Here is a 144,179-nt window from a genome sequence, read left to right on the forward strand (position 1 = left end):
TAATAAAATTGTTACTACAGCAAATGCCATCCAAGTTAGAATTAATGAGAATATAAGATTAATGGCTGAACTGCGTGCTAGGTGGGATAGAGAAGAAAATGAAAAACTAGCTAAAGAGAAGAATGTAGCTAAAGTTTGGACTATTAACACCACTTGTAATGCTAATGCTACACATGTTGCTGCACCTCCTACTAATAATAATAAAAGAATTGGTGTTAGCAATGTTTTCACTTCTAATGCAAAGCGCGAGAAACTGCTCAAATCGCTAAAGCTACTGAAATCGCTTGTGATAAAGCTGCTGAAATTTTTTCCAACATTGGGGATGATGATCCCATTGCTTTAGATTATAATGGTTTGAATTTTGATGATTGCCACATCTCTGAAGTTATAAAGTTCTTACAAAAACTTGCTAAAAGTCCTAATGCTAGTACTATAAATTTGGCTTTCACGCATCATATTACAAATGCTCTCATAAAAGCTAGAGAAGAGAAACTAGAGCGCGAAGCCTCTATTCCTAAAAAGCTAGAGGATGGTTGGGAGCCCATCATTAAGATGAAGGTTAAAGATTTTGATTGTAATGCTTTATGTGATCTTGGTGCAAGTATTTCTGTTATGCCTAAGAAAATTTATGATATGCTTGACTTGCCACCGCTGAAAAATTGTTATTTGGATGTTAATCTTGCTGATCATTCTACAAAGAAACCTTTGGGGAAAGTTGATAATGTTCGCATTACCGTTAACAATAACCTTGTCCCCGTTGATTTTGTTGTCTTGGATATTGAATGCAATGCATCTTGTCCCATTATATTGGGAAGACCTTTTCTTCGAACTGTTGGTGCTATCATTGATATGAAGGAAGGTAATATAAAATATCAATTTCCTCTCAAGAAAGGTATGGAACACTTCCCTAGAAAGAGAATGAAGTTACCTTTTGATTCTATTATTAGAACAAATTATGATGTTGACACTTCGTCTCTTGATAATACTTGATATACACTTTCTGCGCCTAGCTGAAAGGCGTTAAAGAAAAGCGCTTATGGGAGACAACCCATGTTTTTACCTACAGTACTTTGTTTTTATTTTGTGTCTTGGAAGTTGTTTACTACTGTAGCAACCTCTCCTTATCTTAGTTTTGTGTTTTATTGTGCCAAGTAAAGCCGTTGATAGAAAAGTAAGTACTAGATTTGGATTACTGCGCAGTTCCAGATTTCTTTGCTGTCACGAATCTGGGTCTACCTCCCTGTAGGTAGCTCAGAAAATTAAGCCAATTTACGTGCATGATCCTCAGATATGTACGCAACTTTCATTCAATTTGAGCATTTTCATTTGAGCAAGTCTGGTGCCATTTTAAAATTCGTCAATACGAACTGTTCTGTTTTGACAGATTCTGCCTTTTATTTCGCATTGCCTCTTTTGCTATGTTGGATGAATTTCTTTGATCCATTAATGTCCAGTAGCTTTATGCAATGTCCAGAAGTGTTAAGAATGATTGTGTCACCTCTGAATATGTTAATTTTTATTGTGCACTAACCCTCTAATGAGTTGTTTCGAGTTTGGTGTGGAGGAAGTTTTCAAGGATCAAGAGAGGAGTATGATGCAACATGATCAAGGAGAGTGAAAGCTCTAAGCTTGGGGATGCCCCGGTGGTTCACCCCTGCATATTCTAAGAAGACTCAAGTGTCTAAGCTTGGGGATGCCCAAGGCATCCTCTTCTTCATCGACAACATTATCAGGTTCCTCCCCTGAAACTATATTTTTATTCCATCACATCTTATGTGCTTTTCTTGGAGCGTCGGTTTGTTTTTGTTTTTGTTTTGTTTGAATAAAATGGATCCTAGCATTCACTTTATGGGAGAGAGACACGCTCCGCTGTAGCATATGGACAAGTATGTCCTTGGTTTCTACTCATAGTATTCATGGCGAAGTTTCTCCTTCGTTAAATTGTTATATGGTTGGAATTGGAAAATGATACATGTAGTAATTGCTATTAATGTCTTGGGTAATGTGATACTTGGCAATTGTTGTGCTCATGATTAAGCTCTTGCATCATATGCTTTGCACCCATTAATGAAGAAATACATAGAGCATGCTATAATTTGGTTTGCATATTTGGTTTCTCTAAGGTCTAGATAATTTCTAGTATTGAGTTTGAACAACAAGGAAGACGGTGTAGAGTCTTATAATGTTTTCAATATGTCTTTTATATGAGTTTTGCTGCACCGGTTCATCCTTGAGTTTGTTTCAAATAAGCCTTGCTAGCCTAAACCTTGTATCGAGAGGGAATACTTCTCATGCATCCAAAATACTTGAGCCAACCACTATGCCATTTGTGTCCACCATACCTACCTACTACATGGTATTTTCCGCCATTCCAAAGTAAATTGCTTGAGTGCTACCTTTAAAATTCCATCATTCACCTTTGCAATATATAGCTCATGGGACAAATAGCTTAAAAACTATTGTGGTATTGAATATGTAATTATGCACTTTATCTCTTATTAAGTTGCTTGTTGTGCGATAACCATGTTCACTGGGGATGCCATCAACTACTCTTTGTTGAATTTCATGTGAGTTGCTATGCATGTCCGTCTTGTCTGAAGTAAGAGAGATCTACCACCTTATGGTTAAGCATGCATATTGTTAGAGAAGAACATTGGGCCGCTAACTAAAGCCATGATCCATGGTGGAAGTTTCAGTTTTGGACATATATCCTCAATCTCAAATGAGAAAATTATTAATTGTTGTTACATGCTTATGCATAAAAGAGGAGTCAATTATCTGTTGTCTATGTTGTCCCGGTATGGATGTCTAAGTTGAAGAATAATCAATAGCGAGAAATCCAATGCGAGCTTTCTCCTTAGACCTTTGTACAGGCGGCATAGAGGTACCCCTTTGTGATACTTGGTAAAAACATGTGCATTGTGATGATCCGGTAGTCCAAGCTAATTAGGACAAGGTGCGGGCACTATTAGTATACTATGCATGAGGCTTGCAACTTATAAGATATAATTTACATGATACATATGCTTTATTACTACCGTTGACAAAATTGTTTCATGTTTTCAAAATCAAAGCTCTAGCACAAATATAGCAATCGATGCTTTTCCTCTATGGAGGACCATTCTTTTACTTTCATTATTGAGTCAGTTCACCTATTTCTCTCCACCTCAAGAAGCAAACACTTGTGAACTGTGCATTGATTTCTACATATTTGCATATTGCACTTATTATATTACTCTATGTTGACAATATCCATGAGATATACATGTTATGAGTTGAAAGCAACCGCTGAAACTTAATCTTCTTTTGTGTTGCTTCAATGCTTTTACTACAAATTATTGCTTTATGAGTTAACTCTTATGCAAGACTTAATTGATGCTTGTCTTGAAGTGCTATTCATGAAAAGTCTTTGCTTTATGATTCACTTGTTTACTCATGTCATATACATTGTTTTGATCGCTGCATTCACTACATATGCTTTACAAATAGTATGATCAAGATTATGATGGCATGTCACTCCAGAAATTATCTGTGTTATCGTTTTACCTGCTCGGGACGAGCAGAACTAAGCTTGGGGATGCTGATACGTCTCCAACGTATCGATAATTTCTTATGTTCCATGCCACATTATTGATGTTATCTACATGTTTTATGCACACTTTATGTCATATTCGTGCATTTTCTGGAACTAACCTATTAACAAGATGCCGAAGTGCCAGTTGCTGTTTTCTGCTGTTTTTGGTTTCAGAAATCCTAGTAACGAAATATTCTCGGAATTGGACGAAATCAACGCCCAGGGTCCTATTTTGCCACGAAGCTTCCAGAAGTCCGAAGACGAAACGAAGTGGGGCCACGGGGTGCCCAAACCCTAGGGCGGCGTGGCCCCCCCCTTGGCCGCGCCGGCCTGTGGTGTGGGGCCCTCGTGCCCCCTCCTGACTTGCCCTTCCGCCTACTTAAAGCCTCCGTGACGAAACCCCCAGTACCGAGAGCCACGATACGGAAAACCTTCCAGAGACGCCGCCAACGCCGATCCCATCTCGGGGGATCCAGGAGATCGCCTCCGGCACCCTGCCGGAGAGGGGAATCATCTCCCGGAGGACTCTACGCCGCCATGGTCGCCTCCGGTGTGATGTGTGAGTAGTCTACCCCTGGACTATGGGTCCATAGCAGTAGCTAGATGGTTGTCTTCTCCCCATTGTGTTTCATTGTCGGATCTTGTGAGCTGCCTAACATGATCAAGATCATCTATCTGTAATTCTATATGTTGCGTTTGTTGGGATCCGATGAATAGAGAATACTTGTTATGTTGATTATCAAAGTTATGTCTATGTGTTGTTTATGATCTTGCATGCTCTCCGTTATTAGTAGATGCTCTGGCCAAGTTGATGCTAGTAACTCCAAGAGGGAGTATTTATGCTCGATAGTGGGTTCATGTCTCCGTGAATCTGGAGGGGTGACAAGAACCTCTAAGGTTATGGATGTGCTGTTGCCACTAGGGATAAAACATTGGTGCTATGTTCAAGGATGTAGTCACTAGTTACATTACGCGCAATACTTAATGCAATTGTCTGTTGTTAGCAACTTAATACTGGAGGGGGTTCGGATGATAACCTGAAGGTGGACTTTTTAGGCATAGATGCAGTTGGATGGCGGTCTATGTACTTTGTCGTAATGCCCAATTAAATCTCACTATACTCATCATGATATGTATGTGCATGGTCATGCCCTCTTTATTTGTCAATTGCCTAACTGTAATTTGTTCACCCAACATGCTGTTTATCTTATGGGAGAGACACCTCTAGTGAACTGTGGACCCCGGTCCAATTCTCTTTACTGAAATACAATCTACTGCAATACTTGTTCTACTGTTTTCTGCAAACAATCATCTTCCACACAATACGGTTAATCCTTTGTTACAGCAAGCCGGTGAGATTGACAACCTCACTGTTTCGTTGGGGCAAAGTACTTTGGTTGTGTTGTGCAGGTTCCACGTTGGCGCCGGAATCCCTGGTGTTGCGCCGCACTACATCCCGCCGCCATCAACCTTCAACGTGCTTCTTGGCTCCTCCTGGTTCGATAAACCTTGGTTTCTTTCTGAGGGAAAACTTGCTGCTGTGCGCATCATACCTTCCTCTTGGGGTTCCCAACGAACGTGTGAGTTACACGCCATCAAGCGTCGCCGGCGATGGGTATTGCGGCGGTGCTACTCCGGCAAGAATTGAATCGGAGGCTACAGGCGATGCTATGAAGCGAGAGTAGGTGATATAGATGCGTATTCTCACCCTGAAGCTCAAGGTGTGGTCGACTCCGGCGATGGTTGACGGAGACGACGGCGATTGAAGATTTCCCGGCGATGTGCTGCAGAAGGGAACGCCGAAATTTCCCTGATTCCTTGCTCCCCTTGATGCTGGGCTCCTCCCAGATGCTCCTTGAGTCTAGGCGCTTCTCCTGGACCACACGCCAGAGGCTGGGGTGGCCTCCTCCGTCGGCTTCGTCTTCAACTCCGGCGACAGAGAGTGGATGCGTATGAGAGATAGAAGGTGTCTGAGGAGAGATGGAGTGGAGGAGATGAACAAGGCGTGCACGGCGATGCTCTCCACCTATTTATAGGCCAAGGGAAGCCCCGAGGCCTCGACACGACGACGGCAATGGTGGAGAGGTGGCGGTCTCTGGAAGCTTCTGGCTGGCATGGATCTCTTCGGGCGTGGATAAGCTCGGACGCGAATCGAGTTGGGCGTGGTTCTGAGAGTTCTGGCGACGTCCGGGCAAGATTATCGGCGAGGAGGTCGTGGCCTACTGGCTTGCAGCGCTGTCGTGCTCGGAGACGACGACGACGACGTGTTTTCTCCTCGCACGATTTTTAAAGACACCGAAACGGTATCTGGCCTTGGGCTGGACTGCTCATGGGCTTTGATGGGCTGCTGCTGGGTTGGCTTCGGGCTGCTGCGGTCCAGGTAAGTTTCCCTCCATTTCCTTTTTCAAATTTCTGTTTTCTTTTTCTGTTTTTATTTACTGGTTTGAATTCAAATTGAATTCTGTGTGAATTTGCAGGTTTTTAAATATGTGAATCTTAATAGAACTTAGCAGTGCTGCTTGCTGCATATTTGTTCTGTTCAAACAAATATTTAATATTTGATTATATTGATGCTTTGGTGAAATATAAATAAAGGAGATATGGGTTTAATGGTTTATCACAATTCTTTAAATTTGGGAACCAAACCTATTTTGAATGACTTGAAGTTCATAACCAGTACATGGTAAACATGTCATTAAGTTTTGTCATTACTTAACAATATTGATTATTCCCATGTATTTTATATCATGGTTAGAGTTTAAATTAAATGGTGTTGAGAATAAGATGAATCATGATTTTATGTGGAGATTGACTTCTAAGGGTTTAAGAAGATGGTTGGATCAACTCTATATTCTCTACTCTTGCTTAGCAACTACTACTTGAATTATTCAAAATAGATCCTAAGCTCATTATGGTTAACTCAACTACTTATCTGAATACTATTTCATTTGGTTCACTAAACAAGGTATTTGGATAGCAAAGTAAAATAGGGTATTGGTTTCATTCTATTCACCAAAGGCATTTAATCCTAAGTATAGATGGCTTGGTTTATATTTGTGATCCATGATACACAAGTTAGGGCATAATATTTTATATGGGGTGGATCCTATATGAAAGGGTTTGAGTTTTGGGAATACTTCACTAATTGAAATATCCAATAGGCATGAGGCATGGCAGGGTTCTAATTATAATCCAAGTTAATCCATGGGTTGGAATTCAAATGTAGTTTAGGGTTTAAGTAGTGATCACCAATGTGATACACAACTAGGATTAGAATATGAGCATAAGCTTTGGTTATGTTTCACTAATGGAACATGGCTCTCATCTACAAGATTAAAGGTTGGTTTAAACAAGTAAGATGTAATACTACTCTAAAATTCTCTAGGATAGACATGGCTATGGTTAGCATCTATAATCTCTCTTACTTCTAAATGTCTTGTAATAGCCTAAGGTCCTACTCAAGATATGATGATATGATCCTCTAAATATATGGTTTGCCTAGGGATTCTACCTTGCAATATTTTGTAGCTTGTTCTTCAGGAAATCTGATAAACCTGCATCTTGTGGTATGCCTCCACCTCCTAGCTTCTTCATCTTGATCCTAGCTAATTCACATGGAGTGGCTCTATGTGTTTGTTCCCATGTATCATGGTACTTGATGATCAAATGGATGAAAGGTGTGGCTCTATTTATAGGCTTGGGCAAGCTCTAGTGTCATGACACATAGGTGGTGACTCTTGTGTTGGTTTGATGAGTAAGGTGCTTGGGTGTCATGCCCTCATCCATAGCAATCCTTTGAGCATGAGGTGGCATAGCTTGGAAAGCAAGTCATGTAGATATTTTCATCCTATGTGGCAAGATCATTATCCTCTCATATGATTTATTTTTGGATAGCCAAGTGGCATTTGTTACTAAATATCTTGTGGATGGTTTTATTATTGTGGATGAGTCACTATATCATATTGGTTTGGATTTACATTATAATATTGATCAAAAGATCAAGGTTGAAGGTTATTCCTCAAATTTGGATAGTTGGTGTTTGATTTCACCAAGGCATGATCATATGAGTTTCAAAATACTCATAGTTAAGTTTATACAAATAGTTTGGACTATAATTCGTAATGTAAACGGATTTAGTTTTATGATATTCCATGTATTTAATAAGTTATGATTTAAATAAGAATGTGTGGCTTTTATGCACTTTAGACCCTGTGGTTTACCTTATTTGGTAATAAGTTTAGAAGTAATTAATTTACACACAAAAGTAGTTGCTAACTTTTAAGTGTTAATAAGTTAGGGTTTGATTCTTAAAGAATGTGTTGTTGTAAATATAATTCCATTTGATGTAATCCATAGATCAAACCATCTCTACCCAAAACAAGGTTTTAACAAAGATCACAGTGAAGTTTATAGCGCTTGACTTGATGATCTACTTCAATTCCAGCAAGTCAAGTGAAACTTCAGCTACTGTGGTAAGTTTTATTTGAAGCGCGAAAATTCCCCGGATTTTCTATGCATGAATGCAATGCACACTTTGATGTTCTCTCATTTTGTAGCCTCTAAACCTGGGATATTACACGGCGGGCCGTCGTAGGACGCCAGTTCCCGCTCCCACCGCCGGAGGAAGAAGGAGTTCCACCGCGTGTAGTTCTCGGGGTGGTGGCGCGGGTCGGCGCATTCTTCCTCCATCATCGCCATCCGCGCCTCCTCGATGGCGACGTCGAGGACGTGGCCCTGGGGCGGCGGCGGGATTGGCACGTCACCAGCACTTAGCCGCCAACCGCCACCGGGAGGCCTCGTGTCCGGCGGGTAGGGGTACCCCGCCTGGTGGAGGAGGTTCCCCTCCCACGCGTGGAGCGATCGGCGGGGGAAGCCGTTGTTGGCTGCGCCGTCGTCGTCGTAGAACGCCATCGGGAGAGTCGAGGGAGAGTGGAGCAGGGATACGCGTCGCGGCGAGCGGAGCGGCGTATATAGGCGCGGCTGGCGCCGGCGATTAATGCCGCGTGGAATGCGACGCGTCCGCGGCGAACTGACCGGCGGCAGCCTTTACTGCGCGCGAAAGACGATGCGTGCGCGGAAGACGATGCGTGTGTCGCTGATCGGTCGGGGCCACCTCCGCGTCGAAGACGAAACGAAAGAGCGGGAGAGATTTCTCGGCGTTTCGCGCGCTTTCGCTTCGTCCGGAGTCCCCGAGCGCTCCCCGGTAGGCCGGGGTTGGCGTGGGCTCGCCGGATGGATGAAAGCCCAAATCCGACGAAAAACGAGGAACCGGGGGCGCAGCTGGACCATTTTTCGCCGTCCGGATGAAAAAATGGCACGCCGGGGGCTGTTCGGGGAGACGAGTGGAGATGCTCTTAGAGCATGTCTAACAGGCCCCTTATAACCCGCCCACCGCGTAAAATTCCGGCGAGATACGGGGCAGGCGCGGTTTGGGCCGTCTAGCAGGCCCCGTATTCGGGCCGCCCCGTTTCGGCGGAATACGGGGCCCAGGAAATCGGCCCCTCCGCCCCCTACTTATACCGGGCGCAGGTGCGAGTGAGGGGTTACCCCCCACTCGCAACCCTCTCGTCTCGGGTCGCAACCCTAGCTCCGCCGTGCGCCGCCGCCTCCTCCTGCTCCGGCGAGCAATTCGTCCCAACCCCGCGCCGCATTCCACCCAATCTCAAGCATGGACCCCCACCGCCGTAGTACCGCCTCGCCGGCGAGCGGATCGAAGCGATCCCGCTCGCCGGACAACGTGGAGGATGCCTGGCGGCTTTTTTGCAAAAGATCCGCCGCCGGCAGCCGTCGCGCGGCCTGCAAGTACGACGGCGGGGAGTTCGTCCCGGCAAAGCTCCACGACTTCACGCGGGGCGGCCGCTGGTACCACGAGGACCCGCCGCTCAAGCCGATGAGCGGCCCGAAGTTCTCGGCGTGGCTCGCCGAGTGGGAGCGCCAACGCCGGGTGAGCGAGGCGTGGAGGGCGACCATCGGGAGCACCAGCGGCGGAGGTGCCCCGCTCGCCGGGGAGGAGGAGGAGGAAGACGAGGACAAGGACCCCGCCTTCTTGAAGGCGATTCAAGACTCCCTCAAGGACGCCGCCGAGAAGGACAAGGCGGAGGAGGAAGAAAGGGCGGTGGCCATCGCCGCTGTGAAGGAGGCGGAGGCGCGGGCGGCGCTGGCGCAGGCGGAGGCCGATGGGTTCGTCGTCGACCTCTCCGACTAGAAGTCGCGATCCGATCGCGCATTTTGTATGTATGTAGGTACGTCGATTTCTATGTATGATCGACGAACTATGAATGAAAGTTTCCCGGGGTTTTAAATTTACAAATATACGGGGTCAAATACGGATTCTGCTAGACGGAGCGGTGTCTGATCGACCATTTTTTTATACGGAGGAAATTCGAGCGTTATACGGGGGCAGAAAAGGAAGGGGCGTGTTAGACATGCTCGTTGCCGCCCTCTCGTCTCGTGTGCTGCTGCCGCTCGGGACCTTATCTCCGTCTCGCTCCGACGCCATGAACTCGCCGGCGCACTGCCCCGCCACCACCGCGTCCCCGCCTCTGCGCGCCAGCCGCGCGCCGCTCGTCGCGATGGCCCAGCGCGGCGGCCGCGGGCGCAGGCTGCCCTCGTCCGCCCCAGAGGCCGAGCAGCCGGAGGAGGCGCTCGCCCGCATCCTCCGCACAGAGGCCGCCGTCTCCGGCGTCTCCCGCAAGGCCGCCGCCGCCTCCGGCCAGCAGTCCACCTGCCTCTGGCCCCGCGCCGTCCTCGAGGCTCTCGACTCGGCCGTCGCCTCCTGCCGCTGGGAGTCCGCTCTCGAGGTACCCTCCCCTCTCAAGCCCGTCCTCTCCGAAGCACAACCTGTTCGATTTGATGCTCATCACGTACGAATCGCTCTTCTCAGATCTTCGAGCTGATGCGGAAGCAGCGGTGGTACGAGCCCAAGGCGCAGACCTACGCGAGGCTGCTGATGATGCTGGGCAGGTGCCGTCAGCCCGGCCAGGCCACGGCCCTCTTCAACACGATGCTCTCGGAGGAGCGGCTGGCACCAAGGGTGGACGTGTACACGGCGCTCGTCAGCGCCTACGGCAACAGCGGGATGCTCGACGAGGCGCTGGCCATTGTCGACCGGATGAAAGGCGCAGCGGCGGGCTGCAAGCCGGACGAGTACACCTTCTCGGTTCTCATCAACTGCTGCTGCAAATCCCGCCGCTTCGACCTCATCCCGGCGGTCCTCGACGAGATGGCGTACCTGGGGCTCGGATGCAACGTTGTCATCCACAACGGGATAATCGATGGGTATGGCAAGGCTGGGAAGCTGGAGGAGATGGAGAATGCGCTGTCGAACATGCTTGAGGGTGGGGATAATGTGCCGGATATATACACGATGAACTCGATCCTCTGGGCCTACGGGGACCGTGGCAGGGTGGATGACATGGAGAAGTGGTACGGCGAGTTTCAGCTTATGGGCGTTGAGCCCGACACGCGGACATTCAATATCATGATGAAGTCCTACGGTAAGGCGGACATGCCTGAGAAAATGATGTCGGTGCTGAAATATATGAAGCAGCGCTTCTTCTCGCCCTCTGCTGCAACATTCAACATAATCATAGATTGTTTTGGAAGGGCTGGCAACATTGAGAAGATGGAGTACTATTTCAGGCTGATGAAGATTCAGGGGATGAAACCCAACCCGATCACCTACTGCTCGCTAGTTAATGGATACAGTAAAGCTGGGCTTCTTGATATGATTCCCGGAATCGTTCGACAGACAGAGAACACTGATGTTGTCTTAGATACTCCATTTTTCAACTGTGTTATCAGTGCATACGCCAAGGCTGGAGAAGTCAAGATAATGGAGGAAATGCTGCAGTTTATGAAGGACAAGAACTGTAAGCCTGGCAAAGTAATTTACACCACCATGATTCAGGCATATATCGCACATGGGATGGATGAAGCTGCTAAGTTGTTAGAGTTGGAAGAGACAAGATTTGATAACAAGCTGCTGGTAAGTCCCTTGGACTGTTTTTAGAGTCTTAGTGAGCTCAAATTTTCCGGTGACTGTATTTCGGCATTGTTATTCATGTTTATCCATATTCCATGGTATTTACTGGTTATCTTGTTTTTGGATCAGGAACAAGTTTCAGAGGTTAGATAACAACTAATGGGCACCATCATTTGTCGTGGAATTGGAGCAGTAAGATTTGTTCTAAAACCGGATCGGACAATGAACATGTAATAGAGAATGTGGTTAGGAGCCCAATGGAGAATATGGTTAGGAGTACAGAAAAAAGTTTGACCACAGTGATCAAATCAGCACGAGACTCAGTGATCCCAGTTGGATGCAATGACGAGGTAACTTGAAATTCGGAACTTGTATATTGGATGTTTCTTTGTTTACTATATTTAGGTTAACTGAAGTGTATACTCTAATTATTTTTCTTTCCGCATCCCCATAACAATTAACAACATGGAATAAATAAACCAGTTATATGGCCTTTTGTGCTACCAGAGAAGGGAGTCTCACATGGACTAAACGTGCAAAGCTAAACTTCCATTTAATCTGATTGCACAATTACAAACCCAGGTGGAGGTAACTTATAATATCTGATAGTCAAATGGACTACGACACAACAAAGAGAATAGGTGCACCATTTAGTATTAAAAGCACGGTTACTGAAGCAGACAGATGCAGAAAGGAGCACATATGCCACACATATAACAAGCAACAATATCATAACAAAATAAGCTGTTCAAAAGAAATGGAAGCTTCAAATCGATAAATTTGGAACTCCACTCAATACCTCTTCAAAACCGCCCGATTTAGATTCTTTGCAAGCTCAGCCCACAGCTCCTCCACGAATTCATCCTTGTAGCCGTTGTGGAACTCCATGAGCATGAATTCCTTGAGGCTTGGGAGAGATGGCAGCCCAATAAACAACCCAGTGCTGGCTTCAGAAGTCCAGTCACGAAATTGCAGCAGCTCAAGCTTCGGTGTGGCTCCTTCTTCAAACTTGACCGATTGCAGGTTACCTAGGCGATCCAGTTCCAGCACCACAAGGTTCGGGAATGCACCCCGACGAAAGTTGAAACTGACCTCTTTGCCAACAAATGATTCCTTCCACAGGCGCAGAGTGGCCAGGTTCGGTATCTTCCCTAGTAGCTGTATGGCAGCGTCGTGCTCCACTATCCTCGAGCTTCGTAGCCTCAGCTTCACGAGATTTGTGAGCCCCTGGATCCATTTGGGTAATTTTACGATGTTGCCATACAACTTGAGGCTCTGGAGATTTGCTGGAGGTGAGGAAACGTCATCTAAGCAGCCAGATAAACCAGGATATCCCAGTGACTGCACTAACAACAATTCCAAGCAGCTGAGATTAGCAACTGCCGAAAACAAATCTCGACTGTTTCTCTTGTTGACGCCAATAACTCCTAGCTTACGCAGCTGGTTAAGCTCTTTTAGATCTTGCAGAACCGCTTTTGCTCGTCTGATGTTAACAATACCCAACTTTTGCAGGGCTTTCAGTCTGCGGATCCCTCTTGGTACTGCAATACCACGTGGACTTTGGCGCGTTGCTAGCAGAGGTAATATGTTGCAGCAACACATGGTACATACATCACGCCTGTTCACGTCGACATCCATATCCATATCCATCTTCTCTTTCACAAACTGAGGTGCACAACATGCCACACAAAATGCCATTGAAGAGCAAGTCATAACACATAGCATGTTCCTCATTACCTTGGGCAAATCTTTTTGACATGTTTCGATTTCAAGGTTGTCATCATCATTATCTTCGATGGCGCCACCACAAATATTCTGTAGTTTGCTAAGCTTGACGATGGTCTGTGGCAGCCCTATTATGCATGTGCCCGTGATATCTAGAGTTTGGAGTTGCCTCAGGTTACCCAGTGAATCGGGTAGGTGATAGATATCCTTACATCCCCTTATAGAGAGGTATCTTATGTGAAGAAGCTTCCCAATGTACTCAAGGTGATGGTCAACTACTCCTGATGTGCCTTCCAGGTCTAGCACTCGCAGCAACCTCATCTTGTCAGAAATGAAAAATGGCCTCCACTTCCCAAACACAGTTAATGACCGTATTCTGGACATGTCTACTATGCTCTCAAACTCAACTTGATCTCCCTCCCAGTTGATGCTGATAGAGAGATGGTGTATTTTACCTTTGCCATTTAAGCTGCAATCCTTCTCCAGCCTGAAAACAAGATTACCCTCCGTTGACTTTGAGATGCCAATTTCACGGATCAGATCATGGACTTGGCAGGAGTCAATTCCTTTTCTACTATGAATTGACTGTTGATATGGAAGGATCATGCTCCTGCTTATCAGTTCCATAAAGTAGTTGTCTGCTATTTCCTCCGCAGACTTGCCACGGCCCTCTCTTGAATAGCCCTCTGCAGTCCAGCGACGAACCAAGCGTCTTCGGCTAGCCTTGTAGCCTTCAGGAAAGATGGCCATATACAAGAAACAAGACTTGAGATGATAGGGTAGACCATCATAGCTTTTATTAAGGACTGCAATTATGATCTCAAGCTCTGGATTCATCTCCAACTCGGCGCTGATATGCTCATTCAATTTCCTCCACTCCAACACTGTTTTTGGTTGGTTTGCCAAGAAGCCACCTATGGTGACAATTGCAAGGGGAAGTCCATCACACTTTTTTAAGATCATATTTGCTTGTTCAACCAGCTCAGGATATTGCTCCTCCAAATATACGGTCTCCTTAAATATCTGAAAGTATGCGATCAAGCTATTTAGTGCTTTAGAAGTTAAATTAAGCTTGGAATATTGTGCAATTTACAATCACAGATTTCCATGTTTCAGGGTTGAATGAATGGAGTCAGAAGTTAAAGATGATTGAGTTTATTTCTATGAAGCTTAATATACGGTCTCCTTAAAACTGCATGGCAGTCGGCAGCCAGAGGCTATGCTTTTCTTAATCAAAATAAACATGCAGTTTTCTGGTAATTGTAACAGAGCGTGTGTACCATCTATTTTAACTGAATCATACTTCTTCTATTACAAATACACAAAACGTGACACAGTAGATAAGCAACTTTGCTACATGACACTGTAAAATGAGAGCAATTGCGCATGACACAGAAATGGTGGCCATCGGTTACATCTTACTATACTAATATTGTAATGGGCAGCAAGAGGTCTGCACAAACTGCCTAATTTAATTTGCCTTCCATCCTCCTAGCACAGGTGCTGAAGAACAAGCAGTCCCTGCACGAATTCACACCAGCACACACTGCTGCACAATTGCTCTTGGCTGGACTGGTCGCCTTGCCTTCCTACAAGAAGCGCTCCGCGAAGGCCAAACATGAAACCGCCAGGCATGATGATATTGAGTAAAGGCAGTCTTAGTTGCTGCTGGGCGTGCTCCGACCTGGCTAGACGCCAATCCAGACCGGGAGCATGCGGGGCCGTGTAGGTCCGTTGAGATAACCACTAGAGCGAGGTGAGGCTAAATCAGAGGATTTAGACTGGTGGTGAGCAATTAGGGAAGGGCAACACAATCCCCTAAAAAATATATAGGGTACTACAAGTGTACAACAACAATCACTCCAGTGTGTTAGGCTGGTGCCAACGCGGGCTGGAGTGGAGGCGATACCGCCCGCGACGGGGCGAGAGACGGGCGAGACGCTAGCGGCGGGCGGTGGTTCCACCGCCCGGCGGTAGGGGGCGGTACCGCCCGCCTATAGCCCGTGTTGGAGGCGAGAGCGGGGCGAGAGTGAGGCGATAGCGGTGCTAGTGGGGGCGGTAGGGAGGTGGTAGGGAGGGGAGAGGAAGTGAGAGCTGTCACTATAGCCCGTGCACTGGCACCGTGGGGTGAGAGTGGGGTGAGAGTAAGGGTAAAAGCTGACGTGGCGAGACTATAGTGGGGTGATGCATTGGCACCAGCCTTATGGCCGATGACCATCATTCTGGAGCGGCAGACGCAGACCCCATGATTCTGTACGCTTAATAACGGAGATATTACCAAAATTACGACTGTAAAAACGGAAGATCATCATCTACACGTCGTGCGGAAGCATGCCCACAGCAGGAGCGGATCTGGATGGGGTGCCAAAACTCGTAGGGAGGTTGATTTGGGTTGAACTAACTAATCGTCCCTCGATGACCAGAAAAATACCTTGAAAATGGATGTTCGGGACTGCGGGCAGAGCGGAGATAGCTGGGGCGCGATGAGGTGGAGCAGCGAGCCCGGTGAGCGCGCGTGGGAGGCGGGAGGGTTGGTTGGGGAGCGGGGTGGGCGTCGGCGATGAGGCGGAACTAGGGCACAGCAGCAGCAGTGGTGGACTTGGGAGAGAGATTCTAGCGCCGCATCGGACCGGATTGGGGCTTGGGCAGTAGGTCCGGGGGAGAAGAGGAAAGGCACTACGCCGGATGGTGGCGGAGAGGAAAAGTCGCTACGGAGAGAGGGATTCTGAGCAGGCAGAAAATATCAGATGGATTTTGACTTGAGACGCTGATTGGAGATTTGATTTTGTACTTACAGTAATGATTTAATATATTACTAGGATTTTTATTCAGAAACAAGTCGATAAGTTTCTGCAAACGTGCACATCTGGTTGAGATGCCAAGGCAAAAAAAAAAAAGGTTTCCGTCTTTTCCAGAACAGTGGTTCTAAACCAATACTGTCAAAAATAGTGTGATGCTCAACAAAGAAAAGTAAGACGTGGAGGTAGATTATCTCAATTGTCAGCTCACTGATGACAAGAACTGCAAACAGAAGTAACCAAATGAAGAGTAGCTCTAGCAACTTTACTTGACACGGCCAGGCAGCTTTGCATCATTCCTGAATATAACAAAGTAGCATCCATGGTTTTACACCTCAAGGTTGTCACTCCTCATGTGCCAAAGAATTAACTTACATCAATATAGCATCCAATGTTTTACACTCTCCAGCCGCGACAAACAGTTAAGTTACTCTAATGAATTATGAAGTTATTTCAAACGTGGTGGAACCAGCCCACCCACGTTTAAGTTTTAGACTTGGCATGAGTGTTTGCATTTACTTGGATTTATTTCAGGATTTAACCGGCGCTATGCTTTCAGTGGTAGGTGCCGTGTCCGTCAACAGCGAGGCGCCAGTGGTGACTTCGTCAACCTCAACATATGCCAGCTCAGTCCCTCGGAGGTGCTCATAGGGGTAGGATGTGCGTGCGTGCGTTCATAGGAGTGTTTGTACGTGCGTATTTGTGAGCGTCTGCGTTGTACTGTGTTCTAAAAAAAAGAATTATGAAGTTATTACAGAATATATATAGAGCTCGTTGGCACCGAACGAGCAAAGGGCCTAGAAGGTCACAGTAAGCCGTCTCGTATGTAAATACCTTGTCCTTGGCCAAGGTCTAAGCTGGTCAGGAGATCAACTCAGCATCGCTGGTGCAATGGCTCTAGAAGTCGGACTCGAAGCCTGATCATCAACCGGAGGGCCTGAGTAGACCAATATACTTGTATCATAACTTGGTCGCAGGATAAAGCTAAACGCATAACCACGGTGCGGTACAAGTCCTTACCGCCGCATTTTCCAGAACTGGTTCTTACACATCACAGCTGCCCTTACAAGGTACTTACTGCCGGGCATCGCCAGCAGTCCTTTTTGATTTGTGCTTCGGCTTCTTTTCTTTCTTCTTGTGCCTGTAGAATTTCCATATAACAGTGCATGAGCACACAAGGGTGACAGTAATGGAGGACATGCAGGCCTGTAAAGAGATGCGAGGGCTTACTCATCCAAGCAATGTCTCAGCTTGCGATCAGCATGTTTCATGTCTTCTTGAGTAAGTATTTGAAGCCGGTCAACCTGCAGAAATACGCAAATAGTACAGCACATTGATGATTAGATGTCGGAAAATCCATCAGTCTGACAGCTCTGGGTGTTCCAGAATGGGGGTAACCCTCTGATGTATGAAAATACACCCTCATCAAGTATCATCCACATGCAAACTGTCACATGTGTATCAAAATAAACCCTCAAGCATCATCCATGATGTCTATGCAATCGAAGATGCAAGCAAACAAGAACGGATGGTACTCTCTGTCAGGTCAATAGATAACCAATACCCTCCGAAACAGTCACATATGTTAAACAAAGCACGGAAGCACCACCTTATCTAATCCTGTTCTGCTAAAACTACATGTTTGTGCAGACCGGTGAAATGAAACGCGCAGTTAAAGAACAATTCTTGGTGGGAGTTTACACAATTATGTCAAACTGTATTTGTACCAAGCCAGGTAAAAGTCCTCACCAAGTAATTAATCGTATTCATTATCTGAACAAATTGTTCGACTGGACAATCAAGGCGTTGCCTTGAAAAAACACTTTCCAGGTATCTGCAAACAATCAATGAATTTAGCAAGATCAACAATGAATAAATGGAAAATTGAACAATAGCATCATGAAACAAAAAGTTCCAACATACTAAGGATAAACACTGGTAAGAAGCTTACGACCTTTCAAAATCGAGGACCTTGAGTGCGTCATTGGACTTGTACAGAGCAGCCAATGCCAACTGTAAAAATAGGAACACTATTTAATCAGGTTTGAACACGTCAAGCTTGACACATAGGATGAAGCTTTCTTAATTAGACACAAATTAACCAAGTAATTTATGAAAATGGCAGTGATGTAGCAGATTTTTTTATTTTAGACAAAAACAGATTAACTGAAGATTATCTATATTATTGATAGCTCAAGATTACCTGTCCAGGAGTATAGAGAAGAGGTGCGTCGGTCAACATCATTCTGTCAACATGAGAATTCGCAGTTTGATACAAATCCTACAATACAAGCATCTGATGCATAAGCAGGGCAGCCATACAACTTTTGCATGTTTTTTTTTTAACTTCCAAATTGCATTTTTGTTATTTGTACTATCTATCTTTCGTTCCATATAAGGAACAAGCTGAAAGAGCATTTTTTTTACATCGAGCCAAATTTCCACATTCGGACTATTTTCCATGCAATGGATGGTTGAATTATTGTTTGAGCAAGTCACATAAAAAGTTACAATATTTATTTGCCTCTTAGCCTATGTGGCTAATTAATTGGTTGTAATACTTATATGATGTATCTTACTGTTGACTAGAAACAAGTGATAAAAGTTAATGTTCAACACAAGCCAGAGTGACGTAGTAAAATTGATAGACTTTTATGTTTTCGGTATCCTTTTGTTGATGCAATCCCAAAATCAATTCTGACACCAACTAAATTTTCACAGCTAACATTCATCCGTTATCCAAACAAAGGGGATCCAGAGGTTGTAGATAAAATAATTCAATCTTTGCCTTATTCTTATATGACAGTATTTAACAAATGATCCTCAGAAGTTAATGCTACGATCTTGGTACTAGCAATTAGTAAAACCATTAGTGTACTCAATTACCTTCACCTACAAGTTTCAGGATTAACCAAACCAGACATGCCTCATTAAATCATATTATTTCTCAATGATTAGGATTACATATAATGTGTAACTTCCATTCATAGCATACTAGGATGGAAAGATTAAGTAAAATATAGAACATATTTTTGCTACACATGTCAGGTAAAGGGTAACACAGTAAACATTAGATTATTGTGCTTCAACAGTATGGCAAAAGGGTCGAAGAAATGTATGACCTTCAACCGTTGGTGTGCACCATTACCTGCCCTACAAAAATCCTTTGTAGAAAGAAAAAAAGACTAGCATTAGCCAAAGGAGCCATACAATAAGCTAAAATATGATGAATTTCTAGTGCTGAATATCATGAAATGTTCACACGGAACTTACATCCATGTCATCAATAAACCCTTCGATAGATCGATATGGAGCAAAAACGATCAGATCAAAATCTAAAGACTGGAAGAAACGAAGAAATTTAGCGTCACGTTCTGTTTGCTTGGAAACGTTACAAACTCCATATGGAAATGGCTTACTTTCAGAACAATCATTTCGTTATTTAAAATAATCTGGTGGTCCTGGTTAATTCCTTTGCCAAGTTCCTCAGCAGAAACATGATTTTCTTCCACTTTGCAAGAAGAATATACACAAGTTAACCTGTCAAATTAAAATCGATTAACCTGGTCCCTGGCAACATACTAACAGGGTAACATACTAACATTGACTAATAGGGATATAAGACACTACAAACACCCATACTTCTATCTTGAATATACACAAGTTAACCTGTGAAATTAAAATCGATTAACCTGGTTCCATTTGTTTGCATGGTTGTTTAGTTATGTTTGAGCGACAAATAATCTCAGCTGAGTATTTGATACACCAGGATCTTGTCTATTCTAAACCACAAAACTATTCATTTTACCAATGTTGCTTACATAATATGCTTTGGGTGATGCTCCATTACGGACCACTGTAGATAGAATCTCTTGAAATATATTATTGCTGTAGCCTGCAAGGCAACAACTGACTGTTAGCACATGGTCACTAAGCTAGCAAAGACACTGTATACTGGAAGAGTAGTGCTTTACCTGAATCTTGTGGGGGAACTTGAATGCTTTACACACTTCCTGAATCTTCTGCTCGTAAAATCTCCGCATCATTTGCTCCTCTTCGCAGGATAGAGGCTTCACACCCGAGCTCCCGACAACTGAATTCAAAACAGCGATTTAGCACTTCTACATCCGAATGCGACGCCATCGTACACACTTCGCACAAACTTACATTACAGTGAACATTGGCCAAGCGCAAGCGTAAGTATGAAAGAACAAAACTTTGAACTGAAAGTAGCACAAAACATTGCTTTCGATGCTCATGTGTACCAATCAAAACACATAGGTAGCAGAAACCATCAAATGGCACGTACCGTGATCGGGCGCAGGTTCGGGGTTCGATATCGACCCGTCGACAGGGTCCACCTTCAAGCGCGTCGTTCCATACTTCACAAAGAAAATTAAAGGAAAAAATGAGCAGCCATTACTCATCTAAACAGGTGAACTGAATGCAATGACGCCAGGAGAACCCAACCTGCGCGAGGGTCTCCGCGGAACGCCGGTTCACCCCCGTCCACTTATCTACCTGCAAGCATAATTACATGCATCAGCATACCATGGTCATTGTCAGTAGGCTATAGGTTAGCCGTCCCAGGGCAAAGCAACCCTGGGGCACCGAGCACAGAAATAGAAACAATGGATCTGGAAGGGTCACCAGGTTTTGAGGCTGGAAGATCCACCGCTCCCGGTGCGTGGAGGTCTGGAAATCCGACATCTTCGCACTCCCACCTCCGCCGCTCTCGCGAGCTGAATCGAAACAAGCAGTCCCTGCACGAATTCGCACCAGCACACACTGCTGCACAATTGCTCTTGGCTGGACTGGTCGCCTTGCCTTCCTACAAGAAGCGGTCCGCGAAGGCCAAACATGAAACCGCCAGGCATGATGATGTTGAGTAAAGGCAGTCTTAGTTGCTGCTGGGCGTACTCCGACCTGGCTAGACGCCAATCCAGGCCGGGAGCATGCCGGGCCGTGTAGGTCCGTTGAGATTACCACTAGAGGAGGTGAGCAATTAGGGAAGGGCAACACAATCCCCTAAAAAATATATAGGGTACTACAAGTCTACAACAACAATCACTCCAGTGTGTTATGGCCGATGACCATCACTCTGTAGCGGCAAACCCCATGATTCTGTACACTTAACGGAGATATTACCAAATTACGACTGTAAAAACGGAAGATCGGAAGCATGCCCACAGCAGGAGCGGATCTGGAAGGCGTGCCAAAACTCGTAGAGAGGTTGCTTTGGGTTGAACTAACTAACCGTCCCTCGATGACCATAAAAATACCTCGAAAATGGATGTCCGGGACTGCGGGCGGAGCGGAGATAGCTGGGGCGCGATGAGGTGGAACGGCGAGCGCGCGTGGGAGGCGGGAGGGTTGGTTGGGGAGCGGGGTGGGCGTCGGCGATGAGGCAGAGCTAGGGCACGGCGGCAGCAGTGGTGGACTTGGGAGAGAGATTCTAGCGCCGCATCAGACCGGATTGGGGCTTGGGCAGTAGGTCCGGGGGAGAAGAGTAAAGGCGCTGCGCCGGATGGTGGCGGAGAGGAAAAGTCGCTACGGAGAGAGGGATTCTGAGCAGGCAGAAAATATCAGATGGATTTTGACTTGAGACGCTGATTGGAGATTTGATTTTGTACTTACAGTAATGATTTAATATATTACTAGGATTTTTATTCAGAAACAAGTCGATAAGTTTCTGCAAACGTGCACATCTGGTTGAGATACCAAGGCAAAAAAAAAGGTTTCCGTCTTTTCCAGAACAGTGATTCTCAACCAATACTGTCAAAACAGTGTGATGCTCAACAAAGAAAAGTAAGGCGTGGAGGTAGATTATCTCAATTGTCAGCTCACTGACCCTTTGGGTTATCAAGGCCGACCCAAACAACGACTGAATCGGCTGCTGTTCCGTCCGTGGGAACACGCGTTTGCCACAAGCAGTCGGATGTACAGCTTGCTGAGAGCATTTCCTGCAGTATTTCTTGGTGTACATATACGATTCATAAGCTTTGAGCTGAGTATATATACATCGGCATTTAACCTTTGAGCTGTAGGTGAGTCCGATGGACAGCTTGCTCAGAACATTTCGTGCATCCGTGCAGTACTTAGTGTAAATATACGGTTCCTAAGCTTTTGTTCATACAAATAGAATTGTCTAAAGATACTACTAACAAAGAAGCAAAACTGCTAGCTAATATAACATAAATATAAGCAATCTTACTATATTTATCTGATGAGTATACACAGTACATGTTTCTGATCAGAAAGTGGGACGTTTCTATTTATCTGGATCACATTATCTAGTTCAGTGTACAATCAGTGGATGAAAATAGAGAATCTGTGGATGATAATTACAAAAGTTGAGTGTACAATCAGTTCTGAAGACTGTCTTTTTACCTCTCTTTTTTGTACTCTGTTTCTTTCTACAGTTGTCTAAACCAAAAACATGATAGTCTCACATCAGAATAAGCCAGCATAATATTAATCAATCATAATAATCATGATATACCAGCATAATATTAATCAATCATAACAATCATTTTTGTAGTACCTAATATACAGCAGCACTATGTCTAGCCTAAAACTGAAAATTGTACCGAGGTTAAGCTAGTTCAGTTACTCCAGATATCTGAAAATTATGGTTTAAATAGATTCGCAGACATATTATGTATAACATGCCAAACAAACATAGCGGTCAATGCAAATGAATTGAATGAAATATAGTAATAGATGTTTTCTGTTGCTCAACAAATAAAATAAAATGCTTACTGAACAGACATAAACCTTGATTCCGCTCTACCTATAAACCTTCATCATGTGTCCACTGTGAAACATCCTAAACACTTGGTCATACAATTGAACACTCTAGTATTTAGAACCTGACGGTGAATCAGACTATAGCACACGGCAGGCAGGCGCTGTAAACTAAGAGGTTAAATTGCGCTACACAACCTTGAGAGGCTCCGTTCGAACAACTAGTATGTCTGCCCCCGCCCACGGTGAATTCGCACAGCCGAGACTACAAGGAGCGGGGATTCTAGGAAACGAACATTTCAAGCCAGCACCTGATCGAACATCCTTATTTGCGCTACACATCTTTTGGCTAGCTAACCAAGAAACATATGGTCGATTAGAGAGGATTGGAGCACTAACCGTGGAGAATCGGAGGAAGATGGCGAGCTGGGAGCAGAACGAGTTGGAGCAGTCAGAGGGCAACCGAGACAATGACGGCGTTGGGTCGACTGGAACGGCAGGAGCGGCACAGCAAGCACGAGGCAGTGCCACCGGCAGCAGAGATGGGCGGCGACCGGGACGGCAGCGACCAGGACGGCGACGACCCGTACGGAAGGCAGCCGGAGAGACGCAGGAGGCAGCGCCGCCGCCGGCAGCAGAGATGGGCGGGGGCGGGGGCGGAGACGGGGGCTGCGACGGGTGGGTCGATCAAAGCCGGCTCTGTTGCCCCAAAAACATATCAAGGCCGACCCAATGGCCTTGAACTTTTGGGCCGGGTCAGTGACCCGGCGGGTCGACGCGGCCCAGTCCCATCTTGATATATGTTTTGTTGGTTTGCTGAACAAAATCTCCTCCCTTGTGGTGACTATGATCCGGCTTGCATTCTCCATTTTAGGTAACCTCCGTGTTATGAGGTCCCATTCAACATTACATGATACATCATCGAGAACCTCTTTGTATCTAAATGCCTGGCCAACTCCTCTCCAAGATTCATCAAAAGTAATGCTCTCTTTGTGCTACCCAACAAACCCGCCACATCCTTCTCAGCAGGCTCTGCATCTAGCTGCATAACTATGCTCCCTAGGAGCATCTCAAGCATGAACGGACGCATGACCGTGACGCAGGCACGCTTTTCAAATGTTCCACTGAGCTCTTGGCTTAATTTGGTAGATATCTTTGATCACAGTGGTTTTTCCAAGACCACCCATACCCCACACCGAGATGACCTGAAATGTTGGGCTAGCTTGATTTAACATTAGTTTGATGATGTCCGATTTTATGTTATCTCGCCCAACGAGATGAGATTCCTCAAGAGCAGCCTCCATTGTTCTGATGCCCGGCATGGAAAATTCAGCTTCACGTTTGGGCTTTCATAGGCAGCCCGGATGGCGGATGTCTGCCCGACGCCACCACCTGCTCCCCACACCGAGATCACTCTGAGATCATCGCCACTCGTGTTGATCAGTTGGACAAGATCCACGCTTGCCCTGTCCTGCTTCCTCGTCGTGCTCCTCTCTTCATTGATGCCAAACATGGGAGTGAATAGCATAAAACCACCACATTGGTGGCCAAATTTACCAAAGACCACCACTTTTGGTTTGCGGGACAAAAAACCACCACATTTGAGTTGGTTTTTTGCCGAACACCCAAATGACGAGTTTGCAACAAATTGACACTGAATCTGACCATCTGACCCGACCCACTGTGCTGACGTGTCTAAAGTTTGACGGAAGGAGAAAACGGCCATCGCCGGTCGGACGTGGGCCCCTCCACGCGCGGATGTGTAAAAGAAACGTTACGACCTCTCCCTCCCGTCACTCTCCCTCAGTATCCTCTCCAGTCACTCTGCTCCCGCCGCCGCCGCCGCAATTCTTGCCGCCGCCGCCGCATTTTTTGCCCGCCGGCCGTCAATGCCCAATTGGAACGATGGCGAGTCGTCGAGCACGGCTCTTTCCTGGCCAGGGGTAAGTAGCTCTTTCCTCTGCATCTAGGGTTAGGGTTTGGGCAGATTTGGGAATTTTGATTTTTGTCAATTTCCTCTCCTTTTCTGGTCGATTTGGTGGAATTGAGAAGGTTTTGTTTGTAATTAGGACTTCGCACCTATGGACTACTGCCCAGACAGCTGGGACGAACCAACCTTCACGGGTTTGGCGGCAGGTTGCCCGGAGGTGTGCCGCCTCCACCAGAAGGAGCCGGTGAAGCGTGTCGCTTTTGAAGGAACGAACAGCGGCCGTCGCTTCTACATGTGTTCTGTGGAAGGGGTATGTTGCTCACACTTCAAACTCTCTAGCAGTAGCTCTGTAGCAGTAGCTCTGTTTCTAATTTGGCAATGAGTTGATCGATAAAATGACCCAGAGTAATTGCAGTACTAATTGTCCATTTGTGTGAATAATTGCATGTATGCTATGTAGTAGTAAAGAAATAAATAGTTGCATTTCTATGAATAAATGCACTCCAGTGCCTATGAATAATTGAAATAACAAGCATTAACTCTGAATAAGTCCATTTGTGTGAATAATTCCATGTCTGCTATGTAGTACTGATGAAATAAATAATTTTAAGATGCAGTACATTGAGAATTGTGGCTTCCACTCTTGGCTTGATGATGAGTGGCCACAGCCAATGAAGAACACATTGCTGAAGCTGTGGGGAATGTACCATGACATGCATAATGCACTTCTGGATGAGAAGATTGAGAATGGCAAGATTGTGAAAGATTTGAATGAAGAGAGGATAAAGGTGGAGAAGAAGTATTCCAGCCTGATGGCTGATGTTTCCAAGTTTATGAATGATACTCAGAGGCAGGTTATGCAAGCAAACTATGACAAGATAATGAATGGTAGTGATGAGGAAAAGTTGAGGGAGAATAAGACTAAACTTGAAAATGAGCTGATGAAAGCCCATGATGAAGTGGCTAAGCTGAAAGAGGGCAAGATTGCTGATGACAGAAAGATGAAGCTGATGGAGGAAGAAACTTTGTTGCTGAAGGAAGAGAAGAAGAAGCTAGAGTATCAGCTATTTGATCTGTTTAAGTTGAGCAGTGCTAGGAATGACAAGTTGGTCAAGATCAAGCAGATATGTGAGCAGTAAGATGTGACAGTGATGTAGTACTGTCTACCCATAAGTATTTGTAGCCCTATGAACTGTTAGTGCTCTAGTATTGAACTCCATGTACCCCTATTATGAATAGTTAGTATTGTTCCATTGAACTCTATGTACTCGTGTTGTTATGTTGAATCTTGTGTTGGTTTATAACTCTGTGTGTGTTTAACTGTGTGTTCAACTGTAAATTTTAGAAGCCTCGATGGTTTTTCGAGGGTTATCGACTATTTTAGCTCATATAGATCATGTATGTGGTTTTAAGCAGCCTCGATGGTTTTTCGAGGGTTATCGACTATTTTAGCCCATATAGATCATGTATGTGCCTCGATGGTTTTCCGAGGGTTATCGGCTATTTTAGCTCATATAGATCATGTATGATGTTTTAAGAAGCCTCGATGGTTTTCCGAGGGTTATCGACTATTTTAGGTCATATAGATCATGTATGTGCTTTTAAGAAGCCTCGAGGGTTTTCCGAGGGTTATCGGCTATTTTAGCTCATATAGATCATGTATGATGTTTTAAGAAGCCTCGATGGTTTTCCGAGGGTTATCGACTATTTTAGGTCATATAGATCATGTATGTGCTTTTAAGAAGCCTCGAGGGTTTTCCGAGGGTTATCGGCTATTTTAGCTCATATATATCATGTATGATGTTTTAAGAAGCCTCGATGGTTTTCCGAGGGTTATCGACTATTTTAGGTCATATAGATCATGTATGTGCTTTTAAGAAGCCTCGAGGGTTTTCCGAGGGTTATCGACTATTTTAGCCCATATAGATCATGTATGTGGTTTTAAGAAGCCTCGATGGTTTTCCGAGAGTTGTCGACCATTTTGGATCATCGAGAGGCTCTATGGTTATGTAAAACCCTCGAGGGTTTTCCGAGAGTTGTCAACTATTTTGGATCATCGAGAGGCTCTATGGTTATGTAAAACCCTCGAGGGTTTTGCGAGAGTTGTCGACCATTTTGGATCATCGAGAGGCTCTATGGTTATGTAAAACCCTCGAGAGGCTCTATGGTTATGTAAATAAAAACAACAACTACCAACATAGTCTGAAACTAAATCTTAAGAGCATCAATTGCAACATTTTGAAACAACATACATGATCAGCAAGATAGTTTGGACCATCATTTTAGAACATAGTCTTAACAGGTGCACACATATATAGTTTCACCCATACAGTACAACATAGTCTCAAATTTGAAATGACAACATAGTTTGGACCAATGCACTGACAACAGAGTCTTAAACATGCTTAAACATCAGGTTATGCATCGGGGAGCGAGGTGGATCCTGGCGATATGTAAACTTCCCAGCTGTCAGATAGCCCTTCATCCTACCTGTTAGAAGTCTCTTCCTTCCACTAACCCTCCTTGGGACATCAGGAGCAGAAGCAGTGCTTGTTCTTGGTGCAGAAAATCTTGGACCTGCTGGTGCTGCTCTGCCTCTTGGAGCTGCTGGTGCTGCTCTGCCTCTTGGAGCTGCTGCTGCTGCTCTGCCTCTTGGAGCTGCTGGTGTTGCTCTGCCTATTGGAGCTGCTGGTGCTGCTCTTGCTGTTGGAGGTGCAGGTGCTGGTGGAGGTGCCTCATCAATTTGCCTTGTACTCTATAAACATTCAAATTAAGTGAATATTGTTCAAAAGCAAGTAGTGTACATGGCTTAAACATACAAATATTTTTACCTGGTGCTTATTCTTCCTAACTTGCAGCTGTGGCTTCAGAGGTGCCTGGCAACTAGTGTACCTATGGCCAACAACCTTGCAGTTGCTGCAAGTAATATTGGCCATCCTAGAAGTGTCTCTTGGTGCTGGAACTTCAAATTGTCCCTTTCTTGTTTTAACTTGTTTCCTTCCTGGCTTCTTGATACGTCCAAAACGTATCTACTTTCCCGAACACTTTTGCTATTGTTTTGCCTCTAATTTGTGTATTTTGGATGCAACTAACGCGGACTAACGCTGTTTTCAGCAGAACTGTTCTGGTGTCTCGTTTTTGTGCAGAAATCCAACTTTCGGGAAAATCCTCGGAATTTATGCAGAAGGTCCTATTTTCCCAGAATATTGGCGGAGCCAGAAGGGCGAGCCAGGTGGGGGCCCGAGGGCCCCACACACTAGGCCGGTGCGGCCCAGGAGGGGCCCGCGCGGCCCTAGTGTGTGGCAGCCTCGGTCGGCCCCCGACGCCCTCCTTCGGACTACTTATTGCCTTCGACCTAAAAACGCACGAAAAAAAGTCGAAGTCGCCAGAAACCCTCCAGAACGCCGCCACATCGCGAAACTCCGTCTCGGGAGCCAGAAGTCTCCGTTCTGGCACTCCGTCGGGACGGGGAATTGGAGGAGATCATCGCCACCATCACCACCGACGCATCTCCATCGACCAGCCATGTTTCCCCCATCCATGTGTGAGTAATTCCCCCGCTGTAGGCTGAAGGGGATGGTAGGGATTGGATGAGATTGGTCATGTAATAGTATAAGATTGTTAGGGCATAGTGCCTAGTGTCCGTAATTGGTACTTTGATGATATTGTTGCAACTTGTTATGCTTAATGCTTGTCACTAGGGCCCGAGTGCCATGATCTCAGATCTGAACATGTTATTATTTCATCATGATATTCATTGTTTATGGTCTTACGTGCAAGTTGTATACACATGTCGCTGTCCGGAACAAATGGCCCCGAAGTGACAGAAATCGGGACAACCGGAGGGGATGGTAGTGATGTGAGGATCACATGTGTTCACGGAGTGTTAATGCTTTGCTCCGGTACTCTATTAAAAGGAGTACCTTAATATCCAGTAGATTCCCTTGAGGCCCGGCTGCCACCGGCTGGTAGGACAAAAGATGTTGTGCAAGTTTCTCATTGCGAGCACGTACGACTATAATTGGAACACATGCCTATTGATTGCTTTGTACTTGGACACCGTTTTATTATTATCTGCAAATGCCCTGCTTGATTGTTACATGAGTTTCTCTCATCCATGCAACGCCCGTTATCCGTCCCCGTGCCTACAGTATTTTAATCCCTTGTTTACTATAATCACTACTGTTGTCTCTGTTACTCTGCTTGCTATTATTTCACTACTGCCATCGCTATAAAATCACATTATCGATAAACTCTTGCGAGCAAGTCTGTTTCCAGGTGCAGCTGAATTGACAACTCCGCTGTTAAGGCTTTCAAGTATTCTTTGTCTCTGATACGTCTCCGACGTATCGATAATTTCTTATGTTCCATGCCACATTATTGATGTTATCTACATATTTTATGCACACTTTATGTCATATTCGTGCATTTTCTGGAACTAACCTATTAACAAGATGCCGAAGTGCCGATTCTTTGTTTTCTGCTGTTTTTGGTTTCAGAAATCCTAGTAAGGAAATATTCTCGAATTGGACGAAATCAAAGCCCAGGGGCCTATTTTCTCACGAAGCTTCCGTAAGTCCGAAGGAGAGACGAAGAGGGGCCACGGAGGGGCCACACCCTAGGGCGGCGCGGCCCCCCTTGGCCGCGCGGCCCTGTGGTGTGGGGCCCCGTGCCGCCTCTTGACCTGCCCTTCCGCCTATAAAAAGTCTCCGTGACGAAACCCCCGCACCGAGAGCCACGATACGGAAAACCTTCCAGAGACGCCGCCGCCGCCGATCCCATCTCGGGGATCCAGAGATCGCCTCCGCACCCTGCCGGAGAGGGGAATCATCTCCCGGAGGACTCTACGCCGCCATGGTCGCCTCCGGTGTGATGTGTGAGTAGTCTACCCCTGGACTATGGGTCCATAGCAGTAGCTAGATGGTTGTCTTCTCCCCATTGTGCTATCATTGTCGGATCTTGTGAGCTGCCTAACATGATCAAGATCATCTATCTGTAATTCTATATGTTGCGTTTGTTGGGATCCGATGAATAGAGAATACTTGTTATGTTGATTATCAAAGTTATATCTATGTGTTGTTTATGATCTTGCATGCTCTCCGTTACTAGTAGATACTCTGGCCAAGTTTTTGCTATTAACTCCAAGAGGGAGTACTTATGCTCGATAGTGGGGTCATGCTCGCATTGACACCGGGACGATGACAGAAAGTTCTAAGGTTGTGTTGTCTTTGTTGCCACTAGGGATAAAACATTAGTGCTATGTTCAAGGATGTAGTCACTAGTTACATTACGCACCATACTTAATGCAATTGTCTGTTGTTTGCAACATAATACTGGAAGGGGTTCGGATGATAACCTGAAGGTGGACTTTTTAGGCATAGATGCAGTTGGATGACGGTCTATGTACTTTGTCGTAATGCCCAATTAAATCTCACTATACTCATCATGATATGTATGTGCATGGTCATGCTCTCTTTATTTGTCAATTGCCCAACTGTAATTTGTTCACCCAACATGCTGTTCGTCTTATGGGAGAGACACCTCTAGTGAACTGTGGACCCCGGTCCAATTCTCTTTAAATACAATCTACTGCAATACTTGTTCTACTGTTTTCTCGCAAACAATCATCTTCCACACAATACGGTTAACTCTTTGTTACAGCAAGCCGGTGAGATTGACAACCTCACTGTTTCGTTGGGGCAAAGTACTTTGGTTGTGTTTTGCAGGTTCCACGTTGGCGCCGGAATCACTGGTGTTGCGCCGCACTACATCTCGCCGCCATCAACCTTCAACGTGCTTCTTGACTCCTACTGGTCCGATGAAACCTTGGTTTCTTACTGAGGGAAACTTGCCGCTGTGCGCATCACACCTTCCTCTTGGGGTTCCCAACGGACGTGCCAACCACACGCATCAAGCAAATTTCTGGCGCCGTTGCCGGGGAGATCAAGACACGCTGCAAGGGGAGTCTCCACTTCTCAATCTCTTTACTTTGTTTTTGTCTTGCTTAGTTTTATTTACTACTTTGTTTGCTGCACTAAATCAAAACACAAAAAAATTAGTTGCTAGTTTTACTTTATTTGCTATCTTGTTTGCTATATCAAAAACACAAAAAAATTAGTTACTTGTTTTACTTTACTTAATATCATGCATGTTTTTATTTCACTAGTTAAGCATAATGGAAAACAACAAAAATATGAGAGATATTTATGAACTTTATCTTGAATTAGGACATGATGTATTTGAAGAGAGAATTAAAAAACCCATGGAACTTTATATGCATGCTAATGGGAATGTTATTACTATGAATGCTTTGAACACCATTGTTGCTAATGCTATGGAAAATTCTAAGCTTGGGGAAGCTGGCTTTGATGAGCATGATCTTTTTAGTCCCCCAAGCATTGAGGAGAAAATTTTCTTTTATGATTACAATATGCCTCCTATATATGATGATAGCCACTTTGTTGAATTTGCTCCCACTACAACTAATAAAATTGATTATGCTTATGTGGAGAGTAATAATTTTATGCATGAGACTCATGATAAGAATGCTTTATGTGATAGTTATATTGTTGAGTTTGCTCATGATGCTACTGAAAGTTATTATGAGAGAGGAAAATATGGTTGTAGAAATTTTCATGTTACTAAAACACCTCTCTATGTGCTGAAATTTTTGAAGCTACACTTGTTTTATCTTTCTACGCTTGTTGCATTATGCTTCTTGAACTTGTTTATTTACAAGATTCCTCTTCATAGGAAGCATGTTAGACTTAAATGTGTTTTGAATTTGCCTCTTGAAGCTCTCTTTTGCTTCAAATACTATTTCTTGCGAGTGCATCATCAAAACTGCTGAGCCCATCTTAATGGCTATAAAGAAAGAACTTCTTGGGAGACAACCCATGTTTTTACCTACAGTACTTTGTTTTTATTTTGTGTCTTGGAAGTTGTTTACTACTGTAGCAACCTCTCCTTATCTTAGTTTTGTGTTTTGTTGTGCCAAGTTAAGCCGTTGATAGAAAAGTAAGTACTAGATTTGGATTACTGCACAGTTCCAGATTTCTTTGCTGTCACGAATCTGAGTCCACCTCCCTGTAGGTAGCTCAGAAAATTAAGCCAATTTACGTGCATGATTCTCAGATATGTACGCAACTTTCATTCAATTTGAGCATTTTCATTTGAGCAAGTCTGGTGCCATTTTAAAATTCATCAATATGAACTGTTCTGTTTTGACAGATTCTGCCTTTTATTTCGCATTGCCTCTTTCGCTATGTTGGATGAATTTCTTTGATCCATTAATGTCCAGTAGCATTATGCAATGTCCAGAAGTGTTAAGAATGATTGTGTCACCTCTGAATATGTCAATTTATATTGTGCACTAACCCTCTAATGAGTTGTTTCGAGTTTGGTGTGGAGGAAGTTTTCAAGGATCAAGAGAGGAGTATGATGCAACATGATCAAGGAGAGTGAAAGCTCTAAGCTTGGGGATGCACCCGGTGGTTCACCCCTGCATATATCAAGAAGACTCAAGCGTCTAAGCTTGGGGATGCCCAAGGCATCCCCTTCTTCATCGACAACATTATCAGGTTCCTCCCCTGAAACTATATTTTTATTCCATCACATCTTATGTGCTTTTTTTTGGAGCGTCGGTTTGTTTTTGTTTTTTGTTTTGTTTGAATAAAATGGATCCTAGCATTCACATTGTATGGGAGAGAGACACGCTCCGCTGTAGCATATGGACAAGTATGTCCTTGGTTTCTACTCATAGTATTCATGGCGAAGTTTCTCCTTCGTTAAATTGTTATATGGTTGGAATTGGAAAATGATACATGTAGTAATTGCTATAAATGTCTTGGGTAATGTGATACTTGGCAATTGTTGTGCTCATGATTTAGCTCTTGCATCATATGCTTTGCACCCATTAATGAAGAAATACATAGAGCATGCTAAAATTTGGTTTGCATATTTGGTTTCTCTAAGGTCTAGATAATTTCTAGTATTGAGTTTGAACAACAAGGAAGACGGTGTAGAGTCTTATAATGTTTTCAATATGTCTTTTATGTGAGTTTTGCTGCACCGGTTCATCCTTGTGTTTGTTTCAAATAAGCCTTGCTAGCCTAAACCTTGTATCGAGAGGGGATACTTCTCATGCATCCAAAATACTTGAGCCAACCACTATGCCATTTGTGTCCACCATACCTACCTACTACATGGTATTTTCCGCCATTCCAAAGTAAATTGCTTGAGTGCTACCTTTAAAATTCCATCATTCACTTTTGCAATATATAGCTCATGGGACAAATAGCTTAAAAACTATTGTGGTATTGAATATGTAATTATGCACTTTATCTCTTATTAAGTTGCTTGTTGTGCGATAACCATGTTCACTGGGGACGCCATCAACTATTCATTGTTGAATTTCATGTGAGTTGCTATGCATGTCCGTCTTGTCTGAAGTAAGAGAGATCTACCACCATATGGTTAAGCATGCATATGTTAGAGAAGAACATTGGGCCGCTAACTAAAGCCATGCTCCATGGTGGAAGTTTGATTTTGGACAACAATCCTCAAATCTCAAATGAGAAAATTATTAATTGTTGGTATATGCTTATGCATAAAAGAGGAGTCCATTATCTGTTGTCTATGTTGTCCCGGTATGGATGTCTAAGTTGAAGAATAATCAATAGCGAGAAATCCAATGCGAGCTTTCTCCTTAGACCTTTGTACAGGCGGCATAGAGGTACCCCTTTGTGACACTTGGTAAAAACAATGCATTGTGATGATCCGGTAGTCCAAGCTAATTAGGACAAGGTGCGGGCACTATTAGTACACTATGCATGAGGCTTGCAACTTATAAGATATAATTTACATGATGCATATGCTTTATTACTACCGTTGACAAAATTGTTTCATGTTTTCAAAATCAAAGCTCTAGCACAAATATAGCAATCGATGCTTTTCCTCTATGGAGGACTATTCTTTTACTTTCAATGTTGAGTCAGTTCACCTATTTCTCCCCACCTCAAGAAGCAAACACTTGTGTGAACTGTGCATTGATTCCTACATACTTGCTTATTGCACTTATTATATTACTCTATGTTGACAATATCCATGAGATATACATGTTACAAGTTGAAAGCAACCGCTGAAACTTAATCTTCTTTTGTGTTGCTTCAATGCCTTTACTTTGAATTATTGCTTTATGAGTTAACTCTTATGCAAGACTTATTGATGCTTGTCTTGAAGTGCTATTCATGAAAAGTCTTTGCTATATGATTCACTTGTTTACTCATGTCATATACAATGTTTTGATCGCTGCATTCACTACATATGCTTTACAAATAGTATGATCAAGATTATGATGGCATGTCACTCCGTAAATTATCCGTGTTATCGTTTTACCTGCTCGGGACGAGCGTAACTAAGCTTGGGGATGCCGCTCCGTCTCCGACGTATCGAGAATTTCTTATGTTCCATGCCACAGTATTGATGTTATCTACATGTTTTATGCACACTTTATGTCATATTCGTGCATTTTACGGAACTAACCTATTAACAAGATGCCGAAGTGCCGATTCTTTGTTTCTGCTGTTTTTGGTTTCAGAAATCCTAGTAAGGAAATATTCTCGGAATTGGACGAAATCAAAGCCCAGGGGCCTATTTTCTCACGAAGCTTCCAGAAGTCCGAAGGAGAGACGAAGAGGGGCCACGGAGGGGCCACACCCTAGGGCGGCGCGCCCCCCCCTTGGCCGCGCGGCCCTGTGGTGTGGGGCCCCCGTGCCGCCTCTTGACCTGCCCTTCCGCCTATAAAAAGTCTCCGTGACGAAACCCCCTGTACCGAGAGCCACGATACGGAAAACCTTCCAGAGACGCCGCCGCCGCCGATCCCATCTCGGGGGATCCAGGAGATCGCCTCCGGCACCTGCCGGAGAGGGGAATCATCTCCGGAGGACTCTACGCCGCCATGGTCGCCTCCGGTGTGATGTGTGAGTAGTCTACCCCTGGACTATGGGTCCATAGCAGTAGCTAGATGGTTGTCTTCTCCCCATTGTGCTATCATTGTCGGATCTTGTGAGCTGCCTAACATGATCAAGATCATCTATGTGTAATTCTATATGTTGCGTTTGTTGGGATCCGATGAATAGAGAATACTTGTTATGTTGATTATCAAAGTTATATCTATGTGTTGTTTATGATCTTGCATGCTCTCCGTTACTAGTAGATACTCTGGCCAAGTTTTTGCTATTAACTCCAAGAGGGAGTACTTATGCTCGATAGTGGGTTCATGCTCGCATTGACACAGGACGATGTGAGAAAGTTCTAAGGTTGTGTTGTGCTGTTGCCACTAGGGATAAAACATTAGTGCTATGTTCAAGGATGTAGTCACTAGTTACATTACGCACCATACTTAATGCAATTGTCTGTTGTTTGCAACTTAATACTGGAAGGGGTTCGGATGATAACCTGAAGGTGGACTTTTTAGGCATAGATGCAGTTGGATGACGGTCTATGTACTTTATCGTAATGCCCAATTAAATCTCACTATACTCATCATGATATGTATGTGCATGGTCATGCTCTCTTTATTTGTCAATTGCCCAACTGTAATTTGTTCACCCAACATGCTGTTCGTCTTATGGGAGAGACACCTCTAGTGAACTGTGGACCCCGGTCCAATTCTCTTTACTGAAATACAATCTACTGCAATACTTGTTCTCTTGTTTTTCGCAAACAATCATCTTCCACACAATACGGTTAACTCTTTGTTACAGCAAGCCGGTGAGATTGACAACCTCACTGTTTCGTTGGGGCAAAGTACTTTGGTTGTGTTTTGCAGGTTCCACGTTGGCGCCGGAATCACTGGTGTTGCGCCGCACTACATCTCGCCGCCATCAACCTTCAACGTGCTTCTTGACTCCTACTGGTCCGATTAAACCTTGGTTTCTTACTGAGGGAAACTTGCCGCTGTGCGCATCACACCTTCCTCTTGGGGTTCCCAACGGACGTGCCAACCACACGCATCAGTCTCCCCTTGTGTTGAATCAATAAATTGGGTTTTACTACCCGCGAAGACTGCTGCGATCCCCTATACTTGTGGGTTATCAAGACTGTTTTCTGGCGCCGTTGCCGGGGAGCATAGCTTTATTTGGAAGTTCACTTGGATTGATATTGTTCGCCGCAAATTCTCCATCATGGGTAAAACTCGCGATCCTAAAGTCGCCATATTACCATCCACTACAAGAAAAGGTACAACTCTGAGTACCTCTGCTACTCTTGATTCACCATCTGTGATAAGTCAACTTGTTTCACCGTCACAAGCTTCACTTGCTGGTACTTCTGCTGAATCTGAAAACTCTCATAATATTGATAATGTTTCTGCTGTGCTTGATGATAGTGGTTCATTGGGATCTTTTCTAGATGCTACAATTGCTAGGTCTAGACAAATTGAAAATACTGAAACTCCTAATGCTACTACACCTGTTAATTCACCTAAACTTGATTATGCTAGTGATGATCCTGATGAAGATTATGTGGAGCTTAATGATGATTTTGTTAATAGATGCAATGCTACTGCTGATGCAAGCAAAATTAAAAAGTTTCTCACACAATATACTGTTAGACATAAGTTATCTCCTGATCCTAAATTTGCCACATCTCCTATATGCATTAAGGATAAATATTATGATTTTTCTCTTGATCTATCTCATATAGCTATTGTAGAGAAAGCACCCTTTTGTGGTACTGAAAAAGAAAGTGCTGTAGAACACATGATTGAACTTTCTTCTATGAGTAGCTTGTTTTCTGATGATGTCAAGATGCGTACTTATTTTGTCGCTAAATTTTTTTCTTTCTCATTAAAGGATGATGCTAAAACTTGGTATAATAATTTGCCTCCTGGTTCTATTAAAAGTCCAACTGATTTGCGTGATGTTTTCTTTCGAAAATACTTTCCTGCTAGTGCTCAACATGTTGCTTTACAGAAAATTTATAGATTTGACCAGGGAGATGAAGAGAAATTGCCTGAGGCTTGGGCAAGATTTTGTTCTCTTATCAGAGCTCGACCTGGACATGATTTAGAAAAGAATGATCTACTTGATATATTTTATAGTGGACTAACCATTGAGTCTAGGTCATATTTGGATAGTTGTGCTGGTTGTGTTTTCAGGAAAAGAACTCTGCATTTAAGCTGAAGAATTATTGGCTAAAATAGTAGGAATCATGATGATTGGACTACGCCTGAACCAATTCCAACGCCAATATTGAAGAAGAGGGGTTTAATTAAATTGAATGATGAAGATATGAGGGAAGCCAAGAAGTCTCTCAAGGAGAAAGGTATTAAATCTGAAGATGTGAAGAATCTACCTCCCATAGAAGATACTAGGAAGGATAGCGCGGCGTCACGCCGCGCGTTTACGAAATGGTAAAGCATACCAAAATTCCACTGAAGCAAATTTGATAACACCGGGTAATGTCACACGAAAGCTAAAAGGACAACATATACAAACTGTATTAATAATATAAAGTAGGTTAGTAAGATTGTTAGTGTTGTTGTTCCATGTCCTCTCAGCCATCAACGATTAATATGTTTTATTTAGCGGAAGTGAAATCACTTTTTAAAGACTTTTTAACCTATCCTTAAATAATTTTGAAGAAATCAAGAGTTGGTACACTTAGATGCAAGGCCGATAATATGGGCCAGACCAATAGATTGAGCTTTGAGTTTTTTCGGTTGTGTTAACTTTTTTCGGTTGTGTTAACTTTTTTTTTTGCATCCTTACTTTTCTTGAGGGGCTCATTTTCTCTACCTTATGTGGGAAAAACCGTCGGGGACGCACTGGGTGTGCTAGGGATCACTTTGCCCTAAGCCAAGATGGGCTCGGCCCATGTTACACTTTTCTTCTAACTTTCTATTTAAATTTAAAAAAATGTTCAAATATTGAAATTTCGAATATGAGAATGTTCAGATTAAAATATGGTCATATTAAAAAAATGTTCAAAACTAAAAATAAAATCGTAGTTCAAAATTGGAGAAGTTTAACGGAAAAACCAAGAAAACCAATAGAAGCCGAAGAAACCAGCAGAAAAAAACGAAGTAAAATAATAATATCTTTAAATTTGGAAAATTTTAAAATTTTTAAAAAGTTCAAACCTGAAAAGTTTTCAGATAAAAAATGTTAAGGTTTATAAAATGTTGAAATCTAAAAATTTCAAACTTGAAAAAAAATTCAGACAAAAGTTGAACGAAAAAACCAACGAAAACCAGTAGAAAAACGAAAAAGCAGCAGAATCCAAAAGAAACATCGAAAACTGGAAAATCCGAAAACCCCACTCGTACTGATGGGCCTGGCCCAACTCTTTTTCCCTTCAGGCGGCACGGATGATCAGGGCCGCACTGGACGACAAATAGGATCCACCCTCTTCTTGTCTGTTGCATTTTCACGGTGCCATGTACTCGTTCCTTTTCTTCCACGTGTTGCTATTTGATAAGCTTCCAAAGCGGCGGTGTTTCCCTCTTGTCGATGAGATCGAGGTGCTAGTGCTGGCCACTGAACCAGCACATATAGAGAGACAGAAGAAAGGGGAGGTTCGGTGCGGGTCGCCGCCATGCCGGCGAGCAGTAGGCAGGCTCGCCAGAATCTAAATCGACGGTGCTTTCCTGCTGTCGGACAGTCCAGGCGCTAGACCTAGCCATCGAGCCATCACGGCCATGAATAATAGGGGGAAAGGTTGGGCGATGGTCGCCGGCATGCCGCCGAGCAACAATTAAGCTCGCCAGAAGTGCTGCAGGCGATGTGACAGATGCAAGAAGGGCAAAGGGAAGCGAGCAGGGCAAAAGAAAGGCACTGGGGCAAGAAGAGGAATCGAGGGCAGGGTGGTAGGCGATGCTAATGGCATGGACAGCCCAGGCGGGCGGGAGCTAACCTCCCGCTAGCCGGTCTGCACTTCTTCTTCAGCCATTCATGGCACCGCGCGTCCAAGGTAAGCTTATCTTCTAACCATAACTACAATTCTGTGGGGAGAAATGATGGAAGATTTGATGGTAGAGTTACAGAGAGAAATTTTATTATCGTGTGTTGCAAGACCGGAATTCTATTGTAATCAGATTGCTTTGCACTCTAATCGTCTGAGTAGGCGTGGTGTTTCTTTGTGCAGCTCCCAAAATCTGGAACGTTCTGTCCCTAAGAAAGAAAATTATTGCACTTGAGGAAACAACCGAATAAAAATTAAACGAAAAAAAACAGGGTGGCCTTCATGCTTATTTTCGAGATAGAGGACCACTTGTGCAACAGTACATTTAGAATGGTTAAACTAACAAATCTACATGGTAAAGTAAGAACTCAGGTGTACATGGTTGGGTTAGTACTAAAAGAAATTGGCCTTCCTACTTATTTTGTTTCTATATGCAGTTCTCAGAACCTGGAATGTCTTGTCTCTCTAGGTAAGGAAATCACGCACCAAAGAAAACTGTGATAAACAAATTAGACAGAAAAAGAACATAGGCGATCTTTCGAGCTTATTTTAGAGATACAGAAGTAGCTATGCCATATTCAGAACTGTATATTTATCAAACTAACGAAAACTACATGGGAAAGTAAGAACTGGAAACAAACTTTACATGTGTGGATTAGCAGTAAAAAGGAACTTGGTCAGACCAATTTGCAATAAAAAAGATACACTTTTGCTTCTTCATTGTTACTTTTGTAGAAGTCTACAAACAAAGTGCAGCTCTCGGATGCATAAACTAAATAAACCAGAATCTTTTAGCACGTAAAATAGAACATAACTTATTTCATCTTGCTACTGAATTTTCTTATCCTTTGATGCTGATGTTGCACACCAAAAGGACAACATGGGTGCAATTAACAGTGGCACCTGGGGATAGAAGAAGATATTACCTTGTTTCCTCAAAGATGGAAGAGCCCAGTTTCTTCCGTCCCCTGCCGCGTTCCAGCTCCTGCTCCACTGGAATGACATCCTTCCTATGCTGCAGCAGGATGGACATTATTGGAATTCTAGTGCGTCAGGTTGCGCTGCCGCCTGCCGGGAGTGCTCCACAACAGCTCCTTCTTTTTTTTTGAAAAGGGATAAACCCGGCTTCTGCATCGTGATGATGCACACAGCACAACAGCTCCTTCTTCATGAAGATAGGCATGGTTGTCGTCGCGCGGCGGCAGAATGGACCCTTTGGACTTTCCCTCTCCGCAGCTCTGTGGCCGGGCAATGTAAAATATATAATGTGCCTGTAATATTTATTGTCAATGAGGATGCTAATGATAGTCAAACATCGCTGCTACTATTGCACTCATAGGAATGTAAGTCGAAAGTTAACATTTTGATTTTGGTTTCCTTGTAGATTATTGAGGTACAGCTGGACATGGTTATTAAGGTCTAAATTCTCATTTTGCTTTGATCTATAGGTATGAACATTCTATATGAGTCTTTCAAGCTGCCCTTTTCCTCTGATGTGATGCTCATTCGAGACCTGGACACATGGTATTTTTCAGATGGCCATGTTCATTCTTTGGCTCCTCAAAATCCTGAATTGGTCCTCATCCCTGGAGCTGGTAACTGAGTTTAAGAAGGATAAATACACACATTGTCTTGTTGAGATGGCTTGGTCATGTATTCAGCGTAGTGGCAAGGTAAAATTTCTATTCAACTCTCAAGCTTGTACTTGCAACATGAAATGAACAGAACTTACTAAGACAATTACCAACCTATGCAAATGCTTTTTGTTTGTATATATATATATATATATGTTCCGCAGCGCCAAGTCAAACTAAACAATGAGTTCGTACAACCTGAAGGTGGCCTTGTGACAATCTTGCCGTTCACTGTATGAGTGATAATCGTGCTTTGTTGTGACTACTTGAGCCCATGTATACCAACGGAGTAGACGTGGCGCGAGCGGTACCGGAGTTGTTGCAACTACTGATGTTAACCCTCATCATCATCGGCGTCCAACCAGTTTCTTCTAGCAAGTAGATTGTCTGGTTCATCACTTCAGGTTCTTGCTTTTGCTTCAGGTTCTTGCTTTTGAAACCTTTGGTGAGACTTTTCTGACTCTCTAGATCAAACTCTTGTGCTTCCTGCAAGGAAGAATCTGGAGTTAATATTTCCTCTCTTGGTAAGGTATGTATTATTCATCTGAAGTTCATCTTGAAAATATTTCCTCTCGGTAAGGTCTCCATCATTTATCTGGAATTAATCCTGAATTATTACTTAGTGAAGCATGGCTTATTTAGTTGGCAACAACTTCTTGGATAATTTCTTTCTCAGAGTTGCACTATAGACAGTAAATATATGTTGAATTGGGATAGCTGATATGCAGATAATCTGAAAATATACCTTTGTTTAGTTGCTGCATTGGTAGGTCCCAAGTCTCTCCATTTGTTGTTGTCACTTTGTATGCTTGTTTCCTTGCACAAAAAAGATGATAATATGTGAGACAAAACCATAGTAAAAATAAAGATGCTTTGCTACCGAAGATGTACTTCTACCTCTTTCTAGTTACTCATAGGTTGTCCATAAAAATCTTGTATAGGAAAGACTTCAACGGTTATAAAATGAATCCCACATCAACCAGAACATGATGTAGATATCTAAGAGGACCATCTAAATCCATACCATCTTTTTTTTCCTACAAAGATCCGAAAGCAACACTAGTGGACAGCTAGCTCACCGCCTAATCATGTGGACACTTTCCCTTTTTTTTTTGGATATTAGGCATCTTGAAGAGAGCTAGCTCACCAAGTAGTTGCTGAGAGGGGGAGGGGAAGCTAGCTTACTGGTCCAATCAACACCGTCGTCGCCTTTGTAGTCTTCGTCCGTGACCAAGCACAACGCGCAGGAGCACACTCTGCAGGCCATCCTATGGCCAGCAGCACAACCATGGAAGGTGACCGCGGCTTATCAGCCAACACTACAGGCCAAGCAGAAGGCGAGCGGACGGAGTCATCAGAAGGGTGGGGGGCTGGCTGGCCAGCGGCCAGCCTCCCACGAACATGCGACGCAGCCGGCCTATATTCGTAGGTGCGCGCTGGCACTGAAAGGAAGGGGTGCATTAGAAGAAAAATTCACCTCAAGGCCACAACGAAAACGCAAGACAATTGTAGAAATTAAGAGGACAAACAACCGATGCCGGCAAACGGTGCTGGCCGTCGTGCGACGGATCAACCGGAGAGCTCATGGGGAGTTGTAGCCTGCAATTGACGCCATTGCCATCAACCCCCGAGGAGCTCGGCCTGGGAGTGCGCCGCGGTTGCCTTCACAACGGCCAGGGAGGGAGTGGAGGGGGTCGGCGGTCCGCCCCAGGTGGAGCATGTGGCCGGCAGGGGTGGGGATTGGGGAGGAAGAGAGAAACCACCGATGGGGATTGTGGACTGGGAGAGAGATGGGGATTGGGGAGAACCTGGATTGTTCGGTGGTTGGCGTCCACACCGCTTTGACCGCCGCTGATGGTGGGGTGAAGTGGTGAAGAGAACACTCACGATGGCCCAAATCACCCATGATCTGCCAAGACCGGTAACACCGGATATCGAAGGTGAACAGAATAGAAGGAAAAGGAGGCAACCGGCCCGCAAATAAAGGATTGACCGGCTGACTCCCGGTAACCCCTAATTGTTTCAAGGAAAAAAAAGAAAAGAAATTGAACCAACCTCCCGGATCTACAGGAATCATTGGATGTCTACAGTGAAAAAATTATACGTGGCCATGTCCTGTTGGAGGAAACGGTGGAGGAAACAGTGCTCAAATCGATCTCCTCACGGCAAAAGGGTTCAACTTTGATATAGTTTATAATATGTGAGATAATTCCCCCTTCATCCATGATTGAGGTAAACTCCCTTCAGCGCTTTACTAGGGAAGATATTCCGTATTCAAAACCTCCTGCGCAATGCTTAGATGAGTTTGATAATTATATTGTTAAGCAAGAAAATTTTAATATGAGAGTAGAGAATCATCTAATGGAAAATTCTCAAGCTATTAGCAATTTGCATGATATTGTGGAGAGAACCTCCAATGATGTTAAGATGCTTGTTAAACATTTTCAAATGGTTCAAACTAAAATTGATCAGCTTACTAAAGTGCAAAATGACTTATTAAAAAATAATTCTAAAGAGAAACATGCTTATGAAGTAACAACTAGAGGTGGTGTCTCTACCCAGGATCCTCTATATCCTGAAGGGCATCCCAAAATAATTGAACAAGATTCTCAACGCATTGAACCTAGTGCTCCTTCTAAGAAAAAGAAGAAGAAACATAAAAATGTTGTAGAATCCTCTGAACCTGTTAATGATCCTAATAGTATTTCTATTTCCGATGCTGAAACTGAAAGTGGTAATGAACATGATAATAATAATGGTAATGATAAGAATGATGTTTCTGATAAAGAAGAAGTTGAAGATGAACCTGAAAAGCAAGATAAAAATAAAAAGTATACTAAAGAAGATCTTATTGCTAAGAAACATGGTAATGAAAGGGAACCTTGGGTGCAAAAGCAAATACCTTTTCCTGCTAAGAAACTAAAATCAAAGGAAGAAGAACACTATAATAAATTTTGTGATTGGATGAAACCTTTATTCTTGCAAATCCCTTTGACTGATGCTATTAAATTGCCTCCTTATTCAAAGTATATGAAAGATATTGTTACTAACAAAAGGAAAATCCCCAATGAGGAAATTTCCACTATGCTTGCTAATTACTCTTTCAATGGCAAAGTTCCAAAGAAGTTGGGCGATCCAGGTATACCTACTATTCCTTGTTCTATTAAGAATAATTATGTTAAAACTGCTCTATGTGACTTGGGAGCCGGTGTTAGTGTTATGCCTTTTTCTCTTTATAAGAGACTTTACTTAGATAAGTTGATACCTACTGATATATCTTTGCAAATGGCTGATAAATCTACTGCTATTCCTGTTGGTATATGTGAGGATGTTCCTGTTCAAGTTACTAATAACTGCTTGATATTAATCGATTTTTGTTGTGTTGGAAATGCCTGAAGATGATAATATGTCTATTATTCTTGGGAGACCTTTTCTTAACACCGCAGGGGCTGTTATTGATTGCAATAAAGGAAAGGTTACTTTCAATGTTGATGACAGGGAGCACACCGTCTATTTCCTCAAGAGGATTGATAAAGTATGTGGAGTTAATACTATTTCTAATGTGAGAACTATCAAAGTTGGAACTATCGATTGTCCTATATATGAGCCTAAAGAAGGATATCAAAATCTTATGATTGGATCCATATCAATACAATTCAAGGTAACATGATTGATTTGAGGTTTATTTCTTCTTATGCTATGTAAAATTTATTTGGTGGCATGACTTGATCAACCTTGTTAACAAATACTTTTTATATGCATAGAGGAGGTAAACAACATCTCTTTCTTTCTTCCTCCACTTGTTCTACTTGTTGTAGCACTTTTGTTTTGTAAAGTTCCTTAGTTAATTAGAGATTTCAAAAAATTTCCTGGCCAGTAATAATAAACTTAATACCCAGAAATGTGCATTTTTCAAAGTTTTCAAAAATTCACAAAAATTATACCGTTGGTCCTATTTTTCGAGAATGCACCTGGGAGCACCTGGGAATGACCAGTGGGGCACCCCAGGGTGGCACCCCACAGGCCGGCGCGGACAGCAAGGGGGGCGCGCCACCCTGGTGTGTGGGTCCCCCTTTGCCCCACTTCAGCATCTCTTCCTCCCACACTCTTCTCTCTCCCGAAAAAATCGACACCAGCTTTCTCTCACTCGCGTTTTTGCTCAAGAGCTCCAGATTTCTCGATCTCTTTGCTCAGCCCAGATTTCTGTCTGAAATTTGGCACATTTTCTCTTCGGTATGTGACTCCTTCGATTATCCAGGTAGAATTTTGTTTGGTGGAGTATATCTTGAATATTTTGCTGCTATAGGTAACATGTTTAGTGAGCTTGCATGCTTGTTCTAAGTGGTAGAAACTAGTTTTGATGCATGATTAGTACTCTAGCAAGTTCCTATGGTAGTTTTCCTCAATTATATGTCACCAAATCAAATTTTATATTGTTTGTTGAAAAATTTCAGAAAATGGAAGGGAGTAGGCACCAACTCAACCAACAAGAATTGGAGGTGCAACCGGTCATGAGAATTCACCGCGAAGAAGGAGTATACCCCGCTTACTACCCGTGCGTGGATTTTATGAGTAGTGCAGGAATCTTGCAAGATGTTCGAAGTCTAATTTTTCGTGCAGGGTTGGATGATTTTGTTGATGGTGAACCATTTCAATATGCAAAACTGACTATGTCTGTAGTGCAGGATTTTAAATTCAATTGGTCGCGATCTAACCCCATGGTTCAGTACAAAATTTATAATAAAACTGTCAACTTGCCATTCAATGATTTTTGTGCAGCAATCAGAGTGCCGCAATGGGGATCATGCGAGAAGATAAGGGGATCGCCGCAAGAGTTCTTGGACCTCTTCAAGATGATTTGTCATGAAAGAAGCTTCTCAGAGGATGGTGGTAAAATCAGTAGCATTCAACTCCCAGCTATTCGTTACTTTGCTTATTTCATCACCAAGTGCGTTCTTGCTAGAAAGAATGGAAGTAAGTTATCTATCCAGGATCTAGCCTTTCTAGCTGCTGCATTACAAAGTGATAGGACTTACAACTTGGGTGCTTTGATAGCCAACAGACTTGCTACTAACCGTGAGAAGGGAGGAATTTGTGGAGGTCTCATCGCCTCTCGTTTATTAGCTATGCATGGTGTAGAACCTCACCATCTTGATATTCAACTTCCCATAGAGAAACTTGACATATTCTCCATGATTAAGCATGAATTTGTTTCTGATTCGTCCAATTTGAGCAACCTGTCTTATAGAATAACATTTTACAAGAAAGCTTGGAGAATAACTAAGAAAACTGAAAAATTAGTAGGATTGCATGCACCTGCTCTGTTTAACCTTGATTCCAGGGAGGATTGGTCAGTCACGGAAAGTGCACTTAATGCATACATAGAGGGAGGAGGCCATCGTGCAAGAGACAACACGGAGGAGGACGAGGAACACCTCGATTCGTCATCCGATGCAGCGAGTTCTTCGCATCAAGTTGGGCATGAGGAGCCTCCACGCTTTTCTTCTGCAACGGGACCTTATTATGACTACGCCATGTATGATCCACCGGCGTGGAACCCAGACCCTCGCTGGGGTTGATCTCCACTTAGGCCAAAAGCCTAAGCTTGGGGGGAGGTATACCGGCATCACTCATTCTTTGCATATTATGGTTGCTGGATACTTGTACATACTTGTTTAGTTTCTTTGAGTGGTTTTCTAATGAGAGGGAGATGATATTTGGGGAAGTGCTGCCTGAAAACAGATTCTGGACTGTTACTAAAAAAATTCGTGCGCACAGCCAGAATGTTATTTTGAGCTGACAATTTTTATGCATGTTCCCCAGGTTTTTATCTAACTTTCATTAGTTGAACACTTTTCGAGTTGAGCAGCTTAAGAATTTCTTTAAAATCGATTACTGTACTGCTGTCAAGTTTTGGCAGATTTCTGCCATCTTGCTTTTCTGTGTTTCTTTTAGTTTTCATTTTCTTGTTCTTACTTTGTTTCTTTCCCAAAACACAAAAAGACCAAAAATATTTCTGTTGTTTCTCTTCACCATTCGTTTATTTTGGTTTCTTGCATTTGTTTCGCTTTATTTGCTATTGCTAGTTTGCTATAAGAAAACCCAAAAAGATTTTGCTTTGTTCGCTTGCTTCTTTTTATTCTTGTTCTCAAATTCGAAAACACCAAAAATATTTGCTGTTCTTCTTTGGTTTGTAAAGTTCATCATGAGTTCAATGGTCTTCGGTGGCTGGAGCATGGTTTTCATTTCATATTATCCAAGCTACACAAGTGAAAGGGCAATAATGACGATATTCGACGATCTGATTGTGGTGAGAGGCTGGTATGAACTCTATTTGTTTTCATTTTTTGTACATATACTCATCCATGTGAGCATGCTTAGTTGGTTCATGTGAGGTATATGTCATTTAAGAAAGTCTAGTAGTTCATGATCTCTCATGTTTAGCTCCAATTTATTAATATGAGTAGCATGTCATGGATGTTTGCTTGCATTGTTTTATTCATAAATAGGTATGATATTGTGGTATCCTCCTCTGAATAATTCGTTTAAATTAACTTGGCACATGCTCACGCATGCATATGACTGAACAAAAGTCAATTAAGCCTCGATGATTTACATTGCTTCAGAATTCTTGTATCACTTTTATGCCTCAGTTAATTTATTTTGCCGCAAGCATGATTATGACAGTTACTGCTCTCTTGATTGTCGCTTCCTAGTCTATTGCTAGCCTTCACTTGTACTGAGCGGGAACGCTGCTCGTGCTTCCAAACACATGAAAACCAAGTTATTCCAAAGTGTCCACCATAAATACCTATGCATGGCATTTCAAACCATTCCAAGTAAATTCTTATGCGCTACCTTTAAACCTTCAAAATGCTTCTCAATTTGTGTTAATGTTTCATAGCTCATGAGGAAGTATGTGGTGTTTAACTTTCAACCTTGTCATTTACTCTTGACGGACTTTCATATGGACTAGTGGCACATCCGCTTATCCAATAATTTTGCAAAAAGAGCTGGCAATGGGGTTCCCAGCCCCGATTAATCAAACTTTACTAATAATTCTCTTCACATGTTTTGCTTTGATTCATCAGTAAGCAACTTAATTTTGCAAATAGATACTCCTCCATGGTATGTGATTGATGGAAGGCACCCGAGGATTCGGTTAGCCATGGCTTGTGTAAGCAAAGGTTGGGGGGAGTGTCACCCATAATAAAACTAAAATACGTGTGTAAACAAAAGAGAAGAGGGATGATCTACCTTGCTGGTAGAGATAACGTCCTTCATGGGAGCCGCTCTTGAAAGTCCGGTTGGCGAGGTAGTTGGTGTACCCATTACCATTCGTTGACAACAACAATCACCTCTCAAAACAATTTTACTCCTGTTTTAAAAATGAAAAGCTCTAGCGCATGTTAATCCCTGCTTCCCTCTGCGAAGGGTCAATCTTTTACTTTTATGTTGTGTCTCCATCCTTTCTTTGAGCACTTTCTTGAGAGCACAACTGTTATTCTTAGTGTAATATGCTTGTCTCAAAATATGATTGATTGTGGTATAACTTTGATGCTTTTATCTCTGGCAATCACTATTTCTAGTCTTTCTATGAACTTCAGAGGTGCCTGAACATTTATGTTTTGCTGATCAAATATGGGCAAGCGAGACACCACTCTATCATACTCTTTTATGAACATTGCAATCCTGCTTATATACATGATTCATGATGCTTATTATTAATTGTTGGTACCTTTCCATGATTGACATAGCTATTAGATGATCTTATTTGCATGTATCTTATTATGAACTGCCTAAGTGTTAGCCATAGCATGAGAATATTTACATCATATGAACAAATGTGTTCGTGAAAATTCTTTTATCGCTCAGTTGTTAACTGAATTGCTTGAGGACAAGCAATAAGCTAAGCTTGGGGGGAGTTGATACGTCCAAAACGTATCTACTTTCCCGAACACTTTTGCTATTGTTTTGCCTCTAATTTGTGTATTTTGGATGCAACTAACGCGGACTAACGCTGTTTTCAGCAGAATCGTTACAGTGTCTCGTTTTTGTGCAGAAATCCAACTTTCGGGAAAATCCTCGGAATTTATGCAGAAGGTCCTATTTTCCCAGAATATTGGCGGAGCCAGAAGGGCGAGCCAGGTGGGGGTCCGAGGGCCCCACACACTAGGGCCGCGCGGGCCCACGCGGCCCTAGTGTGTGGCGGCCTCGGTCGGCCCCCGACGCGCTCCTTCGGACTACTTATTGCCTTCGACCTAAAAACGCACGAAAAAAAAGTCGAAGTCGCCAGAAACCCTCCAGAACGCCGCCACATCGCGAAACTCCGTCTCGGGAGCCAGAAGTCTCCGTTCTGGCACTCCGCCGGGACGGGGAATTGGAGGAGATCATCGCCACCATCACCACCGACGCATCTCCATCGACCAGCCATGTTTCCCCCATCCATGTGTGAGTAATTCCCCCGCTGTAGGCTGAAGGGGATGGTAGGGATTGGATGAGATTGGTCATGTAATAGTATAAGATTGTTAGGGTGATGGCGTGTATTTCACACGTTCGTTGGGCAACCCCAAGAGGAAGGTATGATGCGCACAGCAGCAAGTTTTCCCTCAGAAAGAAACCAAGGTTTATCGAACCAGGAGGAGCCAAGAAGCACGTTGAAGGTTGATGGCGGCGGGATGTAGTGCGGCGCAACACCAGGGATTCCGGCGCCAACGTGGAACCTGCACAACACAACCAAAGTACTTTGCCCCAACGAAACAGTGAGGTTGTCAATCTCACCGGCTTGCTGTAACAAAGAGTTAACCGTATTGTGTGGAAGATGATTGTTTGCGAAAACAAGAGAACAAAGATGGCAAGAGATTGTATTTCAGTAAAGAGAATTGGACCGGGGTCCACAGTTCACTAGAGGTGTCTCTCCCATAAGACGAACAGCATGTTGGGTGAACAAATTACAGTTGGGCAATTGACAAATAAAGAGAGCATGACCATGCACATACATATCATGATGAGTATAGTGAGATTTAATTGGGCATTACGACAAAGTACATAGACCGTCATCCAACTGCATCTATGCCTAAAAAGTCCACCTTCAGGTTATCATCCGAACCCCCTCCAGTATTAAGTTGCTAACAACAGACAAATGCGTCAAGTAATGCGCGTAATGGAATCCGTTACTACATCCGTGAACATAGCACCAATGTTTTATCCCTAGTGGCAACAAAGACATCCGTAACCTTAGTGGTTCTTGTCACTCCTCCAGATTCACAGAGACATGAACCCACTATCGAGCATAAATACTCCCTCTTGGAGTTACTAGCATCAACTTGGCCAGAGCATCTACTAATAACGGAGAGCATGCAAGATCATAAACAACACATAGACATAACTTTGATAATCAACATAACAAGTATTCTCTATTCATCGGATCCCAACAAACGCAACATATAGAATTACAGATAGATGATCTTGATCATGTTAGGCAGCTCACAAGATCCGACAATGATAGCACAATGGGGAGAAGACAACCATCTAGCTACTGCTATGGACCCATAGTCCAGGGGTAGACTACTCACACATCACACCGGAGGCGACCATGGCGGCGTAGAGTCCTCCGGGAGATGATTCCCCTCTCCGGCAGGTGCCGGAGGCGATCTCTGGATCCCCCGAGATGGGATCGGCGGCGGCGGCGTCTCGGAAGGTTTTCCGTATCGTGGTTCTCAGATCGGGGGTTTCGTCACGGAGACTTTTATAGGCGGAAGGGCAGGTCAAGAGGCGGCACGGGGCCCCACACTACAGGCCGGCGCGGCCAAGGGGGCCGCGCCGCCCTATGGTGTGGCCCCTCCGTGGCCCCTCTTCGTCTCTCCTTCGGACTTCTGGAAGCTTCGTGAGAAAATAGGCCCCTGGGCTTTGATTTCGTCCAATTCCGAGAATATTTCCTTACTAGGATTTCTGAAACCAAAAACAGCAGAAACAAAGAATCGGCACTTCGGCATCTTGTTAATAGGTTAGTTCCAGTAAATGCACGAATATGACATAAAGTGTGCATAAAACATGTAGATAACGTCAATAATGTGGCATGGAACATAAGAAATTATCGATACGTCGGAGACGTATCAGCATCCCCAAGCTTAGTTCTGCTCGTCCCGAGCAGGTAAAACGATAACACAGATAATTTCTGGAGTGACATGCCATCATAATCTTGATCATACTATTTGTAAAGCATATGTAGTGAATGCAGCGATCAAAACAATGTATATGACATGAGTAAACAAGTGAATCATATAGCAAAGACTTTTATAAGTCTTGCATAAGAGTTGACTCATAAAGCAATAATTCAAAGTAGAGATATTGAAGCAACACAAAAGAAGATTAAGTTTCAGCGGTTGCTTTCAACTTGTAACATGTATATCTCATGGATATTGTCAACATAGAGTAATATAATAAGTGCAATAAGCAAATATGTAGGAATCAATGCACAGTTCACACAAGTGTTTGCTTCTTGAGGTGGAGAGAGATAGGTGAACTGACTCAACATTGAAAGTAAAAGAATGGTCCTCCATAGAGGAAAAGCATCGATTGCTATATTTGTGCTAGAGCTTTGATTTTGAAAACATGAAACAATTTTGTCAACGGTAGTAATAAAGCATATGCATCATGTAAATTATATCTTATAAGTTGCAAGCCTCATGCATAGCGTACTAATAGTGCCCGCACCTTGTCCTAATTAGCTTGGACTACCGGGTCATCACAATGCATTGTTTTTACCAAGTGTCACAAAGGGGTACCTCTATGCCGCCTGTACAAAGGTCTAAGGAGAAAGCTCGCATTGGATTTCTCGCTATTGATTATTCTTCAACTTAGACATCCATACCGGGACAACATAGACAACAGATAATGGACTCCTCTTTTATGCATAAGCATATAACAACAATTAATAATTTTCTCATTTGAGATTTGAGGATTATTGTCCAAAACTGAAACTTCCACCATGGAGCATGGCTTTAGTTAGCGGCCCGATGTTCTTCTCTAACATATGCATGCTTAACCATATGGTGGTAGATCTCTCTTACTTCAGACAAGACGGACATGCATAGCAACTCACATGAAATTCAACAATGAATAGTTGATGGCGTCCCCAGTGAACATGGTTATCGCACAACAAGCAACTTAATAAGAGATAAAGTGCATAATTACATATTCAATACCACAATAGTTTTTAAGCTATTTGTCCCATGAGCTATATATTGCAAAGGTGAATGATGGAATTTTAAAGGTAGCACTCAAGCAATTTACTTTGGAATGGCGGAAAAATACCATGTAGTATAGGTAGGTATGGTGGACACAAATGGCATAGTGGTTGGCTCAAGTATTTTGGATGCATGAGAAGTATTCCCTCTCGATACAAGGTTTAGGCTAGCAAGGCTTATTTGAAACAAACACAAGGATGAACCGGTGCAGCAAAACTCACATAAAAGACATATTGAAAACATTATAAGACTCTACACCGTCTTCCTTGTTGTTCAAACTCAATACTAGAAATTATCTAGACCTTAGAGAAACCAAATATGCAAACCAAATTTTAGCATGCTCTATGTATTTCTTCATTAATGGGTGCAAAGCATATGATGCAAGAGCTTAATCATGAACACAACAATTGCCAAGTATCACATTACCCAAAACATTTATAGCAATTACTACATGTATCATTTTCCAATTCCAACCATATAACAATTTAACGAAGGAGAAACTTCGCCATGAATACTATGAGTAGAAACCAAGGACATACTTGTCCATATGCTACAGCGGAGCGTGTCTCTCTCCCATAAAGTGAATGCTAGGATCCATTTTATTCAAACAAAACAAAAAACAAAAACAAACCGACGCTCCAAGAAAAAGCACATAAGATGTGATGGAATAAAAATATAGTTTCAGGGGAGGAACCTGATAATGTTGTCGATGAAGAAGGGGATGCCCAAGGCATCCCCAAGCTTAGACGCTTGAGTCTTCTTGATATATGCAGGGGTGAACCACCGGGTGCATCCCCAAGCTTAGAGCTTTCACTCTCCTTGATCATGTTGCATCATACTCCTCTCTTGATCCTTGAAAACTTCCTCCACACCAAACTCGAAACAACTCATTAGAGGGTTAGTGCACAATATAAATTGACATATTCAGAGGTGACACAATCATTCTTAACACTTCTGGACATTGCATAATGCTACTGGACATTAGTGGATCAAAGAAATTCATCCAACATAGCGAAAGAGGCAATGCGAAATAAAAGGCAGAATCTGTCAAAACAGAACAGTTCGTATTGACGAATTTTAAAATGGCACCAGACTTGCTCAAATGAAAATGCTCAAATTGAATGAAAGTTGCGTACATATCTGAGGATCATGCACGTAAATTGGCTTAATTTTCTGAGCTACCTACAGGGAGGTGGACCCAGATTCGTGACAGCAAAGAAATCTGGAACTGCGCAGTAATCCAAATCTAGTACTTACTTTTCTATCAACGGCTTAACTTGGCACAACAAAACAAAAAACTAAGATAAGGAGAGGTTGCTACAGTAGTAAACAACTTCCAAGACACAAAATAAAAACAAAGTACTGTAGGTAAAAACATGGGTTGTCTCCCATAAGCGCTTTTCTTTAACGCCTTTCAGCTAGGCGCAGAAAGTGTGTATCAAGTATTATCAAGAGACGAAGTGTCAACATTACCTTAGGCTTTACCCTTACCTTTCTTATCGTTTTTCTTTCCCTTTGGTTTAGGAAATGTATGAGTTTCCCCCGGTATAGAGGTGAATTTCAGAGTGTCTTCTCCAACATCAATGACTGCTCCCAATAGTTTCAGCAGGGATCTTCCGAGTGTGAGTTTTCCTGTTTCAACAACAAGATAATCAATGGATATTGTTCTTCCAAGAATGGTTGTATGCACACCTGCGGCTATTCCTTTAGGAATTATAGTAGAGTCATCAATGAGAGTTATTTCTTCTCCTCCTTCCTCGACTCCCCAAAGTTTCAAATATTTATAAATACTTTCAGGCATAAGGCAAAATTCATACATAATATCACAGTAGGCATGGAGAGTTCGATCACCGATGACAATTTTAACAGCAGGATCCCACATTGAGAGTTTAGAGTTCACTAAAACTTGTTCAAGACGATTACGAACATGGCAATAATTATCATTCAAGCGAGATGTACTTATCTCGAGATTATTTAATCTACTATAAATGCTAGTGAGGACTGAATCAAAGTTATTAGCTGAATCATGTGATGCAACCAACTTCTTTATGGCATTAAAAGCTTGATCCCCATTGCAATGAAGGAAATCTCCTCCCACTAAAGTATCCAAAGCATATCTATAGCGAACCATAAGACCAAAATAAAAATTACTGAGGAGCAAACTTAGAGTCATTTGAGGTTCAGTTTTACGATAAGAAGTAAAAATTCTAGACCAAGCATCCTTAAAACTCTCCTCATCCCCTTGTTTAAAAGTGAAGACTAATTCTTCAGGCGAAGAAGTAACAGGTTCAGAGCTAGACATGGTAACAAAAGTAACTAATTTTTTTGTATTTTAATATAGAGTGCAAGACAATAAAGCAAACTAGATAAAGTAAATGCAAGTAAACTAATTTTTTTTGTGTTTTTGATATATCAAACAAGATAGCAAGTAAAGTAAAACTAGCAACTAATTTTTTTTGTATTTTGATTTAGTGCAGCAAACAAAGTAGTAAATAAAACTAAGCAAGACAAAAACAAAGTAAAGAGATTGAGAAGTGGAGACTCCCCTTGCAGCGTGTCTTGATCTCCCGGCAGCGGCGCCGTAAATTTAGCTTGATGGCGTGTATTTCACACGTTCGTTGGGCAACCCCAAGAGGAAGGTATGATGCGCACAGCAGCAAGTTTTCCTCGTAAAGAAACCAAGGTTTATCGAACCAGGAGGAGCCAAGAAGCACGTTGAAGGTTGATGGTGGCGGGATGTAGTGCGGCGCAACACCAGGGATTCCGGCGCCAACGTGGAACCTGCACAACACAACCAAAGTACTTTGCCCCAACGAAACAGTGAGGTTGTCAATCTCACCGGCTTGCTGTAACAAAGAGTTAACCGTATTGTGTGGAAGATGATTGTTTGCAGAAAACAGAGAACAAAGATTGTAGATTGTATTTCAAGAAAGAGAATTGGACCGGGGTCCACAGTTCACTAGAGGTGTCTCTCCCATAAGACGAACAGCATGTTGGGTGAACAAATTACAGTTGGGCAATTGACAAATAAAGAGAGCATGACCATGCACATACATATCATGATGAGTATAGTGAGATTTAATTGGGCATTACGACAAAGTACATAGACCGTCATCCAACTGCATCTATGCCTAAAAAGTCCACCTTCAGGTTATCATCCGAACCCCTCCGGTATTAAGTTGCTAACAAATGCACAATTGCATTAAGTATTGCGCGTAATGTAATCAGTGACTACATCCTTGAACATAGCACCAATGTTTTATCCCTAGTGGCAACAGCACATCCGTAACCTTAGTGGTTCTTGTCACTCCTCCAGATTCACATAGACATGAACCCACTATCGAGCATAAATACTCCCTCTTGGAGTTACTAGCATCAACTTGGCCAGAGCATCTACTAATAACGGAGAGCATGCAAGATCATAAACAACACATAGACATAACTTTGATAATCAACATAACAAGTATTCTCTATTCATCGGATCCCAACAAACGCAACATATAGAATTACAGATAGATGATCTTGATCATGTTAGGCAGCTCACAAGATCCGACAATGATAGCACAATGGGGAGAAGACAACCATCTAGCTACTGCTATGGACCCATAGTCCAGGGGTAGACTACTCACACATCACACCGGAGGCGACCATGGCGGCGTAGAGTCCTCCGGGAGATGATTCCCCTCTCCGGCAGGGTGCCGGAGGCGATCTCCTGGATCCCCCGAGATGGGATCGGCGGCGGCGGCGTCTCTGGAAGGTTTTCCGTATCGTGGTTCTCGGTACTGGGGGTTTCGTCACAGAGACTTTTTATAGGCGGAAGGGCAGGTCAAGAGGCGGCACGGGGGCCCCACACTACAGGCCGGCGCGGCCAAGGGGGGGGGGGGGCGCCGCCCTATGGTGTGGCCCCTCCGTGGCCCCTCTTCGTCTCTCCTTCGGACTTCTGGAAGCTTCGTGAGAAAATAGGCCCCTGGGCTTTGATTTCGTCCAATTCCGAGAATATTTCCTTACTAGGATTTCTGAAACCAAAAACAGCAGAAAACAGCAACTGGCACTTCGACATCTTGTTAATAGGTTAGTTCCAGTAAATGCACGAATATGACATAAAGTGTGCATAAAACATGTAGATAACGTCAATAATGTGGCATGGAACATAAGAAATTATCGATACGTCGGAGACGTATCATAGGGCATAGTGCCTAGTGTCCGTAATTGGTACTTTGATGATATTGTTGCAACTTGTTATGCTTAATGCTTGTCACTAGGGCCCGAGTGCCATGATCTCAGATCTGAACATGTTATTATTTCATCATGATATTCATTGTTTATGGTCTTACCTGCAAGTTGTATACACATGTCGCTGTCCGGAACCAATGGCCCCGAAGTGACAGAAATCGGGACAACCGGAGGGGATGGTAGTGATGTGAGGATCACATGTGTTCACGGAGTGTTAATGCTTTGCTCCGGTACTCTATTAAAAGGAGTACCTAAATATCCAGTAGATTCCCTTGAGGCCCGGCTGCCACCGGCTGGTAGGACAAAAGATGTTATGCAAGTTTCTCATTGCGAGCACGTACGACTATAATTGGAACACATGCCTATTGATTGCTTTGTACTTGGACACCGTTTTATTATTATCTGCAAATGCCCTGCTTGATTGTTACATGAGTTTCTCTCATCCATGCAACGCCCGTTATCCGTCCCCGTGCCTACAGTATTTTAATCCTGTTGTTTACTATAATCACTACTGCTGTCTCTGTTACTATGTTGCTATTATTTCACTACTGCTACTGCTATAAAATTGTTACTACTGATAAACTCTTGCGAGTAAGTCTGTTTCCAGGTGCAGCTGAATTGACAACTCCGCTGTTAAGGCTTTCAAGTATTCTTTGTCTCCCCTTGTGTCGAATCAATAAATTGGGTTTTACTACCCGCGAAGACTGCTGCGATCCCCTATACTTGTGGGTTATCACTTCTCTCTGAAAACAGGTGGGTCTATGTCATCAGTCTCTGTCTTTTTCCAATCATCTGGACCAGGCACAGGGTACACAACATGTTTGTAGGCTTCTTTGTACAGTGGCTTCTTGAAGAACTCATGTACATAGTCCTCTGGATGCTGTCTCACTTTCATAATTGCAGCAACTGCATGACAGCAAGGTATTCCAGTGATATCCCATTTCCTACAGGTGAAAGTGTGGTTCTTTAGGTTGACTGCACAATTTCTTTTGTTGTTGCTAACCTGCCACAGGTCAACATCACAATTCTTTGCAGTGCATTCCCTTGACCACCTCTTTGCTTCTTCCAACTTCTCAGTATAGTGTGGAGTGATCTATCATCTGGTTCTCTCTGTCTTCTCTCTTGTCCCACTGTGCTTTACCATGATTTTATTCCTTAGCCCTTCTAGCATTGTTCTGATAGGCTTGTTCCTCACATCCAGGATCATTTTGTTGAACACTTCTGAAATATTGTTCACAACAAGATCTATTTTGCTGTTTGTATCAAAAGCATGCCTGGCCCATGTCTCTACAGGAATCTGCATGAGCCAATTATAAGCCTCCTCACAATCTGCCTTCATAGCATCCATTGCTCTGTCAAATTCTGGTTTTGTGTAACAATAACTAGATGCATCCATGTGCTTCTTCAGTTCTGGCCCTCTGAATCCAGCAGATTGGAAGTTGGCATAAATATGCCTCAAACAGAACCTATGAGGAGAATGTGGGAGCACTTGTGATACAGCTTTGAGAAGTCCCTGCAAACATGAACAAAACAATTGTTACTGTTTGTTTCCTTTTAAAGCAAAGAGAAATGAACTGTAATAGACAGAATATATGTTACTGCACTAACCTTTTGCCTATCAGAAATAATTGTGTACATTCCAAATTTTCCAGACTCCCCAATACAGTACTTAAGCTGAGTCAGAAACCATAACCAACTGGCAGTGTCTTCCTTGTCCACCACACCAAATGCAATAGGGAAAATGTTATTGTTCCCATCTCTACCTGTTGCAGCAAGTATTTGTTGGCCAGTGCTCAATTTAATGAAGCATCCATCTACCCCTGTGTCATTGTGTGGGTAAGATAACAAAGAAAAGTTTCTGCTAGGAAAAAAGTAATGCATTTACAAGAATAATTACCTATGAAGGGCCTGCAGCCATTAAGAAAGCCTTCCTTTGATGCATTCAGACAGTAAAATAACCCATGAAACCTTGGGTTTGTACTAGGATGCTCCACTAAATGCTTTGTTGTCACAATACACCTGCTGCCAGGATTAGTGTCAAGGACAACCTGAAGATAATCCCTCAACCTTGTGTATTGTGCCTTCTGGTCACCCATAACAACAACAAATGCCTTCTTCCTTGCTCTGTAAGCTTTGCTCTTGGGAACTGGTACACCCCACTTCTGCTTTGCATTGTCAATGAGTGTGTCAACAGTTGTGTTTGGATCAATTCTAACAGCCTGCTCAGACTGTTTGGCTAGCCAATCAATAGTTACCTTTGTGTGTTGTCCAGAGGCAATACAAGTGTGAACCCCTAGAATTTTCCTTATGCAAAAAGTCTTCTCATGTGCAATCTTTGAGGCACTGATGTAGAAGGGACAACCATCATCTGCTCTAGGACAAAGAACTATGATTCTATCACTGTCATTCCTCCAGTACTGAAAGTTCCTAAGCTGAGCTATGTGGTATGTCCTTAGAGCCCTCCTGAACTGGTATACATCAGTGAAACAAAGCTTCATACCTATCTGTTCATGTGGGTTTGCCCTGGTTTCATCATACCAAACTCTTTTCTTCATTTTCTTCAGTCTCCTCTTCCTTCCACTGGCAGGTACAAATTTTGACACAAACCCATCATCATCACTGTCTGCAAGCTCATCAGGGCTACTCTATTCATCAGATGTAGGCATGAAATAATTTCCTTCTTCAAATTTAACCACCTCATGATGTGAGCTACTAGTAGGACCACACTTTGCTGCCTTGTTCTTCAGTGGGATGATTTTCTCTGTAATTTCCTCAACCTCTGAATCTTCCTCTGGTTCAAATATCTCTTCAACATCAGTGTCACCTTCAAAATGAAGAAATGGGTCAGCCTTCTGTTCTTTCATTTTTTGCAGCTTGTCCATTATTTCTTCATTCTCTGCATTTTGTGCTGCATGCCTCTTCTTCCTAAGCTCCCTCATTAGCTCCAAATCTGCTTCAATAGCTGCCTCCCTCTCAGCTGCTGCTAGTTCAGGTCTGTACTCACCATCATAGTACATGTACTCAGCCTCATATTCACCAACCTCATTATCATTTACCTCTTTATCACTGTCATATCCATCTTCCAAGTCTTCATCTTGATCTGATTCAGCAACCTCTTTTCCCTTCCCTTTATTCATGGTGCTGCTGTGTTGTGTACCAATGTACACAACATCACTGTAGTCTATTGCCACTGGATACACCTCCTCCACTTCATTTGCCATGAAATTGACCCCTAACTTGTTATCTGACAACACAACAGGGACATCAACTACATTTGTAGCTTCAACATCTTCTCTGTTCAAACCAATTGGCCATTCTGCTTTGTCCTTCACCACTGTTATATTGAGTACCTTCTCACTGTCATAAAGCTCAAGCATTTCATGTACCTTGGCCATGCTATCAACTACCTCCATTCCTTCCTTCCCTTTGCCTCTTTCTTTAACATAGTACATGTAGTCTCTGATGCCATAGCCACGTTGTTCTACTAGAGCTAGCAAATTCAATACAATGATGTCTGAACTGCTAATAGTCCTCTCTAAATTATCTTCACCACTAAAATGAAATCTAATCTCCCAGATATCATCATCCAAACTGCAAATAGTTGTTCACATTATCAAGACAGAGATGAGAACTGAGCTTACTCGATGCCTATCATGCCTAGTGCAAAGAATCTACAACACCGGTGGCAGGGGAGGGGAGAGAGGAGTGAGCTAACTCGACGCCGCCGCCGAAACTTGACGCCCACCGGTGGCTGGTCTTGCAGGGTGAAGCGACCACGGCTCTCGCAAAAGCGGTGTCTGCTTTCTGCTCCGGCGATGGCTGCCCCACCGCCGCCACGTCCTCGCGTGCGACGCCACAGCCGCCTGCGCCGCCACCGCCGCCTCCGACTGCGCCGCCATCCTCCGAGTCAGCAGTGAACGCCGCCATCCGTGTTCGAAAGGAGAGACAGAGGCGCTGACCGTCCCAACCGTCCCAACCCTAACCCTATCTGGGCGCGCGGAGGGGCCCACGTCCGACCGGCGACGGCCGTTTTCTCCTTCCGTCAAACTTTGGACACGTCAGCACAGTGGGTGGGGTCAGATGGTCAGATTCAGTGTCAATTTGCTGCAAACTCGTCATTTGGGTGTTCGGCAAAAAACCAACTCAAATGTGGTGGTTTTTTGTCCCGCAAACCAAAAGTGGTGGTCTTTGGTAAATTTGGCCACCAATGTGATGGTTTTATGCTATTCACTCCAAACATGGTCGCATCAGCGGCGCTGCTACCGCCAGTGATATGCCTGGAGTTGGCCGAGCTGTTTATGAGCACGTTTCTGTGGCTGACGTCCTCTACCTTGGCTCTGAGCTCCTTAATCTGCTTGGCCAAACGACGCCGGCCGGGTCAGCACGGTGCGGGCAACACGCCACCAGGACGTTCTCTCGAGACTGACTGCCAAGTCCTGGAGGCAGTCCTCGACGTCGTAGGCCACATCCCTCACCTGCTTCACCCATACCTTGACAGTCCTGTTGTTGTCCTCCCGCTCGTCGTGGGCGGCCATAAGGAAAGCCTGCATCATCTCGAGTTCATCTGTGATGAAGGCCTGGTCGCGCTGCACCCCGAGCTGCAACGCCACCTCCTCCGCCAGGGTGGACCGGGCATAGCTCAGCGCCCCACTCACCACGGACTTGCCGACACTCAGCACGGTTGCCTCCATTGATCAGCTGCGGTTGGAGGCTGTGCTGCTAGCTCTGGCAGATCTAGATCCATGTACAAGTGCTGACTAATATGGCAGATGAGTAGGGCAGCTGCTGTACCGCGTTGGAGTTTTTTATTGCTCATACCTACTACCAAGTTGGAGTTTCTTATTCTGAAAATGAAGACGACGACTCCAGGCTGTGTTACCTTTTTTATTACTCCTAACAAAGCTGTCACTCTTTTTACAAGAAAAGGAGGGTATCTAAAACATTGTAGTGGGAAACTCTCCCACTGTTTCACTTTCCAAAAAAATGAACTTATGAAAAAATGCCACTTCCAACACTTGAACATTCTTTTAAGTGCTACCAAAAAAATATGTCAATATAGCAATTTCTTGCATTGGTATTTTTCATAAGATATTATGCAATAGCATCTTCATACATCCGATGTGGCATACATGCAAGTCACCCCCATATCTAAGTCAATTAAGCTATAACACTTATCTATGCCATCCATTGCCTTGAATTATTCGTTTGACCCGAGCTTCAATATTCTCCCACAGCGGATTGATTTAAAGGGATCTCAAAGGGAGCCCCATGCCATGAAGGATTGGTACGCTCAACCTTTTTTTGGCCCTGCTGCAAGAGCGAGGGAAGCGCGATGCTGTAGTTGCGCCTTTTCAAATCGACACCTTCTGCATTTGAGATGATTATAGTACATAGTTACATCCATGTATCCGGCTGATTTGAGTGATTGTTACAGAGCTGATGTGGGTGCTGTTCCTGCTGTTTCCTAAAAACTGCTACGCTGGATCTTTTTAACTTTTCAATCTGAAAAACCTATGTTTTTCTTTTCGACAACAAACCTGTGACTTTAGAGAACTAGTTTCTGTTGTGAATCGCGTACTGGAATCACTTGGATTCATCTGTCTTTGAACAACGAACGTGAAAAGAGCTGAAAATGAACCTGTGTTTCATTTGTAAATTTTATTTATTTCATATTATCATTACTTGGGTCATCATTTTTTGTACCGTTATCATAATTTTTTTTTAGAGAATGCTCTAAGTTTAACCACCGCCAGAAAAGGTTAAAAGGCTAAAATTTGGGTTGATCTGAGATACCCATCTGGCTGACGAGGCCGCTTACTTTGATCTCTTGAAATGGGTTGAGTTGTGGCCTCCCAAATTTGCCTTGAGACCAGTGGGGCTAGATCCAAGGCTGGTTCTAGGTCGGCCCATTCTCATTCTGAGCTGTGATCCATTTCTCCAAATGGAGGTTGACCTACATGTAACTCTTTATTTTCAAACACTCAAAATTCATATTTTTGGGTGTTAACAAATTTCAAACAAAATTCTATAGGTGAGCATACTACAAAACCTATAAAATCTTAATATGAACTACTTTATACTCAGATTTTGTTATTTTTGTGTAGCCTAGAATAGAAAGTAGTTCGTATTGGGATTTTGCACGTTTGTAGTATACATCATTGGCTACCTCTAGAATTTTATTTGAATTTTTAAAAAAAACTTCGAAATATGTTCTCTGGTTATTTGAAATTAAAGGGCTACATGTAACTCGGCTTTCATTTGTCCACTCTCTGGAGCGAATATGTAAGAGTGCTCCTGTTCAGAAAGAATATGCCAGGAGTATGGTCAGAAATCCATAACAAGGCTTGATCACGATGATCAAATTAACTACATCAGACTAAGCTTTTCCAGACCCACCCAGTTGGTGCCAACGACAAGGTAACTAGAACTTCGGAACTTTTTACTGAATGTATCTCTGCCTGTACTATATTTAGCTGAGATGAAGTAGACACTCAACTTTTGTTCTTTCCGTGTTGCAGCAATAATGAACCGTGTGGAATAGATAAACCACATTTTTTCTTGTGCCTTCGGAGATGGAAGTCTCAATCGGCTTAAATATACAAAGTCATTTAAACGTTTGTCTGATCTAATTGCACAAGTACAAAAATGGAGGTAACTTGGAATGCCCGGTAGTGGAAGGGACTATACAGCAAAGTCAGATTCAGAACTTCAGTCCAGTATGACCGGACCACAGACCGGACGGACCGGTCCCTCCCAGTACACCGGACGAGCTACCGGGTCACGCGGGTACAAACCCTAGATCACCCATTGTGCCGCCGGCTTCTTAGAAGTCGGCCAAAGGAAGATGGGTGTGAAAGGACACGGATGCCGCCGGGGGGGGGGGGGGGGGGGGATTGAATAGGCGGTTTAAAACTTTTACGAATATGGCTTAACAAATGCGGAATAAAACTAGCGTTTAATTTGTCAATCACAAAACCTATATAAATAGGGTTCATCTATGTGCACCAACAATTTATGCTAAGCAAGACAAGCAACTATGTGATAGCAAGATATATAACTTCAAGCACGAAGGCTATCACAAAGTAAAGTGCATAAGTAAATAGCTCGGGTATAGGAATAACCGAGGTGATGCGGAGACGACGATGTATCCCGAAGTTCACACTCTTGCGAGTGCTACTCTCCGTTGGAGCGGTGTGGAGGACAAGTCACTCCAAATGCACGAAGGCCACCGTATTCTCCTCGAGAATTCCCACCAAAAGGGATGTCCTCGATCCACTATGGAACCTTAGGGTGGTCACCGAACCCGCACAAAGCTTGGGGCTATCTCCACAACTTAATTGGAGGCTCTCAATAAATCGCCACAAAGACCTTGCCCTTGAAGAATCTCCACAACTTAATTGGAGTCCCCAAGAACACCACAAAGACCACTAAGACCACTAAGCCGTCTAGGGTCCAAAGACCCATGAGGAACAAGCTCCGGGAACAAGCTCCCGAATTGAATATCTCACGAACTTTCACCTCCACGTATCACCGTGGAGAAGTCAAACCGATGCACCAAATGCAATGGCAAGAACACCACAAAGATGCTCCAATCCTTCACTCTCAAATTCCAACAAAGCTACTAAAGCTATTGGAGGAATAAGAGAGGAAGAACAAAGAGGAGAGCACAAAATTCTCCAAGATCTAGATCCCAAAGATTTACTCACAAAGAGATGATTTGGTTTGGTCAAAGTGTGGATCTAGATCTCCTCAATCTTTCTCTCAAATAGATGCAAGAATCATGGGACGGGGAGAAAGATCTCAAGCTCAAAGAGGTCAACAACAATGGTGGGGAGCTTGAGATAGGGAGGAAGAAGAGGCAACCTACCCAAGGAGGAAGAAAGGGGTATTTATATGAGTAGGTACTTCAGATCTGACCGTTGCAGATGTTTTCGTGTAAAACCGGAAGTACCGGTCCCAACGGCCGGAAGTTCCGGCCGGATTCCTTCTTCGGCTGAACTGGCTGCTGACGACGTAGGCGGAACAAGGACGGTATTACTGGCGGGCGGTACTACCGGCCAAGTTCCGGCCTACTTCCGGGGGGTGATTTTATATTAATTTTAGAGGTGCAACACCTCAACATGAGAAACCGAGAAAATCACCATACTCGAAAACGCAACAAGTGATCTATGCGAAATCCGTTTTCGATGAACTAGAGCTTGTCATGGAAATAACCACAAACTCTAAAACACCACATGGATAAGATCCAAATAACAACCAAGAAAGATGATGCAAGGATGCAAAGGTTTGACCACACTCCGAATTATACGATCGAGTTACTCACTCGAGAGCCCCTTGATAGTACGACATCTAGCCTGTAAACCAGTCTCCCAACTAAACCATGGGACCGGTAAGAAAGAAACCCTATCAAGAGCAAACCTTAACCTTGCACATTCCACTTGAGCTCGATGATGACGATCTTGACCGCAACAAGATGGAACGCCTTTCTTGATTGTGCTTGCTTGATGAAGTCTTGCGGATTGCTCCCCCATAATCCACTATGGGAGAGCTTCTTCTTCGGTGCATCTTTACATATCCATGAACACATATGAATGGCAAGCTTCAAGCATGTGAGCTTTTCGAGTTGACTCATCTTGAACTTGCACCTCATTTCTTCGTATTGCAACCTTGACGCCAACTTATGGTTCAAGCATTGCCTATGGACAACTCCTACACATATGACTCAATGCAAACATTAGTCCATAGGGATTATCATTAATTACCAAAACCACACATGGGGGCTCTATGCACTTTCAGGGTGCCACATCATCGCCCCAATTAGAAGAAAGGTAAAACAGTAAGAAGAGCAAGGGGAGAAGCTCACGCAAAGACCATGTGACGACCTGGTCGTCACTACGTCATCTCGACAAGACAAAAAAGGGCCTCCCTATCCCCTCCGATCTTGTCCCGAGCAATCAGGTACGGGAAAGCAACTTCCCATACCCATGACGCCGGTTCTATATCAGCATGACCAAACCGTGATGCCCGGAAGTACAACTATCCCGTCCAAGGCATGGGGCACGTACCTGACCCATAGGTCTAGGTACGATAGGAACGTGGCCTCCTCTCCTTCACGAGTGAGACCACTCTCTCATAGTATAAATAGGACCCTCTACCACAGGGAGAAGGGAGAGAAAAAAGATAGCCTAGACACAACCCAACCAAGGCAACTCAAAGCCAAACCCTAGAAACACCAAGGGGACTCGAGCAAGCAAGCTCAACCCCATCTACTCTCATCCTCGGAGATAACGAGACGACGAGTTCATCCCATTTCATCCTAATTCATAGCTAGTTCTTACCCGATAGGGAAGAATAGGCTTTGGCCGACTTCCCATTGGAAGCCGGCACCACCAGCACCTCACACATATATATCCCATAAACACCACCAGGACCTAGGGTTTTTACCGTCGAACTATAGCCGGGGCCTGAACATGTACATCTCTTGTGTGCCTGAGGTTGTTACCCCATCGAATCATAGTCACAAAGCCCCCACCTACATATAAATTTGCGACTGGGAATCTAAACCCCGACATTGAGTTGATAGCTTCAATGAATTCATCAAGCGCCCCTTTGCCTCCGGTCATATGATTGGTGCATCCACGATCAAACACCCATTTTGAATCGCCGGAGGCATAGCCCTACAAAATCAAGTCTTTTGTTTAGGAACCCATTGAGTAATGGGTTCCATGGCATTAGCAACAAGAACTTTTGATACCCAAATTGAGTACCACCGATAAGCATAACCATTGCGGGGACCAATATATTTAGCATACACATCCCCTTGTGTGCCCTTACATAGCACATAGGATGGGCTATTCTTCCCCGCAAACTTGCGATTGGGGTTGTCCCTTGTGGCTCCTCCATTCACAACCGTCTTCTTGACATTGTCATCCACATTGTGCCCTTCTTGCACAAAGTTCACCTTATTGGGTGGAATGACACCATTTTTGTCATTTTTTGGGTCGTACCCAATTCCTTGCTTGTGAGCTCTCACTTTTTGATGAGCAAGAACATCATCAAGAGTGTTTCCCTTGTTAGGGGGTGTAAGACGCTACTTCTCAAGTTGCTCTTTCGACTTCTTATTCTCCTCAACGAGGAGTGCTTGATCAATGGTAGAGTTAGAAGCACAAGCAATATTATCAACAATTATGGGATTTTTCAATGTACCAAGGGCCTCTTCATAACTGGCTTGAAATAGGTCATGGTTCTCCCTAAGTTTCATGAGCTCGCCCTTAACAAGCTTATTAGCTAGCTCTAGGTGGCCAAGATCCTTCGTGAGAGAAGCATAAGCAACTTCAAGTTCCTTCTTTGATGCATCAAGCTCTTGAGACATTAAAAGAGCCCTATCAAGAGTATCCATGTCCTTAACCTTATCAAGCTCAAAGGTTTCAATTTGTTTCTTAAGAAGAAATGTAGTGTTCTTCGTATCGCTTAGCTCTTGCTTAAGGAGATTGACGAGGAAATATCCAACCGGGTAGGCCCACGGAAGCGAGTCATTTACCAAGACCGGGGTGGCCCAATCTAGCTGCCATCTAGAGGGACCTATCGACCAGGGCCCAACACGATGAACGAGTCCAGTCGATCCATCAAGACCATCGTGGAGAACAAGCAAAGGATCAACGGTGGTAGTCAACTAGGGTTTTAGATGACTCGCCCGCATGATGTAAACCCTAGGTCAAGTCATCTATATAAGGCTTGACTAGGATTACATAGAGGGGATGATCTCATTCATCCTCATAGCCGCCATAGCCTTCATAGCTTCCATCTACGCCGCCGGCAACACTGTAAACCATATAGACATCAATATAATCAAACAGGAGTAGGTTTTTACCTCCACCGAGAGGGGCCGAACCTGGGTACATCGTGCCGTGTACCAATCTCGTCTAGGTGCTCCAATGTCGTCATCGTCAACCACCATCTGTAAGCTACCCATGTAGCATCTGATTCGTTAATACCACGACAGAGATTGAATCTCCGCTTCTCATTTTCAATATGAGATGTCAATTCCTCAATGGACTCGTCACGTGAAGCAACGATATCCATTAAGAAATCGAACTTGGCCAAAGCATCACCACGAAGAGAACACTTTACTTTAAACAAGCCGGTGATTATATCTTCTTCTTCAACATTATCATTATCATTATCATCCAATATTCTAAAGAGAGAAGGTGATATCACCTTAGCGACTCCTTGTTACCCGCTGAGGGAAGGGGGCGGTTGAGGAAGAAGGAATTTTTCCCGGAGAAGAGGAAGACGCCATTTGATCCTCAGCCTCCGACTCCAGCTCAATGGTACCATCAGCGTTGCTGCCATCTATGTCAGGTTGCAGAGCGTCATCGGCCGAGGGTGGAAATCCCACAACATGGCGAAACTCCTGCGAACAAGTGAGTGTGAGCTCTTGCAAGATGAAGAAACTTTATTCAAGAATGAAGATGCACTTACCGAAGAAACAGGGTACACCCTTGAATGGGGATGCGGCAGAGTGTCAAATGAAATAAAATCTGTCAACAATGTCCACCTCTTCCGGTGATCCTCGAACTCCGCCCTCGTCATCTTAGTCTCAGATGACCTGGATGGATGAGGGCGTGCTTTCAGTGGTGCTATGCGCCGGGACGCCCAACAGCATACCAGATGAATCCCCTTCAGGCCTTGCTCCTTCAGGGACGCGAGCCTGGCGACCATACGCTACACCATCTCCTCATCTCCCTTGCTCGAAAGGGGCTTCAAGTTCACCGGCGCGCTGGGCTTCTCCGAATAAGATGGGATGGAGATTTGCCTGGCAGGAACTTCTTCCTGCACATAGAAGAAACCCTTTTTCCAGGAGGGGATCTTCTTCGGGAGCTCGATCTTGGGGTATGCGGCGCCAGCGCGTTCTTGGAAGGTTACGCCGCCGGCGTCCTGGATGGCGTTCCCAGCTGGTTGAGTCTTGCCATAGAAGAGGTGGAGCCAGAGAGGGAAGTATGGCGCGCAGCCGAGATAGCTCTTGCAGAAGCCAGCAAAGCAACTCATCTGGGTGATCGAGTTCAGCCCCAAGTCGTGAGGCTAAATGTTATAAAAGTGAAGGAAACGACGGAAGTACTGCGAGGAGGGAAATCCGAGCCCTCGCTCCAAGAAGGAGGCGAAGACCACGAATTCATCGGGTTGGGGATTCGGTTGCGTCTCGCAGCCAGGAACTCTCCAAGATCCGAGGAGTAGCAGCTTCGCCGCCTTGAATTGCTTCAGCTCCTTTTGGGTGACGTTGGATCCGTCCCACAAGCCACGCACCGCCATCTTTTGGGAGATTGCTGGAAAGGATTAGGGATCTGGAAGGAAATGCTCGAAGGAGAGAGGTGCAGCGGCGTAGGCAAGTACTGTAGTAAAAAACTGTGTGATTTCTCCTTGGTGATTTATGAAGGGGCGCTGCTCTGGTGAGTTCTCAAAATAACGTGGCAGTAATTTCAGAGGAAACTGCGCCGTGTGGAGAAGATAGAGGGGATCGTGTTCCGCAGATAGCTCGCAGATAGCTCGCGTAAGGATCGAGAGGGAAATAAAGACTCTTGCTCTGTCCCGAGTAAAGCGCTTGTTCGGTTACATCTATGTCAAACGACCCCTCAGTCTCCGCGACAAGACGCAACAAAGGATAAAAGATGCCTTTGGCCATGTCACCAAGGTGGAGCGTCCCAACGGGCATGAGCCGGCCTGGCTAAAAACCAGTAGGACCGGGCGCTCAAACAACTGATAATATTGTTTATGCTTCAGGAGTTCACCGACGACTCACCACCAAACTGTTCATCCATAAAAAACAAGTCGATGAGTCGACTCCCAGGCAGGGAACTACGACATGGAGGCGAGTCCCCGACGGACTCGGGGGCTAATGACGAGGGAATATCCAACCGGGTAGGCCCACGGAAGCGAGTCGTTTACCAAGACCAGGGTGGCCCAATCTAGCTGCCATCCGGAGGGACCTATCGATCAGGGCCCAACATGACGAAGGAGTCCAATGGATCCATCAAGACCATCGTGGAGAACAAGCAAAGGATCAACGGTGGTAGTCGACTAGGGTTTTAGATGACTCGCCCGCATGATGTAAAACCCTAGGTCAAGCCATCTATATAAGGTTTGACTAGGATTACATAGATGGGACGATCTCATTCATCCTCATAGCCGCCATAGCCTTCGTAGCTTCCATCTACGCCGCCGGCAACACTGTAAACCATATAGACATCAATATAATCAAGCAGGAGTAGGTCGTTACCTCCACCGAGAGGGGCCGAATCTGGGTACATCATGTCGTGTACCAATCTCATCCAGGTGCTCCAATGTCGTCATCGTCAACCACCATCTGTAAGCTACCCCTTGTAGCATCTGCTTCGTTAATACCATGATAGTTGGCACCCACCGTGGGGCTGACGACGACATCTGAGGTCGCATGCCTGGCGGGACCCTTTCCGCCGGCCAGCCGCTAGATTCCATCTGGCCTTTTGATCACCGTAAGCAGCTACGGCCTTGCTTCCAAAAGCAGCCACTGATCAATGGGGAAACCGATCACGCACGCATCAATCGCTCCGATCAACCGCATCAACTCTTTCATTGGTTTCACCGGTGCGACCGAGAGCTTCGGGGCTAACAACCCTAGCAACTCGATCAACGCCACGGCCGGCGTGGATGACGTCACCGACTCAGCAGCCACGGCAGTTGCTGCAGACATCAGCTTCCTCGTCGCCATTGCCTTCAACTCCGCCATCGACGCTGACTTCGTCATCGAGCAGGCTACAGGAGGCAGCCACAACGACGAATCAATCTTCCCCGTCCTCGACTATGAATCGGAAGACGAGTCCAACCACTCGATATCTCGTGGCATGGATACCCCAGCTGCGGTTTTCATGGCGCTTCCTACGGACACTGCTGCTGCTGCCAGAACGACCGCTACCGCAGGAGCGACCGCCACGGGAGCAGCTGCGACGACAATGGTGGACTGCCACGGCCACATGCGCAAAGAACGCCGCCCCCGGTGCCGGCACATCTAACACGGGTGCTAGCACCAACCCAGCCAGGCCAGGTGCTGCCGCAACAAACCAGGGGGCTGCGACTGCTAGGCCCAACACGCGTGGCACTGCACACGCCGCCTCCGGACCCGCTTACCACGCCTGTCACTTGTTAGGGGCTGCGACTGCTAGGCACTTCCAAGAGGCCGGCCACGATCGATGACTTACGTCGGTGCGTCCAGGAGGAGCATGAGTCAACTCGAAGGTGGCTCAATCGATGGGCTGAGTTGTGGAATTTTTCAACAGATATCAGCTCCGACGTGGCCCTGTTCGTGTTCGAAGAAAACTGCAAGTTCGAGCCGCTTGTCCAGAAGATTAATCAGGCTCGTAAGAACATCAAGACAGTCTCTGATCTTATGGAGATCGCCAGTCGGTACTCTGAAGCAGACAAAACAAAAGACGTCTCCAATAAGAAATCGACAAAAAGAAGGATGGTGGCCGCAAAGGCGGCGGTCGCAGCGACAACCGCGGTGGTCACAATCGTTATGACAGTCGCCACCATAAGCAGAAAGGTAATGGCAACCTAGAGCTGGTGGCCAACACACAGAGAGGCGAATACAAAGGAAAGAAAGGAGGGGGGAACTACCCTCGGAAGAAATTCAATCCCTCAATGGCACTAAACGGGCCATGTATCCTCCAGAGCAGAGACGGACGCGCAACGACTCACACAACTGATGAGTGTTTCCAATTCCACGAGCTAGATAAATTTAAGAACTCTAATGGCGAAGCTAGGGACCAAGGACTCGGCATAACCGAGGGGAGTCTCAACACCTTCACCATCACCTACAGTAAGACAGAGCGCAAAAAGATGGCCCACGGCAGACGAAAGCACCCCCGCTGGTGCACCTCAATGGTTGCCATGGTCAGAGCAGGTTGTGCAATGGAGCCGCGAAGATCACTCACCGCGAGTCGATGCCCCGGGCAGAGTCGCCCTAGTGGTTAAGCCAAAAGTCAAGGGATATTGACTAAGCAAGACACTCATGGATGGCGGCTGCGCTATCAACATCTTGTACCATGAGACCTTTCTGCGGATGAAGCTCCATGGGTCGATCATACAACCAAGTGCAACCACGTTCTACGACATCGTTCTCGGGCGAAAGGCATATCCACTTGGACGAGTCAGCCTCGATGTGGTATTCGGGGCTGAGGAAAACTTCTGGAAGGAAAAGATTTCTTTCCAAATTGTGGACTTCAAAAGTCTGTACCATTGTGTCCTGGGACGCATGGCGTTCGCTAAGTTCATGGCAAGGCCGTGCTACACATAAGAATTTCAATCCACGTTGGCCATTTATTTTCAATTCTATTATCGAAAACTTGAATTTGAGAGAAATCGTTTTGTCTGGGCGTCAATTCACGTGGGCTAGTCGGAGGACGACTCCAACGTATGAAAAGTTGGATCGTGTCCTTGCTAGTGTAGACTAGGAACAAAAGTTTCCTTTGGTGACTGTTAGAGTGTTGTCATGTTCTGGGTCAGACCATACGCCTCTGTTGATTGACTCTGGGGCTACTGCACATATTGGGAACAAAGAAAAATTCTCTTTTGAGTTATCATGGTTCCATAGGATGGCTTCTATGAAATGGTAGCAGCTGAATGGAATATGGTTCCTCCGGGGAAAACACCTATGCATACTTGGCATAAGAAAATTCATCATTTGCGACACTTTCTGCGTGGTTGGGCTAAAAATATTAGTGGGAAATATAAGAAAGAAAAACAGCGTTTACTAAGTATTATTGACGACCTTGACATTAAGGCCGAAAGTATTCCGCTGTCGTTAGTTGAGAGGGAGGAGCTTAAGAAGGCAAATGATAACTTAAATAAACTAAGAAGAGATGAAGAGACCAAATGGGCACAGCGAGCTAAAGTTAAGAATATTCAGGAAGGGGGAAATAATACAAAGTATTTTCATCTTATTGCAAATGGCAAGCATCGTAAGAAGAAAATTTTTCAACTAGAACAAGAAGAAGGTACTATTGTAGGGGATGAAAATCTCAAAGTGTTTATTATGGAATATTACAAGAAACTATTCGGTGCCCCGGAGGGGAATACTTTATCAATGATTGAGAACCAAACACATGATATCCCTCAAATTTCTAATAACGAAAACACTATTTTGACGGCGGACTTCTCAATGGAGGAGGTACACGCAGCCATAAAGCAGATGGAACATAATAAAGCTCCGGGACCTGATGGATTTCCGGCGGAATTTTATCAACATTTTTGGGAAGTGATTAAAAGTGATCTAATGGCTTTGTTTGTTTGTTTGTTTTCAAAGTGGGTCACTACCTCTGTATAAGTTGAACTTTGGAATAATTACCCTTCTCCCCAAAAAAGAAAATGCAGTGCAGATCCAACAATATAGACCCATATGTCTACTAAACGTTAGTTTCAAGATTTTTACTAAAGTGGCAACTAATCGTATTTCTGAAGTGGCTCATAAGGTGGTCAGGCCCACTCAGACTGCGTTTATGCCAGGAAGACACATTCTTGAGGGAGTAGTTGTGCTTCATGAAACTGTTCATGAGTTACATTGGAAAAAATTGGATGGGGTGCTTTTCAAAATTGATTTTGAGAAGGCATATGATAAGGTTAAATGGTCATTCCTCCAGCAAGTTTTGCGTATGAAGGGTTTTGATCCTATTTGGTGTGAACGAATTAAACAAAATATGTTAAAGGGGGGAGTGTGGGAATTCGGGTTAATGATGATGTTGGCCATAATTTCCAAACTAGAAAAGGATTAAGGCAGGGAGATCCTCTATCGCCTATCCTCTTTAACATAATAGTGGATATGCTAGCCATTATTATAAATCATGCTAACGAAGAGGGAGAGGTCGGAGGCCTCCTCCCTGACTTAGTTGACGGAGGTTTATAGATTCTACAATATGCTGATGACACCATTCTGTTCATGGAACATGATGTGGTAAAGGCGCATAATATGAAACTAATTCTTTGCATTTTCGAACAACTATCAGGTCTAAAAATAAATTTTCACAAGAGTGAACTTTTTTTGTTCCGGTAAAGCAAAGGAAATGGAGCAACTATATATGCAAATCATGGGTTGCGAAGCTGGTGTTTTACCGATTAAATACCTTGGTATACCAGTTCACTATAGAACTCTTTGAAATGCTAAATGGAACCCGGTTGAGAATAGATTCATTTCTAAACTGGGGTGTTGGCGTAGTAAATTACTCTCATATGGTGATAGACTTGTTCTTATCAATTTGGTCTTAACAAGTTTACCGATGTTCATGCTTTCTTTTTTAGAGATTCCAAAAGGGGTTCGAAAGAGACTTGACTTCTTTCGGTCTAATTTCTTTTGGCAATCAGATAAAAATCAAAAGAAATATCGTTTATCGAAGTGGAGTATGATTTGTCGTCCCAAAGATCAAGGGGGTTTAGAAATTGAGGTACTTGAGCTAAAAAACAAGTGTTTACTTAGCAAATGGCTGTTTAAACTACTTACCGAAGATGGTGTATGGCAACAAATGTTACACAATAAATAGCTCAGGAATAAAACTTTAGCTTAGGTAGAAGCTAAACCCACGGATTCACAATTCTGGAAAGGTTTAATGAGGGTTAAGCAAGAATTTTTTTCTCGAGGTTCTTTTAAGGTCGGAAATGGCTCATCGACTAGGTTTTGGGAGGATACGTGGCTTGGGGGTATGCCTCTTGCCCAACAATATCCGTCATTATATAACATTGTTCAACATAAAAATGTAATGGTGTCGACGGTTCTTAATTAGACCCCTATTAATGTATGTTTTAGGCGGGGTCTAAATGATCACAAATGGATTGAATGGCTGAATTTGTGCCAAAAATTAATCACTGTGAATTTAACACAGGAACCAGATAGATTTGTATGGAACCTAACAGATTCAGGACTTTTTACGGTTAAATCTATGTACCTAGACTTGATGAATGGGCATACTACATTTTTTCGTAAATATTTGTGGAAACTAAAAATCCCTTTGAAAATAAAAAATTTATGTGGTTCCTTCATAATAAAGTCGTATTAACTAAGGACAACTTGGCAAAACGGAATTGGAATGGCTGTCAGAAATGTTGTTTCTTTGATTCTAATGAAACTGTTGACCATTTGTTTCTCAACTGCCCGTTTGCAAAGATAGTTTGGCGTACGGTGTATTTTGCTTATAATATACCCGCTCCGAGTAGTATTAATAACATGTTTGGTAACTGGTTAAATGGAGTTAGCAAAAGTGATAAGGCTCGGATACGTATTGGTATCTCAGCGTTATGTTGGTCTTTATGGACAAGTCGAAATGACATGGTCTTTAACAAACAGAAATCTACCAATTTCTTGCAGGTTATTCGGCGAGCTGCGCACTGGATTCACTTATGGGCGTTCCTTCTCCCGGAGGAGCAGCGGGGGCACATGGCTTCTGGATGCAACCGGCTGCTGACGGTTGCTCAGGACTGCTTTTTCCGGGCTACTGGATGGCGATACATTAGTAGATTATCAAATGGATAGTTTCTTTATGTGTCTTATTTTCCTTTGGTTGATTCATGCATCGACGTTGTCCGATCCATGACTGTAAACATTTAATTACCGCATACTCTGAACTTTTTTAATAAAGAAAGCCGTGTGCATCAATTGATGCAGAGGCTGGGGCTAGGCTCCCATTTCGAAAAAAAAAAACACATACAATAGGATGAAAATTTGGGGCCCTTATGGGGTGATAGATGTACTAGGCGACATGAGCAAGGCGATTGAATTACATTTGGACCGTTAGATCGTTCGATCGGACAGTTAAGGATGTCAACTCGATGTGGAGAGGCCCCGGTGGTTCCATTTTACTGTTACTTAAAGTCATGTGATGCGGCCTTACTCAATGCGGGGAGTAGCAGCCCTATAACGAAAATGTTTTTTTTTTCGCTATGTACATTGGTAAGATAGACGTAACACCAGTTTGGGACGGTAATTACGGTTGGACCGCTAGATTGTCCAATCGAACGGTTAAGGATGTCAAATCGCTGTGGAGAGACCCTAGTGGTTCCATTTTAGTGTTACTTAATAAAGTTAGCTTATGTGATTTATATTTTTCATTTAAAATAATGAGAGAAGGGAAAATCTATTGAGAAGCGCCGCATCGCTCGTCCTCCCGTGTGACGCCTCGTGATTAGAAAAAAGCGCATCGCGCCCTATAGGAAGGAGAGCAGACCTAGGCCGCACCCTTATCCCCTTATCCTGTTCTTATCTCTTCCCCCACCCGAGCTTTCCCTGGCCACACACGCACTGTACCCCCGAGCTCCTGGACCAGGCCACCGCCGGCAAACTGCGCCGCCCACTCCTCCGCCTCGCCCCGCATCTCCCTCGCTGCTCTGCCATGCACCGCCGCCAACCACAACCCCGCCACACACAACACCTGCCGGCTTGCAGAACGCTGCAGCAGCCCCACCTTATCCCATGAACGCCATGGGGAGTAGCGCGCGAGGCCGCCACGAGCAGCGCCGCGGGGAGGGCACCGCCGTGGGTGGCCGCCGCGACCAGCGCCGCGGGGAGGCCGCCGCCGAGCAGCGCCACGTGTGGCCACCGCGAGGCCGTCGAGCACGCTCCGGGAGGGTAGGCCGACGCCGTCGAGAATGCTCCGGGAGGGGCGGCCGCCGCCATGGAGCACGCATCGGAGAAGGCCACCGACGCCGAGCACGCAACATGTAGGCGGCCATGAGGGGCGAGGCGAGGCTGCTCCGCGCGGTGGGCATGGTGCTGCTCGGCATGCTGCTCTACGCGCTGGGCCTGGTGCTGCTCGGCTCTGCTGGCGCAAGTGCGGGTGCGTTTGTCGGCAGGGCCGTGTCGGGGCCACACAGCGCCGCGGCGAACCTCACGATTGTGGCATCTCGGGGGTCTCCGATGCCTCCGCCATCATCACGACAGCGACGGCTTGTTCGGTGGCTATGAGCGGGCTGCATACTTTTAGAGGCCATGATGAGTGGATTTTACAGGATTGGTAGCAGTATTAGGCAGTGCTAGATGTTGTAATCCCGAATATTAGTAGTTCCAGAATTTAGTACTAATTGCCAGATTAACTAAGTTCTAGATGCCAGAATAAATAAGAGTAATTAACAGATTATTTAGGCCATAGTTATCATGCCTACTACTTGCCAGATTAATTTAGTACTAGTACTTGACATATTAATTAGTAGTAATTTCCCGAGTAATTAGTGGTGATTGCTAGATTAGTCAGATCCTAGTTGCCATATTTACTAATTTCTAGAGTAGTTAGATTCTAATTGCCAGATTAATTTCGAGTAGTTGCCAAGTTAATGAGACTAATTGCTGGATTAATTAGGGGCATCTTGTTCTGCTCGTGTTAAAACCTGGTAACCAAGTGAAATTTACTAGCCAATCATTTCCGGCAACCTTTTTAGGCACCTAGCAACCTTTTTAGGCAGCTAGCAAGAGTATTTTTCTCTCTTTACGGAAGTGCATGCTGCACACTTTTTTTTGTCCGGTAGTCCCTGTTTTTTTGCAAAGTATGTGTCAGCGCACTCCCGGACTGATGGAGGCAGACTGCGCGGGAGCTAATTTTTTTGGGAGGGGTCAACCGTCGCATGGGGACTCGTTCTGTGCGGCGCTGCCGCCTAGTGCGGTTCATGAGAGAAACTCCGTCGAAGCCTTAAGACACCACATTACACATCGATCGGTCTTCCTTGCCATCTAAACACCCCTACATTACACTCTTCAATTTTCATCGTTAAGATTTAAAAGTAGTACTTGTGCATTCCGAATATCCCTGGTATGATGGTGTATCCAGTATACCAGGATTCTTGTGCAACCTGTGTACGAGATGCTAAAAATCTACAAATAAAGATTTTAAAAATCTTGAAAATAATAAAATAAATTGTCACCTGGAATAAAAAACAAAAAAATATTAAAAAAATGTGAGGAAACTAGCCCCTTGACGCGACACAACTTTGATTTTTTTTTGTTTTTTGTCAAAAAAAAAGCCTGGCCATACATGCTTTGGATGAGAGGCTAGCAGGGCGTCGCCCTGGAGTGACATTTTCCTCACGTTCGCCGGATAGTGCGGTCCAAAAAAAGACAAATCATGGTGCAATTTGTGTTTATTTAAATTAGGCATGTTGATACTATTACACCGGAATTTGTTATTTTCACTTCTTAAATTGTGAGTTGAATTCGTAGTCAACTTTTGGACATACTAGGTGCATGCTGTGTCTATTTAGCCACTTAATTGTTAGAATTTTACAAAACTTGTTTGGTTCTCCCTTGAGTACATACTCCCTCTGTTCCGAATAAAGAAGACGATACCTCCTCTTTTCCAGCTTCCTGCTCTTGCTCTGTAGGTGAATTAGGCTCAACAAATGGCTTTGAGACTGGCTTCGTAGATTTATCTAAATTTGGATGTATTTACACTAAATCGTGTTTAGATACATCTAAATTTAGACAAATATGCGATAACTATTTCGGGGCGGAGAGATAGTACTTATGATATTTAAGAAAAAAATAGTGGAGGACGTTAACCGGATGAAGATATCAACACTACAACATCGCAAAAAAAAGTACTGTCTACATGAGATTCAGTGACAAGTAGTAGGGGATGGAGGGAGTAGTACAAGTGTGTACATATATATACATAAATCAAGTAAATTGAGGTATACCAATATAAATTCCTGATAAAGTGATGTACACATAAGAACATTTAACTATGGTAGTAACCTGTACTGTCCTGGAACTATATATACATCTCATTTCTGAAACTATACAAATTGGACTCTGTAATCTCTCGTTTTCTAATTATTTCTCGCACGCCATCACATTGACGGTGATCGGACAGTTTTTTTTTTTTTTTTTTTTGAACTGTAAACTCCACTTTATTAAGCAAACAGCAGGCCGCCTCATTAAAAACCTTCCAGTCCCCTTAGGTACCCTGGAAGGAAAAGAGTGCGTCTGGAACCTGCTGCCGCGGTTACAGAATAGTTACATCCATGGTGATTACAGGAAGGAGAAAAACAGGTGGGTCTTCATGCCACACCACACTAGCTATACCCTCCGCTCTAGCAGCTAAACTATGAGCAGCACTATTAGCTTCCCTCGCACAATGACTAAAAGAAACTGAGGTAAAACCACGGCAAAGGAAACAACATTCCTCATAAATCGCTGCTGCTGCTCCGGAAGAGAACCCTCCATCTTGCATAGTTTGTATCACTTCTAAACAATCGGACTCGACCATGAGCTTGTTACAACCAACCTGTCCAGCCAGGAGAAGACCATCACGAAGGGCCATGGCTTCCGCTGTAGGAGCATCAGCAATGTAGGGGAGGGTTCGATTACATCCCGATATGAACATACCATGGTTGTCGCGGATAATTGCTCCAGTACCACCAGAACCTGAGATAGGATCAAAACTAGCATCAACATTTAATTTTACCTTACTCTCAGGAGGTTTCGTCCAGCCACGACGAGCTATGCCGCCAGCACCACCTTTTTTCGCTTTCGCATAGTTAGAGGCCAGTGCCATTATACTGTAAGCCGATCGCGAGGGGTTTTGGATATTCTCTCCATGAGTTGCCCTTCGCCGTTCCCACCAGATATACCAGCAGGCCGTAGCGATCAGCTCCTTCGTATCCACGTCTTGAACCATCGGGGCTCGTGAAGTTTTCTCGAGAAGGAGTGAGCCAAGGACAGAAGAACCCGGTTGGTCCTCAAAGCATGCCTCATTGATTTTGCCAAGGAGTCCCATAGCCTGCCACATATCCTGGACCCGTGGACATTGGAAGAAAACATGCCTAATACTCTCACAGTCGATAGAGCAAAGAGGACATTGAGCCGATATTGGCACATGTCTGTTGGCAAGGACGCCATTGCATGGGATAGCACCATGGAGAGATCTCCAGATGTGGATCTTAATTTTCGCGGGAACTTTGAGACCCCACACAATCTTCCAGATGGGAGCTTCCGATGTACCCATAATGTTAGTTCTCGCCAATTTCCTCCCATGTTGATGATTCCATTCCAGATGGTAAGCAGATTTGACAGAGAAAAGACCGTTCCTATTGTAGTGCCATGACACGAAGTCATCCATCATTCCCACAGCCAAAGGAATCTGGAGGATCCTCTCAGCATCAATTTGCCAGAAAATGTCTCTGATTAACTCCTCGTCCCATTGTCTAGTATTGTGATCAATTAAATCCGACACTTTTGTTAGGACAATGTTTCCCCTTCGGGTTGCAACTCTCCTTGTCGGCGAGCTAGGAATCCAGGGATCATCCCAAATACTGATATTTGAGCCATCACCAACACGCCATATGTGGCCCTTTTTAAAAGTTTGGATCCCCGACCAAAGGCTTTGCCAAGTATAAGAGCTTCCTTTTTTAAGATCGCAGTTGAGAATGTCGCCGTCTGGAAAGTACTTAGCACGCAACACTCTTGCACAGAGGGACTCCGGTTCAGAGATCAGACGCCAGCACTGCTTGGAGAGCATTGCCAGATTGAAACAATGTAAATCTCTGAAACCCATACCTCCCTGAAATTTTGGAATTGACATCTTCCACCATGCAAACCAATGTATATGCTTCTGTTGATCATCATCTCCCCACCAGTATCGGGACATAGCATTAATTATCCCATTAATAATCTGTTTAGGGAGTTTGAATACAGACATGGCATAAGACGGGATTGCCTGACAGATCGCCTTGAGCAAAACTTCTTTCCCTCCAAGAGATAACATCTTCTCAATCCATCCAATCAACTTTTTACAAATTTTATCAATAAGATGCTGAAAACAATCAGTTCGATCAACCCCTACAATTGGGGGTAATCCAAGATATTTGTCCGTGATCGCCTCGGTAAGAATATTCAACGTTGTACATATTTCCTCCTTCACCTCCACACTGGTGCAAGGACTAAAGAAAATACTTGATTTTGCATCACTAACCAGCTGGCCGGACGCTTGACAATATCTATCCAGAGCATGTCGCAGACTAGAAGCATTTCTGGAATCGGCTCGCATGAGTATCAAAGAGTCGTCTGCAAATAGGAGATGAGAGATCGCCGGCGCTGCCCTACAGACTTTGACACCAATGATATTTCCCTCCTCCTCTTCCGCATTGATCATAGCAGTGAGCCCTTCCGCACATAATAAAAAGAGGTAAGGGGATAGGGGATCTCCCTGGCGAAGACCCCTAGTCGGAATAATCATCTCAGATTCACCATTATTAAATCTCACCTTATATCGAACAGATGAAACGCAGGCCATAATAAGCTTCACCCAATCAGGGTTAAATCCAAGCTTGATCATAATACTTTCCAGGAAACACCACTCTACACGGTCATAAGCTTTGTGCATATCGAGCTTCACTGCACAAGAGCCAAACTTCCCAATTCTCTTGTTCTTGATAGTATGGTAGGATTCATAGGCCACCAGAAAATTATCCGTTATTAGTCTGCCGGGTACAAAAGCACTCTGGAAAGGTGAGATAATATCAGGGAGCAGTCCTTTTAATCTATTTGCAACAACTTTTGAGATAACCTTGTAAACCACATTGCATAGGCTTATGGGGCGGAATTGAGTAATAGTCTCTGGATTTTCTACTTTTGGAATCAGGACTATAGTTGTATCATTCCACCCCTCAGGGATAGATTTGGAGGAAATCGCAGCCAAAACCTCATCAGTAAGATCTTCACCAATTATGTGCCAAAAACGCTTATAGAAAACAGCATGCAGTCCATCCGGACCGGGAGCTTTTAAGTCACCTATGTTAAATAGGCCTTTCTTCACCTCCTCTCTAGTATAAGGGGCCATGAGCGCCGCATTCATAGTACTGTCAACCCTCAATTTAACTTTGTCAATGACATATGGATCCGCTTCATAGACACCAGATGTAAACAGTTGTGCGAAATAATCAGATGCCATAGTTCGCAACTGGTCTTGGTCCTCCTCCCACACACCATTGTCACGTTGGAGCTTTCTGATAAAATTCTTCCGCTTGCGCTGAGATGCAAAACCATGGAAAAAGCTAGTATTCTGATCGCCATGACGGAGCCAGTTAGCTCGCCCACGCTGTACCCAGTATAATTCCTCTTGCTCCAGAATGTCCTCAATCTGATCCTGGATCACTCTTTGATTTACTAAAGCTTCTTCCGATAACGGTCCAGCCAAAACAGCGTTGAGTTCCTTCTGTAATTGCTTCAGTCTGTGCCTAGGTCCCCTTAGCTCGGTTTTGTCCCATGAATGCAGTGTGTTGTGGACCATCTCCGTTTTGCGGGCCAGAGACCAGTCGTGAAATTGCTGTGCTTGATCCCAGGCCGTCTGGATAATAGTTTCGACTGACTCCTCACATAGCCACCGCGCTTCAAATTTTGGTCTAGCACGTTGGGTTACATGAGGAATCGAACGAGATTCAGTATCGACAGTGATCGGACGATGATCAGATTTCCCAAAATCCTCATGTGAAACACCGTGGTTCGGGAACAGATCGATCCAACTTTGGGTTGCCAAAACCCTATCAAGCCTCTCTCTTATACGTCCACGTCGCCAGGTGAAGGGGTCACCTGCAAAGCCAAGATCTTGCAAACTGCAATCTGAAACAGCATCCCGAAAAGCTTGCATGCATCGTTGGGGTCTCACATTACCCCCTTCCTTTTCATGACTAAACATAATTTCATTGAAATCTCCCGCAATCAGCCACGGGAGTCCAGATTTTGCATGTAAACTCCGCATATAGTCCCAGGAGAGATGTTTCCTCTCACCACTTGGTTCGCCATAGAAACCTGTAAACCGCCAAGCATTTTCGCCACCTTCATTAACATAAATATCAATAAAATTTGCATTAACCTCATGAGAAGTAACATTTAGGTCTCTTTGAAAAAACATCACAAGACCACCACTTCTGCCGTCACTAGCAAAGATCCTGACTTCATCATATTTCAGCCTTCGTTTCAGGTTCTGAGCTTTTATCACAGTGGAGCTGCTTGATAATCATCAGGATTAACGTGGAGTCTCCTAAGACAGTTTTCTTACCTAACGCAAGGCGATCGGCGATCGGCGGGCGATTAGGGTTTCTGTTTTCTCCGCCGCCTCAATCTCATCAGGCCGGAGTTCTGCTGATCCCTGGCGTCGTGGGGTTGGGGAGTCTTTTCTCCTTGGATGTTTGGTACGACGGGTCCGCTTCGACGTGCCCTTCTTCACTTGCCATAGCCCAGGGCTTTGGCCAGATCTGTTTGAGTCATGGCAGCATCGGCAGGAAGCTCTACGAACCATGCAAGCGGTTCGGGAGGTAAGAAATCGGAAACCTTAGATGATATGCTATGTCGCTTGGGGATTGAAGAAGATGAGTACGATGATCTAGTCTTTGAAGAGGAAGAGGAGGTGCCGAAACTGGGTATCAAGTGGATGGCTTTGGCTAAGGTACACACTACAAATTTCTTTAGCCCTCAATCTTTCGAGCACCATATGAAGATAGCTTGGAGTCCTGCAAAAGAGGTGTCCTTTCAACAGCTTGAAGAGAATCTATTTACAATTCAATGTAATTGCTTGGGGGATTGGCTGAAAGTTTCTGAAGGGGGGCCGTGGCTTTTTAGACAGTTTGTTGTATCCATTGAACCATATGATGGTCTTGCTAATCCAGAGACAATTGACCTGAACTTCATGACAACTTGGATCCAGATTCACAAGATTCCAGTGGGTTATAGGAAGAAAACTTTCATTACCAATTTGACTGAGAAAAAGGTTGGGAAGGTGATTGATGTACAGCTTGAGGTTCAAGGAATTGGCAACTTCATTAGAGTCAAAGTTAAGCTCGATGTTAGGAAGCCGCTGGCCCGCTTTGTTTCTTTCTCTCGAGAAGGTGCAAGAGTAGCTTATCCTATTAAATTTGAAAAGATGCCTAGATTTTGTGGGGCCTGTGGTATTATAGGCCATACTCACCAGGAGTGTGGAACAGGAGAGCACGAGGAGGATAAACTTAAATGGGGAGAATTCCTCAAAGCTGATTTGGAAACTTGGAATGGCAGGTTTTATGGGGGAGGCAGAGGAGATGCTCGCTCTGGACGGGGTGCTTATGATTCTAGGGGAGGCCGTGGTCGCCACCCAGGGCGCGGAAGAGACGGTAATCTGAATGGGCGAGGCTCTGCTCCTGCTTGGAGACACAATGCTCTCGTGATGGTTGGAGGGGTAGTACAAACAGATGGGGTGGTTCCAAACCCACACAGGCGTGATACCTCTACAGAACCACAGGATCTGGAGGGGGAGTTGCAAGATACAGGTTCTAGCCCGATTAAAAACACTTTGATGGATCTTGATAAACCAAGTTCTAGTGGTGATTCTGGAACTAAGAGGAGCCTGAATATGGCCTTGGATATTTCCAATACTGCCCAGGGTGGTACTGTGTTGAATGAGTTGGCACTCCAGCTGCCAGCAAACGGGCAGGGGATGCAAGAAGTGATGGAGGAAAATGAGAGTGCTGAGGTGGACCAGAGCAAAAGACAAAGGAAGGATGGAGCTGTCTCCCCTTCACTCGGATCGGCGGGCTCCCGAGAGGAGCCTGTCCGGTCGCAATGAAACTACAATTTGCGAACTGTCGTGGGATGAACAAAACCACGGCATCCGAGCGAGTCATGAGCCAGATGACCTGCTGCACCACGAAGGGTTCATCATATTTCTGCCACGGTGATCGGACAGTTAATTATAATAACTCTATAAAAAGGAACATATTTCTGCCGTGCAAGCAGAAAAAGGAACCCTCAATTCCATTAACTAATCGCATTGCGTGATCCGATCATATGCATCCTCCCTTTTCAGAGCCTCACTCTTCGTTTGACTCATCAGCCGAAGCTCCCCTCCGATCCTCCCCCTCCGCCAGCAGCGACTAGCTGGAGCGCGGTCTCCACGATGGCGGAGAAGCTCTCCCGGTGCCTGCTGATAGGGACGCTGCCGGAGAAGACATGGTAGCACTCGACCTCCGACGTGGTGTCGGCGATGGCCTCGAGCAGCCGCTCCATCCCGAGCTCCCGGTCCCGGAGCAGCACCACGAAGCCGCCGCCGCCGCCGCGTGGAGGCGAGCTCGTCATGAGCCAGATGACCTGCTGCACCACGAACCGCCGCATCCGGGGCACACTGACCTCCGGGTACTTGTAGTGCCGCAGGATGCTTGCCAGACACTGCACGTAGGCGCGGTCGTCCAGCCCGGCGCCGCGCAGCTCGGCGGCGAACTGCTCGCCGTCCATGAACTGGCAGATCTGCGTCGTCAGGCCGACGGACACTTCCAGGATCTTGTTGCGTCCGGTCATGGTGGCTCTCAGTACCTGGATGCCAAAGTAGTTGCTTCATTCACCTCTCATGTCTAAGTAATTAATCTAGGACTTGACTACGCGGCGGCGCCGCACATCTGCCCTGCCCGTGCGACGGTTTCGGGCCCACCCACGTTAGCTGGCTGGCGCAGCACATCCCACCCACGACGTTTTCTTCTCGCTCAAGACAAATCGATTGGGCCCCACCCACGTGACGAGAGCGCGCGTAGCAAGCGGGAAAAATGCCTCCCTCCCGACAGCTCTCCTGCCAGCCCCACCCCATTAATTAGCCAGGTGGTCCCTACCCCTGACGATCTCCTTCTTCCTCAAGACAAATCAGCCTGAAAACAGAACTAGATCTTGAGGAGAGAACGACGAACAGGATCTGAAGAAGGGGAAAACCATGGCAGAGAAACTGAAGACCTCCTACATCTAGAAGAACTAAAATTCGAAGATTCCAATACAGGTATGAGCACCTTTCACAGGGAAAAAGTAGTCCGTCTCACCTCCCTTGTCTCACACCTCAAAAATCGGCTAGAAAAACTCATCTTGTAGAGAAGAACACAGTAGGTTGATCCATAAGAAATAACTTGTTACTGAAGAAATATACTTCTGGGATTGTACACAGTAGGTTGATCCATAAGAACACAGTAGGTTGAACACAGTAGATTTTTTCCCATCAAGCATATACGTAAACACTGTAGATACTTCTGGGATTCTGTATCTATGAACAAGCAAAATAGATGGGGAAAACGTAGCAAATCCCAACAAATAAGAAATCTGGTAGAACCAACATAAGGGCTCATCAAAATAAAAATCTGGTAGAAACTTGACAAGCCAAGATATTGGTTCTCCGCATTAATCTTGCATGCTTTTCTGCACCTTACTTTTGATCAACTTTGAAAAAGGGATCAGATCTTCTTTTCTCGCACCTTCATTTGATCAACATGGGAACAAAAGGATCAGATCTTCTTCCTGTATTACCATGACAAGGTAAACATGGAAGGATCAGATCAACTGACTACTTTGAACAAACTTTGATGCAGGTTGCAGAAAAGGAGATGAACATGAATATGCAAATGGAAGTACCAGCAGTTACTTTATCAGATCATGCAGGATCTAGTAAGACAGGTCAGTATGAACAGAGCAAAAAATAACACATATAACCTGCCAGATAAACTACCAGGTTAGTTGCCAGATAAAACTACCAGGTTAGTGGCCAAAAATAACTACCAGGTTAGTTGCCAGATAAACTACCAAACAGTATCCATGTTAATTATGAGCAAATACCAGACTACTTGATTCCACAATAATTTGGTAGACAAAAAAGGAAAAACAACCATATAGATTTCCACAGACACAACTTCCACCTATAAATTGCAAAAAGAAGACAAGAACTACCACATTATTGCTCCCTGGCCTAATCACTTGTTTTATGTACATCCACATACTGGCAGTAACTCATTACTAAAAAAATACATTTGTTTTCTGCAGGAACACACAATGAAGGGGGCAGCTCCATAGCTCTGTCATCTGAGGCAGCATACACTGAGATTACACTTCCGGAATCCAGTGGTCAGCACACTCCTCCACGTGGACAGAACATTGGCAATGAAGCAAATCCAGAAGTAGTGTCGACCCCGCATGCGCCAACTGCAAGCATGAGATTCGATACACTTGAAGATGCCCAGCGGCACTACTTGGCATTTGCACGCAGGAGGGGTTTTGGAATAAGGTACAATTACAGAAAAAATCTGAGGTTCTTGGTGAGCTAATAAGAGCAGCTATGGTTTGTCACAAATCTGGTCACCAAGCAAAAACAAAAGAGGATACCCAAAAACCTAACCCGGTTGTGCCGTAAAGAATGAAGAACAAAGAACGTTAGGACCGATCGTCCAGCTAGAATGGCTTTAAAGGTCAGGAATGGAAGCTGGTTAGTGACAGAATTCTGTGATGAACACAATCACCCCCTTCTGTTAAAGTGGTCCTTGACTGGTTTCTTACGCTCACACAAGGATATACCACAAGAAGACCAAGACTTCATTAGAATCCTACACTCGGTTAACATGGAAACAAGCAGAATGATGCAAGTGATGGCTACGCTGTACGAGTCAGTTGAAGGTGTGCCATATACCCCGAAAGAATTGGCAAATTTCAGATCAACACTACGAGCAAAAAACAAGTATACTGATATGCAGGATACCATGGCATACTTTGAGGCCACGAAGTTGCGAGACAAGGATTTCTACTACCGATACAAACTGGATGATGAGGACCGTGTCCAATACTTGTTTTGGGTAGATAGTGCTGCAAGAAAAGCATACAAGTCCTTCAATGACTGTATATCTTTCGACGCAACATACATGACAAACAAATACAAAATGCCTTTCGCACCATTCATTGGAATAAACAATCATGGTCAGTCGATTCAACTAGGTTGCGGTTTCCTAAAGAATGAGCTTAGCGAGAGCTACATATGGCTTTTCGAGTCGTTCCTGATTGCAATGGATGGAGTTGCCCCAACAAACATGATAACAGACCAGGATGGTTCTATGCGTGCCGCAATGGAAAAGGTCTTCCCAAACACAACGCATCGAAACTGTAGATGGCATATTGTAGACAAAGCAACGAGAAGAGGTTGGCCCGTTTGTTGCAAAGATACCAGTGGCTCCGGAAGAGATGAATGATTGCATCAACTGTAGCTTAACACCGGAAGAGTTTGAGACAAGATGGACCTTAATGATAAACAAATTTAATATCCAAGGGCATGAGAAAATTGCAGCTCTGTATAAAAAAAGAAGCAACTGGGTCCCTGCATACTTTATGCACAAGTTCTATCCTTTCCTACAGACAACTCAGCGTAGTGAAGGCTTCAATGCAGTTCTGAAAAAGTACATAACTTCCACAAACTCGGTGATTGAGTTCGTTCAGCAGTACGAAGATATCCAAGCAAAAATTATGAAAGCAGAGAACAAGGAAGAATCAGATTCATCCCTCCTAACGGCTAAAAAGTGGTGTTGGCACCCAATAGAGCAGCAGGTGGAAAACTGTACACCAAAAACATCTATCATAGATTTCAGTTTGAAATGCAGTCCAGCATGTCATATAACATAAAACCGATAGGTGAAAACAGATATGAGGTTTACTGCATAACAAAATTTGTTCCACAGTACCACAACAGAGCCTATGAAGTCTATGCTGATCCTCCCAATGAGAATTACAGATGCACATGCTGCAAGTTTGAAAGGGATGGCATAGTCTGTTGTCACATTCTCAAGGTAAAAAAACATAATCGTTGATACATTTAGTCTGTACTTTGATAACGTTTAACATGATATACTTTGTGTTCAATTCAATGGTGAAAAAAAGATGAAAAAATGTCTAATTTGACATAAAATTGCAGGCAATGGTGCAGCTAGGAGTCTGTGAGTTCCCACTGAAATATGTCCTCCGCAGATGGACATGGAGTGCACAAGAAAATCTAGTTGAAGAGCTTCCTGGACAACCACCGTTATGCCAGAAGAATCAAGAAAGAAAATGTGGCTTTCGGTAAATTGCAACGAGTTCAAAGGTCTTGCAATGTGTGGGAATGAAACAGAAGATGGCCGGAAAATAGTTCGCATGCACATGAAAGCTATGAAAAAAGACTTGGCAGCACTAAAAAGAGAAACAGAAAAGAGAGCTAAAAAAGTAGCTACATCAAGTGCTACAGATCCTGCAGAAAATCCATCTACCCAAACAGCCCAGGCAAATTGTCCTACACAACAAGTCCCTCCACAGGTACCAAGCACTGGACCCCGAGCACGCAAGCCCCCATGCCAGAAAAGAAAATCAACAGGTTCCTCAACATCTGCGGCGAATAACAGTACTGCCACAGCTCACAATGGGGGATTCACAGATGCAGAACCTTCAGAAACATCACAAGCAAACAACATACGAGATCCTCGTGTATCAAACACTAAGGGTAGGAAACGCAAGAAAGCTTTCCAAAAACCACTGGATATAGGGAGAAAAGAAATACGTGTTTGCAAACAGTGTGGTTCCACACAACATGATTTCAGGACATGTACACAGAGAGGAGAGCTCGCAGATGAGAATTAAGAAGTACTGATGATTTGTTCTTGAATGTAAAATGATCTTCAATTATGGGACATATTCCAGTTACTGTAATGTTATTTGACTCCATTCCTATCAAGTTGTTTTAGGCAAAAATAATGAGAACTAATATCTATTTATGTCTATTTATTACATAAGATATCTGCTGGTACCAAAAATGGTAGTGTTAGGCAGTGCCGTGTTCATGGACTTTGAAAATTCCAGTTGCTTCAAACTGTGGTTATGCATCCTACTTTGGAAGTCATGAATGTCCAATTTAATTAGGCTTGGCTACCAGATTGCACCTAGCAGCGCCGCACACTAGCTACTGTGGTTATGCAGTTGCCTCAAACTGTGGTTATGCGAGTTTGCATGCAGCAGTAGCTAACCCCGCGACCCCTATATTTAAAAGGGAAAATCTAGACAAAGGCGATGGGACTACGCGGCGGCGCTGCACGCGCACCCCTCCCGTGCGGCGGTTTCCCAGCTTGACGTTTCCATGCTCGTGAAGTGTTATGATGGGCCCGGACTACATTGCATGCATCCCACACCACCGCACTCATGCACCTGACTACTTTTCTGCTTAACCTGTTGTGCATGCATGTGAGAAAAGGTGTCCCGTCATCTAGGGTATTAAAATTAGGAGTAGAGATTTTGAAGTCACAATTCACAAGCATAATTATTTTGGCAGCCATACATCAGAAATCTGGTATCTAGGTGCTGTTAATATGGCAGCTATGACTTCTGCAAAATTTTGAGGCTAGGATTTTTTGGAATTTGGCAGCTAGGACATGCGAATCCAGCAGCTAGGTGCTGAAAATCTGGCAGTCACGGTACTAATAAATCACTAGTCAATGATCATTTAGCCGCTATGCATTAGAACCTGGCAGCCATAAATAATTGGGCAGGCAGTCAGGACGAACTTAGCAATTAGCTATGCACGTCTCAGTTTTTTTTGCAATAGTATCAACAAAAAAAGTGCTAGCTAGAATTAGTACCTAATTACCAGGTTAATTACACCTAGTAGCCAAATTTACAGTGCATGATTTACAGAATTGTCATTGTCACTGATTAATTAGGGTACCAGTACTATGATATTTGCCAAATTCTAGCGGTATAGCTCCCAAATTACTAATGTGTAGCTGCGATTCGAATTGGTAGATACCAACAACTGTTGAAATTGAGATGAATCCTTTGTCCCCAATTTTTTTGGAAACCATGCAACAAGGGATACTCACAGAATGTTATGCAAAAAACCTTCGTTGGAATCTCAGCAGAAAAATGAGCAAAATAAGATGTAGTAGGAGGGGGAAAATCTGGGTTCATCCATGAGAATCTTGCCGGCATGCTCAGGGGCGGAGCCAACAACACACCCGTGCGGCGCGCCACGATGGAAAATTACATCGGCCCCTATAGGCACCGCCTACTCCACCTAACATCTTATCTGTCTGTTTAACCTTATCTCTTGATTATCCGATGGAGGTACTGATGGTTTTTGCCTGTCAACTACTCTCTTGTGAGTGATTTTCAGTTGCATCTGTCTCTATTTTTTAAGAACATGGTATTCATTGCAATTTTATATCTAGAGAATTTGAAGTCATAATTTACAGGCACAATTATATTGGTAGCTAGGCGTTAGGAATCTGGGAGCTAGGTGTTGAGAATCTGGCAGCTACGTTTTTTGGAGGCTCGCAAACTATGCGCTGAGAATCTGGCAGCTAGGACTTGCGAATATGGCAGCTAGGCGCTGCGAATCTGGCAGCTAGGCGATGGGATTCTAGCAGCGATGATAACACAGTACTCAGCGAAACAGTAAACTTTTGACAATTAGACATTAAACCCTGGCAGCCATCAACAAGAATTTGGCAAGCATTCGAAATGAACTTGGCAGCCAGGTACCAATTATCTTATAATTGTGTACTTCTCATTTTTTTGCAACATTTTGCATTTAGAGTGTTACCTCTTGACTTATTTCACAGTTAAAACAACATTGTAATTGTGAAGAAATAACTTAATAAGTGTTACAGTAAAGATTTAAACCCTGGCAGCCATCAACAAGAATTTTCTGAACCTTTTGACAATCAAAACAGTAAACTTTTGACAATTAGACATTAAACCCTGGCAGCCATCAACAAGAATTTTCTGAACCTTCATGCCCCTATAGAATGCATTTAACAGAAGTAGAAAAAAAAGAAGATATCCTACCTGATTACATTGTTGAATAGGTTGTACCTCCACCTATCTTTCTCTTCATTGAAATCTGCAGTTAACCATCTATATGGATAAATCCTCCTTAACTTCAGCACATCATCTTTTGCAAGTGCAGGGACCTTCTGCCCATCCCACTTGTCGATATTATAGATAGTGTGGAAACCACAATCAAAACTTTCACATGAAAAAAAGGGGGAAAACTAGATTATTAAATAAGCAATGCGCAAAAAAGAAAAAACACACAATGAGGGAGTCCTGAAAAAGCAAAAGAAAATGTAAAGAGAAAAAATGACATACATATTTGCCTGTATTGGCACATCTATGATCTTCAGTTCCCAGTCCTTGATCTGAACCTTTGATGTGCTGTAGTGTATCTCCCATAAAGCCTTGATACTATTGATAAGACGAGTTGCATGACTAACAAGCGACTCGTCCCCTTGAGAACGCATGGAATCGAGTGCTTCAAACCTTTCAGCTTGAAAGTTCATAGACAAACAGTACCAGTGATTCCCCTCTTTATTTGCCTTTTGAACCTCTTCCAAAACAGGGAATGAGATCTGCATAAAACAAGAAACACACAAAAAAAAGTGGATTAGCCACCCCCTAGCTAAAAAAGATAGTAGACATGTAAATACAAAAAAACACAAACTCACTTGCTTCATCACACTAAGAGAATGATTCTCAGTCCTCTTGAACATGGAAACAAGTGCTTTCTTCTGGAACTCCCCATTGAGCAAGTAAACAGATACTTGGTACGGAACAATCATCTTCCCGACCGAAGTGTTGGTGCGCCGAAGATACTCAATGCCAACTTCCATACAGTGGTTTGAGAGTTCACCTCTTCCATGAACTGAATTAGCTAAATCATTTGTGGTCGTGAAACTATCATGGTACTTGATGATTTGGTACCTGATGTTTATGAGGAAAAATAAAAAATAAACTTAAGTTAGTATCCAAAATGTGCTGCATTTTGGTTTGTAGGCATGGATATACAGATAGGTAGAAAATGAGAACACACTATATTGGGAAAAAAGAACATAAAAAAAGGCTTACGTCCTAATCTGTGATTTCACTGGCCTCTGATGCTTGTTACTGAGCATGAGCTTCTGGTAAATTTCTTCCTGCTCAGCACTAACTTTTATTGAACTGTCAAATGGTGACTGCATAAAGTGTGATGACTTCTTCACCCTAACTTTGCATGGATGAACCTTTGGAGTGACACTATGCAGATTAGAAGCCCCTAATGACACTGAAGGTGCTGAAGCAATTTGCAATGCTTTTTGCCTCGCAATGAACGCCTTTGACAATTCCTCATATCTTGCAAGTTCTGCCATACCTTTCTCGCTCAGTTGAACGGCATCTCCTGCGATAACTGCTTGAACTTCTTCTGAAAATTGAAACTCTTCAAAATCATCCCTGCTAGCTGCATATACATTATGAAAAAAGTGTATTTTTAATTATGTGCATATACATGTTTAATCTCATGTGTACACTATTATCATGGGCATGTAAAAAAAGACACAGACAGTAGCACAAAAAACTATGCTGAGATGCAAAAAACAAAACAGTGCACAAAATACATGTGATCAAAAGAAATGGAGAGAAAGAAGAAATACCTGATGGACCTGCCCAATCTAATGGAGCAATAGGTGGTATGGACTTAGGAACTGCATATTCTTGCGATGAGAACTCTTCTTTTTGAGAATCACTAACTATAGTGTCCGGTGAAATTTGAACCCAAGATCAAAACCCGGTGGAGTGAACATACCAACACGGTTATCTCTAGTAGCACCAGATGATGATGTTCCTTCGCTCATATGCTTCCTTTTCCGTGAACCATCTCCTGCTGAGCTTGACTGGTTGGCAGCAAACCTTGACAAGAAACCGGACTTCACCACAGATTCGGAGAATTTCCGAACAGCTTCTGCAACTTCTGGAGATACACTAGCAGGGCTGCCCCTCTGCAGGCCAGGTATGCCTAGGCGTGCCTTGACTTGAGGAGACAGTGCCCATGGTTTCCTTGTTCTATTAGCATCAGCGAATGCCGTAATGGGCTTGCACAGATTCCCTTCAGCACTTTGGATCAATTGCTGCTGTTCAGTAATAGTCGAAGAGATTGCAATAGCGGTGTCCTTGCATTTCCCATCGCTTGATGAAATCTGTTTGCTCTCGTTGCTACTGGTTAAAGCAATGGTTGCTGGTGTCATAGATGCAACAGATGGGGAAATAGCAATAGCAGTACTCAAAGTTTTCCCATCAGCGACACCACTTCCAGACATATTTTGAGAGTTTGTTGTACTGACTGTGGGTGAAAGTACAATGGCTGTTCTTAATGACTTCCCATCCACTTGTGATGAAGCTTGCGTAAAAACACCAATGGAATCTCTGCTTCCTACTCCATCAACAGCAACATCAACAGTTTTTGTACCTTCGGTTGGTATCTCTGAGTTGCTTACAGCAGAAATACTTGCGAGCCTTGGAGATTTCCTTGACGGTGTAATGCTTGGGATTCTGAGCCGTTTCCTGCATACAGATAAAGTAAAAACACTGGAGGGAAAACACCAAAAAAGTAAAATTACAGCTTCATGGCCAGTGTGCAAAAAAAAAAAGATTAAAAACACCAAACCTCTTCTTTAAGGATTTGCTGGATGCAACTTCACACCTAGAATCGTGCACTGTTTTCTCTACTTCATGGCCAGTGGCATTACATTCAGAATCAGTTTTATCACTGCAGGAAAACACAAACACAAAAAGAGATTTTCAGCTGCCAGATTCTGCAGTATTTGTTAACAGATAAGTATGTGTTAAAATTCAGATAGGCATTATGAAGCTGAAAGCTATCAAAACATGAATTTAGCAAAACTACTTACCTCTCATGAATTGTGTCCAGCGCACGACCAATTGGTGTAGTAAGCTCTATTGCAATTGCATTATTGTCCTTTGTGTGAGCACTTGCTTTAGACGAGGTTCCTATGGTATGCTTCTTCCTTTTGCTCAACACCATGCAAGACCAGCTGCACTCCCCTTTATCATTTCATCATCTCTCTGTGTACACTCTAATGGTGAATCAGGCCCGCACCCAGCTTCATTCGTGCAATCAGATGTATCCAAGTCACTGAGTGATGGAATCATTATCTGTGAATGCATGGCAGGAGGAGATTCGCTATAACTTGCATCTTTAGTATTAGCCAAAGCAGTAATACTGTTTGTTTCATCAGCTTTTGTGTCGCAAGGGGATGCGACAGCACTAGTGTTTGCATCTGGACTATTGCTTGCATCTGGACTATTGCTTGCATCTGGATATACAAGAACAAATTCATTCCCCTGAACTTCTTTATCTGTAGGTGCTACCTCCTTCACATAATGGCGGATTCTACGACCAACTATTTTAGTAGCAGCTGGTGAACCTCTTCCTTCCTCCTGATCTGCTTCATGTGAAGATAATTCTATGTCTTCATGTTCTTCGACTTCATCATCAGTTCCTTCATCATCACTAACTTCAGTATCCAAATCTGACTCACTCATAGTTGTCAAACCTTGAACAAGAGTACTCAACAAACCATTGAGTCCAGATGCAAAAGATTGCATTAAGGTGGATGCTTTAATCCTTTGCTGCAACAAACGAAACAGATATAACCAATTAGACACAACAGAAACAAAAGATTGTACAACCAGATAATTCCAAAAACAACATTCACAAAAAACACACAACTACCAAATTATTTAGAAGTGGCTACCAAATTCTCTTCTACTAACTGCCATTTAATTTAGTACTAGCTGCTAGTAAAAACAGTAGAAACTGCCATTTAACTTAGTCCTAGCTACCAGTAAATCTATACCTAATAATAAAGAAAATAAGGCTTCTTGTTCGTCCGTCTTTTCTTGCCCTCATTGTTCAGTAGTAATTACAGGACCTGCCACCGCTTTAGTCAAAAAACGGTCAACTGTTTCAAACCTAGCAGTCTATCGATTCCTCTCTTTCCTTTCTATCCCTCCCAGCGCCGGCCACACGCGAGACGCCAGAAAAACAACCCCACCTAGCCCACCGAGCGCCGACCACCGACCACCGACCCCATCGGGTTGCCTGTTGGCTTCTCCAGCGCGCCGCCGAGGTACTCCCTTCCTCGCCTTGTTCTGGATTTCCCCGGCGCGCTCCTCTCCCCTTCGTGCCTCCAGATCCGCCGGTGAGCAGTGGTACCGGTGGGTTGCAAGGATGAGGAGGTGAGGCCGACACTAGGCTGGCAGAGAGGGGATGATCAACAATAGAGTGCAGGGACGAGATGTGGGGAGGCCGAAGATCTGGGGAGAGGGCATCGAGGTTGCTGGCTGCAATTCTGCCATGGAGAGCCCGGATCCATGTTCCTCACACCAGATACAGTCGATTTTGTGCCAGAAAAAAGAAGGGGAGCGCTGCTGCTCGGGCTGGGAGCTCCCGCTGCTTGGGGCGGGGCTGCTGCCGGTAATGCTTGGGATTTGGAAACTCGCTGTAGCGCCTCGGGACAGGGAAGCCGCTGCTCAGGTCATGGTGCCTGACGTCCCGGGGTGGATAGTCTTGCCAGGGTGAGAGAAGGGACAAGACGGGGTAGTAGGATGTGTCGTATGTCGTTGTGCTGAAGGGAGATTGATAAAGAGAGAAGAATTTCAGACAAAGCGTATGAAGTTATGACATATCAGCTATGTTTACCAGCATGTGAGATAAATTGCGACGTATTCTTCAGGTAACAGAGAAGAAAATGTCGATCTAACTAAAAAGCTTATAATGATTCTAGCGTAACGTTCATCCACTTGTTATTTGTCATAATGTATTTTCCAGCCTGAAGTTTGTTGAATCGATTATTTTGAGCTGGACTATGATTTCACACGGGTTCGGCGTTGGAGCGTCAAACAGTATTGAGCTCTGCTCCGCTTAGCTAGCGCATGCCGAGTATGGCTGCGGTCAGAGTAGAGTGCTAATGCGAATAAATTAAAGTAGAGATGGAGCAGAGCTAGCGAACAAAAAGCCTATTCCACCTAGCTGTACAAACACGACATGCATAAATTCCATCAGCTCTAAGATTTCTTGGATATTGCTTGTACTTCCTGCGCCCAAGGTTGATCTAATCTTATGCTTTTAATGCAGTGGTCTTCTGCACAAGTAGATGTTTACACATATGCAGATTTGACATTTTTCAAGAATGCCAATACACATAAATAAGGTCAGTGAGAGATGTGTCCCAAATGTTGCAGATCGATGCATGTCAGTAATGCTAGACAGTGACCAAAATATTTGAGTAGATGTGTCAAAAAAAGTATTACAAGTTTGAATGTGAGAAATTATTTGTATGCTAGCCAGTAGCCATTGATATTTAAACATTGTCCAATCTGACATTCTCTTGTACTTCGCGGTGATTTGCGATCTGTTGGCGGACATAATGGAAAAGGGTGCAATCAATTTGCGATCCTAAAAATGCTAGCTTCTTTAATGGCCAAGTAATTTACAACAAAAAAAGCAACTACCACCTTATTTAGAAGTGGCTACCATGTTGATTAGAAATGGCTAGCAAAATTGATTAGAAGTGGATACCAGATTATTTACAAAAAATAGCTAAGATGAACCCATACATAGTTAAGCTAAAAAAATGCCATATACGCCACTGCGCCACCTTAATTATCCATAAAAAACTGTGGGATTGCTACAAGAAAAAATCCTCTGTACGAGAGATCATATGCAGTAGCAAAAAAATGGGGGCATAAAAGCTAGTATACCTTCTTTGTGCAAGTGGGGTGTGTATTAATTTTCATCCAAGCATCAAAACCATCAGGGCCACCAAAAAGGGCCATCCCTGTAGCAAATTCCTCTTTGTACTCATCCTTCAGCTGTATTGTTTCATAAATTCACAATAAAAAACACATATTAAAAAATATGGTAGATACAAGATGTTGAATCAGAAAACACAGAGTGTGTAACACATGTGAAAACACACAAAAAAATGCATACCTGCATTGCCCCAAAAGTGGTTGTATCATACTCCTGCGCATCAAGTGCCCCGACCGCATCGATGGCTAATTTCGACCATGCGTTGATAGCAAATGGAGCGTCCTCAATCTCAAGCTCCAAATGATTTGTCTCAAGAGCATCAAAATATCGCAACTGGTATTACCACACAAAACAACAACAAAATTTGAAACAAATTATATATATAGCAGAGAAAAAAGAAGAAAAGGTTACATGTAAAAACATGGAAAATGAGGAAAATTTACTCACCATGCAGTACAGCAAGCAACCCTTTGTATACTTCCCATTGGACAAACTCTCATGTAGTTCAACAGCAACAAACTTGCAGATGTTCATCTCATTTGCACGAGCAATGTCGGCCTTTGTAATTTGGAAGCAATAGATACATGCCACAGAAAAAAGAGGAAAAAGAAACAATAAATTCAGATGGGCACACAGGATGATATGGGAAAAAATGTCTGAAAATGAAGCAGATTAGTAACTACCAGCATGGGATAACATTTGTTGCTCATTTTAGTATCTGTTGTAGGGGCAATCACTGTTGACATGATGAAAAGCATCCACAGTTCCTTAAATGTTTCATCAGCACCATCGTATTGCTCAACCAGCCTTGCAAGTTCTGAAACCCTTGGCCTACTGCTTAGTCCAGGGAAAAGCCTTGCAGAAATTTCAGCCTCTAACGTGTAATCAGCGTATTATTTTACATACAACTGACCTTGAGGAAGACCCGTCATTATACGGACGGACTCGTCTCACAATGGGATCACACCGCGACAAGGGATAACAAAAGCTCTTCTTGCGGGCTGATAACACCGAACAAACCAATTGATCATGGGTTGTGCAAATGCTCGCACTTAATGTCCAAGAACTGCCTTGCCCCATTTCTACTATCGCTTCACGCTTTTCAGGAGTCAAGCTTTCATAAAGCTTAATTACCGGAGCTGGAGAGGCCCTATTCCTGTCTATACTGGAACCCTGTGGAAAAATAAGAATAGCGAAAAAGCATGAAACCAGCAGTAGTAGGTAGCTACAAAAACACAAAAGGATAGTGCCATCTACATGGAAGTAAAACTACGAAACCAGAAATAAAAATGCATATATATTTGGTGACACTGAACAAAAAGAAACCCCGACAGTAGTACATCATAATTAGGTAGTTAGAAAAAACAAAAAAGAACAATGGCATATACATGGAATAAACACAAAGTATAATGGATGTATATATATGGTGACAGTGAACAGGAAATCTGGCAGTAATTGAGGCATAAAATAGGTAGTTAGGAAAATAAGGACAATGGCATAAACATGGAATAAAAATCCTTGGAAAACACAAAGTATAATGGATGTATATATATGGTGACAGTGAACAGGAACGCTGGCAGTCATTGCGTCATAAATAGGTTGTTAGGAATAAAAGGACAATGGCAACTACATGGAAATATAAAACCTTGGAGACACAAGAAAATCCTCATATATATGGCAAAAAACATTAAACAAGAACTTCGGAGTGCTACGATATTAAATGTTGTATCAAATTTAAAGTTCAACATAGATGATTCGGGAAAATGTGCGATATTATTATGCAAAAAGAAACACATGGTTATGCCGCATGAGAACTTACATGGTGACGCTTCCGTACTGCTTTCCCTTTGACAGCAGCCTTGTTTCGTACTCCCTTCCTCCTAGCCATCAAACTGTTGCCTGCACAAAAAAAAACCCACGCATGTTCATCTAAATGCTTGCTCTCACATAAACTTATTCACTAGTGGCCAGATATAAAAAAGTAGACATGGACATCAGAAACAGTCTACATCGCCAACTAATTCTACAAAACACATCACACTTATATGGTGAACACAACTACCAGATAAAATATATTAGAAATGCAGGGATATGTGATAAAGGTATCGCAAAGAAAAACAAGATCCCTACATACACTTCTACTCTATAGAACATGAAGAAGCTCCCAAAAGAAAATCCATCCATAGCAGGGCAGGCCATCTAGAAAACCTAATACAAAAATGCCACATCGGGGCATGAAACTTCAGCAAACCAAGACAAAAAAATTACAGCTAGTCCACCACAAGCTATAAAAAATGATGGAAACAAACAACAACATGTAGGTATGCAACAGATCTGACTATTCTAGGCATGTAGGTTGCATACGAAAAGAAAATCCCTACCACTCTCCCAGAAGAAACTACCACAGGCCAAAAACAGCTTCCAAAAATCCAAAAATCGACCGCGCAGGAGGCATCAAAACTTCACAAAAAGGAACCTACAACTGAACTACCAGCAGCACATACAACTTGACCACCTTGCTGCGCGAACGCTGAAGGAGACAACCAGTGTATACTAAGCTGGGGACAATTCCGCCGACCCGCGTGCGGAGAAGCAACGGGGGATGACGGGCCGAGACCTCAACGTCCACAACAGGTACACGCCGGGACGCGCCTTCCTCCGCCGCGCCTTTCCTATCCAATCGGGCCGGAAAACACGAACCCGAGGCTAGCGGCGGGGAACAAAATCATTACTCCAAACCTTGATGTTGGTCCATGGCATAATAAGAAGGTAAATTCCAAAACCATGCAGCAGAGTCAACTGAAAAACCATGGCTCGCATCATCCAAAGCATCAGGAAATATGTCACGAGTTTGCCTAAACCTCCATATGCCTACATACACAGCGAGAATGCGGGAGCGGACGAACAAGTATGAAGGGGGCGGGGGGGAATCATAACCCTAGGACGAAAAATACAGGGTATACCCAAATTCATCTACGGCTACGCATCAGAGGCATCCAGATCTACCAACAACCATCATAAATCCAAGGTGGAACCAACGAATTGGGCACCCATCGCGTGATTTGGAGGCGCCATACCTCAGGTCGGAGCATACACCCGCACCAACCCGAGGCGAGGGGGTGAGATGGAAGCCGGAGAGAGAGGTGAGGGGGAGGTCGCGCCCGATTCTGTCCGCGCCTACGGCCGTCCACCGGACTCGTCGCCGGAGAGTGGGAGAGAGGCGTGGCTCGGTGCGATGCGGTGCAGAGAGAGAGGGCGAGAGGAATGCGTACAAAACGCACACGGGGAGAAGCGCGGAGACTCACCACCTTGAGCGCGGCGACGGATCTACCGGTCGCCGCCGAAGAATCGAAGAAAAAACGGCGAAGAATCGAGCTCCGCCACGAATCGCCTCCGCGTCGCCGGAGATAGAGGAGAGAGAAAGAGCGAAGAACTGTGAGCGGTTCGGACGAAAAAACAAAGGAGAAATGGCACGGTTCCCGAAATTCAAACGCCACTCACTTACAGGTGGAGCCCACCATCCGACCAGGCATCCAGATATGCGGTGTCCAAACATTTGCCCGCCCACCCGTCCACCACGAGGCCCACCACCACACGCGGCCCCTTAGATGGCGATGCGCGAATCGCGACGCATCCGTCGCACGGGAGACGCGCTCGTGCGGCGCTTGCCTGTATCATTTCCCATTAATCTAAGTACTAATTAAGTAGTATCCGTATGTCCCAAAATAAGTATCGTAACTTGTCTTGATACGAAGATATCTAGACACATTATAGTTACACAAATACATATGTATCATAAAGTTGCGACACTTATTTTGGATTGGAGGGAGTACTCATTTGGTTCCAATAAATAAGACATATACATTTAGTAAGAAATTAACGGCACCTAAGTCTAATGTTATAGACAAAATATAAACATTATAATACCAAATCAATATCCATAGCGTCGCCATAAAATATATTTTCATAATTTATCTATTTAATAATTTAGATGTTAATATATTTTTCTATATATTTGGTTAATCTTACTATGGTTTAACATTTGACTAAATTTATACGGTTTTGCTATGCTATGTCTCAGTTGACTGAGAGCTCCTTATTTCCCAGTCACCCTAAAAAAAGTGCATTAGCACTTTTCTAGCATAAAAGTGCACCAGTTTTTGTTAGAAAAGTACAACTCGTTTCAGTTGCATTTTTCTTTGAACTACATTCGCATTTCATTTTTGTAAGGTGATTGAGACTAGTCTCAAGACAAACCCAAATTTATAGGTAAATACTAGTATTCATTGAGAGCTTGAATCCTCTGCTGATTTTTTAATTCTTTTGAAAAATTATTTGTACTTACCTGATAACATGGTTTTAAATAGCCGGCTATAGGCTATAGCCGCGGCCTCCCAAAACAGCTATAGCCTGGCTATAGCCGGCTATTTAAGGACTTTGGCACCTTTAGCCGTGCTATAGCAGTTAGCCGCATCATGCGGAAAAGGCTATGGCTATAGCCGGGCTATAGCCTAGCTATAGCCGGCTATTTAAAATAAAGCCTGACAATCATAGTTGTCAGAATCATGATTCTACTATACGATTCTACGACTTTATGAACCAAATTAAGTGAAACGATTGTACGATTCTACTACGTAGAATCTAAGATTTTACGATTCTGAAAGTTAAGATTTTACGGTTTACGATCCTAACATAGAGGTTTCGATCTGATTTAGAATCACGATTCTAGACAACTTTAGCTGATACCAGAACTTTTCAATTCGTGTAAAAAAAAAGAACTTTTCAAGATTGTGTTGAGGCAAAGATAAGGTAGAAATATAAAAAGGGCAAGTAAAAGATTTCATACCGCCGGCATCGCCTTGGTGACCGCGCTCAAGCGCGTCCGATGCTCCTCTCCCGAGTAGGTGCACAGGTTGCGCAGAAGCCTCATGGCGTTCAGGCATCGAGCGTCGTGGCACTCCAACGCGGACACGAGCGGATCGACCACGTCGGACCTAGTCTTGAGGATGGCCGAGCAGCTCGCCTCGCTCTCCAAGGCTAGCATTGCCAGCGCCTCGCCGGCCTCGCGGCCGAGCTCGAGCTCCTGAGCGTTTAAGAATATCGACAGCAGCAGCTTGACCACCCCTCCGGTGCCCACGATCGTCTCGTTGGCCCTATGGTCCATGGCCATCCCCGTGAGGATGTCCATGGCCAGCTTCTGCAGCTCCATGTGCTGGTGGCCGTGCTTCAGGACGTCCCGGAGGTTGCTCACCGTGAATACATTCTCGGCGACGTCCCGCCGGAGGGTCTTGCCCGTGGCACCCGTCGTGTACACCAACATCTTGATCACCTGGAGCGCGCGCTTCACGGCGCGTACCTGAGAGTCCGTCGCGCTCGGGTTGAGGAGCAGAGCCTGCGACGCGTGCGAGAACTCGACGATCTTGGCGAGCAGGCCGCGCGCGTTGCCGATCTTGCCGCAGTTGTCGTGGTCCCTCGCGAGCTTCTTGAGTATGCGTAAGCCCAGGAGGTTGAACTGCAGGTAGTCGTACATGCGGTCGGGCTCGGGCTCGGCGGCGGCGCCCTTGATCGTGATGGCGGAGGACGTGGGCGCGCCGCGGCCGGTGTAGAGCAGGGACATGATGGACTCGATGGCGCCCGGGATGCCCGACACGCGGAGCGCGTTCTGCCGCTTGCCGGCGAGCTTGGACACGACCTCTGCGGCGCACTGGCGCACCTCCTCCTCGTCGGTCCGCCTCCAGTTGAGCATCTCGACGACCCGGTCGATGGAGTTGGGGTTGGTGCCGAGCTTGCGCAGCGTGTCGCGCGCGGAGCCCTTGCTGGTGGCGAGCTGCTGCAGGATGCGCACGCCGATGAGCTGCTCGGCGAGGAAGTCGGAGAGGATGAGGTCCTCGGCGAAGGTGACGAGGTCCATCTTGATGCCGTCGAAGATGCTGCCCTCGATGCACTGCGAGAAGGCGTCGTAGAAGAAGCGCTTGAGGGAGACGAGCCCGTAGGGGCCGAGCTCGCACTCGCCGCTGACCTGGTCGAGCAGCTTGCGGACGGACATCTTCCACCACCAGTACACCTTCTCCAGCAGGAAGAGGAATGCCTCGAGCAGGGCCAAGGTGTAGAAGAGCAGGAGCGCCGGCCGCATGCTGCCTTTTCCTTGGTCGTTGAAGTCTTGCTTCCAGAGGCGCATGACGGAGAGCGCGACGCAGGCGAACGCGGAGAGCACCTGCAGCCAGTTGAGCAGCCTGCTGATCTTCTTGGAGACGAAGACCCAGCCGGTGTACGGGAGCAGCGGCACGTCAGGTGCGTGCCAGGTGCGCTGCTTCATCAGGCCCACGATCTGGCGCTGGAACTGCACCGCCCTGACACGCACCAGCGACGCCGCCGTGGTCCGCGGCTTGAAGATGGCGCGCCCGACGTGGCGGAAGAAGCGGGAGCTGTTGCGCAGCGCGTTGCCGGCGGTGGAGGTGAGCGTGGCGTGGTGCTGCCACTCCAGCTCGTGGCTGCGGCTGAAGATGCGCGCGCCCTCGCCGAAGAGGATGACGGTGATGCACCAGAAGTCGGTGATCTTGAGGTCGCTCGCGAAGCCGCCGAGGAGCACGACGGTGGCCCACGCGAAGTCCAGCTTCCCGAGCCCGCTCGCTGCCTTCTCGAGGACGGCCAGCCGGAGCGCGAAGAGCGTCAGCCGCTTCTCCGGCGGCTCTCGGCCGTCTCTCCTGCCCGAGCTGACGCTCACCGGAGTCGTTTCCGGCCACGGCTGGTTGAAGGATGTCGACCCGCCGCCTCCGCTGCCTAGGCCGCCGACGCCGCGGTGCTCGACGATCTCGATGGTCGGCGGCGCTCTTCGGGTTTTTATCATCGTGCCGCTGTCTTGGCTGGACTCGCCGGCGTCCGCGCCCTTCTTGGACATGATGGCGCAGCTTTCAATAGACTCTCACAAATGCGCGCTGCTGGATTTGTAGCGTATGCGAACACGAGTACGTCTTCGAGAAGGTTTCTGCAGATCGACATTGAACAGTTCACGGCGTCAACGGTCAACGTATGAAGGGTACGTATTACAGTAGAAGACTCGTGGCGATGAGGTACAGCAATTCGCTCGTGATTGGTGCTCGGACGTGCAGACAACAATGACGGCGATATGATCAGGAGCAGACATCTTTCCACCAACCTGTGCTGTTGCTGCAAGAAACAATATCTCAGACTTGTATGCATCCATATGAACAATAAACAAGAATCGGGATCAGGCAAGAGTCCCAGGAAGAATCAGACGAGGATTATGAACAATAAACAAGAATTGGGATCAGGCAAGAGTCCCAGGAAGAATCAGACGTGGATTTGTTCCACGGGTCCAATTCTAGTGCAGTTGTAAAATTCCAAACACGTACGAAAGAACGAATACAAGGGGAAATTCATTTTAGCTCCTAGGTGTAGATGCACGATATCTAAGAGTGCGAGGGGACTGCGCCGCTGGCCATCATCGCTGATCAGCTAGAGAAACTGGCAATAATCGACATAAGCATCAACGCCATGCCATAGAGACTGGTCCGCCGCAAAGGAGCATAGGCTTTAGCTCTGATGCTAGCAGCGAGCAGCTCCGGTCCAACAACGTCAAAGGTTCCAATCGACAGAATATGGTGATCGAAGATATACTTGAAGAATGCACTGAAACAGGAACTGGACGACTCAAGAAGCGCAAGGGAAAGCTATGGTAAAAGTAAAATTTCAATTTTTTACGTCTCTTCGACGTTTTCGTTTTATAGACATCTCTCCTGTAACATTTCTATACATTCCATGATGACTGAATAAAGCCACCACGGACAACCTTCGTGAGTCGCAACGTCTGTTCCAGGCCAACTATCAATGTTTGTGCATCGCTCAAAAACAAACAAAAAAGCCTGCGCCATGGGCATAGCAATATAACCTGTGACAATGTCACAGCATTAAGGTACTGATAAACGCCAAGAGTGCAGTACAGATGTCTGTGCCATGAGCCCAGAGTCAAACAAATATTTGCGCACAAGTTTGCATCAAAAGGCGCGTTAAACTCCGCCGACCTGAGTCGCCAAAGAGAGTCAGTCGCCAAGCCGCGCGTCTCAGCACTGGGTGTCTCGCCTCAAAATAATAAAGGTAAAACCTCTGTCTGTTGTTATCACTAACTGCGACTCGAGCAAGGAGCGAGTAATGCGGACGAACTATCCTCACCAGCCTATCAAGTCTTCAAAAAAAGATTACTTGCTGAGCACAAGAAGTTCGGATCGTACACGAAAGCACCGGCCGAGAGCACTTACGAGTCGCAAGCTCGACAAGCCCCAATAGCAGGGACTACAACGTACACTGGACCACGTGCTTTACTAATAGCACAAAACCGGCTAAGTCATTGCAACAATACGTCGACTTCACGTGCATAAACTTAGTCCGGCGACATTCGAGAATGCGACCGAAAGAGAGAGTCAAAACTCCTCGAAAGGCCTAGCTAGCATTTTCACGGGAAGACTCTCGTCAAACTATGCAAGAAACGATTAAAATTATGCAGCTGCCAAACTATATATGGCGCACACCGACGAGTTTAACAAACGAGTCATACTAAAATAAAACCCCTCAAAAGGGGATGATCACCAAGTCTTGATCAAACAGAGCGCACATAACACACAGGGGGCTGGACACACTAATGTTTGCTTTTCAAGAAGGTTCTGATCAAACCAACAGGCGCAGGGATTGCGAACCTCAAAGTTATCCTGTTGTGTTTCGAGAATATGTCAGGGCTGAAGATCAATTTTGATAAGAGTGAAGTGGTGGTGACCGGGGTACCACTGGAACTTCAACATCAGGTGGCCCACATGCTTAACTGCAAGCGGGGGGAATTCCCCATCAAATATTTGGGCCTACCTATCAGTGATAAGGCGCTAAGGGTAGCGGACTGGAACTTCCTGCCAGAGAAGATTGGGCACAGGGTGGACCCATGGCAGGGGTTATTCTTGGCCTCGGCAGTGTGCTAGAGTTGACAAACTCGTGCTTGTCCAGCCTCCCGCAGTTTGCCATGAGCTTGTACATGCTTTTTGACAGCACCCATAAAGCCATGGACAGACCCAGGGCTCGCTTCTTTTGGGAAGGAGTGGGCAACAAACGCAAGTACCACATGGTGGATTGGGCTACGGTTTGTAAACCCAAAGCGTTTGGAGGATTGGGAATCCTCAACACCAAACTCATGAACATCGCTCTGATGCTCAAATGGATTTGGAAGCTGTACCAAGACGCGGATGGTCTCTGGGCGGACATCATCTGTGCTAAGTATCTAGGGGGAAGGGATCTCTTCGACGAAACGGTCCCTACCAGAGGCTCCCAATTTTGGAATTCCATTCAGAAGATTAAATGGTACTTCAAACTTGGAGCCAAGCACGTGGCGCGCAATGGGAGGCGCACCAGGTTCTGGCTGGACTGGTGGACTGGGAGGGGCCCTTTTATGGCCAGGTTCCCCCACCTATTCGCCTTGCTGCACGGATCCGTCCATCTCGGTGTTTGATGCCAAGCCACCGGATGGGCACCCCGGGGAGTGGGGTGTTGCATTTCGGCGGCAATTTGGGATGGTTGAGATGGTTGAATGGGACAACCTTCGTCGGGAGGCCATGGGTTGGCAGCCGGGTCTTGAGGATGACAAAGTGTCCTGGTCCCTTGATGCGTCAGGGACATACACCACCAGTTCGGTCTATCTTGCACTGACGCAGGGAGCGACGGTCACCTGTTTCAAAGAAGCTTGGCGCACCAGGGTTCCCCCTAAGATTCGGGTGTTTCTTTGGCAACTCATCCGTGGTAGGTTACCTTCTGCTGAGCAAGTTGCCAAGCGCCACGGACCCTCGGACGGGAGGTGCGCTCTGTGCCAGGAGATTGAAGATTGCAATCACATCTTCTTCTCCTGCCCCATCGCCAAACTCATGTGGGCTGGGGTTAGGGAACTCCTCCACTGCGACTGGAACCCCACGGGACCGGGGGAGTTCATTGCAATCGCCCAGGGGCTTTACGGCCCCCTTCGTAGGCTAGTTTGGTTCACGTTTGCTGCCATGTGTTGGACTCTTTGGAACACGCGCAACAAACTAGTCTTTGAAGGAAAGATGATCGGGAACCCAGCTGATGTTTTCTATCATATGCTCATTCATATGCAGTCCTGGAGGGTTCAGGTCAGAAAGAGGGACCGGGCGATGCTGGACGCGGCGGTGGACGACGTCAGGAGGCTCTACGCGCGACTACGGGCTGAGTAGCGGAGGACCCAGGCGGCGACTTGACCAAGATCTTGCTTCAGCTTCTATCTACTTTGGTTGAGCCCGCTGAGCTGTGCCGTTCGGCTTTGTATCGTGTGGGTTGTTTGCCTTCTAGACCTGGGAGGGTCGTACTTGTGACGCCTTGGGCGTGTGGGCGTGTGTGCGTGTATGATCTGTATAACTTTAACTTGCATGTACCGTTGCCAGGAGGGCTTTATTTATAAAGCCGGGCCGTGAGGCCTTCTGTTTAAAAAGAATTGTTTTCCCTAGGAACGCGAGCAGTATCAGTCGACTCCATCTCCGTCTCGGGGGCTTCTTCATCACTCGAATCCTCCGGCTCCCCGACAAACCTCGGCCTGGAGTTGTAGAGGCGACCCTCGCGGAGAGTACCAAAGGGAGTCGACGAAGCATAGTCAACTTGCAGCTCACTCTTGCCAAGATCTTCTGGAGGGCCTTCCGACGGATAGAACGAGTCCATATCAACTTCCCTCTGGATACGGGCACTAAACAACTTGCAATATTAATTCAAGGGCGGCATCAGCTTCCCTCCGACTCTCGTCACTGCCATCGCCGATAAACCCAAGCGAAATCACTGGAATCGCAGCGTTGGGGTGATGGGAGCAAGTATACGTGAGAGCCTGGGTGATACTGCCGCAATAGGATGACCTTTTCCACCAGTAAACAATGATGGGAACGTCCTATAGTGCCACCAGGAAGGGCTCGAACTCCTTTGGAAGAGGCTCGTCGGGTGCAAGGTACTGAAGGATGGAGATCAGGGCGTGATCAATTTCCTCCGTTCGTTTCCAAACAAAGGAAAGCCGATCATCCCGAGCGAGCAGGTTTTTTTTTCTCGGCCGGAATTTCCGAGATTTCGGCGAAAACCGGTTTTACCGGTTACCACCGAGAAAAAGAAATACCGAACGAAATTCTCGGGTATTTAAATAATTTGGTCAAATTAAAAAAAATTATATAAATTTTGAACAAAATAGTGAGTTGGTTTGACAAATCTCGGCAGGTATTTTGCCGGTATTTCCAAAATTTCTGAAATACCGGTACCCACCGATATTTTTTGCCTACCGAGAAAAAAAACCTTGCGAGCGAGTGACAAGAGGTCAGCGCCTGCAACAGCAGAGCAAGATCATAAATATGACAAGTGACTATCTAAAAATAAAAATGCAAAGATTCAGTCAAGCTTACCAAGCAACTGGGGGAAGGCTTTTTGTAGCGCCTCGTTGACACCGTTCAGTTGACCCTCCTCCAGTTTTTTGATGCACTTCATCTAGACGTCAGAGTTATCCTTCAGATTCTTCAACACAGACTCTGCTTTGCCCTAGCCATCCTTTGCCGCCTCCAGAGCTGACGACAATTCCTCACGAAGGCGAATCATGGCCTGCTCATGCTTCTCACAAAGATTAACCAGCTCTTTCGAGTGGCCTAGATTTCTCTCTTGCTCAACAGCAAGTTGGCGCTTTAGAGCATCCAGCTCGGCGTTCACAGTGTCAAGCTCCACCTACAATCGACAAGTGAATGGAAAACATGAAGATACTGACACATGGGGGCTTGCGAAGACATGAAGGACAGATCTCCAATTGACTTCCACAATCAATCATCAGGAGACTTGGGGGCTACTACTAGGCATATCTTGGCGCAACCAAATTATGAAACTACTGACCTGGTGGAGCTTCCCAGCAATTTCCATAGCTGACTTGAAGGATGTCACCGAAGCGACTCCTTCAACGGCCAGCGTGCTTGGTGTTTTCTTAGTCGCCACCAGAGCGACTGCATCAAGATTTCCTTTGCCGGAATCAGGAGTGATCCCCGACTTTGCAACAATAGTCAAACCGGAGCCCCCGGCCCCGGTGTCAGCACGTATCTTCTGACCAGAGCCGATAGCTCTGGTCTCCGCAACCTTCTCCAACCCCGCTTGGGGGTTCGTATCCACCATCACCGAAGGCCGAGGCACAGAGCTTGCATCTCGTTGCGCAACAGAGACAAGAGATCCTGTAGCCATGGCACTCGGAGTAGCTGCGGAAGGCGGAGCCCTAGGACCAACCGCTCCTAACAGCGCGAAAGGAGTGTAGTAGGAGCCAAGCGCAAACTAGTTCGCCACCACAGATGGCGGGGCAATAGCCAACGGCTTCGCAGTGATGACCGTGGCCGGCGAAGGAGTTGCCATGGAAAAAGGGGTGGAGTCGCCACCAAGCATCATAGCTTTGGCCCTGAGAAAGGATAAATCTCAGATCCGCCCAAAGAAAGCAATACAACAAAACAAGAAAGAATCCTTACTTGGGATTGAACTTAAGCCCTTTGGAGATCTTCGAGATCGAGCGAGTCGTTTGTCCCTAGCCTCCCGATGCGGTGGCATCTGCTTGGGGACTGGCCGGCGGAAGCGTCTTCAGCGCAGACACTTCATGGAGACTCCCGGTGGCGCGCTCTCCTCCGACAGAAGCTTTTGACCGTTTGGCCGATGACTCTATCCAGTCGATCCATCAGGACCATCGTGGAGAACATGCAAGGGATCAACGGTGGTAGTCGACTAGGGTTTTAGATGACTCGCCCGCATGATGCAAACCCCTAGGTCAAGTCATCTATATAAGGCTTGACTAGGATTACATAGAGGGGACGATCTCATTCATCCTCATAGCCGCCATAGCCTTCATAGCTTCCATCTACACCGCCAGCAACACTCTAAACCATATAGACATCAATATAATCAAACATGAGTAGGTTTTTACCTCCACCGAGAGGGGCCGAACCTGGGTACATCATGTCGTGTACCAATCTCGTCCAGGTGCTCCAATGTCATCATCGTCAACCACCATCTGTAAGCTACCCATGTAGCATCTGATTCGTTAATACCACGACAGAGATTGAATCTCCGCTTCTCATTTTCAATATGAGATGTCAATTCCTCAATGGACTCGTCACGTGAAGCAACGATATCCATTAAGAAATCGAACTTGGCAAAAGCATCACCACAAAGAGAACATTTACTTTAAACAAGCCGGTGATTATATCTTCTTCTTCAACATTATCATTATCATTATCATCCAAGATTCTAAAGAGAGAAGGAGGTGACATCACCTTAGCGACTCCTTGTTACCCACTGAGGGAAGGGGGCGGTTGAGGAAGAAGGAATTTTTATCCGAGATTCAAAATACGAGTTGAGCGCCAAAACTCCCGCCTCCATACATATATTTCGTATCCGAAATGTCAACTATTCGAATTCCCATTCGACCCCTATTACCAATGACCCAATGGCACACAAGTGAAGCCGCGCGTGTTGGGGTCTCGTTCGTAATTTACACATCCCCTCTGATATAGTCTACCGCCTTCCTTTCGTCTTCCCCATTTCCCCCAAAAATCTATCGCAATACTCCAGGCCCATCTCTCACCTGCCGGACCACCGCACCGGAATATCCCAGCCGTACTTAGCCGGCCTACCGCCTCACCTCCATATCATACACTTCTCACCCACCAATCTACCTGAGTTCACCGACTCCCTCGTTCGCAGCACCAGATCCGCTTCACCAACGCCGCCGTGCACTGCACCGGACCTGTTTCACCGACTCCCTCGTCCACAGCACCAGATCCGCTTCACCAACGCCGCCGTGCACTGCACTGGATATGAGTTCACCGACTCCCTCGTCTGCCGTACCTGATCCGCTTCACCAACGACGACGTGCACTGCACCGGATCTGCTTCACCGATTCCCTCGTCTCAGTTCTGCTTACCCGAACCCATCATCGACCGCCCCAAATGTGCTTCCTCGACGACGACGTCCACCGCAACCGCAGCACCCCCGGCGTCCTCGACGTGACCCGCAAGGATGCCGAGTATGACTGCATGAAGCCGCCATCGAGGTAACCAGACCCCCTCCCCCCCCTACGCGTTTTGGTTGACACCATAGAAGGTTAAAGCATGTCTTGGTCAACTAGAATGTGTCTATATACATCCGAATCTAGACATAACTGAGATTTATATTAGCACGGAAGTTTCTAAACTTGTTTTACTATGTCATATAATCCAATCTAGTCAAACCCATGTCAATCTATACCTAATTAATAATAAAGGAGCTAAGGTTTCTGCCAAAAGTTTCATCCAACTTCAAACTACCCCTAAATTTCAAAAAAATTACACCTATGCCACCCGCGAGTTCATACTGATTCGTCCGTCTAAAAAATAACTTGCATCGACAGAAAAAATCCCATAGATCCAGCTCCGCCCCGCTCTCAATGCGCGTGGCAGATGGCAGGAACCTGCGCATCGGCCCATGCCACTCCTCGAGCCCGTCCATCCCGCCTCTCCTCATGCGTCCTCGCTGGAGGATGGACGCCTCCCGGAGCGACCTGCCTACTCTCCATCATGCTGCCCTGCTGAGGGTCAAGGCGCAACTCAGCTACCTTTCCAGATAGCGCCCCGGCTGGACGGATCCCGTCACCAACCTCAGTCCCGAAGAGGCGCTGACCGAAGTCCATGGACACTGCTGCTGAAATCGTCGGTTCATTGCACGACGGGGGCACGGAGTTGGCGACTGTTGGGGCTGCCGTGCACGAGCAGCTTGCGCGCACCAGGACGGCCATGGGGCGCCGCTGGGACGCGGTGGCTGACTGCGCTGCCTTTTGGTACTCAAGCGCCGTTTTCTGAAGGGAGAGATCGCGTAGTTGGTCGGCCGCCAAATGCCTAATTCCTCTGCGGCTGTGCTTGACTGATTTTTTTAGCTCGCGATAGATGCACAAATACAGGCCCTCAATTCCTCCAAGAACAAACACCATGAATAAGTCTGATTTGGTATGATTTGGTGCGGGTGCGATAGCTCCAGATCTTTGTATATGTGTAAGAGATATAATTAAAATATTCATTAGATTCACTAAAAAGTGCATTAGATGCTATTAAAAAGTGTTAATTGTTACTACCCACTTCCATATACATACTTTCACTGGTTTATATTTGCTGCCAAAATTGGGAAAATTCACTTTAGAGCTCGAGCTATAGGTAGCTTGAAATTTTGAATATTAGAACAATCGATTTCACGTTCTAAAAATCGTGAAAAATGGCACGAGCTCTTTCTCCTAGAGGTGTAAGTGTAGAAAGAATGGATGATATTGGCATACGAGAAGGAAAGATAAAAACAGGCCTTCAAATGTGAATCTAGATATGAGACCTATTTAGACGTGCAAGTTTGAGTAATTGATATCCACACACTTCTTCTATATCCAATGGAGTATAAAATAGTAGATTAAAAATTAAATTAAGTAGGTAAAATTGCGCAACAAATTAGAACACATTGTACATTATTAAAACATTATTATTTTTATGCGTTGTATAATAGTATATAGTGTTGTAAATAAAAATTAATGGAGCTTGTAGAGTGAGAACTTGAAAATCTATGGGGATATCAGTGCCAACTGAATAAGCCGTTGGACTGCGTCAACAACTCGTGCTCCGTTTCAGGAGAAAATATAGAAGAAGAGGCGAAGCGAGGCTATTCTTCTCCCCTATGCTTCTTCTCTCCTCACCCCTCCCCTCCCCTCCCCATCCATATCCTCTTCAAAGCAGATCAAGAGGATGGAGTGCCCCCACGACGGGTGCGGGGGCGTGGTCGCCTACAACGAGCTCCACGACTACGCGATCGCGTACCCGCACGGTCTGTGCGACTGCACAGAGGCCGGCAGCGACTTCGCCGCCTCGCCAGTAGCGCTTGTCGCCCACCTCAGATGTAATAACCCAGAACATAGGAACATCGAAGGGTAGATTTAGAATTGGGATGTGCATTTCATCGCAAATTGAGGGAAAATTTCGCGCCTTATTGCAACTAAACCTAAGAGGGATCGAGGTTTTCTCTCAATTGCAATTAGGGTTAGGGAATGTGAGTTAGGAATTTCGATATGATCTCTTTTGTAACTTGTTGATTTGGGAGTTGATTTGATTTGACAAGTCATATTGAATTTAAAAATCAAAGAATAAACGATAAGCAATATTGAAAATGAAATAGGAGTTCATAATTCAAATACAACTCATAATTCAAATGACTTTGAATTTCAAATTGAAATATAAATACACAAATCATTTATAAGTAAATTATACAAATACAAATGAGCTCATAAATAAACCTTGAGCTTTATTGATAATCATACACACATACAATGTCTTTACAATATTCTTTATTACAAGAATTGAATGAATAAGTAAATAAAATAAAAATAAGATTACAACAATTAATCCTATACTAAACCCTAAACTAGTATCTTGGAAAGAGTTGTCCTAGATTATCCAAGGCTGCAAAAATAGAGAGAATAGCTATACAGAGGGTTAGTAAAACAAGTCAGCACTAGCCAGGGGTGAACCAAGTGTCAATGACACTTGTGTTTGTCCAAAACTTGTACAGTAACAGGATAGGATCACCAGCAGACCAAACCTGGGCAGACCACAGTGGCTCAAGTTTCACCAAAGAAGCTCACCGCTTGTGGGTTGCTGTGCAAGCAACAGCAAGGCAAGGCACAGCCTAGTCACCAAGCATGCCAGGCTTGTGTGGCATGGCCAGAGAAGAAGTAGCAGAAGTATAAATAGGGCAGAAACCCTAAAAACAATGCACAGTCGACCAGATCATCATTCATCAAGTAACCAGTGTGAAATAGGGTAGAGTCCATCATGTTCTTGCTCAAGAACAACACCAACCATCACAGAAACCAACCATCCATTCAAAACCACCAGCCACTCACCCAGAGAATCATGGTGACCTAAGGAGGAGATCAACCAAGAGCTAGGAGGTGAAGGGCTGTGATCATAAAACCATCCAGAAGCACTGCAGCAACAAAACATTACTTTCTAGGAGTTGGAACAAGGTATACCAAGTTCCTGGAGTGGATTCAGTGGATCCAATCCATACTTTTGCATGACACAGGATGAGCAGATGCTCATGGGGTTGTCATCACTTGGTCTATACCAAGGATCACTGGAAGAAATGGATGAACTAGAACCCAAAACCATCCAGACACCATTTATGTGCATATAAGCAAGAACAGATGCACAGATGTGCACACAAGCAAGCACACATGCAGAGATAGCACCAGTAGAAGATTTACAAGTTATAGAAGCAACCAAGAACCACCTAGTGAAACCCTAGGCATTAAACCATCAGTAAACCCTAATTTTCTTCACAGGCAAGCATAATGGCTTTCATATGAACTATGATTTCCTATTATGCAAGCAGAGATGAGTAGCCCACAAGATTTAGCCAACTGTGTGAGCAACCAGTCAGTAGATGGGCTACTGAGGTCACAACAAACACAAATCCATCCAATTGAACTAAAATAATAAGTCATCACTATCCCGTAATGGATTCAGACTTTATTTATTTCCAAATTGATCATGGAAATATTAAATCATGCACAGAAAGGCATTTAATCAACACTGCATAAGCAGTTCATCCAAAAATATTTCCTTCAAGCATAAATATACAGTAAACTAGCCACTAGCATTTAATTGATGAAATGGCTCAATTAGATAAAGCACAAGGCATAGCAGAGCATCATAGACAAACACTGATCCAAGGATTGGATCAACTGTAGGCTACACAGTGTCAGTGAAGCAAACCTAGGCCAACAACAATTCAATGAGCATATGAATCAACCAGTAAGCATATGAACAAGTCCAATAGGCATATACACAAGGACCAGTAGCCGTTTGCACATCATATACGCATGAATTAATAGATAGAGCACAGCACAGGGAGCCAGTAGGCATAGAATTAGCATCAGGAGGCTTAGGATAGAGCTTAGCATGCGCATCAACACCACAACACAGCACAGGCAAGCAAGAACAGCAGGAGAGCAACATGGTAGCACAGCAGCAGCATACGCAGTAGAGCCATAGGCACCGATCGATTAGGTGGAGTAGAGGGGGTTACCTGGTGAAGAAGGAGGCGGCAGCAATGGCGGCACGATGGCACAGGCCAGCCATGGCGGCGCCAAACCGCGGCCAGGCCATGCCAGGCCACCCACAGCACCAGAGAGGGCGGCGAGCACCTGGGGTTGGCAAGGAACCCCAGATCGACGGAGATCGCCACGGATTCATCGGTGACTGCGGGCGTCACACACGCGCACGCACGGCCGGGGATGAGATCGACGATTCTACGCGGACGAGCAGATGCACCGTCGCGCGCTGAGTCGTCTGAGCACCACGGCAAGCTCTGGTTCGGCTGGAGATGGCCGGAGCAGGCGGCTGCCATGGTGGTGGCGACATCGCCACCGAATCGCCTCGGGCGATTAGGGTTTCGCGAGTGAGGAGAGCGAGAGAGAGAGTGAGGTGGGCCGGGCTGGTTCGGTGCCACCGAACCATTTTGACCAGACCATTGTGGGCTGGTCAAATGGGCCACGTTGGTGGGCTGGCCCAAATGGGCTAGGGGGTATTTTTGTCTTTGCAATTTTTTTAAAAATAACCCTTTGAATTCAACCAAATTTCAAATAATAAAATACACCTCTAAAAATCCAATAAAAATTGGATTAATTAATTAAAAATTATTCTTAACAATAGTAAAATAAGAAATAGAATTAAGAAAACAAATTCAAAATTTGGAATTTCTTGAATTTAAATTTAAACTTGGAATTTAATTTGCAATTTCCTTGGATTTAAAAATCAAGGAAAAATTCCAAATGAATTCAAATATTTGTTTATCAAATATTTTAAAAAGAAATTCTATTATTTCAAGTCATTTCTCTTAAAGAAAAATATTTTCCAAGTGGAAAATATTCTATTAATCCAATTTCTTTTATTCTCAAAAAGAAGGAACACTCTATTATTTCAAATTCTTTATTTGAAATAAATATTTTACAAAAAGGAAAATTATATTACTCTTAAATCCTTTTCTTTAGAAGAGAAAAAGAAAATAATATTAAGGACTTAATAGTAATTATAAATTACTGCCAAAGGCACAAATACTTAACTTAACCTAAATCTTAATAATTATATCGGGGTAAGGGATTCAACATAAAATAATACATCCATGCATGCATTATTTGTATTTTATAACATTGTCCTTACTGGACAATGATGCTTCTTTACAGAACCCGAGGTCCAGGTTCCATCCAACACATCGAACTGCACTATCTCGCAGTCAACAGGCAAGTTCACTCTTGCTCATGTCATCTTGATTATTTTCTATCAATTTACCCGCAAATCTATATACTTATCATTCCTGCATTGAAAATGAAATGTTACTTTTCCAATTATGAATATGACTATGTGGCTGGCAATGAAACCATGGTATGTGTTGACATGGTGGAGGTAACATTGCAAGGGTTCTATTTATCTAGGACTAATTACCAATGCCGTCTAGTGATTCTAGCGCCGTACATATCGCGTTGACTATAAGATCTATAATGGCTCTGGGGAAGTCAGCTATATCTTTTCCGTCTCGCATATCAACGGACTAGTGATAAGGGTTGCCTGTCTCGGTCTATCTTTGGTAAAGGTGGGGACAGTGGCCTGTCACGGTCTACCATTAGATACAGGAGAAGGCAGACTTATTAAAAGTCTATGAAGGATTGTAAGGGTTGTCCGGATCGGTCTATCTATGGTGTATAGGACAGGGCACATGAATTGTTCGGAACGGTCTACCTTAATGGTATAGGTGAGAACAAATGCCTGGGTCGGTCTACCCATACATAAAGGGGAGGACAGACTTACAAAAGGGTGGGTCTGCGGGGTCGCGGAGAAGGCAGTGATTGGCTTGGATCTTACACCTGGCCCCACACCAAGGAAGTGTGGACGAGAAACGCGTCTCGGTTGGTATCAAGGATAAGTTCTCTTATGGGAAAAGTAACGCACCTCTGCAGAGTGTATTAAATTGTGGCTGTCACTCCCTGTTCCGGGAAGGGAACTACGAACGCGGCAGGAAAGGAACTCCGTGAAGTTCTAGTCAACCTGTGAAGGCTGGCGGGCATAGTTTTCAGAATAAAAGCAACCTTTTAAAGAAATGTTTTCGAAACATGCATTGACCTGAGATTTTATGATCAATGATCGTAGCTAGTGCATCAAACACCTTTTTCTCTTTTGAACTTGCTGAGTACCTCTGTACTCACTTTCTTTCGACACCCTTGCTAGACTGTGACACTGAAGTGGAGGCTATCAACGATGGAGCACCAGAAGGAGACTACGAGCTGGTCTACGAGGAACCTGATCTGTCCGGAGGAGTGGAAGGCGTGGACTATGGAATAGTCTACGGAGCTGACAACAACAATGAGGCGGAGGAGTAGTGTTTCACCTTAGTTATCTTAGAGCCGAGCAGCGTAGTAGCTTACCTAAATAAGTTGCTGAGCTCACTTTTATATCTATGTTGGTTTGTAATAAGATTTCAGTAGTATCGTAGGGTGTTCTCATTGGACCTGTGAGAATATTAACTTGTTAAGACCATGATTGTAATATAATCTAGAGTGTTATGACCTGCAATGTTTCTGTTGTACCACTCTGAGGGATGTGATATTTGTGAAGAAGTCCCTTCACGAAGATCATATCAACGACTTGTATACTACAACATGCAGTGGTATGCTGGGTCACCGCATCAGAGAAATCCATTCGATTCGTGTGGACATGATTCCGTACGGCACCGCGAGGGCGTTCATCATGCCGGTGCTGGCACCGCCAGAGCCAAGACGATCGGTCATCTTCTATGGGAACGATGGTACCGTGTTCGTCTCGCACACATATGCGCATGCCTTTCCGGAGAGGGGCAGCGTGGTGGGCAGCCTAACCGTTGATTGTGTTAGGTTGGCGACGTGCGTGTGGCCGAAGTACAAGGTGCTTTTGTGGTCCGACGGCCATCCATTTCATGAGCACTGTGATCAGTGTGATTTCGCTTCAATGTGGCTCGAGCCCGAGCATATACTCGAGTTTACGGCGCAGAGCAAGATGACGCCGGGTGCCGCCTGCAGGACGTGACAACAGTGGTCGTCGATATGGTTTCCACCGCGCCCAGAGCTGGCTATTTGGATGCGCATCGACAGGTGGTACATGCTCCTATCTTAATCTTCGTGTTTATCCTAATGGTGATTGCGATTTATGCAGTACTGAATTAATTAGTTTTTGTTGTAAACATGGACTCTTCGGACCGGGGCTCCTCTTCGGAGTAGAACGGCGGGTTTAGGCTGCCAACTATGGGCTTGTTTCATTCAGAGGATTGACCAGGGCGGCCCTAGCAACGATACAATCTTATTTGGCGGAGAGGGACTTGCTTGCGTTTCCAATCTTCAGCTAGGGCCCTTTCTGTAAACGCTAAGCGCTTGTTGTATTTTGTGTTTATGTTGACATACTCTATGGTGTAATATGTAATCCCAACGTCCGATTAAATGCAGCTCTGGACCCTTTCAGGTATTTCCCTTGTTATCTTTTCTTTTTACACATACTGTAACCAGTGTTCAACGCGCAGTCCCTCGGCTTGGGTGTTGGATGCTTTCCTAGGTAAGGTACCCTATCCTGCCCATTTTTTTATTTTAATTTGAGAACAGACATCCCTGATTGCTCAGAAGCCCCGCGAGGAGACGATGGTCTTTTCTGGGTGTATGTAAGATTTAGCCTTGACCAGCCCTCCACCCTTCTTCTCTTTCTGTTCTCCTGGTAGCTAGTAACTAGCCTTCACTAGCCCTCCACCCTTCTTCTCTTTCTATTCTCCTTGTAGTAACTAACCTTCACCAGCCCTCCACCCTAACTAGTGAAGTACATCGCAGCCATGGCTCCAGTGACCCGGGCGGCAGGTTATCCTAGGGAAGACGATGAGCGCTAAGAAAAGAGAGAGATATAGCCGGATGGTGTCTCATTCACCAGCGACCCAGGGGAAGGATATCCCGGGTGCGAGGACTAAGACCGCCGAGAAAAATGAGACATCTAACCAGCTAGCGGGTCGTTGTATGGCCACTTATGATCGCCTTCTCGCAGAGACTCGGTCTATCCTCTATACGATGGAGAGCAAGCCAGTGGGCGAGGGTTCGTTCGGGTAGGTTTCTAGCGGCGTGTCCTTCAGTTGATTCTTATTTTCTAACTGTTTTTTCCATTTATTTACATCTCACAGGGCCGACGGTTCAAACGTCTCCTCGATAACCACCACGACGGTGGCGCCGCAAGTCCGGTCGTCGGAAGCGGAGTTCGGCCCCATTTCCCGGCCAAGCCAGCTGGGGAATGAACACTCCCTCACCCCGGAGTGTGAGCCTGGTCACGTAGATTTGGCGTTCGAGAACAAGATCTCACTTTATGGTGTGCAAGGCATCAATAACTTTACTGCCGAGCTTGACAGGCTTAAGGAGCAGAGCGGCTGCTGTGTGGAACTACATAACCAGAGCGTCACATTGATGAATGATGCAAACACCACCATCAAGGGCGAGGGTTCATCCGGGTAGGTTTCTAGCGGCATGTCCTTCAGTTGATTTTTATTTTCTAATTGTTTTTCCATTTATTTACATCTCACAGGGCTGGCGGTTCAAACGTCTCCCAGGTAACCACCACGACGGTGGCACCCCAAGTCCGGCCGTCGGAAGCTGAGTTCGGCTCCGTTTCCCGGCCAAGCCAGGTAGGCTGTATGCCTCTGTCCACTTGTTTTTTTATAGTTTATGTAATCACTACTTTCCAGTTAATTATGTGTTGATGAACCCTGTGGTATTTGTGGAGCGTCTGAGTGCTGTCCATTCCTTTATCAATATCCGTGCTAGAAATTAGTACTCCTTTTTTTGCGGGTAATTAGTACTCATATATGAATGGGTTGATTTCTTTTTTTTTATACAATGATTGTTGTAGCAAAAGGAGGTGAACAAGGCCCACATAGGCAACCAGCTGGAGAATGAACACTCCCTCGCCCTGGAGTGTGATCGTCTTCACAGAGATTTGGCGTTGGAGAAGGAGATCTCCCTTTATCTTGCGCGAGGCGTCAATAACCTTACTGCCGAGCGGGACATGCTTAAGGAGCAGAGCACCTACTAGGTGGAACTGCATAACAAGAGCGTCACATTGATGAATAATGCAAACAACTTCATCAAGTATCTCATGGAAGAGAGGTTGAAATTAAAGCTCAAGAGGCAGATCTCGAGGGTGCTAATGCACGGATAAACCGCCGTCCTTAAGGCGATTATCAAGGAGAAGGAGGATCTCTGTGCCCATCTAGCGACCTCTTGCTGGCAATGAAAATTTGCATATATGTGCGAAAAATAGGTTCACGATATTAAAAAAGTTCGCCCTGGTTCTTGCAGTATCCAGGCGCATATATGCGCGTTGGAAATTGAAGAAGCAAGACAAACTCCAACATATATATGAATGGTGAGAGATCGAACAAGTTAAAGGTTCTTCTAACAAGGTCATGCTTCGTATTTTACCTAGGTATGTAGTATTGTACATCACAAATGTGAAATGAAAAAGATGTGCATCTCTATAAACCCTAAACCCTAATTAAACCCCCTAAACCCTAACCCTAAACCCTGTATATAAACCATAAACCTATATATCACTACCAAAAAATGAGTCATGTAATTCAAATGTTTGCCATTGTTTTCTCGTAGCAATGCTCCCACACACTTCTGGGGAAGCGAGGCCTCAAACACATGGTGCAAAAAACTGTGCAGGGTTCTTCTCTAAAAAAATAGAAGTGTATATATGCCATGTTTATTTGGTATTGTTCATAGAGGTAGTATGTAAACCACAAATGATATGACTATGCATACTTTGTTTCGACCTTTTTCTATCGAGCCCCACAACAACTTAATTTGGCTTGTTTTGAAATTTAGCTAGGTCGATCAATCTCACGATGCTCTCACGCGCCCTGCTTGTTTTAATTTGTGCTAGTTTGGTGCGGCGAGTGTGTTTGGCCATTATATACTGTACCGTGGCTCGATCCACACATTCAGGTCACACACCCATGCATTTTTTCAATTATTTGTTTGAACTATACTTCATCTACATACTGTGTAAATTGCATTTAAGCGGATTTAGCCCAAGAAAATTGTATATATATGGATGCACGTTGAGATAATTCATGAAACCTTGGAACTGGCCATCCTGTCATGCATGTTTCCCCACGAATGAAAATTTGATTGGTGGCAGACAAGTAAAAACACATTTATGTGCGACAACCCAAAATGCACATATTTTGCAAAGTTTTCATGCGTGCATGAAAAGTTGCAAATATATACATAAAATTGGGCCATGATTCAAAAGTTTGACATGGTTCTTGTGTAGTAGTAACAAGCTCACATGTGGGAGGAAATTAAGCTGGACGAAGTCCAACATGGTGCCAAACTACTTGAAGGGCTTTTCTCTAAAACACTGCTATGGCATGTCTAGTATTTTCCCTAGCTATGTATAAAATAATGAACAATCCATGTTTTTTGATTGCCTTTTTCGAACCACCTGTGGCTTGATTTCAAATCTAGGTCAAATCACTGGGGGAGGGGATGAATGTGTTTCAAATCTAGCTCGTATTTGCGAGTTTTTTCTGGGTCCCACAAATTCAGGGTAGCATCATGCCCCCCTCCCTTCCCGCGCGGAAAAAGTGTTAGGCGAGTAGTAGAATGGCATGACCAACAAGTTTCAAGTAAAATTTTGAATATAACCAAAATGTACCAATTGATAGATGAGTTAACTTGGCTTCATGGAAAAAATATTGTCATGTAAATGAGTTAACTTGGCTTTCCTACCCTTGGATCCATAGGAAACTTTGTACTAATACAGTATAATAATCACCCGAGTTATTACACCAACAGGTCTGTCACTTACGTGTGGTTCCCATGCGTGAGGTCCCACACTTCAGTGAGCACAAGTCAAGTGCGGTAGGTACACAAACTCCCAGCCATCTTCTTTTTCAAGAGAAGATGCATCAAGACTCTCTCTCTCTCTCCAATTATCCACCTCCGCTGGCTGCCGGTTTTGGCAGGGCGTTTCTAGCTCAGCTCGGAGGCCATGGTGTGCAGGCTCTGTAGCCATGGCGATTTGGTTGCGCCAAGTGGTTTGTCCCCAGCTGCGACGAGAATCAATCCGGGCGGTGGCTGTTAAGGACCCGATCGCATTTCTTGCTTTCAGCCTGGGGTCTTCCATGTAAAAGTTAGGGATTTAGATGTAATTTCCTGCATATTTTGTGTCTTGTTGTAAATTGTGCTATGATGCGTATTGGAAGTCTGGGTCCTTTAGGATCCTTCGGTTGTCCCTCTCTCTCTCAAAAAAAAAACAACTCTCTCATTCTCGGCCTCGCTCGCTCGACTCGCTCGCTCGCTCGCACCTCCTGCGCACTGACAAACCCTGCACAACAATCAACATCACCCGATAAAGGGGAGACACCATAAATAACATCGGCCTCGTGACTGCTCTCCCTTCATCTCCTTCCGTGTGATCCCTCTTCCTCCGAGTTTCACTGGACGGGCAAACACATGTGCTACCTAGTAATAATAAAAAAGGTAAAAAAATTGACCTACAAATCTATGTTTAAATTGGTTAAACTAGGGTTTTGCCCAGTAATATAGATCAAGTTCAAAAAATCCAACTACTGGGTTCGATTTTGGCCTACTACTATAATTAAATAAGTTGAACTAGTATTCCTCTAAAAATCATTTTCGTATGCATTGTTTGGTACTTTTCATAGCTAGAGTGCTTGCTCCCTCCGTTAGAGATTATAATGCCAGCGTGCATCTGAAAGGGCATGGATGTCGCCTAGAGGGGGGTGAATAGGCGGTTTAAAACTTTTACGAGATGGGCTTAACAAATGCGGAATAAAACTAGTGTTTACTTTGTCAAGCCCAAAGCCTATATACTATGGTTTACCTATGTGCATCAACAACTTATGCTAAGCAATACAAGCAACTATGTGATAGCAAGATATATAACTTCAAGCACGATGGCTATCACAAAGTAAAGTACATAAGTAAAGAGCTCGGGTATAGAGATAACCGAGGCGCGCGGGAGACGATGATTTATCCTGAAGTTCACACTCTTGCGAGTGCTAATCTCCGTTGGAGAGGTGCGGTGGCTTAGTGCTCCCAAACGCCACAAGAGGCCTCACCTTGAGGTGTGGTTGCTCGATGCACACCAACGCCACAAAGGCCTCACCCCAAGATGTGGTAGTCACATCACACACCGAGCGCCACGAAGGCGCCTCACCTTATTCTCCGGTGACCCTCGCCACAAAGGCCTAGGTCACGGTTCCACTTAGGGATTTCCTTCGAGGCGGAAACCGGGCCTTACACAAAGCTTGGGGCACACATCCACTACTTAATTGGAGGCTCCCAAGAAATCACCACAAAGGCCTCAAATCCGTCTAGGGTTCCAAGAACCCAAGAGTAACAACTTTCTTGCTTTTACTTCCATGAATCATCGTGGAGAACTCAAACCGATGCACCAAATGCAATGGCAAGAACACCATAAGGATGCTCAAGTCCTTCTCTCTCAAATTCCAACAAAGCTACAAAAGCTATTGGGGGAATAAGAGAGGAAGAACAAATAGGAGGAGGAACACCAAATTTCTCCAAGATCTAGATCTAGTGGATTCCCCTCACAAAGAGAGGGATTTGATTGATGAAGATGTAGATCTAGATCTCCTCTATCTTTCTCTCAAATAGATGTAAGATTCATGGGAGGGAGAGGGGGATAGCAAGCTCAAAGAAGGTCAACAATGGGGGCAAAAACGAGCTCAAACAGATAAGAAACTTTGGGGAAGAAGACCCCTTTAAATAGGGCAAGGGAAATCTGCCCATTATGCACAAAACTCGTAATTACCGAAACTTCCGGTCATTTGGGGCGGTACTACCGCCCCCCAGTAGTACTGGCCAACTTCCGGGTGAAGTAGGGCGCTCCCGGGATGCTCCCGGTACAATTTCTGCGAGCAAAAACTGCATCTCCGGAACTTGGGTGGAACTTGACCGGTACTACCGGCCCACCGGTAGTACCGGCCCCGAAGACCGGAACTTCCGCCCCCTGAAATGTTCAAATATCCCGGTACGAAAACTTCAAGAACTTTTGCATCCGGACTCCGATTTCGATGATCTTGGGCTCGTTGAAATCACAACTACGAGCTCTAAAACAATACGCATAGAAACATAATAGTCCAGCAAGGTAAGATAGAACAAAAAGGTGGAAGATTTAACCTATCTAAAAAAGACAAACCGGTAACTGTTGGGATAGGTAGCATAGAAAACAAAAAAATTCCTACCGCAAGAACGAATAACAAGCCAAGATCTAATCTAGTAGATGGTAGCAACGAGGTGAAGATCAACATACCCTCGAAGATCGCTAAGCGTTAACGAGATAAATCTCGTGGTTGATGTAGTCGATCACTTGCCGCTTTCAAAAGCGCGTAGAAGATCTTGACGGTGCCGCAATTGGGCAGCACCTCCGCACTCGGTCACACGTACGGTGTCGATGAAGACGTCCTTCTCCCTGTTCCAGCAGGCAGCAAATGTAGTAGATCCTCCTCGGAATCCCGCCAGCACGACGGCGTGGTGACGGTGGTGGTGGAGAACTCCGGCAGGGCTTCGCCAAAACCTTGCGGGAGGTATGAGGAGGAAGAGCTAGGGTTTGGGAGAGAGGGGGCTTGGGGCGCCGGCCTTGGGTGCCCTGGGTGGTGCAGCTGCTTGTGGTGGCCGGCCCCTCCCCTCTCCTCCTCTATATATAGGTGGAAAACCTAGGGTTCCCCCAAAAACCACTTTGGAGTCCAACTCCAAAACTTACCAAAATTGGAAACCTAGAGGAAGAGGGATTCCTCCCTTTCCTTCTTGTTTGGCCGGCCGAGATGGTGGATGATACGTCCAATTTGCATCACTATTTTATATCATAATTTGCTGTTATTCATTGATATATTTCATATTGGGACACAATACTTATGTTATTTCATCTATTTTGCATGTTTCATCATTATTGGAGGATCGAACACCGGAGCCAGGATTCTGCTGGAAAAAGCACCGTCAGAACGCAATATTTCGGAAGATCAACTCTGGAAGGAAATTATACCAAAAATCCTATTTTTCAAGATGACGAAGGAAGCCAGAAGGAGGAGCCAGGAGGAGCCAGGGTGGACCCACACCCTAGGGCGGCGCGGCCCAGGCCCTGGCCGCGCCGGCCTATGGTCTGGGGGGCCCACGACCCTTTTCGCCTCCTTTTCTTCGCCAAACCCTTCGTCCCGAAGACCTAAGCCACAGAGGGTACCTCGCGAAGAGTTACAGCCGCCTCTGCGGGGCGGAGAACACCAGAGAGAAAAGAGCTCTCCGGCGGGCAGGAACTGGGAAATTCCCCTCCGGGAGGGGGAAATCGACGCCATCGTCACCGTCATCGAGCTGGACATCATCGCCATCACCATCATCATCATCTCCACCATCATCACCGCCGTCATCACCGCTGGACACCGCCACCTCCGTAGCAATTTGGGTTTGATCTTGATTGTTTGATAGGGGAAACTCTCCCGGTATCGATTTCTACTTGTTGTTGATGCTATTGAGTGAAACCATTGAACCAAGTTTATGTTCAGATTGTTATTCATCATCATATCACCTCTGATCATGTTCCGTATGATGTCTTGTGAGTAGTTCGTTTAGTTCTTGAGGACATGGGTGAAGTCTAAATGTTAGTAGTGAACTATGGTTGAGTAATATTCAATGGTGTGATATTTAAGTTGTGGTGTTATTCTTCTAGTGGTGTCATGTGAACGTCGACTACATGACACTTCACCATTTATGGGCCTAGGGAATGCATCTTGTACTCGCTTTGCCAATTGCGGGTTGCCGGAGTGACAGAAACCTAATCCCCCGTTGGTATATCGTTGCAGGAGGGATCTCAGGATCTCCGTGTGTAAGGCTGTGGTTAGATTTAATTCTTAATTACTTTCTTGTAGTTGCGGATGCTTGCAAGGGGTATAATCACAAGTATGTATTAGTCCTAGGAAGGGCGGTACATTAGCATAGGTTCACCCACACAACACTTATCACAACAATGAAGATTATTTAGCAAAGATGTAGCGAAAGCACTAGACTAAAATCCCGTGTGTCCTCGAGAACGTTTGGTCATTATAAGTAAACAAACCGGCTTGTCCTTTGTGCTAAAAAGGATTGGGCCACTCGCTGCAATTATTACTCTCGCACTTTACATACTCGTACTTTATTCAACCGTTACATCAAACCCCCCGAATACTTGTCTGTGAGCATTTACAAAGTGAATCCTTCATCGAAACCGCTTGTCAACACCTTCTCGCTCCTCGTTGGGATCGACATTCTTACTTATCGAAGATACTACGATACACCCCCTATACTTGTGGGTCATCAAGACTATTTTCCCGGCGCCGTTGCCGGGGAGTGAAGCGCTATTGGTAAGTGGAATTGGTAAGGAAAACCTTTCTTGTTGTGCTGATTTTATTTCTGCCCGCTGCTATAAGTCATTATGGAGAGATCTTCTCTTCAATTTCTATTTGGGAAATCTACTACTACTGCAACGGTAGTGGATGAGGCGCCAGGTGAGGAAGTGATACCATATAAAATACCTATGAAAATTATTGAACGTGTTATGGATAACCGCTATGAAGGGGATGGAACTGTCCATCCTGGTGATCATTTACTGTTTTTGCATGAATTATGCGGGTTATTCAAATGTGCAGGTATTGCTATGGATGAAGTGAGGAAGAAACTATTCTCTTTGTCGCTGTCCGGTAAGGCGGCGCATTGGTATAAATTACTGGATAATGGGGATTCTCTTGAATGGAATGATATTGTGCCCCGGTTTTATTCTAAGTTCTATCCTCCAAGTGAAATTCATAAGGATCGGAATCGCATATATAATTTTTGGCCTCATGATGGAGAGAGCATCGCCCAAGCTTGGGGAGATTGAAGTCTTTAATGCTCAAATGCCCCATTCATGAGCTTCCTGGTAATGTTATTATTGATAATTTCTATGCAAGACTTTCTTTTCAAGACAAGACCTTGCTGGATACTTCTTGTTCTGGATCATTTACACGCAACAAAGAAGAGTTTAAAAGGGACCTTCTTGATCGGATCCAAGAAAATACCGAAGGTTGGGAGAACGATAAGGATAGAGAATCGTATAATTTATGATTATAAATGCATTGAAGCTTTTATGGATACTGATAAATTTCGTAATATGAGTGCTATATATGGTCTTGATTCTCAAGTTGCTGTAAATCTTTATAAAGCTTTTGCCTCTCATTATGAATTGCCAAAGAAGAATTTTGATAAGTATCATGAACCGTATAAAGATAAAATTGATTCATCTATTAATAAATGCGTTGTAGTTGAAACTCGCTGATCGTGTTATTCCTGAAGCTTATATTGAAAAAACTCCTTTCCCTGCTAAAATGAAAGAGTACTCTGTTATAAATAGTGCGGTTCATAAAAGTGAAAAGAAACCTGTAGAACCTGAAGAACAAATAAAAGTTGAACCTGCTGTTGCAATAGTTAAAGATCTTGTGACTGAAAATGTGGAGGATGGTCATATTATTTTCTCGTGAAGATGCTTCTAATATTGTTTCACATCCTAATAAACCCAAACAAGCTAGTGTTCCTATGATATCTGTTAAAATTGGTGATCATTGTTATTATGGATTATGTGATATTGGTGCAAGTGTTAGTGCTATTCCGTATGAGCTTTACACGGAGATTATGCACGAAATTGATTCTTGTGAACTTGAAGATATTGATGTGGTTATTCAGCTGGCTAATAGAGAAACTATTTCTCCAATTGGTATTGTTCGAGATGTGGAAGTTTTATGCGGTAAGATTAAATATCCCGCTGACTTTTGGTACTTGGTTCTCACTGCTAGTGATTATTGTCCTATTATTTTTGGTAGACCTTTTCTAAATACTTGTGGAGCTATTATAGATTGCAAGAAAGAGAAAATTTTGACTAAATTCGCTGGTGAATCTTATGAGTTTAACTTCTCTAAATTTACTAAAACTCCTTATAAAGCTGATTTGCCTAGTAATGATTTTAAAATGGAGCAATGTGCATCTATTGTTCTTGTTCCTAATAATCCTTTGCAGCAACATTTGGAGGATAGCGAGAGCGAAATTTTTAGGAAAGAAAGAGATGAGCTTGAGGAAATTTTTCTTCGCCAACCTATTCTCAAGCATGATTTACCGGTGGAAGATTTGGGTACAACACCGCCACCAAAGGAAGATCCCGTTTTTGATTTAAAGCCTTTACTCCGATAATCTTAAATATGCTCATATTGATGATAAGAAAATATATCCTGTTATTATTAGTTCTAAGCTTTCAGAGATTGAGGAAGAAAGGTTATTGGAAATATTGAAGAAGCATCGAGGCGCTATTGGCTACACTCTTGATGATTTGAAGGGGATTTCTCCGTCTATATGCCAACATGCTATTAATATGGAAGATGATGCAAAGCCTATTGTTGAACCTCAAATATTGCCTAATTCCGAAGATGAAGGAAGTGGTAAGGAATGAGGTATTACGACTTCTTGAAGCTGGTATTATATATCCTATTGCTGATAGTAGATGGGTTAGTCCTGTGCATTGCGTTCCCAAGAAAGGAGGTATGACTGTTGTGCCTAATGATAATGATGAGCTCATTCCTCAAAGAGTAGTTGTAGGGTATAGAATGTGCATTGATTTTCGAAAAGTTAATAAAGTTACTAAGAAAGATCATTACCCTTTACCATTTATTGATCAAATGCTAGAAAGATTGTCTAAAAATACTCATTTTTGCTTTCTTGATGGTTATTCTGGGTTTTCACAAATTGCTGTTAAAGCTAAAGATCAAGATAAAACCACCTTTACTTGTCCTTATGGAACTTATGCTTATAGACGCATGCCTTTTGGTTTATGTAATGCTCCTGCTACTTTTCAAAGATGCATGTCTGCTATTTTTCATGGTTTTTGTGAAAGTATTGTAGAGGTATTCATGGATGTTTTTTCCGTCTATGGGAATTCTTTTGATAGTTGCTTGCGAAACCTTGATAAAGTTTTGCAGAGATGTGAAGAAACTAACCTTGTTCTTAATTGGGAGAAATGCCACTTTATGGTTAATGAAGGAATTGTATTGGGACATAAAATTTCCGAGAGAGAGGTATTGAAGTTGATAGAGCTAAAGTTGAAGCAATTGAGAAGATGCCCTATCCGAGGGATGTTAAAGGTATTCGTAGTGTTCTTGGTCATGCTGGGTTTTATAGGAGATTTATTAAAGATTTCTCCAAGATTTCAAAGCCTCTTACTAATCTTCTTCAAAAAGATGTACGATTTGTTTTTGATGACGATTGTAAGGAAGCTTTTGAAACTCTTAAAAAAGCCTTAACAACTGCTCCTATAGTTGAACCTCCTGATTGGAACTTACCATTTGAAATTATGTGTGATGCTAGTGATTTTGCTGTAGGCGCTGTTCTTGGACAGCGAGTAGATAAAAAACTGAATGTTATTCATTATGCTAGTAAAACTCTTGATGCTGCTCAAAGAAATTATGCTACAACTGAAAAGGAATTATTAGCTGTAGTCTTTGCTTGTGATAAATTTAGATCTTATATTCTTGATTCAAAAGTTACTATTCATACTGATCATGCTGCAATTAGATACCTAATGACAAAGAAAGATGCTAAGCCGAGGCTTATTAGATGGGTACTTCTTTTGCAAGAATTTGATTTACATATTGTAGATAGGAAAGGTGCTGATAATCCTGTTGCTGATAATTTGTCTAGATTGGAAAATATTGCTTATGATCCTGTTCCTGTTAATGATAGTTTTCCAAATGAACAATTGGCTGTAATAAAGGTGAGCTCGCGAGACAGTCCTTGGTATGCTGATTATGCTAACTTTATTGTTTCCAAGTACTTGCCTCCAACCTTTTCAGCTCAAAGAAAGGAGGAAATTCTTTTATGACTTGAGGCATTATTTCTGGGATGACCCACACTTATATAAAGAAGGAGTGGATGGTATTATGCGAAGATGTGTTCCTGAGTATGAACAACAAGAAATATTGAGTAAATGTCATGGTAGTGCTTATGGAGGACATCACGCTGGAGAAAGAACCGCGCAAAAGGTTTTACAATCAGGTTTTTATTGGCCAACTCTCTTCAAGGATGCGAGAAAGTTTATTTTATCTTGTGATGAATGCCAAAGGGTTGGTAATATCTCCAGACGCAATGAAATGCCTATGAATTATACTCTTGTTATTGAACCGTTTGATTGTTGGGGATTTGACTTCATGGGACCTTTTCCGTCTTCGGAAGGTAACACTCATATACTTGTTGCTGTTGATTATGTTACTAAATGGGTGGAAGCTATACCTACAAAAAGTGCTGATGGTGAGACCTCTTTAAGAATGCTCTTAGATATTATTTTTCCTAGATTTGGAGTACCTAGATATATTATGACTGATGGAGGTTCTCATTTTATTCATGGAGGTTTTAGAAAAACTCTTGCTAAGTATGGTATTAATCATAGAATTGCTTCGCTTATCATCCTCAAAATAGTGTTAAAGTAGAATTATCAAATAGAGAGATTAAATCTATTTTGGGAAAGACCGTTAATAAAACTAGAAAGAATTGGGCTAGTAAATTGAAGGATGCACTTTGGGCTTATAGAACTGCTTATAAAAATCCCATGGGAATGTCACCTTATAAAATGGTTTATGGGAAAGCTTGTCATTTATCTCTAGAACTAGAGCACAAAGCTTATTGGGCTGTTAGAGAATTAAATAAAGATCCTAAACTTGCCGGTGATAAGAGGTTGTTGCAATTGAGTTCTCTAGATGAATGGAGAAGTGAAGCTTATGAAAATGCTAAACTCTTTAAAGAGAAAGTTAAAAAATGGCATGATAGGAGGATCATCAAAAGAGAATTTAATATTGGGGATAAAGTCCTATTGTATCGGTCTCATCTCAGATTCTTTGCAGGGAAATTACTCTCGAAATGGGAAGGACCATATGTTGTCGAGGAGGTGTATCGTTCAGGAGCAATCAAAATTAGCTCTCTCCAAGGCAATGCTACGCAAGTGGTGAATGGACAAAGACTCAAGCATTATATCTCGGGTGATTCTTATAATGTTGATGTTGATATTATTCAAGTGGAAACACCGGAGGCCTACATCAAAGGGCAAATTGACAAATTCCGCGTAACTCGACTTCGAATAGGTAACAAGATCGGTAATGAAAAGTACGCAATTTACTTTCCGAACTATATTTTTGCTGTTTTTGGAAAATATGAGAAATTACGAGTTCGAAACGGAGTGGAAAGGACGCACGAGGGGTGCCACCATAGGGCGGCGCGGCCTGACCTGGGCCCGCGCCGGCCTATGGTTTGGCCACCTCGTCGCCCCTTTCCGACTCTGGTTCGATCTGGTACTTTCCGTTTGTCGTGAAAAATTTTGCTATATAATCCCCCGGACCCCTGGAGGTCCGTATATCGTTTTCTCGACGTGTTTTGTTTCGAGCTGTTTCTGCCAGGATCTGTTTTTGGTTTAGAAGCACCATGGTCTCCAAGAACAAGGGCAAGGAGTTTCCGGATGAAGATGATCGAGATCTCGGGTGGAAAGAGGAAGACAAGGATGTCAAGGAAGAAGATGAAGAAGAGGTGGAGGAAGACTCGCGCGCACGCCCGCGTGCTACCATCGCAAGCATCAAGGTGGTGGACAACCCTTTTTGTGCAAACAAGAGCGCAAGAATTCGCACTGGAGGAGCAGTCCCACGTCATTACCTAGCTCCGAAAACATCTCCATCGTGCACTCATCACCCCGGCCACACTCTAATTTTCAATAATCAAAGTGAAGGGACTCCCAAGGCAGCATTGCCTAGCCAATGGGATATAGCTCGCTCTAACACGGCAGGAGAGAAGGAGCCTGAGGCTGAAGAGTGGGGAAATAACTCCAAGAGCTGGGACTCGCCATCGACGTACTCTTTAACCGCGTCGAGCACAATTCGTAGATGATTCGCAATCTCATATACTGTGGATTGACGAGCTTCGTGGAGCTTATTGAGAAGCTTGTCGTGAATTCATCACCACCATCACCGAAGGAGTAATTCATCATCGGTATTGGCATCCCCTTGGTTTGTTCCAAGCTTGGGGGAGTGCCGCGGTATCACATTATCACTACCTTTTACTTTTATTGTCAAGTAGTATCATATCATGAGTAGGGAAGTTATCATATAAGATGGGTTGCGTTTGGAAGTATCTCTCCTTTAGTTGGTTGTCTATGTATCCCTTGGTGTGAGTTATCGTTATGGAATATTAATGAGAAGTCTTATCATTTACATATTGCACATCTTATTTTAGTTTGCAATCTCTACTATATGATTCACCTTGTTGTTAGTATTGGTATCACTTTGGGAGCATTGAATAAATCTATTTGGTTTTGGCAAACTTAGCATTGGTCAATAGCAACAACACTTTGAGGTTTAAATAGAAAAGAGAAATACATGTAGATGTTTCATTGTCTTTCTTGTTAGCTCATAGCTTATTATTCTGAAGTTAAAATTGTTTGTACTTACAAGGAAGATGCATGATTGTTTCTATCACATGTATATTTGTTTGTTTCCCTCGACTCTTATGCTTGCTAATTAATCTTGCTAGCCAAAGACCTGTACTGAGAGGGAATACTTCTCGTGCATCCAAACCTTAACCCAAACCTATGCCATTTGTGTCCACCATACCTACCTACTACATGGTATTTTCTGCCATTCCAAGTAAATACTTCATGTGCTACCTTTAAACAATTCAAAACTTAGTATCTCTTATTTGTGTCAATGTTTCATAGCTCATGAGGAAGTATGTGGTGTTTTATCTTTCAATCTTGTTGGGCAACTTCCACCAATGGACTAGTGGCTTCACCCGCTTATCCAATAATTTTGCAAAAAGAGCTGGCAATGGGATTCCCAGTCCCAAATTGATTAAACTAAATAGACACTCCTCCATGGTATGTGATTGATGGACGGCACCCGAAGGATTCGGTTAGCCATGGCTTGTGTAAGCAAAGGTTGGGGGGAGTGTCATCATCATAATAAAGCTAAAATAAAAAGGCACTCCTTCATGGTATGAGATTGTTGGCAGGCACCCGAGGATTCGGCTAGCCATGGTTTGTGAAAGAAAGGTTGGAAGGAGTGCCACACAAAATGAAAATAATATGGGAGCCGCTCTTAGGAGGTTGTCTGGCAAGGGGGTTAGAGTACCCGCTACCAGTCGTTGACAACAACAAACACCTCTCAAAATGTTACTTTTATTCTCTTTATATGATTGCAAAAATTGAAAAAGCTCTAGCACATGATTTAATCCCTACTTCCCTCTGCGAAGGGCCTGTCTTTTACTTTATGTTGAGTCAGTAAACCTATTTCCCTCCATCTCAAGCAAGCATTTGAGTAGTTGTGATCAAACCATTATATTGTGATTTGCTACATCATGTCTTTTATTCTTCTTTGTTTAGTACAAGTTTTATTTGAATGAATATAGCTTTGCAAGTTATCAATGATTATGAGTAGACCATTACGATTGAGTATGCAAGTTGTGCCTTATAAACTCTAACATGAGAGCGCTGCTCAATGAGATAAATATAATCATTAATTGTTCTCGACCAAGAACGAAGTTTGCCATCACCAATCATGATTTCTCATGCACCTTTACTTGTGATTACCTTATACTTGTTTCAATATGAGTTATAAGAGGTTGTTTACTATAATGTCCTGTGTGAATGAATATGATGCTTCTTGTCCGTATTTTATTTATCGACTCTTCACTCCATAAACATGTGGTCATGTCTATCGAGCTCAGTTTCGCTTGGGGACAAGCGAAGTCTAAGCTTAGGGGAGTTGATACGTCCAATTTGCATCACTATTTTATATCATAATTTGCTGTTATTCATTGATATATTTCATATTGGGACACAATACTTATGTTATTTCATCTATTTTGCATGTTTCATCATTATTGGAGGATCGAACACCGGAGCCAGGATTCTGCTGGAAAAAGCACCGTCAGAACGCAATATTTCGGAAGATCAACTCTGGAAGGAAATTATACCAAAAATCCTATTTTTCAAGATGACGAAGGAAGCCGAAGGAGGAGCCGTGAGGAGCCAGGGTGGGCCCACACCCTAGGGCGGCGCTGCCTGTGCCCCGGCCGCGCCGCCTATGGTCCTGGGGCCCACGACCCTTTTCGCCTCCTTTTCTTCGCCAAACCCTTCGTCCCGAAGACCTAAGCCACAGAGGGTACCTCGCGAAGAGTTACAGCCCGCCTCTCGCGGGCGGAGAACACCAGAGAAAAGAGCTCTCCGGCGGGCAGGAATCCGCCGGGGAAATTCCCTCCGGGAGGGGGAAATCGACGCCATCGTCACCGTCATCGAGCTGGACATCATCGCCATCACCATCATCATCATCTCCACCATCATCACCGCCATCATCACCGCTGGACACCGCCACCTCCGTAGCAATTTGGGTTTGATCTTGATTGTTTGATAGGGGAAACTCTCCCGGTATCGATTTCTACTTGTTGTTGATGCTATTGAGTGAAACCATTGAACCAAGTTTATGTTCAGATTGTTATTCATCATCATATCACCTCTGATCATGTTCCGTATGATGTCTTGTGAGTAGTTCGTTTAGTTCTTGAGGACATGGGTGAAGTCTAAATGTTAGTAGTGAACTATGGTTGAGTAATATTCAATGGTGTGATATTTAAGTTGTGGTGTTATTCTTCTAGTGGTGTCATGTGAACGTCGACTACATGACACTTCACCATTTATGGGCCTAGGGGAATGCATCTTGTACTCGTTTGCCAATTGCGGGGTTGCCGGAGTGACAGAAACCTAAACCCCCGTTGGTATATCGATGCAGGAGGGATCGCAGGATCTCAGAGTTTAAGGCTGTGGTTAGATTTAATTCTTGATTACTTTCTTGTAGTTGCGGATGCTTGCAAGGGGTATAATCACAAGTATGTATTAGTCCTAGGAAGGGCGGTACATTAGCATAGGTTCACCCACACAACACTTATCACAACAATGAAGATTATTTAGCCGTATGTAGCGAAAGCACTAGACTAAAATCCCGTGTGTCCTCGAGAACATTTGGTCATTATAAGTAAACAAACCGGATTGTCCTTTGTGCTAAAAAGGATTGGGCCACTCGCTGCAATTATTACTCTCGCACTTTACATACTCGTACTTTATTCAACTGTTACATCAAACCCCCCTGAATACTTGTCTGTGAGCATTTACAGTGAATCCTTCATCGAAACTGCTTGTCAACACCTTCTGCTCCTCGTTGGGATCGACATTCTTACTTATCGAAGATACTACGATACACCCCCTATACTTGTGGGTCATCAGTGGAGTCCACCATGGACTCCACCTTCCCACTTGGTGGGTCGGCTAGGGCTGGTGGAGTCCCACCTGCCATAGTGAATTGTTCCGGGTGATTCTAGAACCTTCCGGAACCTTCCATAAATTTACCGGACCATTTCTAAACTTGGAATGTTACTTCCTATATATGAATCTTATTCTCCGGACCATTTCGGAACTCCTCGTGATGTTTTGGATCCCATCTGAGACTCCGAACAATATTCGAACTCCATTCCATATTCCATATCTACCTAAAACAACATCGAACCTTAAGTGTGTCACCCTACGGTTCGTGAAGTATGCAGACATGATTGAGACTCTTCTCCGATCAATAACTAATAGCGGGACCTGGAGATCCATAATAGCTCCCACATATTCAACGATGACTTCGTGATCGAAAGAACCATTTACATAAAATACCGATTCCCTTTGTCGCGCGATATTTTACTTATCCGAAGTTTGATCGTCGGTATCTCTATACCTAGTTCAACCTCGTTACCGATAAGTACTCTTTACTCGTACTGTGATATGACATCCCTTGTGAGCCAGTCACATGCTTGCAAGCTAGTTGGATGACATTCCACCGAGAGGGCCCAGAGTATATCTATCCGTTATTTGGATGGACAAATCCCACTATTGATCCACGCGCTTCAACCTATACTTTCCGAACACTTAATGCCACCTTTATAACTACCCATTTATGACGTAGTGTTTGATGTCATCAAAGCATCCATCCGGTGTAGGTGATTAACATGATCTCATGGTCGAAGGATTAGGTTACTACGTATCTCAAAGCTTGAAGCAAAACGAACTAAATAACTTGATCATATGCTACGCTTACTATGGGTGTATGTCCATCACATCATTCACCTAATGATATGATCTTGTTATTAATAACATCCAATATTCATGATCATGAAACTATGATCATCTATTAATCAACAAGCTAGTTTAACAAGAGGCTTACTAGGGACTCTTTTATGTTTACGAAACACACAAGTATTAATGTGTCCGGTTAATACAATTATAGCATGGGATGCAAACATTTATCATAAACACAAAGATATAATAATAACCATTTTATTATTTCCTCTTGGGCATATTGATGTCTACGCACACTTCTATTCCTATAGACAGTGTTGGGCCTCCAAGAGCAGAGGTTTGTAGAATAGCAGCAAGTTTCCCTTAAGTGAATCACCCAAGGTTTATCGAACTCAGGGAGGTAGAGGTCAAAGATATCCCTCTCAAGCAACCCTGCAATTAAGATACAAGAAGTCTCTTGTGTCCCCAACACACCTAATACACTTGTCAGATGTATAGGTGCACTAGTTCGGCGAAGAGATAGTGAAATACAAGTAATATGGATGATTGTAAGTAGTAATTGCAATCTGAAATAAAAATGGCAGCAAGCAAACATGTAGCAGAACTTGTTGGAAACGGTGTTTCAATGCTTAGAAACAAGGCCTAGGGATCATACTTTCACTAGTGGTCACTCTCAACAATGATATCATAAAGGAATATAAATATAAGCACTTCACTATGCTATTCTGAACTACTCTCTGGCTGGATAACGAACACTAATTCACCGTGTAGGGCTGCAAAAGCAAACCTTAAAGATGTATTCCCAAGTACTAATAAACACCCCACGCTGTCACTTTGAGCATTCATAGGAGGTACTAACACACCACAATTTCATAGAGACATCCAACTCAAATCATAACCCAGTGAACAAGTATTCTGTGAAATATAGCCTAAGAGACCCACACGGTGCACACACTGTCACCTTTACACACGTGGGACAAGGAGTCTCCGGAGATCACATAAGTAAAATCCACTTGAATAGCATAACGACATCTAGATTACAAAGCTCATCATATGGATCTCAATCATGTAAGGCAGCTCATGAGATCATTGTATTGAAGTACATGGGAGAGAGAGATAAACCACATAGCTACCGGTAGAGCCCTCAGCCTCGGGGGAGAACTACTCCCTCCTCATCATGGGAGACAGCAACGGCGATGAAGATGGCGGTGGTGTCGATGGAGATGACTCCGGGGGGCAATTCCCCGTCCCGGCGGCGTGCCGGAACAGAGACTTCTGTCCCCCGAAACGGAGTTTCGCGATGGCGGCGGCGCCCCTGGAGTCTTTCTGGAGTTACGTCGATTGGTATAGGGTTTTCGCAGACGGAGGAATATATAGGCGAAGGGGCGATGTCGGTGGAGTCCCGAGGGGCCCACCCCATAGGGTGGCGCGGCCAGGGGTGGGGCCGCGCCCCCCTAGGGTGTGGCCGCCTCGTGGCTCCTCTTCGTCTCCTCTTCGGTGTTCTGGAAGCCTCCGTGGAAAATAAGACCGTGGGCTTTTGTTTCGTCCAATTCCGAGAATATTTCCTGTGTAGGATTTCTGAAACCAAAAACAGCAGAAAACAAGAACTGGCGCTTCGGCATCTTGTTAATAGGTTAGTCCCGGAAAATGCATAAAAATGATATAAAGTGTATATAAAACATGTAGGTATTGTCATAAAACTAGCATGGAACATCAGAAATTATAGATACGTTGGAGACGTATCACATATCTCCAACAGTAACATCTCCAATATGGAAAATGCAACAACTTGAGTTAGGAAACTCGGATTTAGGTGAAACCAATTTTGTTGTAAAGAGGATGACAAGATATACCCCACAAAGAGTGAAAATCTTAAGAACAAGTGGGATAGATTTTTCCATGAATTTATAGGTGAAACCTCTCAATACAAAGAACCGGGAAAAACTCCAATATAAAAAACGCAACAAGTAAACCATGTGGAATCCGTTTTCGATGAACTAGAGCTTGTCATGAGAATAAGTACAAGCTCTAAAACACCATATGGATAAGATCCAAATAACAACCAAGAAAGATGATGCAAGGATGCAAAGGTTTGAGCTCTCCGAAGGATACGATCGAGTTACTCACTCGAGAGCCCTCTTGATAGTACGGCAAGTAAACTATAAAGCGGTCTCCAACTACACCATGAGACCGGTGAGAAAGATACCCTATCAAGAGCAAACCTTAATCTTGCGCATTCCGCTTGAGCTCGATGATGACGGTCTTAACCGCAACAAGATGGAACGTCTTTCTTGATTGTGCTTGCTTGATGAAGTCTTGCGAATTGCTCCCCCATACTCCACTATGGGAGAGCTTCTTCTACGGTGCATCTTCACATATCCATGATCACCATATGGATGACAAGCTTCAAGCATATTATCTGTTGGAGTTGGCTCATCTTGAACTTGCGCTTCAATTCTTCATTCTTCATCAATTTCTTCTTATTGCAACCTTGAAGCCAACATATGGTTCAAGCATTACCTATGGACCACTCCTACAAATATAACTCAATGCACATATTAGTCCATAGGGATTGTCATCAATTACCAAAACCACACATGGGAGCTCCATGCACTTTCAATCTCCCCCATTTTGGTAATTGATGACAATCTCTTTGAGAGGGTTTATATAAGGAATTTAAGTAACAAACAAGTTGAATACATAGAGCAAACTCCCCCATAATATATGCATGTGTGAATGAACTTGAATTTCATTGCATACTTTGGCACTCAAAGCCTAGTGAAGTTTCCTCTAAATATTCAACTATGCAAAGCAACAAGATGCAATGCAAGAAAGGCACATGCTTAAGCACAAAGCAAAGACATAACCAAATTCCCTTAAACCCTCCAAACTTCTCCCCCATTGACACCAATTGCCGAAATGGGTGAAAAATTTAGAAGGCCAATATTGTGAGAGTTCCTCTATACCGTGTGCATTTCTCATAATTTGAGTGGAATCAAATGCACGTATCCAATGACGAATATTCGGAAGGAATCACACTAGAGAGAGGATCAAAGATTGCAAAAAGATAATAAAGTCAAGAAGCTTCAACAAAATGAAGCAATCAACCAAATGGACCACAAAGAAGATACCAAAAGAAAGATAGATATTATGATAAGATCAAGAAGATTGCTCTAAATAATATGACGAAGCTCCCCAAGGTTTGTGCACAAAACTAGATAATTTAGAACTTCATAGTTCTGACACTACCGGAACTACACCAAGTTCTAAAAGAACTCCTTGACACAAACACCCTCGGTCATTGTCAAAACAATGATATGCTCTGCCTTCGTTTCTAGAATCCGTCACAATATTTAGAACTTATCTAAATCTAGCATAGACATCTTCCAGCCCATTGTGCTACCTTTTAATGAACACTTAGCCTAATTGAGATTGAAATTCATTTTTATATGTGACCAAACTAATATCGGTGCAACACCTTACATCGATTTGTTTGTCATTACCCCATACAAAAACTATATATATATATCCTCAGCTCTGACAAAGCACTCAGGGATATTCTTACTGTTGTCCAATGATCATCATATGAATCACTCTGATATATGCACATAACACCTTAGAGCACAGGACATCTGATTTTGTACATATTATTCGTGATCTAAAATCACTCATGTGTTTTTACTCATTGAATGTGAAATACACTCAAGTCTTGTTAAACCTCCACATGGAAAATAACACCTTCTTGACGTTTTCATATTGAACTACTTCAATATTTATTCTATGTACTTTGACTTAAACTTATTATGCGCTTCAATCTATCTTCATAGATTTTGACGCTAAATATGTTTTTAGTCCATATCCTTTCAATGAAATTAATTTTCAATGAAAATTTTAATCACATCAAGTATAAAATTACATCATTTCTAATCAATGATATGTCATCCACATAAAGTATTATAAATATGCCTTAGCGCTCCCACTTAATTTCTTGCAAATGCAAGCATCTTCATCATTTCCGATGAAATCAAAACTTTTTGATTATTTCATCCGGTGAAGATTCCAACGCCGTGATACTCACTTCATCCAGTGAAGTTTGTATACCTATCTAGTATTCTACGGACTAGCAAAACTCTTGGTTGTATCTTGTATACACCTTTAATACACACTTCTGTTAAGGAATATATTTCTGCCATCCTACTAACATATCTCATAAAAGAAATATGTAGCGATTACTAGAATAATCTGCATAGACTATAAGCATCGCTACGGAAGATCTAATCTTATCGCAGTCAACTCTTTGAACTTTGTCGTAAACAATCTTTCAACAAGTCGAGCTTCTTTAAGGATATTACATTCATGTCCATTAATTTTATAGATCTATTTACTTTCAAAAAGTACTTGTTCCTTCAGAAGGTTTACCAAGCTCCAAGCTTGATTATAGATACTATCTTGGATTTCATGGCACTTAGCCATTTTAACGAAGTCAAGGCCCATCATAGCTTCTTTGTATGTAGTTGGTTTATCATTATTCAGAATCAATTCTTTATCCACAAATCATTTATTTGATCACAACGTAAACCATACCTACAAGGTTCAATAGGTACTTCGATCTCCATGGCTATAACACTTTGTAGACATGGGAGCCATGAGCATCGTGGCTGCTTCCGGAACCATTTCCGACGCTGCGCTACTCTACTCATCATGATCAGGTTCATCAACCTTATTGAGTTCCATTGTCCTCCCACTCAAATATTTCACGAGAAACAATTTCTTGGTAATAAGCAAGAAACATTGACAAACACTTTTGTTTATGACTTCATAGTGGAAAGAATTCCCAATTTATTCTCTGGGATAACCAACAAAGACATTCATCCGATTTTGGTTGTAAACTCATTTACTTATGCTACGCATACCAAAATTTAAGAAAGGACTATTAGGGTTTATACCCATGCAATAACTCGTATGGTGTCATTTCAATGGATTATGATGACGCTCTATTCAGTGTAAAAGCGGTAGTCTCTAAAGCATAATCCACAAAAGTTTAATGGCATCATTTTATCTTATTTTATCTCATCATTAATCCAACAAGGTTTGGATACGTCTCTCGAACACTCCATCATAATTATGGTGCTCCGAGAAACGTGAGTTGTGGAACAATTTCACAACTCTCTTAGATGTTCACTAAAACTCGTAATTCAAATATTTCCATCATGATCCAATCATAGATATTTGACTTTTCCATTACGATGATTTCTACTTCGTGCTGAAATTTATTTGAATCTATTCAAATGTTTCAGACTTCTTCCTCATCGAATAAATATATCCTTATATATACACTCAATTCATCGCTGGAAGTTTTATGAAGAAGAAGAATCTTCCGCACACAACTATGCTCAATGAACCATATACATCATCGTGTATGTTTCCACTAAGCTAGTTGCCCGTTCAACTCTTTGCCTATGAACGGTGTTTCAGTCATTCTCTTTTAGAAAATATTTGCAAGTGTCAAATGATTCAAAATCGAATGACTCCAAAAATCCATTTGCATGGAGTTTCTTCTTGCGTTCATTTCTAACATGACCTAAATGGCGGTTCCACAAATAAGTGGAATTCAAATCATTTGCCTTATGGCATTTTAGTGTCACTGTTACGCATGTGTGTTTCACCATTAAGATTTATAATAACTTATCCATCATACATGGAGTATGGTCATAATTTGAACAACTCATTGCTTTCATTTGACCAGAGCAAAATAACAATTATTAAGTTCTTTATTATAAATCTGAAGGGCTAGGCAGAATGCCAACGACGAACATAATAACACTTTATTTTTGTTCCAGACTTGCATTATTACCACATTCCTTGTTAGTCACTTAGGCCATTGTATTCTGGTATTGTGTTGAGTTGTATGACATCTCATACCAACCAATATGGTACAAATACCCAAGAATTCCATTGTGTGACCAATCAAAGAATTCATTCATAACATGTATATCATCTATATACACCTGAGCTAGACTTTCTAGTCTTTTCTTTCTTTCTGTCAAAAACTTTTGTAGTTTCTCTTTCGGCTTTCCTCATATTTCAGAAAACACTTCAACATCAATAACTTCTAGACTTGTTGGTCAAATACCAATACCATTGAGTTTCGTACTTTGAAGTTGATCATCACATGACAAGTGTTCCGGATTTCACTATTAGTAACCTTTAAATGTGATGAACAATTTCACTCATAATTTTATCCATCAAATCATGGCAACTTCATGATGAAGCCATTATGGTTTATATGTGGATACGTGAATAACGTTAGTGCCCAACAAGTTGGAGGATCGGGACGCCTAGCGTCTTCAACCTTCGTACATTCCCATAAAACTTATGAGTTTATGTAGTCTCACTAAATTATATTCTATCATCTTGTAATAAGGTCTTAGATATCACATATATCTCACACCTTGCTTATTTCTGAAAACAAACTTTTCAGCTCCTTACTTTTCAAACGGATTTGAACATCAAGTTTTACGGAGACAAGATAATTTTAGATACTAATTGAAACCATTGCTCTTAGCAATTTGAGGATTACCAAAAGTTTGCAATATGACTTAATTATTTCTTGATTCTTTAACAATACGGTACCAGTGTAGGGATTCGTAGCGTAGAAAACAAAAAATTTCCTACCGTAAGAACGAATGACAAGCCAAGATCTAATCTAGTAGATGGAAGCAACGAGGTGAAGATCATCATACCCTTGAAGATCGCTAAGCATTAACGAGATAGATCTCGTGGTTGATATAGTCGATCACTTGCCGCTTGCAAAAGCGCGTAGAAGATCTTGATGGTGCCACAGTCAGGCAGCACCTCCGCACTCGGTCACACGTACGGTGTTGATGATGACGTCCTTCTCCCCATTCCAGAGGGCAGCGTATGTAGTAGATCCTCCTCGGAATCCCGCCAGCACGACGGCGTGATGGCGGTGGTGGTGGAGATCTTCGGCAGCGCTTCACCGTATGCACCGCGGGAGAAATAGGAGGAGGGAGTAGCTAGGGTTTGGGAGAGAGGGGGTGCTGGGGCACCGGCCTTGGTGCCCATGGGTGGTGCGGCTGCTGTGGTGGCTGGCCCCCTCCCCTCTCCTCCTCTTTATATAGGTGGAACTCCTAGGGGTGCCCCAAAACCACTTCGGAGTCCAACTCCAAAACTTACCATAATGGGGAAACCTAGGTCAAGTGGGATTGCTCCCTTTCCTTGCTCCTTGGCCGGCCAAGGTGGTGGAGTCCACCATGGACTCCACCTTCCCTCTTGGTTGGCCGGCTAGGGTTGGTGGAGTCCATCCGGGACTCCACCTTCCATAGTGATTTATTCTGGATGTTTCTAGAACTTTCTAGTACCTTCTATAAATGCACCGGATCATTTCCAAACTTGGAACATGACTTCCTATATATGAATCTTATTCTCCGGACCATTCCGGAACTCCTCGTGGTATCCTGGATCCCATCCGAGACTCCGAACAATATTCGAACTCCATTCCATATTCCATATCTACTTAAAACGACATCGAACCTTAAGTGTGTCACCCTACGGTTCGTGAACTATGCAGACATGATTGAGACTCTTCTCCGATCAATAACTAATAGCGGGACCTGGAGATCCATAATAGCTCCCACATATTCAACGATGACCCCACGGCCGCATGAGTTTCAAATATCATTTTGAGCTCACTGATTATATCATGAGGGTCGTGGTTCTCAAAGCGTTTTTGAAGCTCCGATTCTAAACCGTAGAGGATGGCACATTGAACTGTGGAGTAATGATTCTTCTGAGTGAGGTAAACATTTTTAGCCTCATTGGTAGCTGTTTCTGCAGGTGGGTCACCCAGCGGTGCATCAAGCACATAGAGCAGTTGTCCAGCAGTGAGGACAATCCTCATGTTACGGAACCAGTCCGTAAAGTTTCTTCCATTATTTTTCAGCTTTTCTTTCTCTAGGAACGAATTAAAGTTGATGGTAGGGGTCGCCATAATCTACAACATATTTGCAAAGAGTTTAGACTAAGTTTATGATAAATTGAGTTTACTATTAATTCTTAAATTAACTAGGTGAACTCCCACTCAAAACAATATCCCTCACATTGTCTTAGTGATTACATGAACCAAATCCACTACACCAAGTCCGATCATCACGAGAGATGATGTAGCTTTAATGGCGAACATCAACATGTTCATCATATCGTCTATATGATTAATGCTTAACCTTTCGGTCTGTTGTGTTCCGAGGCCATGTCTGTACATGCTAAGCTCGTCAAGTCAAACCTTAGTTTCCGCATGTGCAAATCTGGCTTGCACCCGTTGTATGCACACGTTGAGTCTATCACAACCAATCATCACGTGATGCTTCGAAACAACGAGTCTTAGCAACGGTGCTAACTAAGGACGAACACTTTATTATCTTGATTTTTAGTGAGAGGGATCATCTTATAATGCTACTGTCGTGATCTAAGCAATACAAGATGCATAAAAAGGATTAACATCACATGCAATTCATAATGTGATATGATATGG

At 44.1% G+C, this 144,179-nt stretch overlaps 7 protein-coding genes, 1 long non-coding RNA gene and 1 pseudogene across 16 annotated transcripts; 3 read left to right on the plus strand and 6 right to left on the minus strand.

Annotated features, from left to right (window-relative positions):
- Window positions 1-9,982: 9,982 nt before the first annotated feature.
- LOC127297496 (uncharacterized) lies at window positions 9,983-16,895 on the plus strand. 6 transcript variants are annotated; one of them, XM_051327816.2, is made up of 5 exons: window positions 9,983-10,374; window positions 10,458-11,561; window positions 11,688-11,908; window positions 13,071-13,138; window positions 14,784-16,895. In XM_051327816.2, exons 1-3 carry the CDS (start codon window positions 10,000-10,002, stop codon window positions 11,709-11,711), a joined length of 1,503 nt encoding a protein of 500 aa, XP_051183776.1. In that variant the 5' UTR covers window positions 9,983-9,999; the 3' UTR covers window positions 11,712-11,908; window positions 13,071-13,138; window positions 14,784-16,895. The 6 variants fall into 6 exon arrangements, with proteins under 6 accessions (XP_051183776.1, XP_051183774.1, XP_051183773.1 ...); XM_051327814.1 differs by having other exon boundaries at window positions 16,641-16,895; XM_051327813.1 differs by lacking the exon at window positions 14,784-16,895 and adding an exon at window positions 14,400-14,639 and having other exon boundaries at window positions 13,071-14,312.
- LOC127297493 (disease resistance protein Pik-2) lies at window positions 12,161-14,246 on the minus strand. The gene has a single exon (XM_051327806.2). It carries the CDS (start codon window positions 14,244-14,246, stop codon window positions 12,351-12,353), a length of 1,896 nt encoding a protein of 631 aa, XP_051183766.1. The 3' UTR covers window positions 12,161-12,350.
- LOC127297494 (cyclin-H1-1) lies at window positions 16,346-23,712 on the minus strand. 4 transcript variants are annotated; one of them, XM_051327809.1, is made up of 16 exons: window positions 23,228-23,712; window positions 20,732-20,912; window positions 20,552-20,602; window positions 20,391-20,463; window positions 20,056-20,174; window positions 19,903-19,976; window positions 19,501-19,621; window positions 19,355-19,423; window positions 19,204-19,245; window positions 18,285-18,362; window positions 18,036-18,094; window positions 17,831-17,915; window positions 17,312-17,385; window positions 17,102-17,222; window positions 16,916-17,018; window positions 16,346-16,801 (listed from the first exon to the last, which is right to left on the minus strand). In XM_051327809.1, exons 1-14 carry the CDS (start codon window positions 23,695-23,697, stop codon window positions 17,156-17,158), a joined length of 1,563 nt encoding a protein of 520 aa, XP_051183769.1. In that variant the 5' UTR covers window positions 23,698-23,712; the 3' UTR covers window positions 16,346-16,801; window positions 16,916-17,018; window positions 17,102-17,155. The 4 variants fall into 4 exon arrangements, with proteins under 4 accessions (XP_051183769.1, XP_051183768.1, XP_051183770.1 ...); XM_051327808.1 differs by having other exon boundaries at window positions 16,346-16,808; XM_051327810.2 differs by lacking the exons at window positions 16,346-16,801; window positions 16,916-17,018 and having other exon boundaries at window positions 20,732-21,069; window positions 23,228-23,363.
- Window positions 23,713-24,083: 371 nt separating this feature from the next.
- LOC139830372 (disease resistance protein Pik-2-like) lies at window positions 24,084-60,662 on the minus strand (annotated as a pseudogene).
- LOC127297497 (uncharacterized) lies at window positions 43,731-49,171 on the plus strand. The gene is made up of 2 exons (XM_051327819.2): window positions 43,731-44,018; window positions 44,812-49,171. Exons 1-2 carry the CDS (start codon window positions 43,746-43,748, stop codon window positions 45,934-45,936), a joined length of 1,398 nt encoding a protein of 465 aa, XP_051183779.2. The 5' UTR covers window positions 43,731-43,745; the 3' UTR covers window positions 45,937-49,171.
- A 17,279-nt stretch (window positions 60,663-77,941) lies between the features above and the next one.
- Window positions 77,942-81,131, minus strand: LOC139830373 (uncharacterized). The gene is made up of 4 exons (XM_071818369.1): window positions 80,106-81,131; window positions 78,845-79,403; window positions 78,129-78,268; window positions 77,942-77,992 (listed from the first exon to the last, which is right to left on the minus strand). Exons 1-4 carry the CDS (start codon window positions 81,129-81,131, stop codon window positions 77,942-77,944), a joined length of 1,776 nt encoding a protein of 591 aa, XP_071674470.1.
- Window positions 81,132-83,509: 2,378 nt separating this feature from the next.
- LOC127297498 (uncharacterized) lies at window positions 83,510-103,212 on the minus strand. The gene is made up of 2 exons (XM_051327820.2): window positions 101,116-103,212; window positions 83,510-84,181 (listed from the first exon to the last, which is right to left on the minus strand). Exons 1-2 carry the CDS (start codon window positions 103,165-103,167, stop codon window positions 83,702-83,704), a joined length of 2,532 nt encoding a protein of 843 aa, XP_051183780.1. The 5' UTR covers window positions 103,168-103,212; the 3' UTR covers window positions 83,510-83,701.
- Window positions 84,242-85,913, plus strand: LOC139830744 (uncharacterized). Its single transcript, XR_011744161.1, has 3 exons — window positions 84,242-84,632; window positions 85,213-85,297; window positions 85,661-85,913. It is a non-coding gene; the product is annotated as an uncharacterized lncRNA (long non-coding RNA).
- A 3,556-nt stretch (window positions 103,213-106,768) lies between the features above and the next one.
- LOC127297500 (uncharacterized) lies at window positions 106,769-109,079 on the minus strand. The gene is made up of 3 exons (XM_051327822.2): window positions 108,183-109,079; window positions 107,708-108,020; window positions 106,769-107,629 (listed from the first exon to the last, which is right to left on the minus strand). Exons 1-2 carry the CDS (start codon window positions 108,519-108,521, stop codon window positions 107,841-107,843), a joined length of 519 nt encoding a protein of 172 aa, XP_051183782.1. The 5' UTR covers window positions 108,522-109,079; the 3' UTR covers window positions 106,769-107,629; window positions 107,708-107,840.
- Window positions 109,080-144,179: the final 35,100 nt, after the last annotated feature.

The sequence above is a fragment of the Lolium perenne genome, chromosome 4 (assembly GCF_019359855.2).
Source record: "Lolium perenne isolate Kyuss_39 chromosome 4, Kyuss_2.0, whole genome shotgun sequence".
In the NCBI taxonomy this organism is placed as follows: Eukaryota; Viridiplantae; Streptophyta; class Magnoliopsida; order Poales; family Poaceae; genus Lolium; species Lolium perenne.

Coding starts and splice junctions, on each gene's coding strand:
- LOC139830373 (XM_071818369.1), bottom strand. CDS start 81,131: ATGGTCCACAACACACTGCATTCATGGGACAAAACCGAGCTAAGGGGA. Junction 79,404..80,105: donor TTTCATCTGTTCGATATAAG/GTGAGATTTAAT, acceptor CCAAAATTTCAG/GGAGGTATGGGTTTCAGAGA. Junction 77,993..78,128: donor GTCTTCTCCTGGCTGGACAG/GTTGGTTGTAAC, acceptor GTTTTACCTCAG/TTTCTTTTAGTCATTGTGCG.
- LOC127297494 (XM_051327809.1), bottom strand. CDS start 23,697: ATGGAGAATGCAAGCCGGATCATAGTCACCACAAGGGAGGAGATTTTG. Junction 20,464..20,551: donor CCGCGGAGACCCTCGCGCAG/GTTGGGTTCTCC, acceptor TTCTTTGTGAAG/TATGGAACGACGCGCTTGAA. Junction 17,386..17,830: donor TGAATACGATTAATTACTTG/GTGAGGACTTTT, acceptor GTATTTCTGCAG/GTTGACCGGCTTCAAATACT.
- LOC127297496 (XM_051327816.2), top strand. CDS start 10,000: ATGCTCGTTGCCGCCCTCTCGTCTCGTGTGCTGCTGCCGCTCGGGACC. Junction 10,375..10,457: donor GCTGGGAGTCCGCTCTCGAG/GTACCCTCCCCT, acceptor CGCTCTTCTCAG/ATCTTCGAGCTGATGCGGAA. Junction 11,562..11,687: donor GATTTGATAACAAGCTGCTG/GTAAGTCCCTTG, acceptor TTTTTGGATCAG/GAACAAGTTTCAGAGGTTAG.
- LOC127297497 (XM_051327819.2), top strand. CDS start 43,746: ATGCCTGAAGATGATAATATGTCTATTATTCTTGGGAGACCTTTTCTT. Junction 44,019..44,811: donor CCATATCAATACAATTCAAG/GTAACATGATTG, acceptor GAAAAATTTCAG/AAAATGGAAGGGAGTAGGCA.
- LOC127297493 (XM_051327806.2), bottom strand. CDS start 14,246: ATGATCTTAAAAAAGTGTGATGGACTTCCCCTTGCAATTGTCACCATA.
- LOC127297500 (XM_051327822.2), bottom strand. CDS start 108,521: ATGGCTACAGGATCTCTTGTCTCTGTTGCGCAACGAGATGCAAGCTCT. Junction 108,021..108,182: donor TTGCTGGGAAGCTCCACCAG/GTCAGTAGTTTC, acceptor TGTCGATTGTAG/GTGGAGCTTGACACTGTGAA.
- LOC127297498 (XM_051327820.2), bottom strand. CDS start 103,167: ATGTCCAAGAAGGGCGCGGACGCCGGCGAGTCCAGCCAAGACAGCGGC. Junction 84,182..101,115: donor TCACCAAGGCGATGCCGGCG/GTATGAAATCTT, acceptor TTTGGCATCCAG/GTACTGAGAGCCACCATGAC.